The 141,524-nt window shown below is 42.7% G+C and overlaps 9 protein-coding genes and 1 long non-coding RNA gene across 14 annotated transcripts; 5 read left to right on the top strand and 5 right to left on the bottom strand.

The window, feature by feature from the left end:
- Positions 1-56,419: 56,419 nt before the first annotated feature.
- cdk13 (cyclin-dependent kinase 13) lies at positions 56,420-64,395 on the bottom strand. Its single transcript, XM_035141963.2, has 14 exons — positions 62,353-64,395; positions 61,415-61,975; positions 61,144-61,302; positions 60,920-61,059; positions 60,637-60,807; positions 60,355-60,544; positions 60,179-60,235; positions 59,988-60,089; positions 59,795-59,872; positions 59,468-59,584; positions 59,253-59,384; positions 58,970-59,166; positions 58,258-58,755; positions 56,420-57,882 (listed from the first exon to the last, which is right to left on the bottom strand). Exons 1-14 carry the CDS (start codon positions 63,486-63,488, stop codon positions 57,203-57,205), a joined length of 4,218 nt encoding a protein of 1,405 aa, XP_034997854.1. The 5' UTR covers positions 63,489-64,395; the 3' UTR covers positions 56,420-57,202.
- A 753-nt stretch (positions 64,396-65,148) lies between these two features.
- ralaa (v-ral simian leukemia viral oncogene homolog Aa (ras related)) lies at positions 65,149-71,892 on the bottom strand. The gene is made up of 5 exons (XM_035141970.2): positions 71,737-71,892; positions 69,421-69,660; positions 69,114-69,322; positions 68,615-68,789; positions 65,149-68,518 (listed from the first exon to the last, which is right to left on the bottom strand). Exons 2-5 carry the CDS (start codon positions 69,532-69,534, stop codon positions 68,396-68,398), a joined length of 621 nt encoding a protein of 206 aa, XP_034997861.1. The 5' UTR covers positions 69,535-69,660; positions 71,737-71,892; the 3' UTR covers positions 65,149-68,395.
- zgc:111976 (uncharacterized protein LOC553663 homolog) lies at positions 71,348-78,076 on the top strand. 5 transcript variants are annotated; one of them, XM_035141968.2, is made up of 18 exons: positions 71,348-71,680; positions 72,112-72,139; positions 72,286-72,377; positions 73,760-73,835; positions 73,920-73,974; positions 74,459-74,585; positions 74,665-74,693; positions 74,793-74,864; positions 74,949-75,023; positions 75,231-75,307; positions 75,387-75,446; positions 75,555-75,690; positions 75,805-75,929; positions 76,033-76,154; positions 76,415-76,613; positions 76,724-76,819; positions 76,929-77,031; positions 77,240-78,076. In XM_035141968.2, the coding sequence occupies exons 3-18, from the start codon at positions 72,288-72,290 to the stop codon at positions 77,598-77,600; spliced, it is 1,803 nt and encodes a 600-aa protein (XP_034997859.2). In that variant the 5' UTR covers positions 71,348-71,680; positions 72,112-72,139; positions 72,286-72,287; the 3' UTR covers positions 77,601-78,076. The 5 variants fall into 5 exon arrangements, with proteins under 5 accessions (XP_034997859.2, XP_034997857.2, XP_034997858.2 ...); XM_035141966.2 differs by having other exon boundaries at positions 72,093-72,139; XM_035141967.2 differs by having other exon boundaries at positions 72,112-72,377.
- Positions 78,077-79,688: 1,612 nt separating this feature from the next.
- On the top strand, positions 79,689-101,867 carry LOC118098800 (F-box/LRR-repeat protein 7). The gene is made up of 4 exons (XM_035142955.2): positions 79,689-80,122; positions 84,843-84,932; positions 98,646-99,263; positions 100,223-101,867. The coding sequence occupies exons 1-4, from the start codon at positions 80,086-80,088 to the stop codon at positions 100,957-100,959; spliced, it is 1,482 nt and encodes a 493-aa protein (XP_034998846.1). The 5' UTR covers positions 79,689-80,085; the 3' UTR covers positions 100,960-101,867.
- Positions 101,868-102,750: 883 nt separating this feature from the next.
- Positions 102,751-106,962, bottom strand: LOC118098299 (TNFAIP3-interacting protein 1). Its single transcript, XM_035141943.1, has 10 exons — positions 106,789-106,962; positions 105,921-106,006; positions 105,752-105,830; positions 105,444-105,518; positions 105,281-105,346; positions 104,633-104,767; positions 104,413-104,544; positions 104,217-104,294; positions 103,579-103,704; positions 102,751-103,467 (listed from the first exon to the last, which is right to left on the bottom strand). The coding sequence occupies exons 1-10, from the start codon at positions 106,789-106,791 to the stop codon at positions 103,348-103,350; spliced, it is 900 nt and encodes a 299-aa protein (XP_034997834.1). The 5' UTR covers positions 106,792-106,962; the 3' UTR covers positions 102,751-103,347.
- Positions 106,963-109,840: 2,878 nt separating this feature from the next.
- Positions 109,841-115,531, bottom strand: LOC118098758 (ADP-ribosyl cyclase/cyclic ADP-ribose hydrolase 1). Its single transcript, XM_035142865.2, has 8 exons — positions 115,260-115,531; positions 114,243-114,369; positions 113,987-114,122; positions 112,865-112,947; positions 112,202-112,275; positions 111,878-111,964; positions 111,667-111,750; positions 109,841-111,406 (listed from the first exon to the last, which is right to left on the bottom strand). The coding sequence occupies exons 1-8, from the start codon at positions 115,454-115,456 to the stop codon at positions 111,349-111,351; spliced, it is 846 nt and encodes a 281-aa protein (XP_034998756.2). The 5' UTR covers positions 115,457-115,531; the 3' UTR covers positions 109,841-111,348.
- A 1,751-nt stretch (positions 115,532-117,282) lies between these two features.
- Positions 117,283-122,342, bottom strand: LOC118098756 (ADP-ribosyl cyclase/cyclic ADP-ribose hydrolase 1). Its single transcript, XM_035142863.2, has 10 exons — positions 122,046-122,342; positions 121,578-121,683; positions 121,337-121,460; positions 120,491-120,617; positions 119,606-119,741; positions 119,094-119,176; positions 118,911-118,984; positions 118,734-118,826; positions 117,830-117,916; positions 117,283-117,524 (listed from the first exon to the last, which is right to left on the bottom strand). The coding sequence occupies exons 2-10, from the start codon at positions 121,612-121,614 to the stop codon at positions 117,410-117,412; spliced, it is 876 nt and encodes a 291-aa protein (XP_034998754.1). The 5' UTR covers positions 121,615-121,683; positions 122,046-122,342; the 3' UTR covers positions 117,283-117,409.
- LOC118098761 lies at positions 117,415-119,891 on the top strand. Its single transcript, XR_004694200.2, has 3 exons — positions 117,415-117,707; positions 117,809-119,178; positions 119,632-119,891. It is a non-coding gene; the product is annotated as an uncharacterized LOC118098761 (long non-coding RNA).
- Positions 122,343-124,791: 2,449 nt separating the features above from the next.
- Positions 124,792-131,914, top strand: impa2 (inositol monophosphatase 2). Its single transcript, XM_035142866.2, has 9 exons — positions 124,792-124,936; positions 125,227-125,330; positions 126,369-126,502; positions 127,307-127,411; positions 127,676-127,721; positions 127,854-127,962; positions 128,166-128,274; positions 129,033-129,184; positions 131,302-131,914. The coding sequence occupies exons 2-9, from the start codon at positions 125,268-125,270 to the stop codon at positions 131,418-131,420; spliced, it is 837 nt and encodes a 278-aa protein (XP_034998757.1). The 5' UTR covers positions 124,792-124,936; positions 125,227-125,267; the 3' UTR covers positions 131,421-131,914.
- A 3,566-nt stretch (positions 131,915-135,480) lies between these two features.
- LOC118098757 (inositol monophosphatase 1) lies at positions 135,481-139,695 on the top strand. Its single transcript, XM_035142864.1, has 9 exons — positions 135,481-135,716; positions 136,777-136,864; positions 136,967-137,106; positions 137,201-137,305; positions 137,682-137,727; positions 137,814-137,922; positions 138,004-138,112; positions 139,228-139,379; positions 139,464-139,695. The coding sequence occupies exons 2-9, from the start codon at positions 136,802-136,804 to the stop codon at positions 139,589-139,591; spliced, it is 852 nt and encodes a 283-aa protein (XP_034998755.1). The 5' UTR covers positions 135,481-135,716; positions 136,777-136,801; the 3' UTR covers positions 139,592-139,695.
- Positions 139,696-141,524: the final 1,829 nt, after the last annotated feature.

Here is a 141,524-nt window from a genome sequence, read left to right as displayed (position 1 = left end):
GGTTCCTACATCTGTTCATTTGTTGCTTGATTCCCAACATGAGAGGTTTTGTTTGCCTTCAGCAGCGTAAAGTCCTGGAAGTGTGAGGTTTTAAAAGAAAATATCCAATGACCTCTGGGGCTTGTTGTGGTGTGTGTGATCTTTTTTCTTTACAGCTCCACTATAGTCCAGCATTTAATTAGGTTGTCTTTATTCGCATAAAGCATCTTAGCCCGATCTCATGTTGAAGATTAAAAAACACAAATCTATTTGAAGTGTTTTTACACAAACTCTCTTGACCTCATGAGTTTTCCTCATGCCAAAAATATTTAAATTCATCCAATACACCGCATAGCAAAAAAAAACAGCATTTATTCAAGTTAAATATATAAAAAATATCACAGTTATATTGATATTCGGTCCCATTGTGAAGGCACACATTATATTTGACATGTTTCTCCACCTTGATTGAAATCCAATTCAGTTTATTTGTAAATGCACACACCAGTCTATAAGAGTCTGGGTTTAGTGTGAAAGTTTTTAATGCGTTTGAATTTGCCTTTATTTACCCAATAAATAAATTGTCTATATAACCAGACAATTATTATTTTGTGCAACTTGACTTATTACATCAACATATTGGACCAAAGATGCACAAAACACATAAAATCCAATATGGAAAATGAATGTTTTTGCAAACAACATTTGCAGTGTTGAAAATGTAAATGCATTTTGTAGATGCAAAGATATTTTCTTTTAAACTATGGAACTCTTAAACAGTATATTAACTGAGAGGAGTTCTCCAGTAACTCAATATAACATAGAAAAGGTCAAACTGGTAAGAAATCGAACGCTTTGTATTTTCATGGTGTGCGGTTCAAACTACACATTTGTATATAAATCCTTATTGACGACCCTTTTGACATTATCTCGTTTCGACACCTTGATTGAGCTCCACCTGTAGTAAAGGGAATGGATTGGACATGATTTGTAAAACCACACACACACACACACACACACACACACACACACACACACACACACACACACACACACACACACACACACACACACACACACACACACACACACTTTATACAGAAGGAGCTGCCTGCAGAGCTCAGTGCACAGATCTGGGGAAAGCTAAAAAAAACTACTGCTGTGTTTAAGGTTCCCATGAGAAACTCGGCCTCAATAATTCTTAAATGGAAGAAGTTTGGAACAACCAGGACTCCTCCTGGAACCGGCCACCCGGCCAAACCGAGCACCGGGGAACAGTTAAGGGCCGCGTGAGAGAGGTGAACAAAAACCTGATGGTGACTCTGGCTCAGCTCCATTATGCAGCGCAGCTTGATGAGGGGAAAAATGAACTTAACGACTTCAGCATAAGGCACAAAGTGTGAGAGAGTGAAGCTACTTAATGGCATCCCAGTGTAGCCAGAATTAAAACCAGCCGGGCTCAGTCTGCCAGTCTGAAAACCAGTTTAAAGCAACACTACGTAGCTTTTACTGAGAAACAGCGCCCCCTACAGCCACACGTATTTGGATCTAAAGTTTAAAAAAAACTGTTAGTTGGAGGTAAAGGGGTTTTCTATCCAACTAAAAACCAAAGATGTGGACTTTACAATTGTATTAGAGGAAAGGGTCTTTGTTATATTCATCCTCTGGGGACCACGAATGTCTGTACCACCATGTAAGGCCATCTGACAGTTCTTGTCCATCTCCTGTCCTGATTTGCAACATTTATCCGGAATCATTGTCTGTAAAGTCGAGGCTTCAGTAGCAGACGTCACTGAACAAACTCGTTTCCCTCACCGTCGCTGTCACTCTCCAGATATTCATGTTTTTCGACTGCTTATACTCTGGACTCTGACCCTGACAGCACAGTCGGCGCGACGCTACTCAAACTAATAAGGAACCAGCTCAGGCCGAGACTTGACTTTGAGTTCGCTCTGGAGTGTGATCTTGACGGGCAGCTCTGGTGTCTCACGGACGTTCGCGAGCTGCCACAAAGGCGGTTTGACAGTCATTCGATTGGAAACTGATGTCAGCTCAATTGGAATCGCAGACAGTTAGACACTCCCTCATTTGCCCCTGACTGCGTGTCCTCGGGACCGTCTGATGCTTTTTCCCAGAGCAGACGATTTCATGTGAAGGGGCCTCGGAAACTTAGTCAAACACTTCAGTCATAATGAGAGCAGAGAAAAACGAAACCTGGATTTGTTTCACTACTTCAATTCTTGAAAAGCTGAAAGTTTAAGTGTAAACATGAAACCCTCTTTATCTTATCTCAACAAGGGACATTGTTCACGTTAATTACTTTCCTATGTTTTCACCCCAGTCTGTTTGTTTGTCAGTTGAATTATGAAAAGAGAACGACTGAACAATTGAAGGATGGGACACGGGCCAAGAGAACACTTATAAAGTCTTGGGGCGTATATCTAGGATTTATTTTTTCCTCTTTCTGTCACGAGAAAAGGTTTTCCCAGGAAATAATTCATGGACCTTGATTTAAAAAAAAAATCTGGCACATTAAGGAGACTGATATTTATGAGTGGTTGCGATTTGGTGCAGCTTGAGTGAATTGCAGGGAACAGTTGGGCTCAGAATGTCTTTCTAGCTGCCGTTTGTTTGTCTGTCAACAAGTTTACTCAAAAAAAACTACCATCACTGCAAATCTTCATGGTAATTCGTCCCAAAGTTGTTGAGATACTTCACCCAAAACCCGTCAGAACCCGTCGACCCCAGGTTTGTGAGACATGGAAAGTCAGAGGGTCATTAAAGTCAGCGTGCTTCATGGGTGTGACTCACGTTCAAAAGTATAAAAAGGTTTAAATCAGTCACGTCGCCATCATCTCTCTCTCTCTTCACCTCTTTTTCTCTTTTATTAGTAAACGGTCAGACGGAGGTGAAAACTCCCACTTGTCAGGACCAGCTGTTGAGGTCGGAGGGTGCGGAGCGGTGATTTAATGTCGGCACTGAGCCACATCACAACAACATAAAAAGGAGGTGAGCTGCAGTGCAGGTTTCCACTCGGCTTCCTGAACCAGTGTAGGAGCGGCAGCAGAGATCACCGAGCAGAAGAGATTCAGAGAAACTTCACCTGTGAAAGTCGACAGAGGAGACGTGTGTTACAAAATACAGTTAACTTGTGAAGTGGAAATCCATTTATAATGGAATTTTAATAGTTGGCTTTTACGTTTTTCCTTGTTTAAACCTTTACTAAACTCTTTTTTTCATTGTGGTCCCTCCAGAAAAGCTGAGACTGAGGATTTCTGTGTCATTTTGTCGTCATTTTTTGGTTTCTTTTTCTCAATCATCACATACTGTCTGATAGAACTACATCAAAAGATCCTCCTAATAACGTCCAAATACCTCAGACGTGAGTAAATAAGCCTCCGTGGTGACAGCTGGTCATTTTATCGAGTGTGCAGGGACATAAAAAGACGATCAATGCAGCATTTGGGGAATCTTAAGACGACTTAAAGCAAAGTACGCGTGTCAGATTTGTTTCCTTTGTTATCTCCGTGTGACAGTGGCCCCTCCTCCCTGACACTGAATATAATTCTTCCTGCTTCCGTCCTTCTCTGTCCCACTGACTGTGTCCTCTCTGAAGATCAAGACACATCCAGTCAGACATGTTGCTGTTAAGACATGTTTCTTTAATTTGTTCATGGATGGATTATTGATTTGGTTTACTGAGCTCACAGGAACAGGGACCTAAGTGGTCAGCGGGGACCTGAGCCCATTGGACGACTGTTTGACTTTATATTATAACCTAACGACCACAAAGACACAAATAACAACCAAAAGGAAATGCTAAACAACTACAAAAAGACAAAAAATGACCACAAAGACGCACAAAATGATTACGAATAGAAGCAAAATGACCACAAAGTGCCAGAAAAAGCTACTTAACAACCACAAAGAGATGCAAAATAATCCCCAAAAGGCAACAAATTAATTCAAATAGACACAAAACAATCACAAAGAAACAAAGTGACTATCAAAAGAGGCAAAACAACAACAGACACACACACAAGGCAGTGAAATAAAAATGCTAAAATAGCCACAAAGAAAGACGCAAAACAACCAGTGAGACATGTAAAAGAAGAACAGAGGCCAAAAAAGACCAGAAACACACAATTCACATTGAGACGACAAAGAGGGGAAAAGAACAACAGCAAGGACACAAAACAACCACACAAAGATGCAAAATGACCAAAAACACAATACTGTGACACGGGGACGGAAAAATAGTTGTTTATTTATGACACAGCTCCTCAAAGTGACAACACAGAACAACAGAGAGACTCGTAATTACCACAGAGAAACAAAGAGCGACTACAGAGAGACAGAAAACAAAGAGGCACAAAAAGACGGGGTGCTATCATGACTTTAGTGTCCAGAAAAAAACCCAGAATAAATTCAAGTCCAAATAAATCTCCCAGACTCGTTCTTCCACCTCCTCCATGAGAGACTCATTGTGGTGGATTAATTTCATCTTTCCAATACGCCGTCGACTCGCCGTCACTTTGACGAAGTGCCGCGGGACGCCTGACGAACCCGAAGCCCTCACATGCACCTGAAAGCAGCAGGTAAAAGAAATGAGGAGATACCGCTGGGTTCATTTCCCTGTTCGCTCTGATAATAGAATTTCTTGAACCTGCGAGCTGCTGCTCAGATAATCACGTCACCTCTGCTTTTTTTTTTATTTATCTCACATCCGTCACATCCGCGCAGAGCGATACCGCTGCAGCAAAAAAAAAAAAAAGTCGCGAGTTAAAAAGCTTTGGGGGCGAATTCACGACAATGAGGTGCTTCTGCTCCTAATGCTGAATAATTCTCTGAGCTGAGCGGAGCCGCGCTATCTGGAGGCTGAAGGGTTTCTTTAAAAAGGCCTGAAACATATGAACCTTAATAATGAAACTACCCAGATGTTTTCAGAGTCTTTGCTCCTCCCTGCACATCTGCCCCTCGTTCACTAGTTACCTCCCAGAGTTCATATGTCACTTTCCACCCGTCAGCTGCCACAGGATCAGTGTTTCTGTGCCTTCCTGTTCTCTGAACCTGAGTTTCTGACCAGCTGTAAGTCGATTTCGTGTCGTAGTCCCAACAGGTTTGTTTGACTTTCGGAAACTTTCAATGTTACTGAACTGCAAACCCATTTATTCACCACAGCTTGAACTCACGTACCTGGGAACTCGACGTGCTTCACCTTTTGTTTCCATATTTTTTTTGGTATCCTTGAAGGTGAGTTGAATGCATTTCCTTCCTCGTAAAACTTTTCCTTAAAGCCGATTTTTCTAAAAGTTTAAAACCTAATGCATCTTTTAGGTGAAGAAGCTCAGGTGATAAAGGTCTGAATGTGAAACCAGGTCTGGACGTGTCCCAGCTTAAAGCAAAGGCTTCAGATTATCTCAGGCACTAAACAACATCTGAGCACCAACTCTCCGTCTCCACTTCCTCAACCTCCTGAGAACTAAAGCTTCACCTCTCGTCCCCCACCTGACCTGTCGGTTCTCCTGTCAGCCACCAACACTACATCCAACATGGACACTCGACTCGGAGAACTGGAAAATCCCTCATCTTCCCTGTCACATCAGCCCCGTGTAGCTTTAATGGCGTCACATCAACCAGCCACCTCCGCCAGGCACCTCGAATGAATATTCTTGCCGGCGCTTGTCCTGCATCTGCGGTGGGTTTTCAGATATTTTTTGCCCTAAGGCCAAAAATATATAAAATCCAGCAACTATCCGCACCTTTTGCAACACAGCACTGGCTACATTTGTAATCACTTGAGAAAGGGGTGAGTAGCATCAAATTAAAAAAGATATGATGCAACAACCCAGGATCTGTACGTCTCAGTGCTACTATCAGCATATCAATGAGACTATGTGCTTATCGCTACGATCTGTGCCTTCATTTCACACTGTTCAGATGTTCCTCACCTCAAACCACCTCACACCCATGGTCTGGTGGCAGCAATTGAATTTCTCGAGAGATGTTTTGATCCCATGTCCCCCCGTCTGCTCAGCAATCCAACGAGTTATTACTTAAAGCCACAAAAGAAAAGCTTCTCCCAGTGAAGGGGACTCCAGGTCGTCCACCTCCCGCTCCATCCTGCCTCAGTCCTTCAGGTTATTTTCACCTTTTCATTGATTCTCTTCTCAATGCAGAGTGTTTTACGAAGGTGAACTCTATATGTCTTCTTTTATTCCTGCTTTTTGATTTTACTTTTCATTCTGATTTCTGTCGTCTTTTCTTCCCACATACCCAAGAATGGTTTCTCACTCCTTCCTCTCATATTGTCCTGATAAGCCTTGATTGTCACTGCTGCCTCCTCAACTCAAGGTTAATTTATCTTCCTGTTCTCTTCTGCTTTCTCCTCGAATATATACGTGTTCATCCAACTTTGATGACCAATGATCTCTGAAGCCTTGACAGAACAAACATATATCTGACCGGCGACAGTGATTCATGCTCACTCTCATTCACACTCAACCGTTTATCCCGTCGTTTTCACCCACACATTATTTCCTGCCCTTTATTCTCTTCTAGCAAATGTATATACAGCAACATTCAATGGATTTCATCTTCCAGCGCCCAGTTACTGATCTGATCCACCTCTCCATTGTTAACAGACTACCTCACTGTTCTGTCCACAAGCTTTCCTAACATCCAATGATCACTTTTCAAATGGCTCTAGCACAAAACATCATTAATCGAGTCAGCCTCAAGTAAAATTTCAAATCCTCTGTTGACCAGACTTTCTCATTTTGCTTCGGCCTTCACTTTCCCTGAATCGAGAAACAGCTGCTGTTACGTCCCTGTTCACATGTTCACGTTCTTAATTACTTTCACCTTATTCAGTGCATTGCTGCATTAACACCACCAACTGGGTATTTATGGAATAGTGTGAGACGACTAGTGGGAATATGAAGACTGTTTGCACGAGTCCTTGTGTTTTACATAATGATTGTTTACAAAAACAGTCACCGTACAAAGTACAGCTTTTAACTCTATTCTGTTTCTATGGTATTCTTCAGCATTTGCATGCTGATTTGTTTTTCAGCCACAGTTGCAATGAAGCATTTTATCTTTATTTATGTACTGAATGTGTACAAAATAAAGGAAAGCAGGAGAAATTGGTGCATCCCTGCAGGGAGACCTGCTGTCTGGTCGATGCTCTCTGCCTCCCTGTTGATGCTTCGCTCCCAAATAGGACCAGGCAAGAGGAAATCCACATGTCCATTAAAGTTGTGACACCGGGGGGGTCCGCAACCACTTCAGAGGACCAGTTCTTCTCAGATAGTGACGACCCACTGGGCAAAACTTGCCCTGGGTTTACAGATTCCAAATGACCACCCTGCCAAACACAGTTATCTCTCATAACATATGGTTTCTAATATTAGAAAGAGATTAGTGGCTGCCTTGAATCGTTGTCAGAACAAGCAAGTGGGGGAGAGAATGCAAATGTTTAACAAGGAATATTATTCGAAATAATATTTGCAAGTTGCTTCTCAAGGTCAACTCGAGGTCTTCGTGTCTGAAAGCTGGATGAAATGGACGAGTTCTTTTGTGCTAAAGCCAGAGACTTTTGATCTGTGATTACCTTCAGGGGCCTGAAGAAGTCTCCACGGTGTGAAATTCTGTGAAATGGCTCCATGAAGGAAAAAAACCTGACCGCCTGTGCTCTTATATCTCTGAGTGACCCATTTTAGAAACTGCATTTTTGACCTGATGTCACATTATAGAGGCATCCGGACAGAACCAGTGCCTCTCCAGTGTGACCCCGGGGCAAAGTGAACAATAACATTAACCCTGCACATGGACGTGGTGCCGCTTCTTGATTTAAACCCCATTCCGTGTCCTTTGGAGCATGTGTTTGTTCATACATGTGCAATTCTACTACATACTAATGCACACGCTACACAGAACATTACGCAAACTCCAATGCAACAGCAAATCTGTTGACAAACAACGATTGGTACACAACTGTATGTCAAGGGAGTTAGGATTACGTAATGTTAATATGATTTATGTTTGTTGAAGGGTGCACCACAGGGATTACACCCAGTCACACGTGAAATGTTCAGGTTGTTTTTTTTAGACCTGAGAGAAGTGCTTTGTCTGTTTGATTGGCCAGTGGGAGGTAAACATCGTGAACAAAGCAGGACACAGTTTGATGTGAAATATCGACTTCATTTCCAGTCCCTGTAAAAACATTTGACTGAATAAATAATTGAATTAAAAAGGGAAATTGTGATTCACCTCGCGTTCACCAGCCAGTTGCTGATGTTGGTTGCCTGCCATTTGCCCTGAGATGTTTGCTGCCTGCTGTTGCTGGAAAGTGTTGCTGATGAGAGAAATGAAGGTGAAACCAAAGACTAAAGTTGGAAGATTTAGATCCAAAACAATGAGCTGAAAGCTGCTACAGCCGTTAGGAGATCATTATCCGTGACTCCTCCAACATCTGTCTCCTCTTTATGGAAGGGCGATGCATTTAATGGTAAACATTTAAGAAAACACACAACTCGTAAAAGATGTGAAATCCATCTGTTTGAGGAAGACGAGGAGAAGTGGACTTTCTGCCAAACTGTCAGTACACTGGCTGCAGTAGAAGCACAAAGATCTTCCCCACGTATGCAGTGCATTCATTACCCTGTGAACTATCAGGCTACAGGATTTAATGTAAATGGATAAGCAGCGTGTTTCTATCAAGCAGACTAATGGTGGATGAAAATCAGACCTTTTCTGGACTTTCCAGCGTTTCCCACAGAATGAATTTGATCTACGGTTGTAACGAGGCTGCAGCAGCAGGCGAATAAAGGTGGATCTCATTTGCTGAAAAGTCTGAGTAACAGGTTCACATACTAAAGAGTGAAAGATACATTCTTTCAGCTGATGTTATTAACAATTCTTGTTTAATTACTTAATTTTTCAGGTTAATATTGTCGTGTATCTCTAACTTTAAATACACATATATTTCCTTTAATATGCAGGATGGGCAGTGGTTCTTGTGGCCTAGTTTTAAACCAGTCATTTATACTAAAAGACCAACAGAATAACAACCACAGGTCAGTGACATGATGCATTGTTATTGAAAATCAAGGCACTAAACAGCAGAGATGCTCTTTTCATCTCATAATAAACCTGCATTGCTAAAAGTAAATCGGACCTGATGCGTCTCCGCCGTTATCGCAGCAGCTGGCAGGCGGTCCACGCCGCTCACTCACTGCGTTTGAGATGTGTACGGCATTCTGATAAGAGTTTTGAGTTAACCTGCATTACCATGAATCTGGCTGCGTGTTATGACGGCCTGTATTACTCTTCGGGGGTGCTGTGTCTGCCCTCCCGGCGGTCTCACCGTTATCTGGGCCCGGCCAGGCTCACGCAGGAGGGCTATAAATGAGCAGGGAGAAATGCGATAGCTCATGTGTGGCCATACACTACCTTTTACTCTCATGAATAAAACATGAGGAGGTGTGAAGCATTTTATAGAAAATGTGAGGGTCCATCCAATTACCTGTGTCTGTATCACCATTCCCGTCTCTCCGCTCGACTTGGAAATTTCATATTATTTGGGCTTCAAACTTCCGTTCTGGATTGTAATGGCCCTGACTCATGGCTTTCCAATCAGATCTTAATGAGAGGTTGGATTGTGGAAGGGAAAAACTCCATTTGAGTTCTTTCCTTCTGTTCGCGAGGCTGCTCCGTGCTCTCCTCCAGGAGATAAACAGCTTACCTTTGGCTTGACCCATTCCACTTTAATAAGCGCTAAGTACTTCACTGTCCCACTTTTCAAAGCCATTAATTTGATAAGTGAGGGGATCTCTCACTTAGCAATCATATTCTGGACAATTAAACCCATATCTGAAGAATAGGGTCTGTCTGGAGGGCTTTTTACTGCCAATTACGTGCAACGGTTTGACTCCATGTCTGATATTCTGTGGAAATGAGCCGTTGTTGTCGGAGGGCCGTCGTCGATACATTAAGCAGAATCTATAGAGTTCAGGCTGTACAAAAATCTGTCTTCATTTTGTAGTTTTAGCAATTAATCATTAGTGTGAGTTGTTTTTTTGTGCCATCTGACACTAGTACAACAGAGCCTTATTATATTTACGAGTTATGATTTATTTTGAGTTAAACTGAAATTTGGTTATAATCCTGTGTTTGTTTATTCGTTAGTTAGAAGGATTACGCAAATCCTCCTGAAGGGACAATTAGTCAAAGGATGCAGGATGTGTCAGGGAGGAAACCATTTGATTTTGGTGCAGATCTGGATCCCTAGTTCCATCTCCGGAGGGATATGAGGGCATTTCTCTTCATTTCTGACGATTTCTGGCACATTTTAGGGGCTGATATCTTTGAAATTGTGCAATTTGGTGCAGATCCAAATGAAAATCAGGATCTAGTGAGATTAAATTTGGGAACTGTTGGGCCTTGGCTCTAGTGGGAAACACAGATGCACAAGTGTGTTTGTTGGTTAATTTAGTTAAATTACGCAAAATCTACAAAAACATTTTCCACCAAACATGTCGAATGAATGGAACCTGGTTTTGTGAACAACACATTAAACCCTGGTGCTGATTAGGGGGCAGATCCAGATATATATTTTTTTACAAATCATTTCCACCACCTCCCTCTTTCTTTTTTATTTCCACTACAATTTGGATTGACTGGGATTGTTCAGCCTTGGTGGTACAGAAGTGACGCCGATGGGTCCTGACAGAAGCATCCGCATGTGATGAGTTGGCAGTGAGAGTGTGTCGGCCTTATGGGTACGACGACCTGACTGACCCACATTCAAAACCTCCAACCACACTCTCTTCCCTCTGCCTCAGCAGTGCAAACCGAGCTGTGCAGCCGTGGAGGAGCTGGACAAACATAAGCAGCGGAGCCAGCGGTGCACGGACGTCATCGCCTTCAGACAGCCGGGTCATCCAGGTCTCCTGGAATAATGATGAATGTTTCCTCTGCACCCGTTCATCTCTCTGTTTGAACCCTCACCGTCGTCTTATTTTCCGTCACGTTTCTCAGTGAATTCGATGACAGCGAGTACGGCACTTGTGTGACAACAGCTCAGTGGGATAAAACACACCACAGGCACATCGCTGACAGTTTTGATTAGACCGTCACAAAGCGAGCGGCAGTCACTCAGTGATTCAGATTTCTGTTCAACAGCGTGCGGCGACCACAATGAGGCCCCTGCAAAAAAAAGCTGCCGGTTGTTTTTAAATGACTGAAACCTTTCATTTGAGGCTTTTGTGACTCAGAACAAAAGTGTTGCTATTCTTAGTCCAGCAATTTCCACATTTTTATATTCCATTTTGGAAAGAGGTTTTAGTCACAATCGCGCCACTTGATGTCTGAATAACTCAAACTCTGGTAATTTAAAAAACAATGCAGGCAACTCTTTCAAAAGGGAAAGATTTGTAACAGTGGCAGAAATAGGAGCGGTGCATTTTCGGGTTTTGTTTCCGATCTGGATGTTTTCCTTTCTCCACCACCTTGTTTTGGTAAGACAAGATTAGATCAGGATTCACTTCATGGAATCAATTTCACAGTGTATTACAGCAGCATCCCCTGCAAGATCAGTCTGAATGTCATTTTGTGAGAAAGATTTGTCTCGCTCTGCGTGCACAAGCGTTTTCCCTGGTACTGTATCTACACACCTCTGTTTATCATACATGCCCTCGGAAAAATCTTTATTAGCGTGGAAGTCTTGCATTGGCTCTCACGGGAGAGCGGGCTGCCGTTGATGCAGATGACAGCAGCCGTCTCTTTGACACTCTGGAGTGTTGACAGACGTGGAAATAGTACGGATCTGTCAGGGAAGCACCGCAGAACTCACTGCTCGAGACGCACCGGCTATAAATATTTCAGGAAATAACAATCACGGCTGTTTATTCTTCCCAAAGTTATCAGTGAGTCTGACTGACTTGTTTTGAGAGCGGTTGTTGTTTTGACAGATTTCAGGGCTGACAGTGACTGCTCCCTGTCTGAGTGCTGACGCTGTGTCTGCCACCTGAGTGGTGATGAAGCCGAAGCAGAAGTGACACCGCAGTTTGTTTGGCTTTCTGCAAAATGTTCCTTTCCATTTTTACATCCTTGGTTTTATCAGAAATTAATTCATATTGTTTTCCAGAAAACTGAAGCTAATTGTTTGAGATAGTAAATTCAGAAATACACAGATTGCATCTACCAGTAAGGTCACTGAGGTCATGTGTACATTTTTCTTCGGGTCATGTTTACTGCGGTTTTGTGGTGTTCGTGACCTCGGATCAGAAGTTTCTACGAGTTCACGAGTTGTGATGTGTTATGACATTTTCAGAAATGAGGGAGGCATTTTTTTCCTGAAAACAAACTTAATATTTTATCATTTTTGTCATAAAGAATCTCTCTTCAGAAACCCAGGGAAAATGTTGATACTCCCGAAAGCCTCGTATTCCCTCCGTTACACCTCATCCTGCATTAGCCCACGTCGCCTGCCTGCTGGATTATCTGCTTATGGAACATTGATATTGGTTTACATGATGAAGTTGTTCCATATGTGTTCTCACCAGCAACAAGCACGACGTGTATACGATTTCCCACCAGTTCCAATTGAAGGCAACATAAGAACTTAATCTTTATTGTTTTTCTGTGAATTTGGTGGTAGTGGCAGGTACCAACAGAAACTATTCAGACGTACAGAAATATCTCAGCATCTACTTTGTGGACTGCTTATTATTTGGTGCAGATCTATTTATGTAAAGCTAATGAAGCATTGTAAAAAACAATCACTATTTTATGACCAAATACTGTACTTGTACAATAATGACAATCGTCAGCCTGAGTTCTTAGCATACTCGCCATAAAACTATACAAGCAATCCCTGCACTCTTTTGTTCAGTAATTTCTTTATTCTTCTTCCTAACAGCTCAGCTACTGTGACCTTTCTGTTATATATTTTAATTTACAAAGACATGTGGTAATTGCGAGGCCGGAATTAGCCCCAGAGCTTTGTTTTCTCCCTCTGTCATGAACAATGTGGCTAATTAGCATCAGGTTTTATCTTCTCTGGCACTGACCTGTGTCAGGACTGATTGACTAAACCGGGTGTTTCGACTCTGCGTTGGCAGAACATTTGATTTACGAAAAAACTTTGCAAGAAAAGTCAAACTAAGAATAGTTTTACTTGACTGACAGTGAATGCGGACAGGACTCTGTGTGCTTGAGGTGATGGAATTATTAAATCCTCCAGAACAGACTTCTTTCATTACATTTTCCTCAAATGCTATCCACGGGAACATTTTCATAAGATATATGTTCTTCCAAAAACTTTTTAGAATATTCATCTGATCTGTTATTCGTAGAGTCTGAGGCAATAAAAGGTCTCAGTCAGCACTGAGGCTTTTGTTGCTTAAACAGCAAGAAATGTAAATGCATTTGCTTGCGTGTGTTCTCACAATAGCATTTCTAAATCCCTGAATAAGGTAAAACTAAAATAAATCTCCTGGGAAAAATATGTATTTGCAATCTCAAGAAATGGCATGTGGTTTGTGGGATATACACCGATTAAGAAACGTCTGAAAATACCCAGAGAAATTGATCCATGATTCTCGAGAACACAACTGACACGGCTAAATGTAATGTTTAGCCAATCGGGGCGAGGAGGAAAACAAACAGCGTGGAAAGAATGGCGAGGAGAGGTGTGGGGCCTTCCTGAGCAGGTGGCAGAGGCGTCCAGATGCTGCAGAGAAGCAGCGAGGCAGATAATGTCCTGCCTCGATTACCTGTGGGGCCTGATTACAGAGGAGCGTCCTCATCTGGGTCGGCTCCAAGCTGGTTCTGCAGGGATCAGCTGCTGCCACTGTCATCCTGATGGTCCCATTTGTCCCGAGACACGGAGGTTTGAGGATATCTTCATGTGTGGTGAAATGAAATGCTAATTTGAACAATGCCTCCAATCCATTTAGGGACATGGAAGATGGCTGGAGTCCTGCTTTCTTCTGCAGGACTCTTCTGGGCAGCTGCTGCTCTTGTGCACATGTCGTTGACTGTCGACGCCATCTTCCTCTGTTTTCTGTTGATGCAGCAGTACGTTTGCATGGAGTCACTGGGGTGTTGGAGCCGGCTCAACACCCACATATGTACTAATAATCATAGACTGTGTATGAAGATTAATGACATGACAGCTCACAATTACCCCCCTGGTGGCTGGCTTCAGTTTAGGTCATAAACTCCTCCATGTTAGCAGATGGGACACGGCCCAAACTAAAAAGTCAAAAGTCAAACTCAAATAGTGTTTCTGTAATTTTAGGTCGTTGTTATCACACTGGTGTTTCTTCAAACGCATCTTAAGTTTAATTGGGTATTTTATTCTATAAAACAGGTTGAAACATCTTTATTTACAGTCTGTGGCAACAACCGTTACACTGTGATATTTCTTTACTATAAACTAGGCTTTAATGGGCTTTAAATGTACTTGTGTCGTTAAAGGTTAATGTCGTTATTACTCTGGTTTTCATAATCTTAACAAATCTCTATTAAAAGACCAAAACCTTAATGTGTTAGTTCTACTTCCAATGCTTTATGACTTATACACCACGACTGTGCCTCTGAGCTCTCAGCCCATTTGTTTACAGCGAAGATCTACATCTTTTTAAACGTCTCACAAGCACGGAATCTAGTTTTATTTTTCAGGAATTTCCTGAAATGGTTTTTCAGCACTGAACCAGGAGTAGACAGCTTTTTTTGGGGGGGACTATTATCAGTCAAGGATGGAGACACATTTGCTGCTGCTGTCACTGAGCACTTACAGCTCCAGGATAACATCACCGGAGTGCCCATGTTCCTCGTAATGAAGTAAAATGTCACCCACTGCAACACCAGGGCTCAGTGATTGTAATAGTGATGGAGCTCGATGACACAGAGGAATAAACTCTATCAGGCTCTGGCCACACAGACGATTCTTGTTAGTGTGATTTCACATTGTTATTTTTATTTCTGCACCTTGACAACAGTGTTTTTGCGGTTTTATTTATAGAAATGATTGTGTTCACTCTGACTCCCTCCACTCTTGATTGTATTCGTTTATGTGGACGGTTAAGATCAATCTGAATAACCCTTGAGTGTGTGTGTGTATTAAAGACTGGTGGTTGGAAAAATTGCATTTTTGACTCACACAGCGAGGCCTCTGCGTTTTCATCAGCCACCATTGTCTGACACTGTTCACATAATTGGTACATGACTGCCTGCACACTGAGGGACTGATGATTATTACCAGTTAGATAGATGTGTCAGCCTCCTCAGGAAGTACAGCCGGGTTTGCCCCTTCCTGTGCAGAGTGTTGGCAGACCAGTCCGGGGTCATGCGGTTGTAGCAGCAGTCCTGACGACCTCCACATCTACGCCCTCCATGGAGACCGGTTGCAGAGGAGGCCTGGTCCACTGCAGGTGTCACGAGTCGGCGTGGTACTTGAACTCAGGAGGTGTGAGCAAGACAGGAAAGAGCACAATCCCCCGCGGTGACCACAGACTCAGAAACGTCGTTATTCACCCAAAGGCCCCACGTGAATATTTTTCCTAGCCTTGGCTAAGGATCCCCAACGTGGGACACTTGACCTCCAACGACCCACATCACATCTTATATCATGCCACCCTGCTAATCATAAACATCATGCTCTCAGTATCTGATATCTGCCGCCATCCTCCAACTTGTCAAACATGTATTCATTGATATGCCGAGCTGGTTCGTCGTGTTTTATCCCCCCAAGATCCAGCAGCTACTGGTAATAGACTCGTCCCTTCCTCTCATTTGGTTTCCCATTCCCTCTCATTTTCCTCTAATGGATTGTTGACATCTCGCATCAAGCCACAGTCCACATGTAAATAAGACTTCATTTCTACCATCGATTTTCTCTCCAGATTTAAACACTGGGGGAAAAAAAAAGTATATGCGTGCGAGGAGTGTAGCATCAGAGATGGAGAACGGGGCCGAGAAACACTTGGCAGCTCCATCATTACAGAACGCAAACATAATTAGTTCATCACGCCGGCTGACATGTTATAAATACAGATGTAATTGACTGCCAATGCCAGTTTGAAATATTCATTCAGATGAGTTGCAAGTTACAGAGTGATACTGTAACAAACACAATCCCAAAACTAATTGGGTCAGCCACTGCTCCAAGAGGCAATTTAGAAAGCAATTACAGTCTCCAGTTTGCTCATGAGCGTCTGATAACCGCTTGAAAATGCCTAAACCCTCTTAATCTCGCTGAAATAGACGGTTGCTCTTTTCATACACGACTTCACCACGCCCTAATATCACAGGTAAAGCAATGCATGTGCAAATATTACACCAACCAATCCTTTTCGATGACCTGTAGTGTGGAGGAATGTGTCCGGCAGCATCATCCAATCCCATTATCATCAACACGAGGCTGCACATGATCAAACACGGGATTCGAGTCCCTGAAGTTTCACCGAGTGAAACCGAATCTAAAGCAGCTGAAAATGGAGCCACTGATGTCGGAGGTGAATGAAATTGCTCACATATGCACTGTCGTATAAAGGGAGGAACAGAGGAGGCAATCAACGGACGGAGAGAGAGAGAGAGAGAGGCTGGGCGATTCAACATGTCGTCAGAGTAATTACTCAGTAATGGATGAAATAATTGATGTCGAGTCAGATCCAAGTGTAAAATGTGAAGGTTGTCTCAAGGTGTAACGAGTCCTTCCTTTGTGTTTACTGCACTGTGGGGAATGGGAATGGTCAATCTACCAAATGGGAAAGTTTTTTCCTACCACTAATGTTATGTCCTAATAGAGACGTATAGTAAATGATCCCCATTAAGAACTGTTGATCGTAATTTCAATCATTTCTTATGTCAATCCCATCAAAATTCAAAAGAAGGGGGATGATCTTGGGGGAATCGTGAAAGGTTGGTTTGCTATCTACGACAATCAGGTGTAGGTTTCACCCCTGTCTGGTTATTTGTTGGCTTTTTGTTTGTTACCAAGATTACGCAAAAACTACGTGATGGATTTCCATGAACTTTTTGAAGGATGCGGTACAGGTCAGAAAATAACGCATTTAAATTTGGGTGTGGATCCGCATTGCGAGTCAGAATGTTTTTCGACATTTCCACCGTTTTCACAGGGAGTAATTTATGGATCTTGATTAAAAACCAATCAGGCATATTGAGAGGACTGATATTTATGAGTGTGTACAATTTGGTGCAGTTTGATTGGATTTAAAGGGCCTGTTTGGCCTTGGCAGAGGAATGCGCCATTCTACTTTGTTATGTACTTATAAAGTGAAATAACCAAGGATAAATTTAGGACAACCTATGTTTTCCATAAGGGAACATACATCATCGTCCGCTCTGCAAGCACATGATGATTAACAGCTCTTTCAATTAGCTCAGAGGTCCTAATATAGCAGCCTGGGAGCGGCACATTCCCTCAGTAATAAATCAAGTGGAATTACAGAGTAGAAAAAAATGCCAGAACGGAACACAGAAATGCATCTCACTCCTAAATATGCATCAACACATTCTATCTATTCATTCATACACTTCCATTTCCGCATCCATCAGTGCATAGCTTGATAAAGATTAGTCGCAATGAGTGCCTTGAGTCAGCTAATGCTCAGCTAAATCATTAATTTGCTCCAATTAAAGAGGCAAAAACCTATTTCTGGCTCTCGTACTCAGTCTTTGAAACAGCTGCGTTATTAGTTGTTGATTAAGTTTGTTTGTGAGCCTCGGCTCATTTGCATTTTTGAAGCTCTTTACAATTTCCAGCCTCCATCCAGAGGAAGCCGGCAGATGGCTGCTATTCAGTGTTTATCAAGCAACACTAACTTTTATGTCTTTCTCTCTGCTCTCCAGAGACTCATTATCAATGCTAGTTAGATGCTATAGTAAAAAGCAGCCCAGAGGTTGAACACCTGGCACCAGAGATGGAGGATATTACAGAATTCTTTACACTTTTCTTAACAAATCTATAAGACATGTGGTATATAGAGAAACAGAGGTTGAGGATAACACATTCCAAGGTTATTCCTAATATGGTAAAACCCCACAGCTCTGGTCATTCAGCCATCTCCTACTGTGTAAATAGAATAACCCCATATTGAATCTGTATATCCATCACTTGTGCTTATTTTCTTTCATAGCCAGGCTTTATCAGCGAGGGGTGTCAGGGCCCGAGGCTCAAACCCACGGAAAATCATCAAAATAATTCAATCAGATTGTCCAGAGATCTCATTATGGAGCCGGAGCAGGACACTGAACATTAGACTTTCAGTGCTGGCAGCAGAGGCAGCGGGTCGGCTGACTGACGGACTGGAGGTGCTTTCAGGGTGAGTTCATACTTAAATTACCGTCCACCCGCCTGTTCTATGGATCAGTGCTCTGTCTGTAAACTCTCACTCTCCCATACCCAGGTTCTTCATGTAAAAGGTATGGCAGAGCAGTCAATGCACATATACATGTGTTTTTATGAAAAGATTATCTAATTTTATGCTGCCACATACTTAAATCCAGGATTTTTAGTATAATGCATGAACTTCTCATTCATAGTTTGGAAAATGACCTCCGAGCACGACTACCTCCTCAGGGGAGAGCGGACGACGCAAGAGACTCACAATTGCTGAGCTAGCTTATTAGCATGCTAACTTCCAGCTGTCTACAGTAGAAACATGTGTTGAATGGTGAACAGGTGACTGAACATCATCCTGTTAGCGTGAGCGGATTAGCATTTAGCTACACGCTTATGCACAACCTGCAGACTCTGTTTTACTGATAAACCTTTGTGATCGTTGTGGCTTTGTAAGAAAAAATATGTTTTCGTGGAAAGTTTTAAATTGTGCTACTCACATAACAAACTACACAATAACAGGATGAGCCTCTCCAGAAATATTCATGTTATCTCCCTGACTCGTGGGACAACAGTTACTAAAAGCCTCTTATATCACGGAGAGCATCTCACCTGGAACCATGTTTACTCAAAGGAAAACATCTTGAGAGTTCACATGATCACTGAATCTCTCTCTGTGGTGCAGAAAGAGAACAGATTTTTCAAAACAGTCTCAAGGGCAAAGTGTGAATCGTACGTTGTCAGATAAAAAGCTGCTCAGCAGCCACACAGCATCTAACTAATGAAATACAAATCTCAGCTTGAAGCTTTGCTAGGAATTCGGAGAATCACTTTGTGCGAGCCGAACTACAGCATCTGGAGAGGAGAGCATTTTCTCAAGCTTGAAGTCTCTGCTGGGAGCTGAGGGTTTAATGGCTGCTGGTTGCTTTACAAAAGGCTCTTATTTTGACGTACTTTATATTATACAGGGTACATGGTGTAGGGCAGAAAATAAAATAAAGCATGATTCCTGAGTTGTGCCCAGGTTTCTTCATGCATTTCTAATTCATCTTTACTCCATTTCTTGCACCTTACTTCTCTGCCATTCCTGTCTCCTCTTCTGTATGGACGGTCTCTCCAAGCTTTTTTCCTCTTCTCTCCATCTCCCACAGACTTGGTCCATTTATTCTCCAATTATATTCCATTACTGGACCCATACTGGAGGCTGGACCATTTAGCTTTCTGACCTCTCCCTCTGTCTCTCCCTTTCTTCTCTGTCGAGTGTGTCGCCCGGCTGGTGTACCTCAGGTTCAGACATTAAAGATGGTTGGAAATTCACTGAATAGGAAAAATATAGAACTTGTATAGCGCATATTCACAAATAAAAATTTGTCTCATAGGGCCTAACAAGCTGCAACATTCTCTGTTCTTAACCCTCAACAAGGGTTAAACTACCAAAGAAAACCCTATTAACAGAGAATAAAAATGTAGAAACCTCAGAGAGCCACATGTGACGGATCCCTCTCCGAGGACGGACCTAAGTGCAATAGATGCCGCTTGTAGCCAAGAAAAACCTCCCGCTGAATAAGAGTCTCTAAAAAGCTATTTGTGATTTTCTAAGGGATTATGATACAATACAACTGTACAAAGTGTCACCGGGGCAAGTCTTTACTTACGTCAACAAACCGTGTCTGTGAATAGAGAATCCACTTTCATCGGATAAGGCTCTCAGCTGTAGTGTGTTCGGAGACTTTAGACAGGAAATACATTAGTGTGGAAGGGAAAAGAGAGAATCACTTTCAAGAAAAGCATCATCAGATGGAGTTTGTCCATGAATTGCACATGTTCCAATATCCTTTACTTTCTACATTTGTGCCCCAGAAAGACAGATTTGAGATGAAACTCCACCTGAGGATGAAGATCATGTGGCACCTTGGCACCTGTGCAGCTCATTGTGGTGAGATTGTGTAAATATGAGCAAAATACAGAAGTAAAGCTAGATATTAAAACTTGGTCTTTCAGTTTGAGAGCAGGACTAATTGATTTCACATTTAGATTTTGAAAAGCTTTCGCTCAAAACCCTGCTTTTACACTCAAGTAGATTTGCTCTGCCGGAGCTCAAGCTGTGGGCTTGAGCTCAGATATTTTGTAGCTCGGACGGATTTCCCGCGCTCCAGCTTCCGATCTCGCTCACGCTGCTTCGGTGCGTTCGTGAAACGTCTGCTCGTGGATTTCTCTTGGAAGCAGCGTGAGGGGAAAAGCTGAAGCTGATGCGTTACAAAATCTGAATCTCACACTGAACGACTCTGCTCCTGAACAAAGAGTCAAGTTCTTTTTACTGCAATAAAATATAATTTATAAACCATCTCTAGCTGTGCTTTCAAATATAAGTAACTTTTACATTTACTGCAGCGTCCTCGCAGATTTCTCTCAGCTAAGCCGAGAGTTCTCCTCTTGTGACAGATGAATGTTTGTAATGGGGCCAGACTTTGCATACATTACATTAAAATAGCAGCGGAGACGAGGAACGCAGCGCGTGAATTCCTTCCTGTGTGTCCTTTGCCCTCTGGCTGCGCTTGTTAGGGTTTAATGAGCGCCTGATCGCAGGTGATGTCTTCTTGGTCAGCTGAGGATAACGTGGCGAGGAATGGTGGGAGGCGATGGGCTCCCTCTAATAAAAACTTCTTGTCCAGCCCTTTAGTGAAACAGAAAAAAAAGCTGCACATTAGGAGCAGTCGTAGCCTGGGGGGATGTGGGTTTGAGTCTGCGATGTCAGGAGGTCAAAGTGCCCTTGAGCAGCTCTGGTGGGCAATAAGCAGAGGGGCCGTGCTTGCACTGGGCCGCTCCCACATGTGAATCTGTGTAACCTCATCAGGGAGAAACGAGCGCGAACGAGCTTGTGTGCTCAGCAAAGTTTTTCCTGCATAATTAACACATGGAAAAACGATGTGGGGTGAATGGAGGGCGAGGTCAGCCTGTTCTTCTGCAGCAGGAAAAGAGGGATCTTTACTTTTCAGTGCTGAAAAATACCACACAACCATATCCTCAGGTCCTGCTGAAGTATCCAAAAGCACTGGAGATTTCTTAATTCACACCCACACGATGTCTTTTCAAATATTAATACATGTTCACGATAGTTATTGCAAACATGTTGCAGCGCCGACATATGACGGTCAGGGTAATATAGAGAAAAATGCACAATCCTTTAATTGCAAAGCTCCTTTTATGAATTTAAGGATGCACAAATAAAGAACCTAGTAAAGAACAGACAGACGGGGAATAAACATTGCAATGAGTATTCAAAAATGATAAAGAAATCACACATTTCATTAAAATGTCAAATAATTTATGCAGTAGTTTTGCAGTTCTGTCAGAAACCAAAATATCTCTTAACACCCAATTATACGACCAGATGAAATGGCAGAGTATCACCAACGTTTGAAATTCATCTTGACGGGGGAATCATATTTCTGTGCCAAATTTCAGGGCAAACCATCCAACAGTTATCACATCAAACCTGCTGGATGAAACGTCACCAATACGATTCAACCTTGCAGTCAGGCACCAGGGGGCGATCAAGATGTTTTGGCTTCACTTCTGGGAGCAGTCTATATTCAAAAACTACACATTTCATGAATCCACAATCTACTGCAGCTCACTGTGATACATTACAAGTCATGTTCTTAATTCTGAACCTTTTCAAAATGTATTATTTCCATTTTCTTTGACACTGATGCTCAGACATGAAACCAAATCCTTCTACAGCAGCAACAACATGGAGCACGACTGCAGATGGAAAACAATGGAGGCTAATCTGCTGTGGTGCGACTCACAAGCCGGTTTCATGATTCCGAACGCGTCGTCGTGTTTGCATCTTTCTCCGTCCACACGAAGCCGCGACTAAAGGAAAGTATTTTGTCCACTCAGCAGCGAGGCTCAGCCCCCGTCTGCTGCTCCGCTGGCTCCGCTGCTCCGCTCACTTCAATCTGGGCCAAGGGCTTTGTCCGTCCAGGAGATTCACTGCCGGGGCGCGAGCCCATCAAGACAAGCACTTTATTGTAAACAGAGGAAGCTCGGGTGCATGATGAGGTTTTGAGGCCGGGGGGAAAGTGGAGTGGGTCGTATCACAAGCAAATCAACAGGGCCTCACCGGGGTAATGTGAGCTGGACTCCGGCCAAAGCCTTACAGTAAAGGCAGCGGATCGAGAGGTGAATCGATTCATAGATTATGATACTGGAAGGTAAACGACACAGAATACTAAATTAGAGAAATGAAGCTCCCTCCTATGTCCTATGTCTTTTCGAGGGGACATCCAGGGTGCGATTAGTAAAACCCTAATTCTATCGGCTCCTTGCCATCAAGATGTATTGCTCATCACTTGTAGAAGATTCAGCAAATCGTCTCATTTAATAAGTCATAAGTCTTCTGCATCAGCTCTTCTCCTCAGTAATTAGAACCTTTTATTTGCGATATAATTTGATAAAATAATCCCTGTGGTTGATAGTTGTTTTTTCCAAACAGGGGAATGAATGTTATTGTACGATAATCCTCATTATCCAAGATTATAAACAAACGAGTTGTAACATCGATCTGTAATTTTACAATTAGTGCTGATTAGAGTTGTTTGTACGCACACGTTATTAATAAGCCGCTCTGTTCTTCTTCTTCTTCTTCTTCTTCTTCTTCTTCTTCTTCTTCTTCTTCTTCTTCTTCTTCTTCTTCACTTGAAGCAGCAGCTGCAGACAAACTTTGATATTAAAGTCATTTGTCGTCTTGTTATTTTCTGTCCATTAAAGTGTTCCCAATCACTTTGTAATCGGATTGGGAGTTTGACTGGGAGGATTTAAATTTCTCTCCTCTTACAATTTACACAGAAAAAGGAAATGAAGCCTTCAGCGTGATTGCATGTACTGAACCCATTAGATGTTTGACCCATTAAAACATAATCTTTGGCAACTGGAAAACCAAAATATGTGTGATTTTTTTTTTCTTTTATTTTGATGCATATTAATCATGAAAACAGACATATTGCTATTACAATGAGGTTAGTAGCCTGTGGCGTTTTCTTAAAGAAACACTCTGAGAGGAAATTGATGTGAAAACCACATCTTAATTGCGTTTCCTGCCCAGGGAGAGATCCACGACGGAACCAGCTCCAACGTATTTGTTGTTTTATGCTTTAAATGTTAATCACACACAACTCGAGGCAACTTTATAAGAAACGTTCACAGGAAGTTGGAATTGTGCGCTCAAGTTGGAATTTTTCTGATAAGTTTGTTTTTAATTAGTTATTTGATGCTATAAAACGAGAGGAAAACCATGATTGACAGCTCAGACTGGCTCACGATTGGTCGATAGTATGTATTGGTGGGACTCTGCACTGCAAAAGGAAATGGAGACATGTCATCCACTTTATATACAGTCTATGGTATACAATGATATGCATGTATACAGGTGTTTATATGTATAGACCACATATGTATCCCAGCAATTTGCACAACTATTCTTTTATAAATATAATACTATAAACTCGGTGTTAACAAGTTTTTATGTTTACCTTTCACGGCTGTAGCTGAAAATGCTGCGATTCATTGCACTGGATAATTTCTGAGTAATTTTCTAATTCTGTCCCAATTAACTGAAATAAATTGTTTATTATAATAAATTTCAACAGGAAACCTTCAGAAAATACTTTAATAAATCTCTGTCGGGGTTTGGGGGCCGGACCAGCTGCAGGTGAACTGAACATACGGATGAGGTTGTGGAGTAAAAAAGACCTAAACTATCATTATCACCTGGGACATGAGAAGTGGTCTCCTCTGAATCCTGTGTTTTCTCCACCCATCCATCCTCCGTCTATAAATACTGCATCACCTGACTTCCTGCTAACGACAGGTCATAATAAGCTGCTCGCAGGGGTGACCTGTGCGGTCGTTTTTTACGGGAGGACAGTCTTGTTTTCTCAGTCAGAAAATCTCTTCCCCAGGTGCTCGCCATCACCTTCCATCACACACCATCAGCGGGATGTTTATTTTCCAACACCCTGCTGTTGATTGTGCTGTGGGTGATTTAATAAGCTGAGAGAAATTGGCTTTGCCGGGTTTGCGGCTTCACCCCAGCGAGGTTTAGCCACACGGAGCACGCGGGAGCTGTTCACCGAGCCGACTGCGGCGCGGGGGGAAAATGGTTACCTGGTGGCTCAGCTGCGGCGAGTCGCCTCAAGATGTTTGATTGCAGCAATCTCCTGTGTGTGCAGGTAATCACGCATCACGCTGTGCACCAGCTCCCATTTGTGCATGACTGAGTGAACAGCGTGACGCACGGGGACAGCACCTGAGAGGATTGGAGGAATTAACACATCAAATCTGAGCCGAAAACAACAACTTTTACTGAAACAGAGATCAGCGGCTCTGGGATTATGAGTCAGTTCAGGTCAGAACCTGTAATATTAAATACATCTCGTACGAGTTCTGTGTTTAAAAATGTTTTTGTGTCACGTACATGTTATTATTTCTACACTTAAATAAGTAAAAGATCTCAGTGTGTCGTCCAGAGGTCTGATAATAAACTATAGTCGACTCAGCAGAGTAATGAAACATCATCCAGCTATTCTCTGGCTGAGTAGTTCTCCTTGAGACAAGTACACTGATATCCACGTGTAAAATGGGTGAAGTGCCGCTTTTAAAAATGAATAATAATAAAAAGCATTGGTCTCTTTGTCGCACATACCCGAAACCATGCAAGTCCATAATCAACATTTCCACATTTCCACTGGGAGGTTTAGTGACCATCTAACAAATACAAGTTCCCTTCATTACAAGGTTTTTACCTCGGTTTTATTTTGCCAACAGGAAATTTATCTTATAAGTTATTCAAATGCAACCAGACAACTTTTTCTTTTTTCTTTTTTGAGGTGAAATTATATTTTCAGAGTTTCAGGCCTTGAGGAGAACTTTGCTTTCATGGCACCACTCTCTTCATTAGTGGAGTCTTGAACACCTTTCAGCACTGGCAGGCTTTTACACAAGGACACATAAGTTTTTCAAGGGTGCAAGAAGAAGAAGAAGAAGATAAGAATATTAATAATAAATTATATAGGACCTTTCACAACACAGTTAAAAGGTGCTTTACAAGTTAAAAATGTATTAAAACTTAAAAACAGAGAAGGAATTGAACAATAGGAAACAGTTTTTTTTTTTAAAGCAAACAACAGAACATAGAGATACAGAAATAAAAGGTGAACAGAGGCCTGAAGCCTGAATCCCTATAAAGCCAAACAACTTCAATCTCATGCTCCTTCATTCTCTGAATAAACACAAGTATCCTTTCATGAATAAGCTCAGGCGCGGCTCATTAATAACCAGAGAAAGTCATCACACCTCTTCCTGCCTTGTGCTCTCACTGTGAATATTCTCATAAAGTCCTATTTTTTTTTTTTGCCGTGGACCGAGGACGCCATCACTGTAATCAGGCTCCGGCTCCCCCTGCTGCTGCGGTGCGACAACACGCCGCAACCTTCATCGCCGCGTTGGCTCCGGTACAAACCTGAACAAACACTTAATTGGATTAGCTTGTCAGATGCTGCGTTCTTCACACTGTCCTCGCAGGGACGGGAGCCGCGCACCTCTGATCTCTGAAGAGACACGACCGCAGCCTGTTAACAACCCCGAAACAAATCGGAGGCCGCGACGCCGACAGGAGCAGGCGACCTCTGCCGCCCCTCCGCGACCACGTCCGCGGCTCCACAAACCTTATTAGTTTCTGTCTTTTAAAAAAAGCGTGAAGTTCTCGCAAGGTCGTGTTATTGTTTAAGATGAAAAGAGGCTTTGAAGGAACCTAATTGCCATTCATAAGAGAAAATGCTGCGTGGACAGAGGCCTGGATGTTTGTCTTTTATTTCCCATCATGCCACACACCGCAAATCATTGGTGGACCAAGGTTGCCGGAGTGCGGTGTTAAGCGCTCTCGTCCTGTTTGTTAATGTGAACTCAGTGGATCCGTTGAATGGGCTGAACGGCGGCGCATCAATATACGACACAAATAGAACCTCTGCCCAGTCATTGAATTAAACAGCTTTTCATGCAGCGGGAATAGAGAGTACAGCTTTTAAAGCTTTCACTGCCGTCCACACAGAAATGTATTCCAGACTCCAGTGTCTTTAGGTGAGAGCAGTGAAAGCATGTGAGGGGGATAAATGTGCAGTAATGACTGAGAGGACGGGTTTTATATCCTGCTCTGCTTCCCCTCTCCATCGTTATGCAGCACGTGCGGAGTAATGCAGAATAAATAAGATTTAATCTGCTGCCTTGAATCAAACAGCAATCAGCTCTGCATTGTTGCGTTGTTGTTTCGGGTAAATCTGGAGAGCAAATACTGTCAGAGACACTTAATGGTTTAATAATAATCCAGAATGTGCTTTTATTTTTTAGTTTTTTTGCCCAGTTTTCTGACGCCTTTTTCTCTGTTTAATATAAAATCCATGTTTTTCTTGTAAGTCAACATATTTACAGTTTCATTTTCAGGTTGAATTTGTAGGTTCAAGCAGATAAATCGTCTCAAGGGGAAAAAGTAAGTGAAGAGGAAAGAACGAGGACATTGTTGAGACTTAATGTCTGTCAAATCTGCACAGAGAGTGTGTGTGTGTGTGTGTGTGTGTGTGTGTGTGTGTGTGTGTGTGTGTGTGTGTGTGTGTGTGTGTGTGTGTGTGTGTGTGTGTGTGTGTGTGTGTGTGTGTGTGTGTGTGTGTGTGTGCGAGTTTACATGTTGAAATATTGCCTTTGTTGTCCGGGAGCACTTAACAACAAACACAATTACTCGGCTGGAAGCAGTGCAGTGATTATAGAGTGTCAGGTTTTTATTTTGTCTGAATATTTAAAATAACAATCCGCCCACTACAGCAAAAATCATGTGTGATTGTATCATCGGCGCTTAACTCGCCTGTTTTCTGGTGGGTGGAAAATTTAATTAAACTGTCATTGTGCAGGAGAGTTTATCTTGATGCAATCTCCGTCCCGCAGAACACGTTTAATGTTAAATCAAAAGCGTTGATGTACAGAATTTATACAAGTCGGTTTCATTTCTCGTCCAAACATTGAGGAAACGATGAAGAGCAAACACAAGACCTTTATGTAGAAGTTTTCAAGATGTGATTCCTGAAAGTCTTGATTTTATCGTATTTCGAGAAATTACTCATTAATACATCTGCGTAAAATGTCAAGTTATATCTAATGTTATATTAAATGTAGTGTAATCTGTGGTGGTGAGGCGTATTTGCTTATATTTGGGAATTACAATATGATGCAATGTAATACCAGTGCTGGGATGTAACAAAGTACTTTTACTTCATTGCTGTACTTAAGTACTTACTTAGGTACATTTATCTTTGTGAACTTTTCACTTTTACTCCACTACATATATCAGCAAAATCTTTATTTTCTACTCCACTACATTTATTCAATACATTCAGTTATATGTTCACATTGTTTAGTATATTTTTAAAAGTAAACAAGACAGTTCACTGATCCAATCAGAGCAGGCAGGTAACATTAGACTCCGCCTTCTTCAACAAGAAGAAGAAACACCTGAAATGGATTCAGAAGAGGCAAAAGAGATATATGACAGAGTCTGTATATGCTTGTATTAACAAATATACAGTAATTTAACCGTTACATTTGGGAATAGGCAAGAACCTTTGCTTTTAATACTTAAGCAAGTACATTTTACTCAAGTAGAAAAAATGTTAATTTTGTACTTTAGCTTTTAGTTCAGTACATTTATGTCTATTTATTTGTAATTTTACTTCAGTGAAATGTTTGAGTACTTCCTGTACTTCACTGTATGAAACAATATTTGTCCTTAATTGGGAAATTTGCCAAAGGTGAAAGTAAAAATGGAAATGTCTGTATAAGAAATAAGTAAACTTACAATTTACCATGAGGATATATAAAAACTGAAATAATATATACATTATAAACAGGATTGTTTGTGTAAGATATTGAAAATGCACAGAAAGTAAATGAGTGTTAAACAGTTAAATTAGTTCAACCTGAGTGAGATGTATTGGTGCATTGAAACAGTTGTATGATATGTTCTATTCAAACCATTCGGATATATGTGTGTGTCTATCGAGTGGCACCACATACAAAAGTCAGGGAACATGTCAGGGAACATGTCAGGGAGCTAATGGCCACAAAGAGGCTCACACGTTCTTAGAAATGACAAAATAACACCAGTGATCTCGGTCTCGTTCGGTTTTCTCTTTTCACAGAATCCCCTTAAAAGCCACATTGATTCTGGGTTTGGTCAATTTCATAACACACCAGCAAAGTGCGGACGCAGCGGTAACATCTATTCCTGAGCATCGTCGCTCGCCTCTGATTCACCTTCCTGTCGCCATGGCAGCAGCAGCAATAGGAGCCTGTTTGATAACTCAGTTTCTTTATCAAAAGAAGAAAAAAAGAGCCGGGCTGACATTTGGACTGAGATGACTGACACGACGCTTTTCGGGCCGACATTCACTTCACCTCTTTCAGCCCACACCTCATCTCCCTCTGAGAACATTTCCATAGATGAATAATTAGATAAGGTGCAGTTTTACTGTGATAAAGCAGCGGAATAAATTTGACTGTGAACATGTAAGATGCCACTGAAAGAAATACTGAGTCCAGTGTCTGTACAGCTTGACCACTGCTAATATTTGTCTTGAAAGATGAAAATAATATAAAATGTGGCTACAAGAAATGATGCTCTATTAAGGAAATTATAAAAGACAATTTTAAGATAGTGCACAAAGGTTAAACTGATAGAAACATTTAGCTTTTTTTGCCACAGTAGACGATGTCATGACAGAAATTAAAGGCTGAGATGATTGTAAAATTTTAGGAGTTGCACCTTTGATTTTACAGCAGCGACATCTGAGAACATCTGCTGTCTCTTTATCTCTTTATCTGTTTATCTGTTTATCTCTTTATCTGTTTATCTCTGTCATATTTCTAAAAACCACTGTGGACTTTCTTGGTTTAAATGCAAAGTGATCATAGTTGGCGTCTGATGCCGGAGGAGGACCACGCTAATTTCTGTTCAATTAAATTAGTCATGTTGAACGTGATAATTACTCGTGTTAAGCGAAATGATCATCCAGCAGCAGACACTGATACAATGTGCCATGACTGCAGCTCGCGGGCATTTTATTTTCTCAGTCATGAGCAGGGATGGACCGGCTCTAATTTAAAAGCTTTAAGGGCTCCGAGCCTAAAAAAGAAAACTGCTGCGTGTGGGTGAGTGTTTGTGTATCACGCTGGACCACACACACACACACACACACACACACACACACACACACACGTATGACCCATACTGACCCCTGCACAGAGTAAATGCCTCATCAAATTACAGAAAAACAAATAATATAATTGAAATAACCTACTTCATTAATTTGGCTCGTTTCAAAACATAGTGAAGTGTTTGTTATATGATGAAAAAAGTGCTGAAGCATGTCAGTAAAAGGTTGAAAATGCATTGTCGTGTGTGTGTGTGTGTGTGTGTGTGTGTGTGTGGGGGGGGTGATCTGTTGATTGAGGCTCATTAATGATGAGCTGGTATCTGCTATTTGACCTATTGCTGCTCACCAGAAGACCCCACCGCTCAGATTTAGTGTATTTTGCTCATGTGTCCCACACGGTGACGCAAATCCCTGCAAAACAACAACTCATGGAAAACATGGAAACTGCAGATGTCTCCACATGGAGCAACATGCAGTGTCACCGACTGGTTTGATGAGTGGGAAAATGATGGGAATCCCCTTCGCAAACAGCAACGGAATTGGAGACATTGCTGAAGCCAAAAGCCAAATCATATTATTTTCTTTAGCTTAAATACAAAGCCCATTTTCCACCGATCCAAAAACCCACCAACACTCGCAAAGATCTGGCTTTTGTCTGCAACAGGAATAGATTTAATTGTCTTTCACTTCCCGGTCAAACGCCCCTGATGTAGACACAGGTTATAATCGGCTCCAGCTCCAATCGGCAGTAATAGAAATGTGACACCCAAGTACTGGAGACCCTCAGTTGTTGCCGCACTTGTAACGTTTCACCTGACGCACCGGGGGAAAAAAACAGAAAGGTAACCTCCTCTACTGGCAGCGGGAAAGGAGATGAAGCAATCTTAATAAATACAAAGAAGTGGAGCCACAGAAGCTAAGTCCGATCTGTCAGCCCCTGAGCCTGCAGTGTTTTGAAACACGGCGAGCCCACCGGCTAAACGCTCCCTCTGCCCTCGCCGCTGTCCCCGCCGGAGCTCCGACCCTGCCACAAACTGTTTGTTCCTGCTGTAGCTTGGCCGCTGAATGTGCAGCTGCTCGTGCCAGCGGTCCACACAGAGCTTCAGCTACGGGGTGAAGGTCGAACTTCACAGTGTTTGGATCCAGAAGGCCCTCTGCCGCCCTTCCTTTTTTATCTTTTCCCTAAAGAACATTGCAGTTATCCGTGGTAATCAGTAGCACAGTTAGAAGTGGAACTGTGGGCAGTCTGTTATTTCCCCAGTCGATCTACAGAGATTTCCCTTTGGTTACCTTGCGACTGCCTCCTAAAGTCTGAGACCACTTTCCCATCCAGAAAGTGGCTTCATAAACAAAGCCAGAAACTCGTGTTTGTTCTGGTTATGACGTTTTCAGATCCCTTAACATGGTTTTGGCTGCAGGCTGAAGACCTTGCCGTGGTTGTTGAAGCCACGTTTGATGTCCCTTTCCAATTAGTGGCTTTTATTTTATGTTTTTCCAGCTCTGAAATATCCTCTCAAGCTTGTGCACAGTGAACATGTCATAGTTGGGAAATCATCCCTCCAGTCTCTAATGCGAAAACAAGTTCTCTACATTTTAGCTTCGGTGGCGATGAAGTAAATAATTACTGCAGATGGTAATATTCAGATGGTGGTTTATAAAAGCCCCACAGCCTCCTGCAGGGCAAACTGACAACTGGACTAATACAGAAATTCCAACATCCCACATAAAGTTTTAGACTAATTTGAGCCAAAGATTTTAAAACAACTAATGACTCTGGAAATTCTTTGGAATCGTGGCCCTTTTGAAAACACAGTGTAGATTTTAGCATAGTTTCGTTATGGGACAGCTGATGTAATGACTCACTTACATAACTTTTGACATGGACAGAAAAATATGCCGGTCTTTGTCTGTGATATTAGGACAAACAGGACTTCTATCCTACAGTTGAAAATATAGATAAATGTTGAAGACGTCATACGGCCCTAATTTATACCATATCATTTCACACCTGGCATTAGAATGCGTCTGAAGTGACCACCTGTGATTGGATCTTACACCCCCGCTCTATATGCAAATACACATCATTTCTGTTCATGAAGACCAAATTATGTTTTACTGAGTCTGACTGTGACATGTCCACTGTCAATATGTGGGTGTGTGAGAGTGGAGAGCAGGACAAGGAGGGGCTGAGTGAATCACAGGTTGACTATGAAATAAGATTAAAAAAAAATTGAAAATCAATATGTGGTGCTCAGTGTTAATATTGTGGTCATGGCCACAAATAAATCAGTTGCAGCGTGTCAGAGGACGTCAGCTGAGTGGGCGGTCCAGGACGCGTTTGTGTTCGCTGCTCAAAGGAAGTCCCGACATTCTAGACAGCTCTGACTTCTCGGTGCGTCTTGGACACGTTCACACCTGCACTCAGAGCTGACCACTTGTTGTCGGCTGCATGTTAATACCAGGGCTGAACAGGGTGATGGATTTTTTATTGTAGAGGGCTACACTGTTGGTGAGCTTGCCTAACAAAGGGCAGGCATTAGTGAAAATCCCAGGATAACATGCTCAACAAAACACCAGTGAATGTTTAGGGAGCTCGAGGGATCCATATCCCCCCCCCAATAAGCCGCGCCTCGCTGCATACGAAACCTCATAAACATTTTTACGCCGTTAGTCCCGTAAGGCTGCTGCGTTGATCACAGCTCGGAGTATTTGGTGTGTGGCTGCTGAATAAACAACTAATGTTGCATGTTTGCGTAAAAAGTAAGAAAAGCGAGTGAAACGCGTTAAATGCACGAATAACGATTTAACAAATGACCGTTAATCAATGTCACACAACCATTCAGCTCCTTCTTAATAATTTAGTGCCCTGCTGACATGAATTGTGTACCTATGGCTGCAAGAGTCATACACTGTGAGACTGCTGTCAAATATTGAGAGCCATTTCTTTGTGTACACTCTATCCCTCGTGCTTTTCCGAGATAACCAAGAATTAGATTCATATTCCCGGTGCTTCTGTTGAAGTATATGCAAGTGTTTTGTAGATTTGTTCGCTGTGTCTGTGCATTCGTTGTGTGGAGTGAGAGTGGTTTGATTCTTTTTTTTATTTTCTTTCTGTGAAGTACAATCAGAAAACAGCAGGGGAAGAAATGAGTGATTGTAGGCAGGCTTCAGGAACATGGCGATCTCGACAGTGATATCTACAACGAGTCTCATGTGCACCAGATACGGGAAGATTCTCAAACCTGTGATTGCACATTAGCGCGAGAGAGACTGGTGCTCTCCAGCACTGTAATTACCAACATTAAGTGTCGTCAGTCAAGAGAATGGCAGCTCGTGCAGGCAGGGGGCGGACTTTGTCTCAATTAGCCTGTTCTGTTTCATCACCTCTCCCCCTGAGTACGTCAGTAGCATGGAGATCGGAGTTTGTCCTGCAGCTGGTGAGCCTTTCCTCTCCTTGACACAATGGAGAATGTCACAGAATGAAGCAGGAAGCGTTCGGAAGCTTTCTTCAAAGTGAAAGCGTTGACAAAGCTCGGCATCCTTCTTGATGGAGAAACTCTGGGGCAGCACCTTCTGCACTTTGTGAGAGCAGTCAACAGTGATAAGTCACTCATGACACACAAGTGTTTGTTTCTGCTGTTCCCATTAATGTAAAGTCAGGGAAAGTTCGCAGCCTACGCTTATTTTTGTTGTCATATATTATCAAACAGGTGTTTTTTGTTTCACAGAACATTTAAATGTTGTTTCTAACTAATGATGTAAAAAAACAAAACCTTTAAAATAAAAAAAAGGGAGGTAAGACCTGTAGAATCTTTATAAATCTACAGGTTCTGCATGCGAACGTTCAAAATCTGTCAGTGAGGGTCAAGAAGCCGTCTGGTTCCTGTATCTGCTTTGGCCAATCAGGTTTCAGCAGGCTTTGGTTGCCCGCAGATAAACATTTGGAGTGGGAAGCAAAAGAGGCAGAGATTGGCCAAAATGTCGCCTTGTCTGGGGAGACAGTTCATGGAAGTCAACCCCTGGAAGCCTAAAAAAACGTGGCCGTTGCCCCCAGAAGCTAATTTGTGTCTGAGATTGCAAAACGTAAAGTGTAAGATTGAATAATGAGTGAAAAGTTAGCATCATCCGACCTCTGCAGAGCAGTGCAGCCTTGTACCAGCGTTAAGCCAAACCACCAGCAGGTCCTGCTCTCTTGTGTCTGTTTCATCATGTTTCAATCCACCACCAGCTATTTACTGTTACAACAGCTCAGAGAGGGCAAGAGGCAGAGCTGTCGTCATGACAGGGCACCGGGGTGTCAAAATGGCAGACGGCACTACAGGCAAGGTCTGTCGCTGCTATAAGAGGATCGTGGTGACAGTCCGAATGTCGAACCAGCCCCTTCATGAACAAACAGGCAAAGTGCAACACGCAAACGGCATTAGGGTAAAGTTTGGACTTAAAAATAAATCGGGGATGTCACCTTGAAAATTTTGCATTTGGCAAGGGCAGCGGCCAAAACATTTTTTAAATGGCAGCCACGGCAAACCATGACAAAAACACCCGAGTCATGGTCAGATGTTTGTCTTTGATTAATCCAGTAAAAATAAAATCTGGCATTGTAACGTATCAGACAACCCAAGCTTGTCCTGATTAGAGATTCATATAATGTCTTAAGTGAGAAGACATGGCAACGTTTAGACTTTCAGAGTCGGAGGACGATTTACTAAAAGCAAAACAACATCATGAAGTTTGTCATCTTCTCCTCCCGACTGATGTGGTCACAACTCACAAGAGAAGCTGATTCATGCCGCAATAAACTCAAACACACACCCACTGACACTTAGATGATTTAAGACAGTTGTTTTTCAGTAAGCCTCCAAACCGTAAAGTGCTGGTGAGCCCATTCGTTCGCTGGTTTTTAAAAAATCATTGCTGCAGGTGTATTCTGAGTTCTCCGCCCACGCTGTTTTTCTGGGGACGGTGTGAGCGCTGACACCATCTGGCTTTAAGTGAAGAAGTCTGAGAAATATGGCTGCTGCCAGGGGCAACCCGGGGCAAGTGCTTTTAAGCCGAAGATATGTTTACAGTGTCTAATGGATCGACACGGACCATGAATCTGACCGTCCACCTGAGGCCAGGGTCAGACAAGTCGGTGAAATGTTGAGGTTTAATCACCAGGCAGTGAAGTTTGAAGGGTGACTAGGAAAATTCACGCCCTGAGCAAACAGTTGTTTGTGGAAAGAAATGAGGTGGTGGAGCCATGTTTTGTGATTTCCTTATTTTTTACTGCACCTTCCTCCCTGATCCAACTGCCAAGTCATTTTTCAGTTGATGGCTCAATTTAATGTCAGGCCTCCTTATCTGCAGGCGTGACAATGTTCTGCATGCTATAGGTATCACACATTCCCCCTGAGTCACAATCCCCATAAAAACCCGTCGCCTCCCCTCCCTTTTGCCCCCTGCGCAGGTGACAAGCTAAAATGAGAGATAGCTCCATTTGCTTCCTACAGCTAATTGGATTAGCGCTTAAGGCACTACAATAATGGCTGACTTTAGAGAGGCAGGCGGAGAGAATGGGGGAGTGGGGAGTGGAGTGGTACAGCCAATTTTCCAGTGAAATGAGCTTTGCTAGAGGTGAAGAGAAAACTCCCGGTGAGGAATAGAGAGACGCTCTGTGCTGGAGGATTTCACGCTTCCAGACGCAGTGATGTGTCACAGAAATTAACATTCAGCGCATTAGGAGAGAAGCACATAGCTGTAAATGACGTGTTCGTGCTATTGTCACGATCCAGAAATTAATTAATTACACGTCATAATAAGAGACGATTGTGTCCTTGGTATCACGGCCATGGAGGATACTTGTCTCTGAATAGCTGGAGGGTATGTGTCAGTTGAAGTCAGTGAAGCTATGATCCTCGTCCCTGTTAGAAATGCATATTGAAAGGTTTATTTAAAGGTATGGTAATGGTTTGTTTCCTTAAACCTCCTAAGAAACCATTTTAAAGCATTTATTTCCTCTTAAAGAAAAGTCTTTTAAAACCTAAATTGTTTAAACTATGCTTTTTCTACAAGAGCACGAGTCCTACATTTTACACTCTAGTTATTCTAAGTACTTTTCGAAGTAGGTTGTCGTATCTCAGAGATCCACGGTTCTTCTGTGGATTCAGTCTCTCTGTGTTCTCTGTCTCCTCCGGTGATCGCACACTGAGTCCATGGTGTTGAGATCGGGGCTCTGTGGGGGCCTCGCCATCTGTTGCAGGACTCCTGAAGGTAGGTCTTCATGACTTTGGCTGCACGTTTGGGGTCGTTACCAGGCTGCCGAATTATACTGGGACCAATCAGATGCCTCCCTGATGGGATTGTGCGATGGATAAGAGGATAAACATCACATTACAAACAACCTTTTGCACAGTATTGTATTTAAAAATACACATCAGCATTAAAGCAGTGTTTCATTTAATTATCTAAATTAATTTTCGTTAAGTTTATTCAATCAGACGACCTCAAGTACTCTGCAAATCAGATAAGAACATTTGGTTGAGTGCCAAAGGTCCATATAACCCTGCATGCACCGATAATCAAACACATGCTTCCATTTAGAAAATGCAAAACTCACTGGCAAAGATTATAGTTTCTTATATTTCTCCAGCAAAGGTAAAAAATGGAAATTGCAGTTGTGGGTTTTGAGAGACTCTGAAATCAATTATACTGTCAGAATCCCAAACGTTGCTTTTACCAGCATTGCAGATGTCACAGTTACCTGGTGTATTTGCCAGAAATGAGTCTCATCCGGTGTAAGTAGGTTTAGCTGTCGCTGTCCGGACATGTTGGAAATAAATCAGTTTGCGGCACAGCCTTAACACACATGACACGACATGGAGCTGGGACGAGGAGACGTGGGCTACAGTGCACCGGTGATTTATCTCACGGGAGAGGCAATTTAACACCTCTGCACTGATTTGTGGATGTTCTTCATGCCCTGTCCACTGGGATCAATACGGGTCGGCGGGCACGGCCTTGAATTACTGTTGGATGCTCTTTACCAAGCAAAGCTCAATAGAAATAGGCGTGTTAGTATGACTCGTGTAAGTGTGTGCGTGGAGTGCATCTCTCTGAAGGGCCTGCCAATAAACACCAAGGCCATGAGGTATTTTGAGTTGCGGGGGGGTTGGGTGTGGGTGTGTGTGGGTGGGTGGTTAATGAACCAGAGCTAAGATTTCTTCCTCTTTCACTCACACTCACCGGAGAAACGCCACCAAACTTTCCCCCCGAAAGTTACCTCCTGAAGCAGCAGGTCTCTCGGCAAACAATATAATTCTCAGCAAATAACGGTGCAGAGGAGATAAAACATGAAATGGTATGTCCACAAAGGGATGATCAAAGGGCAGAAAAAGCAATAAAAGAAGTGTGTCTATCCGTCAACGGGCGGCTGAACACCGAGAATGATCTTCGTCTCAGGTGGACTGGATGCATGACAGGGACTCTTCTCTCTAAATCACATGGCTGCTCTCTTATTTCCTGGATGACTGGACAGTTTCTCCACTCAGCCGTGCTCAAAACAAGAAACTTCTGAGAGGGGAAACTTCACCAGTCAATCAATGGAGGGTTACAGTTATGTATTATTGATCGTTTTTGTTCCCGCATCAGTGCATCTTATGAGGCTTTAAGAATTAATGGAATTCCACACACACACTTAAATATAATAGTATTTTCCACACTATCTTTCCTTCTCTGCTCTGAATACATCATTTTATAGGTGTAGCAGCTGTATTCCTCCATATATTTTTTCACTAACCTTCATCTGACCACACATGTATTATTTTTATATCAGCGCTTGGCTTCATTTTCATACACTTACACGCTCTCCTAGCAGCTACCTCATCTTCAGCTAAGTTCCCGTTCGTTAATGTTGCCGACCCTGTTGTTCTTTCCCCTCCAGTACTTCAAACATATTTAGTTTACAATTTACAACAGCTTCAGATTTGGATTAAGAAACAAAGTGTGTCTGATTCAGAAGGTTTCTCATCTCTAGCTGGCTTTATTGTTGGCAACAGATTTCATTAGCTGACTCATTAATTGCATTAACATTAGCTCTTAATCGGAGTTTGGTTGGTCTCCATCTTTTTAATGTTTCCTGCTGTCAAATTTTAAATCAAGAATCTTGTACGTGGGCATTAAACAACTGGATATAGACTGGTCCCGTCTGCTGGAACTACAGATTTCATGAGCTAGCTCAGTAGCTAAGAAAGCTTGCATTTAATTTAATGTTTCCTGTAACTCTTAAATCAATCACATAAGAGGGATGTTAGAGAGTAGATCATTTGTGTAGAAGATGTGTAAATAAATAAACGCTACACATAAATTAATGTAGTTCGTTAACGATCAGCTTTTTAAGGTCGGAAATAAAGTCAGATTCTAACCTAGTTAGCTGGAAATGCAAATAATTGAAACAACGCCGAGCGTCGCTCTGACTTCAGTATCTTCTCAAACCAGCAGCTGATGTCAGATAAACAACGTCCATGTTTCCTGACAGTTGAAAGGAAAAGGACACGCAAGACAAACCATGTGTTGTAGCCAATGTGCTGCTGTTGGATAACATATCACCACCAGACTCCTGCGACTCTTACAGACGCCACCAGACTGACGGAGGTTACCTTCCTCCCAGCTGTCACCGGCTGATGTGCTCGGCTGCCTGAGGACCTGAGTGAAACCATCCCTAATGAGAGATAAGGAAAGAGCCGGCCCGGCATCGGTGTGTGTTCCGGCCGGGGTGTCGAACACCGGAGCACCGAAGGCTACGCACTGAGGGTAAAGAGAGTAAGAGGTAAACTGAAGTTGCACCAAAATTGAATCCACTTAATCATTGTACGTAAACAGCGTTTTGTTTGCAGAGTTTCCCACCGAAACACAACGTGGGCATCGAACCCGGGCAAACAAATTGAATGCTTTTCCACCTCATAAAACATTTGCTATGTTTTTGTTTTGGGGTTTATTTGAGGTTACAGCTTTCTCCCTCCTCCTGTTTTACTGCAGTTTTACCTGTTACAGTACATTGCGTCCCTGTGCGTTCTGTAGGAATGTGCATCAAGGACACACACACACATCCTACTTTAAATTGCTGCAAGTGATAAAAAACTCCACAGGCTAAGTTATCCTTCTGAATATGGAGCATTGTATTTAATACACCACTGAGGTTTTATTATTATCTGTAACATCCCAGGCCATGAACTCACAATGCACCACAGTTTAATATCAGCGAGAATCAGACTGCTGTGAATATATTTAACAAAGATTTTTCAAAGCTTCGTAACAAACAAAAATCATAAATCACAGAAAATGAACTCTATAACAGAGAAGAAATCTGAATAATGATAATCAAAGCTTCCACTTTTTTTCAAAATGACACAATTAAAATAGACTGCACATGTATTTTTTTGGCCACCGATTAGAACAACGTTTTTACATCATAAGTTTTCACAATGAGTGTCTATGTAAAATGTTTCTGCTGAAAATATAGACCAGCTCACATTTTAACCTTCATCCGAGCACGGAACATTTCCCAGCGTTATTTCTGCAGTCGCACACGACTCCTGTCTCAGTGCCACCACGGTCTTATCTGCCAGATTTTGCCAGATCTTCCTGCAGGTCCGGGGAGCGAACAGGCAAAGCCACCTGCTCTAACTGCTGAGCCCCGACTGCGGCAGAGTTTCACTGTTCAAGGGCACAATATGTACTCTGGAAAAGGTCTTCCCCCCCTGAATGTGATGTTCCCTCTTTTGTGTGATGATGTTCATTTCACCTGCAGCTTCTGTGGCAATTTACTGCGCTGTTTTCATAGGTCACATTTAATCGAAAGTGTGTTATGTATCGTGAATATTGATAACTGTGTTCAAGCGGTTTATTGCTCTCATAAACATTATTGACCACATGTCTAATGTTTAATATAACGTTCAGAAACAATCGGAGGGTTGTCCTTGATGTGTAACTGAAAAGTTGGAACATACTTTCACACTTGTTTTAGACCAATTGAATATTAGAATTTGTGAAGTACACTTAAACAAGTCAGTTTAACGGTCAAAGGTCAAGATCGCTGTGACATCACAAAACACATTTTTTGCCGTGTAATCTGGTACAAATATTCATTTGAACTCAAAGATGAACTAATTTGATTTTCGCTGACCAAGGTCAAAGGATAAGGTCATGATGACCTCACTATCTTGACAAAGTAATAGATCAGGAACAAACATTCACTTGGACTCAAGGAAGAAAGACCTAGTTAGAATTTGTGGCCAAAGGTCAAGGTCACTGTGACCTCACAAAACCCTTATTTGGCTCATGATTGTCTCATCTTAAGATGCTTTGAGAGAATCTATTTGAATTAGGTGCAAATGTCCAGTTAGACTGGATTAAATTATTAGATTTGCCTGGTCAAAGTTCAAGGTCACGTTAAACTGTTGACCAAATGTTTCCATGTGATTTTTAGGGTTTACACATTAGTCTAATGTACGTTTATTGATTTCTAAACAGAAACAGACAGAAACTAAAAAATAAGCTAATAGAAAAAGAACATTTTCATATCTCATTGAGTTTTCAATTGCAAACTATTGTAATCTTTCGAATTGTATTCTAATGAAAAGCTCCGTGGATTAATCTAAAATAATTCTTCTGAGATTCATATCTGTTTCCACAACGGTTCACAGAGCCCAGTGGCTCATGCTGGAACATTTCGCAGACACCATGTTTGCGAGAGGAGCACAGTGCATTTGGCGTAATTAGGGTTTTGTTTGGCAAGGTCTCCAAAGCTTGTTGCCTCTGTAGATAATCCTAACAGGCTACACAGTGTGTTTGTCTGAGCTATGGGAGAACTGTGAACTCAAGCCTGAGCTTGTAAGCTGCCGCGGAAGAAAATGAATGAACACCCGCATTCACAACAAAGCAGAGTTTAAGAGAGAGAGAGGCGACGGGAGAAAACCGAGACAGAGAGGTGGCGGCTCAAGTGATGACACAAAGCGTGGCTCCGTGCTGCTGCAGAGAAATTACTTCAGTGAATGTTTGTGCTGAAAGTTTTGTGTCGGCGCTGCTTTTGTCCAGAGCGCACGGTGATGCAGTGTTTAGCGCTGATTGAAAGAAGGTTGAACCTGATGGTCGTCCACTTCTGTGTTGTGTGTTCTCCCTGCGTCTCTATCAGTTTCCTTCGGGTACTCCAGCATCCTCCTGCAGGTTCGGATCATTTGAGACTCTACAAAAACAACATATTGTCGTCTAGAAAGACATAACACCCAGGAACTTAAAACTTCTTCTTTTTATACCTAGTTTTCATTTATTAATACATTTTCTATTGGGCTGCGAGGCCAAGCGAACAGGATATTGGCTGTAGCTTTATACTTAACAGGAAAATGTGGTATTCATATTCTACTAAACGTATTTTCCAACATGTCAAATGTCCATTTTTATGTCAAGAACTCAAAATGTATGTTGGATTTAGAAAGTGAATGATGTGAAATATCAATAATACATCTTACCTCTGAAAATGTGTTGATATTCATCGAGCCCGTAGCAGCTCGGAGGCAGCCGTACCCCGAGAAGGTGACTGGAATTCAGATGAACCCATTGATTTTCTATTTGAATTGTTGATGAATCTGAGCGTGGGGCTCATTAAAAACAACGGCGTGATGCAGATGCAAAGCTTAGCACCGGCCAACCCGCGTCTCTGACCTCCAAGGACCACTGCGTTTAATAGGGAACTGCCTCTCGTTACTTATCCTTTATCTGCTGTCTCATTATACCCCTCTGTTTTTTGAATTTTTCTATTACTGTCTTTGCAATGCAAATCTGCTGCTTAAATCAGCAGATCTGTGTGTATACAAAGGGGGGAGTCCTCCTATTAGTGAGAGTGTAAAAACAGGGAAAGAATCTAAAAAAGACTATTTCCATCATCGTAAATGCTGCTTTTTACACCAAAGTATGATTTCCTGTATGTGAAGGAGAGAGAGAGAGAGAGAGAGAGAGAGAGAGAGAGAGAGAGAGAGAGAGAGAGAGAGAGAGAGAGAGAGAGAGAGAGAGAGAGAGAGAGAGACTTCCCTATAATCTTTGCAGTGCAGCATCAGGTCTGCACTAAACTAATGTGCATGCGCTGATATGCCTTCCTGGATGGTGGATGATAGCTCATGTGTCAGGGCTGCAGGCCTATCGCTCGCTGCGCTCCCCCCGCAGTGTGAGCCAATATGTTCAGTAGACATAGATGTGGGCATTGCCTAATGGAATCCAGTCAGTACGGCTGATACCATCACCAAGTCACACTGCCAAGCCTCGATAACACCGGCCCCTCTCCCTCTCCGGAGCCGTGGCAAGTGTCTTGGAGAGCCCTGCAGGATGTTACATATTAATACTTCTCGACATTTGCTGGGTGATAAGCAGCCCGGGTATAAATATTTCTTTTTTATGAAACCACTTCAGCACAGCTTCCTCACAGAGAAGACAATCTCTGGCTCTTCTCCCCTCACAGACTCATATCTGAGAACAAATGCTCTATCCTCGGTAACCTGTGCTTCTTAAAGATGTATCACCACGGCGACGGAAGATAATGCAAAATGGAAGGTCTGTCAGAAGAATAGCAGGATTCATAGGGTCACTGTGTTGTATTGTGTGACACGAGAGGGATAGTTTGATATCCTGGGAAATATTCTTATTCGCAGAGTTAGTAAGATTGATACCACCCTAAAGATGAACGACATGATGGCTCCTCAATAGTGAAGCTAAAGCGTCCCCCTGGTGGCTGGCTGCAGTATAGCTCCTAACCACAACCTCCTCCGTGTTAGTAGACATGGACCAAACTAAAAACCTCAAAGTAAACGTCAAATACATATTTCTGAAAGATGGATTCTGTTATTTTTCCCGTAGTTCTTATCGCGCTGATGCTCGTTCTGGTTTTCATTTGTTATTTGATGATGTAAAAACAAGGTAATACATGATTGACAGCTGAAACTGACTCACGATTGGTTAGATCGACCCTGGCGAGAGGAAGTGGATTCACGTTCTTCTTTATACACATGTATGATTTCCAGACACAGTTGATGCCACCATTTTCCAGCTCCTCAGCGCCATGTGCATCTTTAATTATCTGACACATAAACCCTTTTAAATGTTGAGCTTTAAGTGCAGGTAGGCTTATTGTTTTACCTCCACGTAACCTGGCGAGCCGTCCCCCTCTGCAGGCTAAGCCGAGCTGCTGACTCAGGCTACTTATTCGCTGAGAGAGAGACATTAGACTTTTATCAGTCTCCTCATCCAACTCCTCGCAAGAAAGTCAGTTGAGTGTAATTCCCAAAATGTCAAACTATCCCTTTAATGGGGAGAGAAGATGCTTATACAGCGAGTATGAGCCACATCGCCACCAGGCATGAGCGCGCACGTGTGTGTGTGTGTGTGTACACCTGTGTGTGTGTGTGTGTGTGTGTGTGTGTGGGTGCCACTGAGCCTTGAAATCCAAATGTGAAATGCGGCAACAAATTCAATCCACACGGACTCCCCCTCGCACTCCCCCTGTGCCCGAGTGAAAAATTCATGTTCTATTACCCCATCAAATTTGAATTGCAGTTTATAAGATCACATTTGAAATTCCAGGTCACAGCTCATGCATTTCCAAAATACTGTCGGCAACATCGCCGGGGTCTATTCCTGGAGTCTGGGCTGGGCTGCAGAAACGAGCTCCTTCACGTGGAGGTGAAGTCGACTGACAAACTAAGTTATCACAGTTTTTAAATGTGAAATAATGACACGGAGCTGCTGTGTATGGAGATGTACTTAGACGTGTGCATGAGCCGCCGCGGCCAATGCATGAGTTATGAGATTGCCTGATCACTTGTCATGGGCTGGCATAAGTGAATGAGGCATGTGTCATATCTGGTTTAGGCAGCCTGATGCGGTGTGTTGTGGTGGATGGTTCCCAGCTACTCCTCAGCCCCTCGTCGGTGCTGAGCGGTTCCTCCCCTCCGGCTGTTAGCTCGACGGGGGGGAAGTTTCCCGCCGGATACCATGGCGACGGCTGGCATCCGCGCGCTCTGCACCGCGGCAAATGGAGGTCATCTGAAGAGACGGCACCCCTTACCTCTCAACCGTTATCGTCGCCGCTGCCATGGCTACGCCAGCTGGTACGCTCTCTCAGCCCTCAGCCGTCCCAGCATGCAGTTCACCCCCTCAGTCGGCTGCAGCCAGGCATCCACGCCGACCTACATATGCTCATGCTGAGGAATTCAGGTGCCAAGAGATGAGCGCAGCACGTGCTCCCGTCTCTCACACGTTCGAGTCCTTGGGGTTTTGCATCCCCAGCAGCTCAGTGTGGAAAAAAAAAAAGAAACATTAGAAGCTGCAGCAACAACCCTGAGCAGGATCTGTCTTTGCAAGTAGCCCTCAGAGATTCCATATCTCTGATGTATGTGCATCCACCGGATATCTCAAGATTAAGTTTCTTCTCCTGATCAAAATCCACAAAGTTACTGGAAGGATTCGAGGAGTTTTTCTGTTTGTGTTTTTTGTTTAATCCATTCTTGGATTTTCTCAGGTCGTCCAGTGTATCATCAATAATATGATCAAGATTGAAATGAATCTGTTTGTATCTGTTCAGCATCAGTTTGAAGCAGGATCTGCATCTTCTCAATATCCAAAATTGACCGTAACATTATTATTTCAAATGATTTATCTTACTATAGAAGTGAAGCCTCCTCCATGTTAGCAAATGTGACATGGACCAAACCAAAAAGTCCAAGTGCACGTTTAATTTAGTTCAAAGATGGTGTCTGTCATTTGAGGTACTTCCCTTATGCAAGATATATTTACAAACATTTGGAGGAAGCGTTGACACGTCATCCATCTTTATTTACAGTCACTGAGAAACCAAATCAAAATGTGTACATGATGAACTGTATATTGAAGTTATGACAGGTTTTATTGTGTATTTCCAATTTATTGCTTAATAAGCCGAAAATAATTTATTCTTTTGAGTATCAAGATACATGCAGATGCAAACATAACAAAATAAACTGATTCACATGCAGACCCTTCTCAGAAAAAGACCCGATCTTCAACACTGTTCCCAGTTGATGACAGAGAGGACAACACATGATGAATTGACGGTGACAATGGAGCCAAATGGCATCGAGGAGGCTTCACATCGGGAGCATAAATAACAAACTGAATCTAATATTAAATTCGTTGTAAATGGGACAACAGCGGCGGTGACAGTGTAATCAATCCACATTTCTGCTCTGATCAATTGTGAAACGACTCCGACAAAAGAGCACAAGTGGAGAAAGAAGTTGATTTCTCCTCTGCTGCGAAAACCCATCATCCTTCCACTCTCCAACGTCTACTTCCTCTTTCCCCCTTCCTCTTCCTCCAGATCACTTAGGGTCCATTTTTTCCAACTTCAGTATATTACAGTTGTGTTGCGAAACAACACGTGCTGGCTTCACGTTTCACAGTTATTTGCTGTGGTATCGCCACAGCGGAGAGTCGGCCCGCGCAATTTCTTTCGTCGTGACAGATTTCATCCTCCGAGTATCCATCTTTCTTACCAGCTTGGGCCACATTGCTTCTGAAATGGGAAGAAAAGGTCAGGGCGTTAATGCACAAAGTGACAGCAGATACATCACCTAAATCTATGGTGACTTTTGGCAATACATCCCACACATGGACACTCAATTCTCATCAGGAGAAAACAGGAGTGATGGGAGACATTCCAGAATCTGAGAAAAGAACAAAAGTTTCTTGGCTTGAATTAACGGCTTTGATTAAATCCAATCTCTGCTCCTCAAATTTACATTTTGAGTAAAAGTTTTTTTAATGATGAAGAAAATCCCTTCATGCCCTTAATATGGCCTGAATGGAACTTTACACCTTTGCTTCTTTAGTATCGGCAGAATTATGAATATGAAAAGTAGCCCCTCAGCTCTTCAGACACAGAAACCTCTGCTGCTGTTCTAGCGACTGTGACACAAGTGATAGCACAGAATAGCAGTAACTTATATTAAGTTACATAACGTTATAACATAAGTTTTCAGCTTGACTACTTTATCCAATAACCATCAATGTTTCGCTGATGTTAAATAAACATTTGTCCCGTCGCCAGTTCTGATTTAGCTACGTTGGAGAGTTTACAGTGAAACAAGAAGCATCAGATGTATGTTAGGGTGAAACAACGTAAAGCCCCCGAGCTGTAAGTTTAAGGGTTTCTTAGGTTTGTGTTGTTTGAAACCTCAGTTTGTCATGTTGGGATTTTTGGATTCTGATTTCAGGACGTTGAACTTCATGTTGAATGCTCCTGTGTGATTGTCCTGATGCGTCTCACCTGTGCTCAGTTGTCCCTCCCTCCCTCCTTCGTCTATTTAGTCTCTGTGCTCCCTCTGCTCGTCTTCGTCAGTTCATCTCGTTCCTTCCTTGTTCTCTGATGTTTTCTCTCCTCTGGCTTCTTTGGTCCTGTTTTTCAGTTTTTCCCTGTTTGCTACCTGAGTTGTGTTTTGTTTGGACCCCTGCTTTACTTTGTACCTGCAGTTTCGACCTTTATCTCCATTTGGGTCCTGTTGACACTAAACAGACTTCTAGAAAAGAAAAGAAAAACTTTGTTCACTGTAACAAGGTTAAAAACCTGATATTCATCAGAGGGGATCTTTAATGTTTTTGAATGAGATGAATGGAGAAGAGAGAATTTAATACAACCTGTAAAAGCCTTTGAATTAGTCTTAAAATTGAAGATATAAAAAACAGATGATGACAAATGCATTTTATAATAGAAGCACATCACAAGAATGAATTTGAATCATTAGGAGACACAACTTGGTGCATTTTCTTAAATAATGCATTTTCATTTTAGCTCTTACGGATTTCTCTCAGATGTAAACGTCCACATCACTGATAGACAATTAGAAACGTTCGTACTGGACTGTTGGTGTTTCTGTCCTTGATGAGATCATTTCCTGCAGGACTGGAGTTTTCTTTCCTCTTCATTTTAAATCCCTTCATCCTGATTTACGAGTGCTTTCATCACAACAACAATCTTCACGGTAAATATTTAGAAATAAGAGTTTCTGACTGCGGCTAAGAGGGAACGCACTTTGACTTGATTTCACACACTCAGGCTTTTCTTTTTGCATTTATCTCTTTTCCTTAACTGGGTTGTGACTGACAGATGAATATTTATCTCCGGAGCAAAAATTAGGGACTGGAAGAAAGATGCATTTGTGCCGTCGCTGTGTTCCTAAAAGTGCACGTTAATTTGAAGAAATGTTCAAATGCCCAGACTGACAATTCTGCGGCTTTGCAAAATGTGATTGATGGCAGTTCTTGGTGTTTATAGTGATAGTGAATGAGGCATAGAAGCAGACCTGACTGGTGTAGCAGCACTGATTTGAAAATACTGCAGCAGTAAAGTCTGCATATATAAAAAGCAATCATAATAATTAACAAAATAATCCATCAGACAATTCTGCATCTTCCCACAACACTATAGAGTTTATGTTTATCAGCTTTTGCTTTTATTCCCCTTCACTCCTCCAGCCCCGACAGGAAGCTGTGCTCGGTGAAAGATCTCTGATTAACCAAATAGCTGCCAAGCATCAAGCAGCACAGACACAGTTAGTCACCAGCTGGTGGACATGTTGAGGCATTTAACAGACACATATTTCTCTCAGGAGCTGGAGAGCAAAACAACTCTTGAATATTGGAGTTGAATATTTGGATATTTGGTTTGACAACTCCAATATCAGGTGGATGTATGAAGGGGCAACTGTTCACTGGCCCAAAGTGGACAAATAATTGAATTAAAGCAAGTAAAAAATGTCAATATAAAGTATATATACTTAAAAATGTAAAATCATAATTTAAGTGTAGATGTTACATAAACAATGAAAGAAAGATGGAAAAGCAAAAACTTAAAAACAGGAAAACCCTCAACTCAACGTCCGCTTTAGCTTTATTGAGGATTTCAGGGCCGTCACATGATCGTAAACATGCTTCGTCACTCAGCCACATATGAAGACTACATTACAGCTCAATGCTCTTTCGTACCTTGTCACACAAACATTTCCAAGGTGACTCACGAGGAGCAGCATCACATCACAGATAGAAATAAAAACAAAAATAAGAACACAGTGGTAATCATGTTAGATTTGTCCTGGAACAGACCAAGGCCGTCTCTGATTATGGTTTTATAGACTCCAGCGTGGCTTCATCCTGCCCATCTGCTTATTTGAAGACAACATACACTGAACGGTCCAAGGGCAGATTATGAACTAATTGTGTGGTTTGTCGTGTGTAATGTTAATGCTCATTAGTGTGGATTCCCCGTCACAGATTCCCGTACATTTCCTGTAGATTCCAGGCTGTTGGGGCCATTAGTAAGGACGGTGGTTGTTTTTCTTCACACTCTCTGTCTCCCTCGATCACTCTTTGTCCTTGTGGGTGATTAGAATGCGCCCTGGTTGTCTGTCTGCTCGCTCATTAATCACACTGCGAGAGACCAGGCTGAACACTAAGCATACAGTTTGTCCTCGTCTCAGCACTCCACACACAAAGTGCTATTACAGCACAAAACCACACAGGGTCATGAAGGACTCGCCGGCAGGGCTACAGGTCGACTTGTGCTCGTTACAGTAAACCTACCAAAGCTCGAGGTGTAGCATCCAGGAGACTGGAGGCAGCAAATAGTTCTGCAAAGGAATCCTGTATATTTCCATTATTATCCAATGTTTTAAAAGTTCCTATAAGAATATAAACGACTATGAGATATAGAAAACAGTAGAAGTTATGATATTTGTCTTTAGATAGAATATTTTCGTGAAGCCAGTGAGATGGACAATAAATCTCTTGGCAGTAAATAATAAGAATCAAGAGTTTTTGAGCAAATTCCTAAGACACATCATAAAAATCAGTAAACAACAATATCAACACATTATTGTTAGCCTCCGAGTTTTACCCGTGAGTGGAAGATACTACGACTGTCGGACAGCTACAATATCTCGCATTTGTTTAATTATACCAATTATGCCATAATTTTATAGCATCAAAGAGGCAGCTTTTGTAATAAAGGCAGACATTGATTTCCCCTCTAGCCTCAGCTCTACCAATAACTTTTGACAGTTCCAAAGACAAAGGAGGACATTTGTGATTCAGAGGAGAATATTCAGTTAACAGCCAGCACAGAAACTCATCGAAAAGCTGACACTATGCCCGATGTACTTAATTCAAATGAAAAACTCCAAAAGCACCCGGAAGAAACATTCCAGACGTTCTGTAACTTCAAGGATATGATTAAAAAAACAACAAGGACGCTGTGATAAGCAATCCTCCTCTTTTATCATCCTCCTTTCTCTAATTATTCTGCTTTACATGGGCGTCCACCTTCAAAGACCAACCCGAGGGCAGTCGTTTACCAGCAACCTGAACTCATAAGCCATTATCGCTGCATGATTCACAGGCAAACATAATGAGGTTGGAGCAGTCGTTTCTCTAATGGCGCACAAACAAACCCTCTCTTTCACATTTTGTTTCCTGGATTTAGCAGCTGAGTGAGAGAGAGAGTGTGTTTTGCATCTTAAGCAACAAATGTGCGCTTTTTTCTTTTTTTTTACAAATCCAAAGAAATTGCAATATGTCTACACAACATTGATCGTCTCGCTAACAAATGTGTCCTGGAGGAAAAGAAAGTTTGATTTCTGCTGAGAAGATTTTTCACGTCAACTTAGTCGACATGTGTTCACAGCCTCCAGCTACGTCCCCCCCCTCCAAAAACCCAAAACACTACAACAAATTTAAAAACTAGAATGATAAACGAGTGGATGCCTCCACCAGGACCCAACAGTCGCCTTCAATGCAATCAAGCTGCACCAACTTACACAAAGTTTTTAAATGTTGCTGACGTTAAATATTCCCTGAGAAAACATGAAAAGAATTCTTGCATCCGCCCTTCTCCCATTCAAGATTCATGGAAAAACAATAGGACACATATCTAGTGGAAATTATAAAAGGAAATACAAAGTTGTGTTGCATTATGGGAAGTGTAGATTGGGTATTTTTATTTGATTCATTTTAGAAAATCTATTTAACAATTAAACCTTATTATCATGCAGGGTTATTATAAAACTCCAATGCATTTCTGCATAAATCTTTCTTCAGGCAGTAAACAGTAATTAAATATACATATACTGCATTAATGGAATTGATCTCGAAGATAATAAGTAAGAACATTTCCAAAACTACACATAATCAGACCAAACAAAATAAGTTTTTATCTTTTCTGGAGCCTAGTTTGTTAAACCTTGTTAAACCTCTGTTCAGTGGATTTCACACTTTCCTCATTGAGACCTCAAATATGTATATTTATCCCATCTGATATGAAATGTTGTTTTATTCCCACCTTCTTTTTCTCATGTTCTAGCTGTTGATTGAATTTACATTAGCTCTATTATCACCTTGACACATACGATTAAAACATATGTATGTGTTTTATTTATTTCCTTCCAGCAGCATGATGGAATATTCCCTGAACAGTTTGCTGGTGTATTTCACGTTTCCTTTTTCGTGGTAAACAGCATCGCACAAGCAGTTTTTATTTCTTTATTCCGACAGGTTCAAGAGTCTGTGGGGTGAGTTTTCCCTGCAGGTAGATCTGAGCCCCTGGGTGCGAGCTGTATGTTTTCTCCTCTGACAGGTTGTTTGCCGGGGGAAGATGTCAGCGGTTCGTCTGTGGCATATTCACTTTGAAACAACGCTTACGATTCAACGTGGGAACAGTATGTTTCAACTGGAGCTGCTGGAAAAAACAAGCCGCAGAACAAGATGTGAGCTGAACGCGAGCTGGATGAATCTCTGCCACATCCTCCAAGAGCCGTGTCAAGGCAGAGAGAAGTGCTGAGCTCTGACCGTGCAGTATTTGGCTACGGCTTAATCTACACAACAAGCAATGAATCATAAACAAGATGTCTTATTGACTTATCGACCTTTACGCACGTCAAAGTGGTTGCCAGTTCTGCATCCACCTACCCCCCCCACCCCCACCGTCACCCCCCCAGCCCCCCTTTATGCCGTTTCAATTTGAGCCACAATAATTCTCTCCGCATTGCAACTCTCACATTTCACGCTTGATGCCCTGTTTCTCTCCACATTTATGGAAAAGCAGTTATGTTTTTTTTTTGCCGTGCAATTTACGCTAATGGCCGTGGAGATTGTTTTTGCTACGCCTTGGACGGCCGTAATGTGGAGGAAGTTGCTTTATAAAAACATTTGCACCCTGTGTCACAGATCATCTAGTTCTGCCTCTCCTTGGAGACGTGAGGCACAAAGCAAAGGATTAATTGACGCGACAACATTCCACTGTCCACTGTATGAACATTATTCACCATAATCCTTAATAATGATGATTGAAAACAAGGAGTTTTTAAAAAAACTGTTACTGTTGCTTCTCTCCGTCCTCAGCAGCCTCGTATTGATCTGGAGCCTCCTACAGTAAATACAGTCGCAGATACAAGTATTACAACAAATCATCTGCAGATACAACAGCTCCTCAACAAGTGGCAGAATAAAAACTATGATTGACTCCTTCTGTTCACTGGGATGTCGAGATGACGGAATAACAGACATCAGAATATCTACGTTTGATTGAGGTCACAGCTTTAATCTGTGGGATTTGACCAGTAGCTTATTGTGTTGTTGTTGTGTAGCTGACATATTGAGCATCAACACTTCTTCTCGGACACAGCCGCCATTTTTCACGCAGTGATCACGATGTAGAGCCGTGGTATCAAAGTCCCGCCCATACACACGCTCAACCAATCGCAAGTCAGCCTCAGCCGTCAATCATGATGTTTCATCGTGTTTTTCATGTCCCATCTGCTAACATGGATGAGACCGGGTTTATACAGCAGCCAGCCACTAGGGGGCGATCAAGATGATTTAGCTTCACTTTCAGGGAGGCGTCATGTCGTCCATCTTCATGTGCAAATATTTTACGCAATATATGACAAAATAATGTGAAAATGGATTCCAGGAGTTAAACGTTTGAGAAAAAAAATTGAATTTCCAAGATTAAAGTGAAAGATTTGTGCAAAATCTCTCAGAAAAAATCTCTTAATTATATTGACTTTCTTTGTACCATTTCACAGGAGCAGATAATATGGTGATTCTGGGCTAAAATCACGAGCTTCTCCTAATCTACAAATCTGATTGTAATTACATCTTTTTCTTCTAAATTTATGACTTGAATCTCAGAAATTCAGAGTTTTTCTCTCCCTGGAATCAAACCCTCTGTCCCTGGGCCCTAATATGCTGCTGAACATAAATGAACAGACTGCGTTTAACAACATCCCACACAGAAGATCAACAAGACCGTCCTGCTCGTTCATTAATATTCCTCACATGCTCCCGTGAAGCGCAAACAGCTCTCCAGTGCAAACATGCAAACGCTGGGTCCAAGCACAACTATTTGCTCTTTACAAGTTTGATGCGGACAAACTTTATTTTTGAATTAATGCTCTGATGTTCTAATTCTAAAACAAGCCTGCAGGCTGTGGTGCTTGGTGCAGATTCGTTTTTTATAATAACTTAACCGAAGCCGTGACCTTACGTGTCAGAGGTGAAGTGTGACGTGAGGTGGAGCAGGACGTTCACGGGTCATATCTGCTCTTAATGAGTGGAGCGCTCTTTGGCTTCGTGGTTAATGGGGATGTCGGGGAGAAGGTGAGGCCTCGTCTGACAGTGAAGGAGAGAAAACATGGAGAAGAACATGTGGTGGGAAATCGGTTGGTGATACAAAAACACGTGATCTCCGTGGCGGACTTTATACGTCATGTCCTGCTCCTGCGTTCTGCGAACACCCCGGAGATGTTTCTGTTGTGACGTGTTTGACCAGAGAATCTCCTGCTGCAACGTGAACTCCGGAGAAAGTCCAGATCCCCCAGAAAACAGCTTCTGACTCCAGAGCTGCAGGATCCAGATCTGATGCTACTCAACTATTATTAGTATTATTGTGATTGCTATTATTATGATGAATGAAACTACAATCGGGACATATTCATTCATCCCAAATCAGAGGAGAACATATTTTAAGAAAATAAAAGAAGGCGTTAAAATGACATTGAAAAGCAAAAGAAATAAAAAAAATGCATAAAAACAAGGAAATAAAGAGTCTGAAGAAATATAAGAGCACAGAAGTGGGAACAAGTGCGAGATCTAGTTAAAGGCTGAAACATAGAGAAATGTTTGAAATGTTCTTATGGTGGCAGTTTTGTTCCACAGGTTTGGAGCGTCATTTACAAAAGCTGTATCTCCGGCTGTTGTTGGGGACTTCTAATAGACTTGCTGCAGATGATCTGTGTTCTAGAGGGAACAGAGTTAACTAGAATGTCAGCTATGTAATAAAATTCAATCGATAAGTGAGAGTTATACATTTTTGTGAACTTCAGCACGTAAACGTTGGAAAAGCCTCAGAAAGGCCTGAAATAGGTGAATCAGCAGTTTTCCATGTGTCTATCGATAGTCACATTGGCAGCTGTGGGGATCTAACCCCACGACCTTTTCAGAGTGTGATGGTTTCACAAACCACCGGTTGTCACCGCCCGCCGCGTGTGACAACCGCCCAATAAAGGTCAGAGTAGCGTAACCTTTGAGCTGAGTGTCACCTTGCTGCTGAGCACACAGACCTGATCTCCAGGACGGAGAACCTGCCCTTTACCACCCCGTCGTGATTGATCGGCCGCGAAGGGCTTCACCCTCCTCATTCAGGGAATGTCCAGTAAATCACTCTCTCTCTCTGAAATAACACTTAATGTGATGTCTTTTAGAAAAAGGAGAAACCACCCATTAGGAGGGATTAACTCCCTGTAATGTGGCCACGTTAAAGCTCGGCTTTCCACCTACAAACTGCAGCAGGAGTAATTACTCAGGCCGTGGAAGTTTTGCTGTGCATGCATGTGGAAGAGCGCGCCGCCATTGTTTCACTGTCAGGAATTTTTAGATTTCACATTTTAATTAAAATCTGCACAAAGCCCCAGGAGGGGACGACTCCCAAAACCAAAAAGTAAACAAAACATTATCTTTAAAATGTCCTCTTTTAAAATATACACACAAAAATAAAATAAGTGGAGGTTTGGCCATTAAAGAGAATGAACTTCCGCTGAGTCACCTCTTCAAGGAGCAGCATGGCCCGAGGCCGCGTGATGCACGGTGGGTCACATCGCGGTTCAGCTCCTGCAAAATCTCAAAGGTTAATTCAATGTCAGCACATTCATTCTTCTATAAATCATCCTTAACGCCTAATTATTTTCCCTCCCTCTCCCTCCCCCCATCGCTGTCAACAGTTAGGTCCTGCAGCCGCCTCGGAACAGTCATGAGTTAACAAGCTCCGGTCTGTGATTAGCTCCCATACGATGAAGCTTGTGGATCATAATGGAATTGGCCACGTTCCACGTTCAACAGGAGCCAGCAGGTGACAAAAGTTGAGGTTGTTCCTCGGGCCTGTGCCAGCTCCTCCACACATTAGAGCCACTGGAGGAGGAATGAATTAATTCCGTCGGCTCCACTCGTCACACATCACTATTAATGTGCACGTCTCTGTATTTATAGGCTGTGGTTCAAAGATGACAGGTATATCTCGGTCATAATTTTCAGTTTTGCAGGGTTTATGAAATCCAGTTGATGGATTGTGATCCTGCTGATTTCCAGCTTTCTTTCCAGTCCTTTAGCGCCACGCTGTGGATCAAGCGGGCAGTGCAATCGGGTTGGATTGCCCAACAACCCTTGTGCATGTGGCAGTTCGCTGATTCTCTCCTTTTTCAGAGGCTCATGAAAATATTTGAATTATTTAAAGCAACACTATGCAACTTATCTTAAAATTTCAGCTTCAATATGAGTTTGAAGTTTGAGTGAGTGTGAATATGGAGAATTTTTCCTCTTTCACTCCCTGAACGTCTGTTCTATGTAACTTTGGTGAGTGGGTTCGAGTGTGGAACTGACTATTAGTCTCAGAATCAGGTCCAGCAGGTTGAAGAGTGAAGCTGAACTGTAGATCAGTTAAAAACACTTAGAAGTTATTAAAAAACAGAGTTTATCTCCAATATTCAGGAGGAAACTTTTAAAATATGAAGAATTCTAAACAGAGTTCGGTAGATGTGTTACCGCGGCAGCTCTTCTGGTTCAGGAAGCCGGGGATCATGGGTAATATCCACGGTTCAGCTGGTGGATGGTGATCATGGTTACATAGTGTTGCTTTAAGGTTCCCTTGTGTTGTAGAAAGGTTTGTTATTTGTCCATCTTCTGTGATGCGACATAGTTTTATCATAGTGGCTGGTGTCTAGAATTAGAAGAGTTATTAGGACTAACCAAATCCTGTAAGATTTAATGTCTTTATTCATCAAGTTACCACAAAAACTAAGAGAAGAAGAGTCTATGTGCAGGTGAAACGTTCAAAATCACTGTCAGGCCTCTGGATGTGTTTTTACAGCCCTGTTTAAATAAACCTACCAAACTGATACTTTGGTTAAAGTCTCTCCTTCACACTGTACCTGCCTCATCTCCTCCTTAAATCTGCCACGACTGTTGTTTCAATCAATCACACGCAGTATAAATATGATGCCGCCAGTCCCACTGAAGCTGCTGTAAATCTCCAGCAATCCATCATCCACAGCGAATTAATCACAGACAAGGTGGCGTCGACGTTCTGTAGCTCCACAGAACAGGGACCCCTCTGAGATAATCACTTTTTCATTACCAGCAAAGTGATGTGTGACAGATTCAGATGTGGATGTGACGGTTTAAGACCAGAGACAGATGCGTGTGGAGCTCCACTTTGGTTTGTGCGTCTTTATAAATCCACTGCCTGATGCAGTTTGTTGGGTTGAAGGACAGAAAGGCCTCGAACGACTAATTAGATGGATAATAGTGAAGTGTTGACCCTCTTTAAATACTGATTCAATTAAAGCTGAGAACTATTTTAATTTCCAATCTTATTATGGATTCTTTGACATCTGACAAATTGGTGCTGATCCAAATAAGCGAGCAACAGCATTTTAGAAAATCTTTAATTTAAACAGGTTAGAGTTTAGGTTTAGAGTTACTCATTTTTAAAGGGTAAAAGGGTAAATACAAATCATAGCAGTAGCATTGAAGACTGATTTGTGATCTATGAGAAACTGTGTGGCTGGAAACGTTCATTTATTGGATCGTTTTCTTTCTCCCTGACAGTTAAACTGCTGAATCTACATGAGACGATGTGGTTTACGTTTTGCTTTACGTTTGCTTCCATCTCCCTTGAGACTCAGTGACGCCGGCCTGGCTGAGTTTTCATGCTGCAGAAAAAATTACGTCTGTTTGCATTAAACAGACTAAACTCAAGGAGCCCCCCCCTTCATGAATCATGTATGTTGGGTTAAGTGTCGAGATTTAATGCCGGTGAAGTCTCTGGCTGAGATCTGTTGTTTTTGAGTAATGGACTTTAAATCAACTGTGTTTATACAGCACTTCACCTCTCAGTGTTTTATTGTACAAGTCGCAGTCACACACACATTTATACAGTGCTTATATACAGTGACCATTCATACGCAATTAGGAGTTAGGTATTTTGCACTTTGGAGGAGCCAGGAATCGAACCACCGACCCTCTAGTTAGTTGACGACCCACCCTACCTCTAGAACCACATTAGCCCCAGTTGTCTTTTTGAATAACGCTGACAGAGCATGTGAAGTTTGACCTGACACTGCCATCTAGTGGTGTGATCTATGCCGTCGACATGTTCAATGACAAAGCAAACATCAGTAACAATCAATGAAATTAAAGACGATGATACATCCGGCATTTCTTTAATAAACATTTGCCAAAGAAGGAAGGAGGGGGAGGGGGAGGGGGGGAGAATCGTTTTAGTACAAAAAAAAAAAAGAAGACAGTTTCCTTGTTGAACTCTGGTTACGTTTGTGTGTTCTGCTCATGATTTTACAACTACTGGCAAAAAGGCAAGTGGAATTTAAAGTGAAAACAGCCTTTCTCCGTTAGGTCTGATTCGCTGCAGTAGTCCCAAGTGCTTCCAGTCTCTCTGGATCTAACAGTCCTGCCCCTCAAACTGCTCCCCCCCCCACCCCATCAGCTGAGCCACCACCGCGTCAACGTAATAATGGTCATTAAGAGAGGACACTACGTTACTGGTCATATTCCTAATTGTTCAGGGAGAGCAGATGATCCATTTCATAGCTAAAATAGTTTCCGCCTACTTCAGTCAGTAGTGCAAAACATTAATACTAGTCTGCCCTGGAGTAATTACAGACAGGCCATGGTAGAGATTTAAAATTCACCCGCCTGATCTTAAATGTACACTCAAAATAGGTAAAAGTTTAATTTAAAAGACAGCAGAATAGATTACAAAACAATATGAAAATGGTATGAGCAAGAAAAGCTCCTCGGGTGTCGTTCAGCTGTCCTCCTGCAACGTACTCCACACTGGGGAGGAATACAATGCCTAACACAGACTTTAAGTTATTACAAACTGAGTGTGCATGTCCAGGTCTGGCCTGAGACATAGTCATAGAGCATTTTGTCCACTGTCACTAATCTGCCATTTCACATTTCCAGTCGTTCAGTACGGCAGTCCTCGTCCTCTGATAGTTGCTGTTGAGTTCACATGTGGGACGTAGCCATGGGGTAGTGGTGGAGCCCCGAGCTGAGAAGGGGAGCCCCAGGCTTGTCCCGGCACTGGGATGGGTGGAGGAGGTACGCCGTCCTTTCTAGCCATGGCGTGGTTGTACATGTGGATGGCTCCGGGGTTGGGTTGACCCTCCACAGACAAGGGGCTGTGATTGTACTCGAAGCGGTGGTCCTTGTCCCCGGTGAAGACCATGCTGCTGGCTCTGCCACCTGGGGGGAAGGGGTCTGGGTGGGCCGGGGCTAGAACCCCCACAGCAGACGAGCCCCCGGCCTGGCCAGGTCCACTGAACACATCTCTCAGAGCGTGAGGGGGCATGCCCCCGCCCATCATGTGACCCATAAAGCTGTCCCCAAACCCTGCAGGCGTGAAGGATGGAGGTGGTGGGTGGCTGTACTCGCCCCCATATCCAGGTCCTTCTGCGGGAGGGAGAGGGGGGTAGTCCTGCTCTGGAGGTCTCCCACCATCACCTCCACCTGCGATGGGGGGAGCGTGGCCGATCTTGGGCTCAGGTGGCGGCTGCCGGTAGTCCAGGTCAGCATGTGGAGGTGGTTCTGGAGGCTCAGGTGGTCTCTGGTCCGGGGGCAGGATGGACATCCCACCAACCTCAGACACTAGAGAACAAAATTAGAATATCAGATATTGCAATGTCAATTCTTTGATTTATATCTTCTTCCTTAAGCTTGTGTTCCTGCAATTGAATTTCTCTGATTCTTATAATAAATCATTTGGAAAAAGTCAATTTCCACAATAGTTTTAACTGACAAGATCCTTCTGGTGATGTATTTTACTGGTTTCATTCTTACTTGACGTACTCCATCTGTCAACCATCTGCTTTCATTATACATGATTTCATCTGGTTTATCTGTGTCCAGTCACAGACATGTGGTTAAAAACTTCTTAAAATGGCTTTCAGGACCCAGAGCAGAAAGAAAAGTTGCACTTTGCATTCAGCTGTCTCACTGAACATGTTTAACAGATGAGGTTACCTGGAGAGACCGGGCTGGGCTCTGGAGGTTGTTTGACCTCTGGAGGTAGCGGAACTCCTCCCTGTGCAGCTCCTGCAGAGTTTGTGATCTCTGCTCCTTCTCCGGCGTCCCCTGCCTCCTGCCTTTGAGCCTGCTGGACTTTGAGGAGTTGAGTCAGCAGCATCGTCATGGCCGTCTGGGTGGCGGCCGAAGCTTCTCCTTCTGGAATGCCAGACGGTGCGGTCATGGGGGGTGAAGGGGGCTTGGGCATCGGGGGTGTGCGGGGCACTCCTGCAGGAGCAGCGGGCTGGGGAGGCTTAACAGGTGTAGATTGAGCAGGAGGCTCCGCGGGGTCGGTGGGGCCCAGGGCTTTGGAGAGCTGATGTAACGTCTCCTGGTTGACCTTTGTGCTCATGGACTGGACAAACTGGGCCGTGTTCGTGCTCTTGGGATGGCCGAGGAAGTTCAGGAGGACCGCCAGTTGCTCCTGCGTCAACTGGGAGGTTGGACCCTTTGGATCTGTAAGAAAAAATAAACACTAAGGTTCATTCCTAACCATTGGGACAAATACTGCAAATCCAGGGTTCATTTCTTGAGCTTTCAATTTTAACTGGGATTTGACAGAAAACGTTACCTCCAACATACTTATATGTTTATTTCCCAAGCACCCTTCATACAGGTTAGTGTGACTCAAAGCTATAATAAGACAAATATAAATAATAGTCAGACTCACCAAGCAGAGCAGAAGCAGCTGCAATGGGAGGTTTGACGCCGCCGGGAGGAGGGAAGCCCTGGGGGGTGTTGCTGCGGCTGTCGTCAAGGCCAAGCTCTTTGCGTGGCGCCTTAGGGGCCGCCAGTTCCTCCGGCATCTGCTTCTGTCGCCGACGTTTCTTACTCCACAGCTCATGACAGTCCTGCCACAGTGGAAGGCTGCAGAAATGGAGATGTTAACATGGTGAGATCACGTGAAGCATTTTGTCGTCTTGGTTGTAGAATTAACATGAACAGAAACATACTCTGGCGGGGGCATCTTATCTGGGTCGACGTCCTTGAGGAATTCGCTGCCCAAAGCTTGTTCGGCCGTGCAGCGTCTGCTGGGGTCCAGGTTTAACATGTGGTCGAACAGATCCAGGGCAGACATCGGGATGCTGAACAACAGAAGCACAAGGTCACAGTCAGACGCGCTGCTGGAAGGCTCAAGCCATAAATATGATCATGGACAGTGACTTACAAAGCAAACTCCTCTCGTAGCCGCCGCCTGTACTGTTTCTTTGGTTTCATGGTGTTGAAGAAGGGAAGCTTTATTACATCGGGCCACACTGCAGGGCAGGGGCTGCCACATATCCGACTGGAAGAAGAAGAAACGCGAAATTACAAGAAATGAACTGGTTACAGCAGAATACAACGTGTGGACACAGCATCAAAGAATAACTGGCAACACCCAGAGAACTGGAAACACTTGATTCATTGTGGTTCCGTTTGGTGCGTCACTATATGGGAACGAGCCAAAGTCAAAACTAAAGTGTTAACATTTTTACCAGTTTCACCACAAACTTACCTGATAAGCTCCAACTGGGCGAGCTCCTGGTTCGCTTGGAAAATGGGCTTCTTTGTGAACAGTTCTCCCAGAATGCATCTGTGACAGACAAAACCAGATAACTCATGATTATGAGAACAAAACCCTATGACACTCTGACAGAGATAAGCGAGTCACATATGTAAACTGAAGTCCTTATCAGTCCTGCCCTTACCCGCAGCTCCAAACATCAATGGCAGGCGTGTACCTCTCTTCTCCCAGGAGCAGCTCTGGGGGTCGGTACCATAGTGTGATCACTTTGTTCGTGTAAGGTCGACTGAAAAGGAGAATATGGTTTATTATTCATTCACATACAAGGACAAGAACGTTTGATGAGTGCATCTAATAAGAATATCAGAGGCTCACCTTTCTTCAGAGTTATACAGCCGAGCGAGACCAAAGTCTGCGAGCTTTATTTGACCTCTGATTAGGGAAAGAGCGGAAAAAACACTTGTTAAATCCAGCTGAAAAAACACGTTTGAAAATATAACCAAGCTTAGAAAGGATGTTCATTGAGTTTAAGTGAGATCCCAAAGACCTACTTGTTGTTGAGCAGAATATTGGAGCACTTGATGTCTCTGTGCAGGAAGTTCTTCTTGTGGCAGTAATCGAGACCCTCCAGCAACTGCCTCATGAAAGACTTGATGTGGCTCTCGTTGAAATGAACCAGGCCCGACTCAAGCAAACCCATCAGGTCGTGGTCCATGTATTCGAAAACAAGATAGAAAGCCCCTGAGGTGGCAGGGAAAAAAAGATTTAGTCATTAAAAGAGAACACAGAGAAATCTGTTGTGTGGCAGAATCAAATACTACAGGGAAGTTTACCTTTATCATTTTTGAAATCTAGAGCGTCCTCCTTGTCTGTGACGATCTCCTTCATGTTTATGATGCTCTTGTGGTTGAGTTGTCGCAGAATTTTAATCTCTCTGATGGCCGTGATTGGGAAGCCCTCTTTCTCATTGTCCAGTCGAACTTTCTTCAAAGCCACCATCTCAGCTGTAAAACAGAGGAAAGAACGGCCCTTCAAAACTAGATCATGAGCTAATCACCACTTGCAATTTATACAAAACCTTCATTCAACAGTTTGTTGAAGTTCCAACACACTTACCAGTGTCTTTGTCTTTAGCTTTGTACACCTGTCCATAGGTGCCTTCCCCTGTGATTCCGATGATCTCAAACTTGTCCACGCAGCGTTTGCCCCAATCTATCTCTGTCTCCTTAATCTCACCGTATCTTGGGCCGCAAATTCTGTGAAGTTCAGGAAAATACACGCAACAGTGAATACAGTAGCAAAGGAAAAGCTGATCGAGCACTAAATGTAACCTAACGTACTTAGGTCTTCGGCGAAGTGTTAGAGACTTTTTGTCATCGAATGGGCTGTGAGGGGAGGACGTGCCACCGGGAAGTTCAGGGGGGAGAGGCAAGTCGGTCAGAAGTGGGCGAGCCTTTCTCTCCGACTTTTTCTTCCCTGAGAGCAAGCTGTCCTTCAAGCTGATAAAGAGAGAATAAAGAAGAAACAGAGATTAGGTCTACACAATCAAGTGTAAACATTCAGACAGATTCAAGGTCAATCGACCCAACACACACACACATATATACATACCCCTCTCCTTTGACAATATGCTCAAGAACTGTTGGGGGCAGCGGTAGTGACGACAGAGTAGAGATGAGTGGACCCGGGGCTCGTTCCTTGTCTTTGCTCTGTCCAGGTGCTGGTGCTTTCCTCTTGTCCCGATGTACAGAGTCATCCTTCCCCTTTCCTTCTCTGTCCCTGCTGAGGTCGCTGGTCTTCCTGGCTGACCTGTCAGCGGGAGACTGCGGCTGGTTGGTCGTTGGCGTCCTGGGGCCCTTCTCTGGTTGAGGTGGAGAGGGAGGGCGGCCCTTCCTGGAAGCGTGATTCAACTTCGGACTCGGTTGGTGAGCAGATGAGGGAACCTTGGTTGGAGTAGATGTGTTGCTGGAGTTCTTGGCTTTGGCGGCAGCTTCAGCAGCCTTCACCTTTTTCTGCTTACTGAGTTCAGCAGCGAGACTGGTTTTGAAGGTGATCGTGCTTGGCGACAGGCTGGAGGGGCGACTGCGGGAGCGGGAGTGGCGGTGGCGGCTGCGGGAACGTGAATGCCTTGTGGATGAATATGGACTTCTGCTACGTGACCGTGCAGATCGCCTGGGGAAAAAGGACATGGACATATTTGTTTGCATATTCTGCTTCTACATTACAAACATTTCTACATGACTAACTTATCTAGTTGATTGAAAGTTTAGATATAAGTTATTCTAGCCAGTTACGTAAGTTTTTTTATCTCACTTAATGGACTGGATGGTCAATGGCTTTGGGAGTGGCATAGATACACCAACAAATATTGAAAGAAAACGATAAAGTTTAATTGTACAACAATTTCAAACAAAATTTACTACTGCTGCTTCACAGGAATGACACAGCCAATCGTCCAGTATATAGAACACCACATCTTTGCTGAATGTGGTAGAGCCAAGAAGTCACTAAACCAGAAGAACACGAACAACAAACTTTGAAGAACTCACCTGACATCTGGACTTGGGCTCCTGGACTTCCTGTACGGACTTCTTGATCTCCTGCGGTTTCCATACGGACTTGAACCAAACTCTCCTTGTTCATATGGACTGTGTCGGCCATAACTTGGTGACCTTCGCCAGTTCGCTGGGCTCGCGGGGGATCGCTTCTTTTTGTTGCTGGAGTATGAACTGGGTGACTTCTGTATCCCATAAGCCCCATACGCATCTGAGTCCCGGTTGTAATATGTTGAACTGGGAGAGACTCTCTTGCTCCCATAAGTTGGACTTCTTCTAGACGTCGGCTGGTTGTAACCACCAGGAGACTGGTAGCTATACGGGTTTGACGTCCCATAGGAACTTTCAGTTTTAAAACCAGGACTTCTCCTGTACGGCCTGAGGTCTTCACGGTCATCTCTGTAAGATTGTGGAGCTTCTCTGTACGCAGACGGCGGCTCTTTATCGGATCTTGTTTTACTTCTTTGCCTCTTTGAATCCTTTTTCTCTGCAGACTGTGAGGGCTGAGGTGCAGATGTCCTTTTACCGTTTCTGTCACTGCTCCTCGTCGTGTCTCTGAGGTTCTTGGTGCCGCTGAGGCCAGCTCCACTCCGAGCCTTGGAGGAGTCTCTCTCCCGGCTCGGGCGGTCTTTTTTCTTCCCTGACTCCTTCTCCTGCTTGCTCCTCTCGGATGCTCCTCTCGTCGGTTCGTCCTTGCTGAGGGTCACCGCCTCCCGGTTCCTCGCCTTTCTCCTGTTCGGGGAAGCCGGTCCGTTGCTCTCGCCGAAGTCGCTGAGTCGGTCCACGGAGAGCCGGTCTGCGCGGGGGTCAAGTTTGGGAGAGGGGCTCCCGGAGAACCGCTCGGACTGGGAGCTCACGTCATCGTACTCCACCAGTGTCCGTAGTTCAACCTCTTTGTCGAACGTGCCTTTCCGGTCGTTGCCCTCGGTTGTACCGGTGCTGGACGAGTCTCTGCCCTTGGCCTGCCTGCGTTTCTTTCTCCTGGAAGCCGACGAGCGCCTCTTCTCACGGTGCTTGTCTCGCGGAGCCGCACCGCTCCCCGGTTTGCTCCGCCTGTCCTGCCTGTTAGCATTTCTCTGCGCGGAGGGGCTCCGTCCCCGACCCTCCCGAAGCACGTCCGAGTTAGGCATTAGTCTCCAAAAATAATAAACGTCACGCGGAGAATAATCTTTAAATTAAGTACTTTCCCCTAAACTATGTCTCTCGTTGTGTCGCGGAACAAAACATTGGGCTAGCTCCGTAACAGGCTAGTTAGCTGAAGCTACAGCTATTTCACAATTAAGACAGCCAGCCAGCTAGCTTAGTCACAGGCTTATCATTAGCATTACGAAGCTAGCAGGGGCTAGGGTCCAAATAAAGTGAGTAACTCCAGACGGTAGTTAACGACACTCGGTGCCGACGGGTCCCGTCACACGCAGTCCACGACACGAAGCTTACTTATGGAGCCAGTCGACACTCAGCCATTGTGCTCCAGGACGGACATCTCCCAGATACGCTAGCTAATGCTAGTCGGTTTAGCCAGCTAGCCTCCACTAGCTTGTGTCCAGCTACACATTCCAATCCGCGGTGAAAGCGCAGAGCTGCGGCACACTTAGAATCCGCTTGCCCTGGAAGTGTCGCGGTGCATGAACGCGGGCGAATCCGTCCACGGCGCGGAGTTAGCGGGGGAGGAACAAACTCCTGCTCTCAAACTTCTGGTCGCCTTCCATCACACTGAGCAACGAGGAAGTGGACAACACGCGAGTTGAAGCCGCCGCCGCTAGCCCCGCTAGCGACCTAGCACCGTTAGCTTTCTTTTCTCCTTGCGTGGAGTTCGAGGCGACTACAACAACGTCATTCAAAAAAACACGTCCGCCTCCCCGCGCGTCCCGCCGAGTCTCAGCCCGCTGCGACAAGCGCATAGTCCGGGAGCCGCGCTCGTCTCTCCGCGTGGAACCGCTCGACAATCGCCGGAGTTTATTCCCACAAATGAAAAGTGTGTTCGCAGTGAAGCTAACAGCGCAGCTCGCAGGCCCGCACCGCTTTAAAACTACAAGTCCCGTGAGTCCCCGCGAGCCAATCACACGCGGCTGCGTCATCGGCGCCGGGCTCACGTCACCGCCAACGGAAACCCCTTCCTCCTACACGTCAGTTCCACCAGTTTATGGATTTTATATATGGTTTATAAACAGGAATTACATTTAAATAATATAGAAATTAATGTTTGTGTTTCAAGTTTTACTGATGTTTACAAGGAACCAAATTACATCTCAAATTCTTTTAATATTAAAATAAAATTAGCTTTTTACCACAAACTAAACATTGACAAAAATAAAACTAAAAAAATTGTGTTTTGGGTTTTTGTTTAAGGATTTGCTGATGTTGATTTTCTTTCAGAAAAGTAGCCAAATTAAACCTTACATTTAAAAAAAAAAGTAAAACTGTTGATAGTAAGTCAAAGTAAGTTTGGAAAAACTTTGTAAAAAAGAAACCACTCCTCAATTTTTCTAAATAAATCTTGAGTTGTCATTTCTAACATTATCAACATAAATTTGAAGCTTTCTGTGAAAGATGTCTTGATAAATTTTAGTTTTATATACCCAAAATCATCAAGCCTTCAGAGGACCTTGTACATGGAGAACAAAGACTCGGTGTGGATGAGGGCTGCGCCAAGATGTCTGTGAAAACATATCATGGTGCAACAAGGTCAATTTATCAATGTCATGTTCTGCATTAATTAACTAATGAAAATAACAGTGCAATGATTCAAGACAAATCTTCGCACAAAAAAAAGAAGAGACGTATGGAAAATATTATTAGTAATATCCACTTTATTTGCCATTTCCAAATAACTCACAAAAAATGAATTGAAATGTAAGCGTCACCTCTTGCATTCACAAACAGCTACATTAGTGGTTATGTTTAAAATAAGTAAACATGAAGGAAACATTTCACCGATGGCATACGTACAACCATCCAATCAAAAATACATAGATATCCATTTATTTTTAACCCCAAGGGTATTTATATAAAAGGCAAAAACAAGTTGTTTGAATACCCGGTCGGCCAATCTGCTCGTAGCTTTCACACAAACATCTGTTTCAGGATCCAGTTGGAAATATTTGGGCCATCAAGCCTATTAAAGTATTCATGAAGAGAAACGAATAAAGAAGGATGATGAATCATGTTTGCGTCTGAAGAAAAACAATAAAACGGATGAGATGCCGTTGAAGCCAATGTTGGAGTAAGCGAGCACTATGGTGGTTACTTTGAGTGAAGTAGCTTCTTAACGATGTAGACACACAGCACTTAAATGTAATGGGCATAAGCTCAGCAAGGAACGTCACAACAGGCTGTGATCCTGACATTGTGTGTTTGTTTTTTGTGCCCGTTACATTAACTATCAGGGGTGATTCGGTCATGGTACTGGGGGGTTAGCCCTTAAAATATCTTAAACGACTTTCCAAACATTCTGGTGCCACGGGTTCCGGATATTTTGGGCTCAGGTTGGTCTCACATATCCAGTCTCAGCCTCTAAAACTCTTTCAACGGTGTGCTTTTCAGTAAGTATGAAACCCCAGACATTCCTGCACATCTATCTTTTTACACAACTAACACACAGACATATATTATAAAAACAAAGCCTTCAATCTTTAGCGTTAGACTCTTTAGTGTTACTCTTTAGCGTTCATCTACTACCTCATGAAATCATTTGAAACAGTTTTCTGCTTCACATTCTTCTGCACGCGTCACAACTTTTGGAGGATTTTTTCCTCAGCCAAGGACGTTGTGTGTTCAACCCTGTTTGTCGGGTTTGTTCGTCAGCAGGATTACACAACTTAACAGATTTCTATAAAACTCAATGAAGGGGATGAAACATGGGTCAAAAAGGACTCATAACATTTTGGGGGCAGATCCATATTGAACATTGTGAGATCAGGCATATTTAGGGGCCTGATATGCATGAGTGTGTGCAATTTGGTGCAGCTCTACCGAGTGCCAACTTCTAAGCTGTGGTCACACCTAACAGCATTCAAGTGCTTCTACTGCACCCAGTCTCACTAAAAGCAGTTTGCAGACACAGATCTTCTCTTTATCCACTTGGAAATCACAACAATATTTTTTTGCATAGACTCTAGTGTTGGGCATCCTACTGATTGCCAAAGTCATTAAATGAAAATGTACAGCTCTTGCTGCCGGCTATGAACACACACACACACACACACACACACACACACACACACAAAAACACACATTCTACTCTTGTGTTAATTACCCTGAAATGGATCAGAGTGAAATGCGGAGGGAAATAAAAATCTGAAAAGTGGTTGGACTTTCATAAAGTATTAAAAAGAGTAAAATAAGTTACTTTAAATAAGTCAGAAGAAAACAAAGCATGGCTCAGTAATAAAAGAATTAAGGGGCAGATTTCATGGTGTGATTTGGTCTCTGTAATTTCAATGTAAAACCTGCATCGTGTTCTCATTTGGCCAATTCTTACACTGCATTCACCTGCACCTTCTTCTATACGAGCAAGAACATCAGGTATCTCTCTAAGATGTCACAACAGCATTGTAACACAGGGGAGACTTGCACAAAAAGTAAACAAAACAGAGCTTCGATGAACTCTGCACATCATCGGCAGCCTAAGATTTACAGGCAAACAGGATGAGCATGTTGGGATTATTCACATTCACAATGGACAGAGAGGCAACAGTGATGCACTGTACATGAATTACTAAAGCCCTCGCAACCTCACATTTCTTTCCCCGGTCACTTCCACTGAAACGCCTTTAACCTTTGCCTGTCTGATTCACAAAGATGTTGTTTTTGCAGAAACACTGCAGTGCTTACTTCTGATGCTCTCCACAGCAAGCTGTCGTTCACTTCAATTAAAAAGTGGGCACTTGTTTGTACTATCGAGTGTATTTCTTTGGTGACTGAAAGGACATGTACCACTTTCCTTCCATCATGCCTGCATTCTGTTTTGACATAAATTTATTCCCACTTTAGTCCCAATTACAATAAATACATTTAGATTAACATGCGGGGAATTAAAAGTCGGAGCCAGGAAGCTGGAAAAATGTATCTTAATGTGTCTGAAGGCCATTTCTTTTCCTGAACATGTGTTGAAGACGGCATGTTAAAGGATGTAGTGTTATGGAGTCACCGTTTATCAGAGCACCAGGGATTCCGTAAATGCTAAGAAAGGCGATGAACGCCATTAGCCACGTGAGGTAAAACATTTTGAAATGTTAGAATTGAAGAAATTTCAAGTGTTGTAAAATCCCTCACAGATTGTAGGGTTACGATGATGTTTGTGCATTTTGATAAGACTCAAAGTGACTGGGCGGGGGAGACATTAGTGCGCTTGTCTTACATTGGTTGATAAGAAAGAAAAACTTAGACTTTAAAAAAATAAGTGTTGGCAACTAAACCACAGAGTAAAACTTAAGTGTGAAAACCACAAATGGGAACGGCATGAAATTTCAGAAATGATCTTTCAATTAAAACGCTTCCAGGATTTCCCAGTGCAATGTACATTTCCTAAGTGGCACTTGAACTTCGGTTAACACTTCCTACCAAAGACTGTGGACTAGTTATATGAAGTGGGACTTTCCAGTAGAGCTCCAGTTATATTTTCCCCTCATTTAAACGTCAGCTCTGACACTTTTCATTTAATCTTTCCACCTGAACCCGCACTGCACAGCTGTCTGAATATATTATACACATCAAACTTTACAATGAAAGGTTGTGTAACATTTCAGAGCTTAGCCTCCTGTCAAACGTAGGCCTAAATTAAAACACCATCCATTTATAACACTCTGTTATGTGGTCAGAGTAAGAGAGAGAGAGTACATAAGTTATTTGTAGTGTCAGCACATAAAAAGTTAGAGCTATAAATGGTGTATGACGTGCCACCTTACTACTCCCTGACACACGGTCGATGTCCTGTTAGCCAGGAACGGAAAGTCATGGTCAGGTATGGGCACAAAGTAAATGTAAAAGTCTGAGAAATGTGTATGTACACAAGCAGTGACCCTGCTCTCTTTTACCACTATAAAATACAGCATCTCTCTCGAATTCTCTTGGCCAAACTTTTACTTTTCTTCTTCCCGTTCTTCTCTTTGCTGTCCTCCATTTTCCTCGCCCGGATCTCTCTCATCAGGTCAAAGAACACCTATAAAGAAAAGTAAAGGGCTCATATTTCTCTGCTGCGTATGAACCAAGTCAAGTTTTGCCAAGTCAAGTCTTATCTTTTGCTGATCGGACTAACCTTGTCCACATTGGCACGGGTTTTGGCAGAAGTCTCCACGTAGCACACACCCCACTGCTCGGCACGTGCCTTCGCCTCGTCTGCGCTAACCTGCCGTCGGTCGTCCAAGTCGGATTTGTTACCAACCAAGAGAAAGGGCACGTTCTCGTCCTCTTTCACTCGCAGAATCTGCTCTCTGTAAAACAGGAAATGCCATTCAGCCGTGAATTATGCAAATAAACAAACTACTGACTTACAGCATTATGTCTGTCACGGAAGGAAAGGTTCCAGGTTTTACCCGTCTGCTGCTTTGTTTATGTATTTGTCAGCAGGATTACGCAAAAAACTACTGGAGGGATTTCCACGTAACTTGGAAGAATTGGATATGGGACAAGAAAGAGCCCAGTAAATTTGGGGATAGATCCAGGAATGTATTTCACTTTCATTAGGATTGTGAGATATGGTATTTTCTGGCATTTTCATAAATTACCCAGGTAATAATTCTGGGATTTTTTTTTACCTGAAATCTACTGTTGCTGCGAACGATTCCAGTTCTGTGATGGAAAATACACAGAGGAAACCCTCGCCGCTGCGGAAGTAGTTATCCCTGATGGCTGCGTAGTCCTCTTGCCCAGCTGTGTCAAGGATGTCAATCTGTACCTCCTCCCCGTCCAGCACCACTTTCTTCCTGTAACTGTCGGCTTTGGTCGGCTCGTAGTCTTCAACAAACTAGGAGGCAGGGGAGAAAGGGATCATTACACAACAACATTTGCACCTCAAAAACCTTGATGAATTTTAGCTTGACAGCTGTGGTTTAAGTTGCTCACCTCATCATACATGAACTGGAGGGTTAGGGCCGATTTCCCCACTCCTCCGCTGCCCACCATAATCACTTTGTGGAGGGCTAGAGAGTTCTGCCCCTTCGGCTTAGCAGCTGCCATGGCTCTGTGTGCGGAGAGATCTGACTGTGGAAGGGAGAGAGCTAAGGTGGAGGGAAGGATTGTGAAATGAAGAGGGGGAAAATCAGTCTGGACGGCAGCTGCAACAAAGAGCTGAATGATAAAGTCCTGGGGAGACAGAAAAGGGAAAAGAGAGAAAATATTCACAACATGTTTCATCATCACCTCTGGGGCTTTAGATCCCAGTTCTGCAGTTAGAATGCAAAGTCATCACTGTGTCTCAAAGCAATAAATCCCAAAGCAATAAAATGTTTAATCAGGAGAAACAGTCATTACACTGCAAATGTAGAGCAGGGGATTGTTCTCTGTGCCTTTTTTATGACAAATACTGAAGGATAATGATACAATTTAAACTGCTTTATAATCTGTATTTTCCATTATCATTCCTTCCCTGCAGAATCATTACAACATGTCCCATAAAGCTGCTTTAAGACAAGCACTGAAGTCCAGACATATTCCGGAGGGGCCGTATGTGAGAAAGCAAATGTCCGAGGCACTCAACGTTTTCTGGAACTTTTCACAACAGTCCCCTAATAAATTGTGTGTAAAAACGTGCAAACCCATGTGAGAATACAGCAAGAAAATGGCTGGAAAATTCAGCGTGAGCAAGTGGGCGTGTCAATAATATTTCGAACATGCGATGGACACACGAATAAACGTAGAAGACAAAGATGTCAGCTTGGAAAGACGATGAGATTCAAGAGCTTTAAGTGATAAAAGGTCCAACGCAGTGTCGATGTGCTGGAAACAGAAACACATTTATACGTCATGTCCTGTCTCCTGCTGCTCAAACCAGGCGCCACCCCTGAATGTTAGGGACCTTTTCCTGTTGTTGTGAATGCGTCTGACTTCATATGTGAAAGACAAACTCCAGAAAATGTCCAGAGTTCATGTCTGAAAACAGCTTTAATGTAATAGTGGTGAACACTGTTCCTCTCCTTTGTTCTAAGATGGCAAGGTGTGGGACATCTTTTGAGGAAACCTAATAAGATGGAACAGATCAGCAAAAACTACAAATTCCACCAAGCCGAAGGGGAACCTGTGGAGGCCATTTAGCAAAGAAATAAACCTTTTCTGGCTGGTTTTCCAAACTCTTTGTGTATAAAATCTGACGTGTGCCACATGGATTTAGTGATCCAGACAATAACATGATGTCCAGACATGTGTGTGCTCATGTCTTTCTACAATCACAAATGTAGGTTTACAGCCAACAGGGTCTGGACACTGAAAGGCAATGTTATGATTTAGCACGGAAGTAATGTTCTTTTAATTTAACCAATGAAACGTCCACAGTATGTACGTCTGTTAATAAATAATAGAATCAGAATCAGGTTTTATTGCCAAGCAAGTTTACACATAGATGGGATTTGCTGTAGTGTATTTGTGCAAGTATAGATATAAAAAAAAAAAGAAATATAAATCAATACTTTAAGCACCAGAGGAGGGATAAACACAAGAGACTGGATTGTGCAAAGTATGTAATAGTATGTTTACCCATATTTACCCATGTGTGACAAGTGCAAGAACGTGGACAAATAATACATTTCTATACGAAGTTGCATGATTGAGATAATAAAATAACATCAATGTCAATAACAGGAATTTAGTAGAAAATAAACTGTGTCATCATCATCATCATCACAACCTGAACACACTCATCAGCGGATCGTTATCTGGCAACTCACTGCTAACTAATGCTAATGAAACACAACGTCGAGGCAGCAGTGAGATGGGGAACAGACATAAAAACATAAAACATAAAACATAAATATCAAGGCACACAACCATTTAAATAACCACCCGTTAGCCGCCGGTTTGACAGGTTAGCCACCTCGGGCGCTGCTAGCCAACAAGCTAACTAACTCACTAACCCACCGGGCAGGTTTTAGCATCTGCGGAAGTTCCCCGTGAAGGAAGCGACTCGTTAAATATAAATACATAAATCCCTCTTGCTCCACAGGAGGAAACTCAGCTGAGCTCCTTCTTAGCTAGCCGGCTAGCTGGGGTGCACACACACACACAAACACACACACACATACATATACATACATACGCATAAGCGTGAAAAAGAGCTAACAAGCAGCTAATAACAACTAAACGATGCGGACGTGACCCAACAACAACATATGTGAGTCTGTGCATGTGTGTGTGTCTGTGTGTGTGAGTGTGTGTATCATCACGTACCGGTAAATGTGACCGCGTTCACCTCCACCAAGCGTCTGACGAGGGCTGAACCACGGTGGCGAACTGGGGAGACTCCGGCTAGCGGCTGGTTAGCTCATGGTTAGCTCCCGTGCTACCTGCGTTAGCAGCAGACTGGGCAGCCCCGCACGTCCTGCGGGCTCGGATCCGGTCGGTGGCAACGCCCGCCCGCATGGGAGAACCGCACCTTGGCTGTCTGTGTGACTGCATCATGGCTTTTTATTGTTATTCAAACTCGGCGGCAGATTGTTGTTTGAATCATCGCTGCACAAAACAATAGAGATTACGAGCAGATTGTGGAAGGAGATAATTGATTAATTGGTTAATCTGCGTTTAAGTGTTGTCACGTTTGTTCAGGTGGAGAGTCTCTGTCCAGACGAGCCAGGTAATGTTGGTTTGCTCCATCACAAACACGATACACACATCAAAACTCAGAAGTGACTGTTTGGTTTAATTTGAACACATGTTCTCCAACAGTAAAAGTGTCCCTTGATTAAAGAAATGAGTGTTGAACATGTTTGTTTTCTACAGAGATGAAAGGAAAGTCCATGATTTCTAAACTGCGATTGAAGTTTGCAGGGAGGTCCTGGAATGACACATTCCAGCTGGTTCGAAGATGCATGGTGAGACAAACATTTCACTCATGGTCTCTAATACTTCACTCATATCATTTTAGAGATCACCCCAAATCCTCATCTGCACGATTATGTCCCCCCTAATCTGGAGGAAATGGTGATAATCCCAGTTATTGGACTGGTTTCTGGGTGACTTCAGTGATGATGTGCTGTGAGTCAGGGACTGGTGTGTGTGTGTGTGTGTGTGGTGAATGAGATCATCTGTCCTGGAACACACGCCTCTTTGTCGTTTGATCAGCAGTCAATTCACTTCTTGTCAACCTCATGACACATAAACGTGCAGGAAACCTGTAGAAACAAGAAACCATACAAAGTTACTTGACTGGTTTGAAGTCTCATTTATGAAATTAAGCTTATTTATGGCCTAAGCCTGATGTGGCCTCTTGTTCAGAATGACGTTTATTATTTGTTGGTTTCAGTCCCCTCCTTTTTACAATATTGACATTAAGCTCCTCTGGTTGTCTCTGTCAAAGGGATTGTTTGTCATTAGGTTTATGCAAAAACTACCTAGATTTCCATGAAACTTGAGACATGGGCCAACAAAGAACCCATTCAAATGTAATGGTTCCAGTATTTTGGGATCTTGATGAAAATAATCACACATATTTAGAGGACTGATATGTAGAAGTGCTTGATTGCATTTAATGGGACTGTTGTGGTGGTGGAATGAGCTCTACTGAGTGCTAGTCTAGTTGGAATATGCTCCACTCGTCGAAGCATAGCTTTAAGAGTCCAAACATGCAAAGCTTCACAGATCCCAGTGTGTTTCCACCCAACAGAAAGTCTGCCAGTTGTTCTTGTAACTTGTTACGTGTGTGCTGAGGCTGTGGAGGAGAGGGTGGGTCAGTTTTCTTTAGATTTGTCTCGGGTGGAGCAGCAGTGTAGATAATACTTTTGGATTAAAACCGAGTGGAGCTTGGCAGAGGTCAGTCTCTGGAGTCTAGTAAAGACACTTGAATACTTGATGCACTGAGGAGATGTGTGGTTCAAAGGTTTAATGCATCTGTTGGGTTTTCATTCAGTATCCTGCCTGAACCGTGTGGTGTCTCTCTCCCTCTCTATAAAGTCTTGATTATACTCTGTAAAGTGGCACTGTATAAATACAGCTTAATGCTGTTGTAGGACCGGTTTTACCTCAAACTAATCGCTGAGGGCAGTGCACGTTGTATTGGGACATGCAGGTACACAGACATCGCCGCCTCCCAAAGTGCAAAGCATCCAAATGTCAACACTCCCCTTTGCCACCATGCAGCTTGTGTGTAACGTCATGGCGGGATGGGACCAAAGTCTGTTTACACCAGCATCACATTGACGCACAACTGGTCCATTGTTGTTGTTGTTTTTCTCTTCTTGCCTTTGTCCCCTCATAGGAGAAATCCAGAGATGAATCCAAACCCTGTGAGCCGCTGGTTCGATCGCTGGAACGGCTCCAGGACGAGTTTAACGGTAAATAAACAGAACACTGATTATGTTTTAGTGTCAATATTTCACTTTACCTGAGAGTAAGTCAGGCTCCGTGTGTGTTTTCAGTGTCATCTATGAATACCATGAGGCATCGCCTGGAAATAATAGCCAAACAACAAGGGTAAAGATCTGACTTATCAATATTTGTCTTTTCTCTTATGATATTTGACTTCACGGCACAAACAGATTTATCTCTACTGCTCTTAAAGCAACACTATGCAACTTTCTTACCTTAAAATAGTGTGGAACTGACCGATAGTCACATTGAAATCATTGAAACCAGCGTTTATCTCCAATATTCAGCCACGAAACTTAAAATATCTAAACCGATTTTGGTGGATTTGTTACTCCGCTGGTTCAGGAAACCGGGGATCATTGGTGACATCCACCGTTCAGTTGTGTTTCGGTTTAGTACTCAACACATTTAAACACATTGTTAGTTTGTTTTTTCTCTACATGAAAACCACTTAATTGCTCAGGACACGAAGCCCAACAGAATGAATCGCCACGTGTGGCTGCAGAGTGCGCTGTTGCTCAGCAGAACTTACATGGAGGTCAGCTACAGATTTCATTGATTATCTTCCATACTCCTGCTTCCTGTCTAGAATGGGCTTCCACATCACTGACGCCACGTGCTACCTCACAGCCGACTTATTCTACCTGGAGGTGGTGTTGGTGGCGTGTGGGGGAGTGGAGGAGGTGAAGGTGGCCCCTCAGGGAGCACCCCCTGCTGTAAGTGCTGTGTCCAACAAGCAATTAACATCACTCCCCCTGTTACTCTGTGGGTTAATTAAAGTAAATTGTTTTACAGTCCAGTGAGTCTCTCCTGCAGCTGCTGAGGTAAGAGGCAGAGCGACGGTAAAGTTCAGTCTTGTCTCTAAACTACAGAGATTAATTTGACACAAGCTATTTAAATGAAATGCTTGAATATCCATGCAGGTCAAAGAACTTTGCTGAATTCTCCATGAAGTTATCAAGCCTCTTCACCCAGTACAACATCCCAGGAGACAAGTACGCACTCATCAAACATTTCTATCCTGCATCATTTTGAGCCTCTTGCCACCAAACCATTTCAATATTTATTTTTTCTTCCAGTGAAACCAAATTAAAACTGTTTGCATCTCTTCAACACCTCGGGAAAGACTTGCAGCAATTATCACATCTGCCAAGGTGAGCAACGTGAAACACAACGGCCTTAAAAACTTGTTCTGCAAATCAAAGCTGTTACTCTGATGGGGGGGGAGGCAATTTAAAGACATCAATTTAAATTTTTGCAAGTTGTGATGGGTGTTTTCTCATAAACTTGATGAATGGTTGAAAAATAATTAGTCAGATTGATCAATAACAAAGTGTAATCATAAGTTTTTCTGTTTTCAGGACACAAAAGGACTGTGACCCCCAGATGGACATGATTAACAATGGAAGGATCGGGTGTCTAATAGCCGGAAAAGATGGTACAGATGCAAAATATGGAAGTTATCAACACATACGGTATTTACTTATTTGTTCATATTATACATTTTCTCGCTCTAGATTACCCCCTGACCATCGAGTTCTTCATGATGCCGACTGATTTGAAGAAAACAGATTCACGTAAGATGCCAACAAAGCCGACTTTGGTGATAAACGAAATTGTTACCTATAGACCTGAGGCCCATTCCTATGTGAGAGGCTTTTAACAAACAGATTTCCCTATCAAAGCTCTTGTTTTTACAGAAGTAACAGATCCAACCTCAGCTGTCCAGGTCGCCCAGGTGACTGTGGGTGTCAGCGACCTCGCTCACAAGCTTCAGATGGCGTCTGTGATCCCGGAGCCTCCACAGCTGGATCCGCAGGGGTAACGTGTCACCGCTTCATCTCCCGCTCGTCAGGATTTCTGTTGGTTTCCCATCCCACAGTGAACGTGAATGTCACTGTCAGTAGTGTTAATGTAGTGAAATGCCTGTGGCAGTTACCCTGTGTTCCTGCCGCTGGATGAGGGGCCACATGAGACGCTGCCTGCCTGCTTCCTCCTCAAGCTGCAGCCGCCCGTACCAATGCTGACATCTTTTGTGAAGAAGCTGAGCCAAATCACAGGTGAGGGATCTTTATTTGAACATGTGATATTAGGCTTTTAGAAGGAGTGGCTCTTATGCAACCCCCCCCTTCTCTCCTCTTCTTCCTCTGTGATATTTCCTAGATGTGACTGTGGCAGATGTTGACCTGCAGTGGGCACCATTACCCCAGCATCTGATGAGAGGTTCAGCAAGTGCAAACCACCATGAAGAGACGTTAGATGAGCAGGATACTATTTTTACAGTGGTATGTAGGTTTTGTTCGAGAGATCTACACACTTGTGTAAAGTTAAATGATGACACAAGACTTAGATTTAATACATGACACAATAGAATGTAACTCAGTAGAGCGCACACCTCCACCAAGGCCCAACAGTCCCCTTAGATTCAAAAGCCACACAGAATTTACTCACATTAATAGATCTCCATTAAAAAAATACACTGTGCAGTTTAAAAGTCAATTGTGTGACTCTGTGAAGATGGTAAGGGATCAATGCTTTTTTTCAGCCTCTTCCTGGTGGTGTGATGCACAGTTATATTGTCCCTGGAGCTGCATGGCAGGCGCCCGCACAGAGAGCGACAGTGATGGACAGTGTTCCCTTCACCCACCCCGCCCACGTCCCGGCTACACTGGAGCTGCTGCGTCATCAGTGTGTGATCAACGCCCTGCTGAGGAGCTGTGTCACGTCTCAGAGCGCCCGTCCAGGTAGGAGGAGCTTTACATCATACAGCTGCAGGTACATGTGGAGACGACGTCCCTGCAAAGTGAGCAGTGAACTTCACTGTTGATGTTTCATTGTTGAATCTTGTTATCAGGTTCGGTTTGTGACCTGCGCTTTGAAGTCCTCCCGGAGTCTGACACCAGCTTTTCTGTGACCTTCCACCCGCCCGGCACTGACTCCCTCGCTGTTTGTGAGCATTTACCACCAAAACATCACCGATGCAAAGAGTCATACTGTGTAATACAAGTTCAAGCAAATGGCAAAGATGACATCATGATGTGTTTTGACTCTCTCCACAGTGCTGGTGAACGTATGTGACTCTCATCAGATCAGCTGCAGGTTGTTTGGAGCAGGAACATGTGATCCATCCATGGATGAACACGTCACCACTGTAATGACGAGGTACGTTTAACCTTCCCTCCTTCTGCAGTTTGAAGAACAGACTGTAAATAAACATGGAGGATAGGACCTTTTTTTCTGGGAAGTTTATCTTTAACGGTAGAAAGTGAAGACATGTCGTCCTTCTTTATTCACAGTCTATGATTAACACAAATCCTATATATTTATATGATGATCCGTTATCTGACGTCTCTGTGTGTTTTTGACTCAGGTGCATGTCCGTCCCTGTGACCCTGAGCTCATTATACACTAAGCTCGGGGAACGCCCCTCTGCCTCGCTTTCTCCCGACCGCCCGGCCGCCACAGAGGCTGCAAATGACCACTCATCTCCCTCGAGTGCCGCTGTGACGGACGCCAATGGCACCGTGACCGAGTCCCAGGGTGCAGCTGTGGCAGGGGACAGCTCCAGTGTTTCTGGCTCCGCCTGCTATGCCATGTCTGTCGCCAACGATGAGCTTCTCCCTGAAATAAACATGAGTCCTGCTGCCAACCTTTACACGTTCAGTGCTGAGGATGTGGATGTGTTCTCACAGTGGATGAGCAGTAATGGTGAACTGTCAGAGCTCAGCTGAAACTGTCAGTGATGTCCAAAGTGTTTTATAATTTGTGATTATACATATTTTCTGATTTGATTTAATGTTTTTGTTAAGCAGCTTTTAAGTGGGCACATCAACTACAGAAAACAAATCATGGTAACTTCTATTTGTCTGTTTGCAGTTTGAACTTTCTCGGGTATGATCTCCTGAATCTCCTTCAAAGCGCTGAAGTGTTTCTTATGATGCATTCCAGTGTGGCAGAGATTGCTGCCTGTAAAGGTTTGAGGTTTGGCATTTGACCTCCCTCAGACAGCCAAGTTCCCAGTTGTGAGCCAATCAGACACTGTGGAAAATAAAGCACATTTTACACTCTTCATGGTAGAAGTCAACTCTCTGCTTATTAGAATTAAAAAGTAGAGAAGTGGTGATTGTTTGTGTCGACTGTGGATAAAAAGTCTGGAATTGTATTATAGCACTGAAGCATTTAAATAAAGTTTTGCACGATAAAGAAATGACGTCTGGTGTGAATGTGTGGGAGCCGAAAACCTCAGCGGAATGAAAACCTCCACGGTAACAAATCTCCTGATTACCGCTGAGCAAAGTTCTGCTTTTCCTGGGTGTCGGCCAAGACGGCTACCAATATAATATAACACAAATACCACCTGTCTGTATACGATCAAATATTTAGACATCTGAGGCAGTAAAGCAAAAATGTGCCCAAGGAGATCTCCATCATACGGAAGAGGAAAAGTTGCATCGACCCCTGTGTCTCGTATCAGGTCAGAATAGAACATTTATCCCTGTTGAACCTATAGATCTGTTGTCTGTGTCGATCACAAAGGAATTTAACACGTATCCAGGATTTAAAGTCGACTGTCAACAGCTGACAACTGCTTTTGTCCTGCGTTCACGTCGACGTATCCAATGACCTGTATGACGTCTAATTATAGAAACATTCCAGCATGTGTGGTTAAACTCCTCTTCTGTCACGGAGCCTTTATCCTTAGAATACAAGAGAGCTTATGTGTCTGTGAGCTGATTGGTGAAGACAGAATCTGGATAAAGATAACTGTGATGACTCAACCGGTTAAATATTAATGAGGTATAATGGTTAAAAAACTGAATTGGGATTGTGGTGACTTCCATTCTGAGCTGTAGACTGACAGCTGAAGAATAAAACGATTTGATATCTAAACTAAGCAAAAACCCCAAAATAATTTCTCTCCTTTTGTCTCATCAAAGCCAAAACAGCTGCTATTAGAGACATGGAGACAAACAATAGTCTGTGATTGAGCCTGCACGTTACATTTAGAAAATATACACTAAGATCGAACCTCTTATTTCACACAGAGACAGAGAGTCTGAGTTGTAACCTGTGTTTACACCCTGCTCTATTATTCATGAGGAGTAAGAGAGAGAGAGAAGGAACATGAGGCGTTTACTTTAGTATCACCATGAGCCTTTTTGTGTGTATGTGTTCTGAGTAGTTTTAATACACATCACATTATTCATATCACATATAAAGTACATATACACATGTCAAATACTTTATGTGATATAATATACATATATCATATACTTGATATCACATATAAAGTATTTATAGACACATCCTTACTTATATATGTGATATAAAGTATATATATATTTATATACACATATCGGATCCTGTATTTGGATTTGTGTATACTTTATACTGTATACATACTTTAAATATGATATAAAGTAAATATATACAAATCACATACTTTATATCTATTAATGTACAGTATTATGCTTTCATAATTCTTTTGTATTCTCTTTTGTAAATGGAGTATCGGCTCCACACTATAATAGTCTGTATAATATTGTATGTATCTTATGTAAAATAATATAGTAATTATTACCTCTGTCTCAGTGAAACACATTTGAACCTAAATAATAAAAGGTTTATTATGAAACTATTTGTATGTTTGTGTATTAATAGAACAGTGAGTCAGTGTGTTGTGTAGTGTTGTGTAGTGATTGTGTGTCTGTGGCACAGTCTCTGTCTCTGTCTTATCTTTTTTTAACCCTCCTCCTCCTTCTCCTCCTCCTCCTCCTCATCCTCTGTGTCTGCGGTCTCTTTAAATCCAGTGGAGGAGAAGCTGCGTCCTCTCTTCTCTTCTCTTCTCTCTGCCTGTTCGCTCCCTGCCCGAGAAACAGCTGCTCAACTCTCACGACACTTCTCAAACTTTTTCCTCTCACAACAAAAAAACTCCTCCATTCCCGGACTTTGCGCTTTTACGCACAGCTCCGGCCACAAACAGAAACTCTGCGCCGCTGGAGGCTCGAGTGAATCTGGGTTTTTCCTTTTTTCTCTGCGTAATGCTGAGGCGTCCTCTGCTCAACATCTGGATTAACTATTTGGAGTCGGAGCTCGCGGCCCTGCACAAACCTCCGGCTGTCTCGTCTGTCTTCATGGAAAGACTCTGGCTTTTCTCTGGAATTTAACTCCCTTTGACAAACCCGGGCTTTGCGCATAGATTATGTATCCTCTAACATGGGTGCGAACAATGGAAAACAGTATGGAAGCGAGGGTGAGTGCTCTAATTACCGCTTTAAAACACTATGCGACTCTGAGGCTCAATATACCAAAGAAAATGAGTTTTTTACATTTCCGTTACATGCCACAGTTTCTCATTTGTGCCCAGGAAAAGTAAAATAATAGAAAATAAAGTGCAGTTATTGTTCTGCAGCTTCACCTAAACTCTGGACATCAGTTAGCTGTAGCTCCAGACTAGCTCTATCCCTTCTATATCTGTGATTTTATCACTTTGACTCTTATACTTTTCTTATACAAAGATGAACTCGAACCAAACTCCATTCATAAACCGACTCATTTTAGAGCCTGTGTGCTGTTTCTGAGCTCAAAGCTGCTTCTGAGTGTTGATTTTGTCCCTTTGAAAAATGCTTTTTAAAGATGTGCAACGTTTATATTGTACCTATAAGATGTAGAGTGACATCTGGTGGTCATGTTGTATGCACGTGAAAAGAAATGAACAGATTCTGCATGCATAAAGGTAAAAGGAGCAATTAAAGCTGCTTTTAGTTCATGCACTTCCTTCTTTATTTTTTGTTTAGCCACATTTCCTCCAGAAATTTAACTTCCATTGTCAGTTTACCTGCAGCTGGAGGCTTTTTTATATATTGCTATGATTAATAAAACTGTATGTGGGTCACATGCACAGCTGTTGTCAGACATGCATGTATCCAGCTCCTAAGTTAGAGGCACAAGTGATGTTTTCAAAGTGTCAAGAAGTCAAATTAAAAATTCAAATATCATCACAGCAGCAGGTTCATCAGTCAACCTCCTGCAGAATGAATCATATCTGGCTTGTATTTGAAAGAAAAGGGGTTTTCCTCCAGGTTTAATGGCGGAGTGTGAAGTGTTTGGTTGTGTGTGTGTGTGTGTGTGTGTGTGTGTGTGTGTGTGTGTGTGTGTGTGTGTGAGTGTGGGCACTCAGTCACTGCGATAACAACTAATTCCAGAGATTTTTCTCCACAATTCCTTATCCTGCTATTGTCTGATTTGGAGGCCATTTTGTGCATATACACAAACACTCAAACACACGGGGACATGTGATCACTGTGCATCTTATGCACAAAGAAGCTGTGATAACAACAACAAACCATAACAACTTGTCCTGAGATCGTTTCTTCCAGGAGACAAGTAACTGAGACATTTAGAGGGACAGGTGCTCGAAGGCATAAAGGGGAGCACAAGATTTTTAAACTGCAGACACACACCTCCATCATTTTCAGCATAATCTGCTGGATTATAGCAACATATATTCAAACTGAATGAGACATGGAGTGTTGAAACCAAAGCACATCATACTAGACTGTGAAGTGAACCCTGTACTTCTTCCTCTCTCACTGATCATCATGCATGTAGAAGTTCATGATGTGACGGACTACTTCACAAAAAACAAAGAGAAACCACCTTGACTAAACGGCACTTTGTGTTTGTGATGTTTAGTTTCTGTCCTGCAGATGTTGTCATTGGGCGGAGCGAAATAAATGATTCTCACCATAATGGAAATGCTTTTCTCGTGTCACATTACGGATTAAAACCTCCAAACATGTCATAAATGATCCAGGACAATGAGTTTATTAGTGAAATGAAACTCCACCCCGCTGCTACAGACACAGAACAAAGTGTGTTCCCCTTTACGACTCCCCCTCATGTCCTCCCTCACCCGCTGTCTTTTTCATCTGAGATGTAATCCTCAACATTAGTCAGGAAAAGAAAAAACTCCATCGAACACATCGTTTCTGTGTCCGGAGCAAAGATGTTTGTATAAATAACATTCCAGTGTGCTCTCTTCCTAAGTCAACAAGTGCAGAGAAAAGATTGGAAGTCGTGATGTTAAAAAATAACACGTGGACCAGCTCCACCTAGAAATCCAGACTGTGAAGGTTCAAGAGCAGATTCTATCATTCCAGTGTGTTGAGGGCAGAAGTTTCAATAAAACCACTTTTCTTTTCACTTAATACATGAGAAAATCGCACTTTGCAGACTTTGCTGATGTTGCACCGTGGACTACTTCACTGTGCAGGTTCCTCAGCACGTAACACACATTAATCTCAGTAAAGCTTCTAGTGCAAACACAGTGTTTGGTCGTGTTGATGGGACACGGCCAGATGTGAGCAGGATGATGTCAAACCTCCCAGATGAAACCCAGTGAGCTCGTGAGGTTTGGTTTTGATGAGCATCCAGCTGTAGGTCTCTGGCTGAAGCGCAGAGATGCATGGAGACATTTTGGAACAAGCTTTAAGGGCTTTAATATATTTTCTAATGAATAATTATCAGATAAAAGTGACACAGACCAAACAGGCTCTCATTGTTTTCAGTGCTGCAACGAATTACTGTATTATTAATTCCATTAGTGATTATTTGGCAGATGTGCCCCACCTCTGGGCTAATGTCAGCTGGGATTGGCTTTAGCCCCAACATGACCCTTAAAAGGATAAACAGCATCAATGAAAAATGTCATAATTGCCGTGCGCATGAGGTGATGTCTGAATATATCCAGTTTATAATTAAACTAGCAACCACTGACATTAGAGAAGAAGGAACAATCGATCAGCTTTAAAAATAGTTTAATGGTGATTGATTAATCAACTTATTGTGGCAGCTTTATTGGTTTTAGTAAAGAAGTCGTTTCCTTCCAACTATGAAAGAAAGAAATCCATCCAATTACTGAATAGTGATGTGATTAAATAAACACATGCTGAGCTCTAGAAATATCGACGGAATTCATCTTCAAAGTGTATAACTTTAATGTTCACACCATCATAACGTTCTTTAGAAGGAGATTGTGCTGCTCGTCCATTTGTTTGTTTGTCTGTTAGTTTGCAGGATTACGTAAAAAACTACTGGACAGATTAACACAAAACTTGATAGAAGGTGTCTCTTCCTCTCAGTTTGGGACAAAAAATAATCCATTACATTTTGATTTGGATCCAGGATTTCTTATCATCTTTCTTATGATATATATGAGTGTGCAGCTCGATTGAATTTAAGGGGACTGTTGACCAACTGATATTCTAGTTGGTTTGATGATTGGTTTATCATTTTGTTTGTTTATCAGCAGGTTTATATAAAAATTACTGAATGGATTTCCATGAAGCCTGGTTGAAGGATGGGACATGAGACAAAGAAGAACCCTGTCCACTTTGCAATGGATGTGGACGGGAAGGGATCCATCACTTTCTTTAACATTTTCAAAGGGCGATTCTGGACAATTTCTTCAATTTCCAGGGAATAATTCATAGGTTTAGACTCATATCTATGAGTTTGTGCAGTTTGGTGCAGATCCCAATAAAAATGCTGCTGTAGAGGGGTATGCCCTCCAATTTGTGCCATTCTAGGTGAAAGTGTTGTCACCTCATAAAAGAAAACAGTGACTTTATTTGTAATTGCAGAACTCTGCCGTCCATCCCTCCACATCTGTTTTCAAGTGTGACTCCACAATTAAGTACATTCTGGTCACAACTATGCAGCAGCCCTCCACCAACACTTTATATAAGCTCAAGACAGGAAGCAGGAGCTTTCCTGAAAGTCGTTTTTCCACGAAAGCTCCTAATATATGCGTCTACCGAACAGCCCTGCGGAGTTCCTCAGGGCCGAGGACAGAAACCCCGTAACCTGCCGAAGATGAGAATGTATTTGCTCCTCTCCACCCGGCCTCGTGCTCCCTGCTCGGCGTGGATATTAGAAAAAACGCTGACATCCGCAAACCCCTCATGAATATCTGAGTCATTTCTAGGAGCAATAGCAGATGTGCCTGCTCAGTGATGTCACCACAAAATGTCATTCATACCTAAACCATATGAGCTGCACTGGATTTATATTATTTTGTGTGTACGTGTGGGATCATGTGTTGGTGGTGTGGGAGCACAGGTTGGATTTTTTTTTTCACTCTCAGCGCAGGCGTTTGTATTTTCTGCTCGTTTCAGGAGCTGTCTCATCCGTTTAAGTGGCTGCTCTTGATGTGCATGTGGGCGTGACCGGTTTGAGAATACCTCTCCGGCCTGTCGTGCAGCGTGAAAGGCACATACTTAGTCTCAGGGAAGCCACAAAGCTGCATTTATGATCTGACAGAAGAATGAAGTGTCACAAACAACTGCAGTCACAGAGGGGGACGTTTAGAAAGTGTACGTCGCTGAATTTTAGCTCGTAGAAAATCCCAAACCCTTAATCCAATATTGCAGCCATAGCTCATAAAGGAAGCGTTGGTGCATTAGATAGAGCGATGGCTTTTTTCTTTCTTGTGCAGGAGTGTTTCCTCACTCGTCCTCTGGAAGTGAAGGCCGAATGGGGGATTTCAGGAGACTTTTATTCTTCTTCCAAAAAAAAAAAGAAGCGGACACTTACTCACACAAATCGGCAGAGACTTTGTGGATGTGCCAAGGCCCAACCATTCGTCAAAAAACCCAGGAACATAAATGTCATGAAAGCACAGAGCGATGGGCTTTATATTTCCTTACACTTCATACCTCCTCGCCTTATTAAATACATCACGAAAGTGTGATTCCGCCTTATCTCGGACAGACACGCTACAGGATCGCAGCATAAAGAGCCTGTTTTCATACGATAAGATTCATAGTTCTTAGTTCAGGAAAGAAAAATGTCAAATTTGGGTTAATATTTCGAAGTCATCGCACAATATCGGGTTTTAAAGCCTCATAAGTCGTCTTAAAGTTGTCGTATTCAACAGCAATCTTGTTTTTTCTTCCACGTTTCCCCTGCAGGTAAAGGGAGCTCAAGCATCTCCTCTGACATAAGTTCGAGCACAGATCACACACCAACTAAAGCTCCAAAGAATGTGGCTACCAGCGAAGGTAAGGCATCTGGTGCTCATTAACCAAACTCCCCTCCCTCCCTTCTTCTTCTTCTTCTTCTTTCCCTCCTCCTCCTCCTCCTCCTCCTCCTCCTGCACTTTCTCCACTGCCTATTTTGGGAGAGAAACCTGTGTGTTCCTGGGATAACCCTAGATTGAAAACAAACTCACAGCTGCCATCAGAGACCAGAAAGCAAAGGCATTTCATGGGCTTTGTTTTAGAAGAAGGAGGAGAAAAAAAAGAAAAACGCCTGGCTTCTCATTGTGGAAGAATGCTTATCTAAACTGTGGTCGTATCAGGCTCAAAGCACTGCGAAGGAGGGAGGGAGGGAGGGATGGAGGCCTGCAAGAGAGAGAGAGAGAGAGAGAGGGGGGGGGTTTTGCTGGAGAAGGAGAAGGTGTGGGGAGTGAAAATGGGGGAACGAGAGCTTCACCTCCTGCTCAGACGCTCCTCGTCTCCTCGCAGCTCTCTGGCTCCCTCTCGCACTCCCCTCACTCCGGCAGGCGTCCAGCGCTGGCAGCGTCAGGCGCCGGCTCCTGCTCGCCTTTGTCAGGAGGGTCTGAGCTATGAATGTAAACTGTGTGCTCACTGTAATGGTTCAGGAAAACGCTGCAGCTGACGGATGCCTCCTGAAGCCTCCTGTAAACAGCTGTCGCATTAGTGGATCAGTCTCGTGCAGTTTTTTAACAAATCTGTCAGTCGGAGCCGCAGTTTTCTGTCATTTCAACAGAAATCAACAAACTAGAGTATTATAATCTGATATTATCTTGAAATAATATTAATTATAACCCCAGTGTTTTGTAAAACCTTAAATCTGAGCTTCTAGTTGAATACAATGTAACCATTAAGGCCTCCAAGGTTTTTGTTATTCATTTACAGGAACAAGAGGCGTCCTTAACCCCTCATAGCAGTTTTCATTTGACAAATACACAAATGCAAATCTATAATACTCCCTAAAATGACAGAAACTAGCTTTTCTGAAACCAAAACAGTGAAGTTGTGGGGTTTAAAATCAAAACAGCATGATTAAAGAATCTGAAACGCTCCACTGAGCTCAGGTGGTTATCATCTGTGGTTCTGTTATTTTTAACATCACAGTGCAGCTGTAAGTATTTGCCCCTTTTCAATATGTCCTGTCACTAAAAAGGTCAAACATGACGATACGTAGCATCTTGACCACACATCTGGTGGCGGTTCACAGGTTTGTCTAATGTCCACTGGGCAGGAAATGTTAAAAGAGAGAGAATCAAACCTCAGAAGCCAATGAATGAGTCACTGATTTGACCTTTAACCTTCTCACAACCCACCACAGACGCATGCTGGTCTCTCTCTCTGCCTTTGTGCCCTTGTCTCTTGTGTTTTGCACGCTCGTTCCTCACATGCATTGTCATCACCGATCTCAAATCTGCTCTGGCACGTCGAACGTGGTGTTCTCGTGGTTTGGCGCCGCCCACAAGAAAACAAATAGCAGCCAGGAGCCCGTGTTCAGAAGCGTCGCTCAGCCCGAGAGTTCAAGGTGTTTCTCCTGGAGGAAAAACTCTCCTCACGAGACGCCCGGTGCTCGTTTGGTTTGAACACGTGCGCCAATTACTTTGTTTTAGTGAAGTCGTTGTACCGATCACACTCACTGGGATGGTGTGAGCAGTTTACACTTATCATAGTTATGTAATTTCACTGGGAAACGCTGACTCACGTGGATCTGACCATTGACGAGCTTGGAGGGAAATCGAACAACCTGTGCCGATAGAAATATAAAGACAAAAGTCTAGTTTATGACCAGTGGCTTCCAGACCATAATATCCCTCTGTGTTATGGCTGAAATTGTTATACTTTTTTCCTCCATGCTAAGTGGGAGTAATTACATGGTCTGGAACCACCACGGCCACAGTCAAATCCCCCCTCCTTAAAAAACAGCATGGACACACACACGTACACACACACGTACACTGTGGCAGATCACACAGTCCTTGCCCACCTCGTCCTGTGGTCCAGTAAACTAATCAGGAAGCCGTCTGGGCTGTTTCCCCACCACACACTGGGAGTATTCATGTTCGGGCCTCCAGTCTCCTCATGCTGCAGTAATGTCACTGCAGTCGTACGGTCACTTATGATCTCCCACGGGGGGTTTGCTACAGGTAATTGGCGAATATAGATGTTTCCCACACAAAGAGCCGCACGTGTTTCTGTTTTTTACTTTGCGACATGATTTCCATCACAAATGACATTAGAAAACAGAATTAAACTTGTTTTCTTTCAGCGAGGAACAAATCCTGCAGCTTCGACTTCACTAATCTAAGAGGATGTAATTCTAATCTAAGTAAATGGACTTTTCTCAGATCAGACATGGGAGTTGGATGATGGGTGAAACAATATGTTCAAAAGATGTTTAGTTTCTCAATGTTGTTGAATTTAAGGGCATGAAATATCATTTTGAGTTACCAAACTTGTGTTTAATTCAATGTATGAATGCAATGTATCCAGTGTATCACTTATAAGATAAAATTAGCTGTCATATTATCCATTTTTATTCATATATAGTCCTATGAATACAAACACACAAGTCGATGATTGGAAGTAGCTGTAAAAGATTAAGCAACGTCTTGCTAACATTAACAAACAAGGCTAGTTATGGCTTTATCAGAGAATTTAACCCCTATGAAGTCTTTTTTATTTTATTTCTGAGAGAGAAAGATTGTTTCCAAACCAGAGAAACTATCTGTAAAGTATTTCTAATGAGGAATGTTGTGTTTTTCTAAAGATAAAAACAAATATCCCACCGGGAGAATCTGAAAAGAAACTACCCTCACCTCAGATTTCAAGACCGAGTGGCTTTAAAGTCCATAAAACAGAATAGTTATGATAGTACTTATTGTTCAGGTCTAATATCAGTATGCAGACAGAAACTAGGCCATCGCTTGTCTTCCTTCACTGCTCCAACGTCTATTCCAACAAAATCAACATGAGGAAGTTACGCTCATTCTGCTCCTGAAAACAAACGGTCATCTGGCAAGCCCCTGCAAAGTGTCTCTGTTTTCATTTATTATTTAGTCGGGCTTGTGGCGTCCTGACCCAGTTGAGTTGCTTATTAGCCGCAGACAGAAAGGCACAGTCCCTGCACAGTAAATCCCTCTTGTGGGATGAAATTGAGTATCTCCCAGCAGGGGTTACACTGTGACCCTCGTCTGGGCCTCAAGGGTTTGCTTTGGCACGGCCGAACTCGGAATGCAGCTCAGACGTGGAGCTGACAACACCCTGAGATGTTCGGCCTGCGCGCTGTAACTCCTGAAGACCCATTTTGATCCTGATCGGTCGAAGCTGTAGCCGCTGACGTAACGCAGGCTCACGGGGGGGTCGATCGTGTCAAAGCGGCGACGCTCTGCGGGTCGGCTCCATCACCCGTTTGTAATGGCACCAGGAAGGTGGGAACGGTGGGAACAATGAGCGCACCGCCTTCCTCCCCGTCTGCCAAGCACCAAAGAAACAGTGATAACGCTGACGGGAAAAGTTTACTCCGTCCTTCCATCCACCTCCGACGCTGTGCCGCAATATAACACCATGTAAACCTGTCAGGATTCAGTCAATTCTTTAGATTATACTTCTTTACCAAAGTCTGTTTCTTGCATTAAGTCTTTACGGCATTCCCACGAGTTAGGGCTCGAGGGAGCAGCTATTTCCATTATAGATTCATCTGCTGATTATTTTATTTTATGTAAATTGAGTCCATACAATAAGCAGTGACGTCTTCAACTGTTCAAAAGCTTAATATCTTACAATTTATGACCCCATATGAAAAAGACAGAAAACCTTTGATATACGAGAATGAAACCAGAAAATTTGCTTGAAAACCAATCGACTGATGAATAATTCTTTACATCTGTTTTCCCCCGTACTCGTTAGCATAAATTAGCCTTTAGCCGAATCTACGCCAAATCACCGCAGGAATTAAAGGGACTGGATCTAAACCGGCCTAAATTATGTTTCTCTTACTGTCCAGTGTAAACAGCTCCGCCACTAACGTCTCCACCGTGTTAATAACGTTCCCCTCTGAAGAGAAACAAACCCCTCGCACCTCATCTGTAAACCAACCTCACACACTCCTGTTTACTCTGCTGGATAGATCGTGTTTCGCTGTTGTGTTTTGACGCCGGCTGCAGTTCGGTGTTTATTCGTGTCGTTTTCTCTCGGGAGGGAAAATATTTGAGTTTGTTATTCTCCACTCGCGCTGTACATGTAACTTTTAATCTCTCATCTGAAGTCGTTACGGCAGCGATCAACCACCCTCTGTGACAAATCGGTCTTTTTTTGTTAAGTTTGGGTGAAACCTAATGCTGCATGTGTTTTTCTGCAGCTGCGTGGGGAGGCGGAGGAGTTTGTTTAGACGGGGAAGCATCTGTTTCTAGAGGGAAATGTTTGGCCGACGAACGACCGTCTTATAGTGTCGGATTGTTCTCGTTCAAATGTGAAGAAAGTCACAGCTTTAAGAAGTTTATGCTCATAAACAGGAGGCCGAGCTGGTGGGAAATTAATCTGTCCCTTTTCAGCACATTTGACTTTGGACATGAAGCAGCAGCCTGGAGTTATTATAAGGACATTTATCACGGCGTCTGTGGTGATTGTGATGAGAAACATCGGTGATTTATCTCTAATCCTCATTGGAAATTGTCGGCGCAAAGAGAGAACACAGAGAGGCGAAGAATGCCAACGCTATTTCCCCCCAGATTTTCCCCATCAGCTGTCCTCGCTCCTCCCCCTTCCTCTCCGCCGCTCCTCCAGCCAGGAAACCTGAGCGAAAAAGCACAGAACAAGGCGGCGAAGGAAGGAAAAAAAAGAGAAAACGAGTGAAAGCAGTTTACCGTAGGAGGAAGAGGAGGAAGACGAGGAGGAGGAGGGGGAGGCAGCTCAGCAAGCAGAGCTCTCCATCTCATAACTCTTCTGTGATTACTGCCCGCTCCTCTCGGACTCGGCCTCAGAGAGGAAGCGCTCTCCTTGTTGTTTTCAATGCGTTTTGCCGTGTTCCTCAACAGGGGTCACATTTTTCAGGTCGACTGCAGCAGCGTGTTTGACAGGAGTTGGGACGGACGCCACCTGGCCGACTCGCACGCTTGCTTCCTGTACGACTTTTGGGCTGCATGCGATGTTTTCACTGTGATACACCTGGGTCTCTCTCTGGGTCTCTCGGCTTTTTATGTGGCGATACGACCACAGCCAAACTGACACATCGAACTTCCCCCTTCCCTCGTTTTCATACTGTGGTTTGTGTCATTACGTAAGCGGGGGAAGTGTCAGTCGGGGCTGAAGCTGCAATGGTACAAAAAATAAGAGGAAAGTTTCTCTCTGGTTAGTTTTCTTCAGGGAATTGATGAATTATGTTTCGTAGAACATTGTTGTCACAGAGCAACCGGAACAAATTATGAGTTCTTCTTTATCCAAAGCTTAATAAAAAGTGCGTATGTTAAAAAAAAGCAGCAGCTTAATACCGACATACTTACCTTGACATTCTGAGCAACATACAGCTGTTAGCATGAGTGCAAACTTAGCACTACGGCCATTTAGGAGGCAAAGGCTACAGTCCACTAATTAGCCAGTTAGCCATTTGAGGCTTAGCCATTTTAGGCTTAGCCGTACTAAGTGTAAAATGAATGTTTAAAAATAAAATGTGGGATTTTCCACCGGCTGACGTTGTTGTTGTTGCAGGTCAGAATCCGAGCAGTGTCCGAAATGTTCTTTTCCTTTGCCAATAAGCTCAATAACCAGCCCGGTGCGAGGAGGAGGTGCTAAGTAGCAATACCTCCAACACGTTGAGTCTGAGGTTGAGACACACAAACCTAAAAACAACAAGTCGTGGTATGAAACAAAAAAGATTAATAACGTGTATTTTCCATCCTGCAAGATGTGAACAGTCCTTCCAAGACTAAAATGTTCCAGTTCCATGAGGCAGCTGCTCAGGACTGTGATGTGTAGCCAGTGTGACAGTTCTACACAGTTAATTTTACATAAATATATACCGGCAGTGCAATGCATAGCTGCACTCTCTCGACTGTAAAGATTTATGTAAAGACGATGTTTTTCGTCGTGAACAAATCTCCGTCCCTGTAAAATAACCTCTCTCTGGTCGCCCTTTTGTCAGAAGTTTCTAACCACAAAAGTTCCAGCACTTCCCTTGTTCTGTTGCTTTAACCACATGAGATCATTACATTTGCTCCTCATCACAACCAAATCAACTGTTTGGGGCCAGCGCTCACTTTTCCATTCCCCTCTGATGTGCAGTTCCTCTGTGTGCGTGCCTGTGTGTGTGTGTGTGTGTGTGCGTGTGTGTGTAGTTACCCTCCTCAGTCATTTAACACGACTGTCACTCCACGCTAACCCTTCTCACGCACCAGCAGCAAAGAGCATGAACTGTACAGAAAGGCATCTCGTGCACATGAGAATCGAACTTCTTTGACATCTCGATTTAACAACCTGTAAAAAAAATAAAATAAACGACATCATCCTGAATTCAATGCGATTCGCAAAAGGCCAGATCAATTTTGAATGACGCCAAATTGCCTCTGGTGTCTCAACTGTCGTCTCCACTCTGGAAATGTGCTGTGATGATTGAGACGAACACAAAAGGCTCCTTTTTTTTGAAGGAGCGACTTCTGCTGTCCTCCTCAGGATTTATAAAGTGATGGGTGCGGAGCGCGGAGACGTGTGTCGTTTTAACAGACGGACAAGCTTTAAGAGGCGGAAAACTCCCCCGGAGGAAAGTTGTCGTGATGTGGGGAAAGAGTGTTGCAGCTCCTGGCGCTCGCATGAGCTTCGAAAACTGAACGTGGAGTGAGTGAGTGTGAGAAAACGCTGCAGTCCAGGAGTGGAGGAGCGATGGGGGTTGTGCGGAGCTGAGGAGTCTGTTTCCTGTCCGAGCGTGCACATTGTAAAGGAACCAGCAGGCCCTATTGTCTTTCACATTGTCCAGTGACGCAAGACCTTCCTGTAGTGAAGGCTCTGCTGATAGCCGAGCCGCCACACTGTACGCTAATATCAACTTCCATGTATTCAATAAAACCTGAGACAGACCCAGATGTTTTCTATCCCAGGACTTCTCCCTCCCTCACTCAGATGTTTCTCTTTAAGGAGCTTCAGTGCTGATGCATTAATTCGTGTTTTTCTCTTTCGGTCAAACTCCTGCTGCCTGGTTGTTTTTTATTATCTGAACTTTCTCTGTTTTAACACTTACCCTCGTTTTTTTTTGTTGATATGGATTTGATTTCCTCGCTCGTGAGAAGAAAATGATCCGTCTCTGATTCCCTCACATAGGATACATGCCTACTGCTGCTTTTTGTTTGGAAACTCATCAACTCTGCTACAGATACTTCTGGAGCTTTAAAGACTCTAAAACAGAGAAGTTAGGAAACGCTGCTGGACCCGTTTTAGTTTGAAAACTCCAGGGCTGCGTTTGAGTTTGGACGAGCAGAAACAGAGATGTTTGGACACTCACAACCTCTTGGGTCTTTTCTGATTCAACGGGCTCCTATCACATGACCCACTACCGGAAGAAAACAAATGGCATTAGCCTCGGCTACCAGTGCAGAACACAACATGCATTCTGTCATCAATTACAAATGTCACTGACCCTGTCCTCTTTGCTAACAGCTGTTGTGCAGTTAAATCTGTGACATTTGTGTAAACTGGCACGTGCATGGCAAGTGTACATGAGGGTTCACGTGCGTTTTCAGCCATGTTGGTATGGACCGGGATTCAGACTTCTCGTGTGGACAGAGATCGTTTTAGTTTGAAAGTGCCGTCGTCATGACCGAAAAGACCCAATCAGCAAGGGGTAGTGATTGTCCACGTCATCGTTTCCAAACATCTCAGTCTCTGCCCGTTCAAACTAAAAGTTTTCAGGCAGCAGAGGCCAGCAGCGTTTACAAACTTCTGTTTTAGCGTCTCTAGCAGAGTTGATGCGCTTTCAAACTAATTCGTAGTCATATGGATGCGGCCTTATTCCACACCACCCCGTCTTGGCAGAGCAGGGCGCAGCACAGAGCAGGAACATGTCACAGGTCTAATGGCATTGAGGTAATGGATTGGTCCGTCCTGCCAGATGCAGCAGTAATAATCCTGCGAGCTCCAGACAGGGTCTTAGCGGAGCTTCACGGCACTGCGAGATCCTGAGTGGAATCCCTATAGCTTTGGTTTATGACCAGACTGCGTCAAAGTCTGGATTGACCCTGCCTGTGCACTTGTCTCCGTCTCTGGTAAAGTCAGCAGACTCCACTGCCAATTTATCTTCCCCCCCCCCCTTTCCTTTTCTTCTTGCTCCCATTTTCTTTTGCTTACCCTCAAAATCTGTTTTTCTGCACCACTCTGTCCCTTTTTTTGGGGGGGTAATTCGGCAGGTTTTTGTCATTAAGGCGACATCGCTCCCAACATGCAGCTGCGCCTCTTCGTCACGCAGTCATCCCGTCTTTTCACTGATCACTCCGATTGATTTACATTAAACCTCTGGTATCAAAGCACAGCCCAGATGTGTCTCAGAAGTCCATGTTAATGGGATCCTGCTGCGGCGCGGCTGCGGATCAGCTCACATTCGGGTATTAGTGGCAAATGATTTCAGCCAAGTATGCCTTGCTGTGGCTACATGCACATTCAAAATGCATGAGTTTCTCTTTCATTTCACCACCGCTCCGTTGTTCTTTGTCCGGGGTAAAGACCAGATGTTCCACTGTTTCTCCTCTGATTTCCTAAACCGAGCTGAGTCCTCCACCATCTGCACTCACAGTGGCTTCAAGAGGAGGTTAACAGCTGTACGGTATTTGTTCTGTTAATGATAGGTTTGTAGTGATGCAGGGATATAAAACACAGCACTTCTGGTTAAGAAAAGTTTATTTTTTCATGCTTAGCGTTTCGGAGCTGCAGGTAAACGCAGATTAAATCCCAGCGATCTCACCCCAAAAGTCCATTTACTAGCTGTTTCTGCAGCTTTCAGTCACATCATGTGGTCCTTGTTAGTGGACACGGTTAGCTTATAGTTGCTATGGAGAAATCCAGGGTGGGTATCTGTTATGACTTTATTCATAGCACCTCTAGGACTCCTCATCCATGTTGGTTTGTAAATGAATCCCACAGTTCATTATTAATCTTTTTTGATGTTACGATTCCAACTTCAGGGCTTCGTACACGTGGCAGTTGAAAGATTCTTTAAAAGTTTGAAAATTGGACCTGGAGTGGGGATGGTTTTAAGGTCAAGAGGGAACTTTAACGTCTGTTTGATGTTTTAGGGGCAACTGCAGTCTTTGAAATATGAATATATAGGATGTATATCTGGATTATATCTTAATTATCTGAGCCAAGAATATACTTTTTGCATTTGATAAACTGTAATGATTCATGATCCCTTGATGAACGTATTAGAGACTTTTTGTGTTGGACTTAATTCTGTATTTCTATATCGTTTCATGCTTTATTTTGAAGCCACAATCCTTGTGTCTCTTACTTGCTTTACTTCCTGTCTTTGTCCTGTTTCCCGTCTGCACTTGTCCTCATGTGATTCACCTGTGTTCAACTTGATTTATTCTCTCTGCTCCTTGTCCCGTGTCAGTTTGTCTGTTTATGTATGGCTTCACCATCATTTTGTCTGTGGGTTTTGAGGTTTTTGTTTCTTGGATTTCCTATTTGGATAATAACGCTTTTCTTAAATGTCGTAATACCACAGCTATTTAACTAGAAGGGTGCATAGTAGAGTGCATACCCTGCCAAGGCCCATAAATTCAATCAAGCTGCACCAAATTGGACAAACTAATAGATTTCAGTCCTCTTAATATGCCTGTTCGACAGATGCATAAACAATATGTTCATCTCATATCCAGAAGTAACAAAGTGTGAATATTTTGGTCATAAGATCATTGTCAACAACTTCGTCATCGGTGAATGAATAAACAGATGCAGTCAGAAAACATATAGACGACACCTGGACGTCATTAAAGTTCCTGTTGCTATCGATCCAAAACCTGGTGCAACGCAGCAACTGTAAATCTGTCTTCATTTAACTTTCCCCACCAGCTGTGTGAGAGTGTGTCTGGGTACAAACGGGGTGGATGCAGTTTGTCTGGTAGCGCTGTGTTGCTCCAGGCTCGCAGCCCTTTTCTGATCAGCGACACATGTGATCACGCAGTTTGGAAGTGGCTCCTTATTCGGTGGCAGAAGATTTTCGTCTTCCTGCACGCTGAATCCTTCATATTATCTCGGAAGTGCATAATGAAGCCGGGCCTCAAACATCCATCAAAACTAATGACTCGAGAAATGTCTCCATGGAAAATCTGATCTTCGGCTGCATAATGAGATTTTTGTGGAGACTTTTTGTTGTGATGCCACTGGATTGATCCCGGACTTTGATTTTTAGCCATAAATATGAACCCTTCATTAATTTTCTGTATGCTTGTAGTAGCTTGAAGCTTGGAGTTGTATGAGGTCATTGGGACCTTTGACCACTGAAATCTTATCAGTTCATCTTTGAGTCCAAGTGACAACTGGTCAGAATTTGACAAAATGTTCTAAAGGCAGAATTCAGATATCATGTTGAAGAGGCCCGTGAATTTGTAAGGTCACCGTGACCTTGACCTTTGACCGTCAACCAGAAAGTTCTAATCAATTCACAAGTCCAAGTTAACATTTCTACCAAATTTGAAGAAATTCCCTCAAAGCATTCTTGACATATCGTGTTCACAAGGCAAGAAATTGCACTTTGTGAGGTCACAGCGATTTTTAACCTCATTGCGTTCCTGAGATATTTTGTTCACAAAAACAGGAGGAACAACCCGAAACATTCCAGCTTGGAGCCATAAAAATGGATTCAGGTTGACCAGATGTCTAAAATATACTGATTCTTACTTGTTTGTGTAGCTCTGTCCTGTCGACTGTGTAGTTCCAGTCATGTTGGATGAATCCACAAACACGAGGTATTAACTCAGGAATCTTGCAACATTCATAATGGACTTGAATAAACATAAAAGCCAGAGGAGCGTGACTGCCACGACATATTTGAACAGGTGTGTGAAGTCTGACATAGATGTGTTGGACCATTAAACTTGTATTGAGCTAAAAAAGAGAAATTGCATTATCATTGGAAAGATCCAGACGAGATGCCAAGATAAGCTTAGTAAGAAATAATCCAACACATCTATATAGACGGACCACCCACGAGAAAGTGATGCATTAAACCAAACTGACGTCCCATAGGAACGATAAACCTCGTGTTTGCTGCAGATTAATTTATTCTAGACGGTGCTACTCCTTATTTCTTGCTTGAGGTTGGATGCGAGTGAGACTTTTAAGGCACACAGGAGGCAGTTGTAAAGTAGCTGTGAATCGGAGGACATGTTCCCGAGAGAGAGGACGAGCCTGCGCATGTCATCAGTGGCGAGTCGGGAGGCGCACCGAGCTGACGGGTCTGGAATTGAGATCTGCGGCGCGGCCATAAGGACGGTGTCACCGTCTCGTCTCAGCACACAAATCCACATGACAGGCAGGATGCCGTTCATTTGTCATGCAGATGTTGACACACAGCGTGGAAGCAGCTGACTGTCGGTCCTGAAGCTTCCATTAGTCGACGTCTATCAGTTACGGTTCAGTCTGCACGACTAGAACTCGACATGTGGGTTAATGCAGGTAACCTGATAATTATGTCAACTCAAACTCATGGGAATTACAGGTAGAAAACCTCTAGCTGACATACGACTCAAAAATCAAGTTGACTCAACACACAGATGTTACAATTCCTCATTAAAATGTCTGAAAACAACTCACTTGCGTTATCTACAAAGCCGTGAGTGACGTCACAGTCGTGAGTCCTTGAAATGCTTTTAGTGACAAATCAAACTGGGGTCGTTGGGTATTAAGGAGTCAGATAGCATCAGAGGAGAGCACTCAGCGTCCCGGGTGATGGGTCGAGTCCGATCCAACGCCTCAGCCGCCAGCGTCTCACGCCACAGTGATGGGATCCAGCCACCGCTTCTCACAGCTGCGTCTTCAGCTGCGGCGGCAATCAGCGCACATCTGTCAGGAGGGCCTCAGTGTTTACACAGGACGCACCGTACATTGTTAGCCCCTTGCTGCTGGCTTTGAAGAGGCCCCCATCGCTGCTGCCCAAACGTTCCCGAGATAAACATGACACATTTTCTCCCAAAACACGATAACGACACCGATGGAAACTCCTCTTCACTGATGATCAAAGCCAATCAAATCGAGACTTTTTGACGAATGTTGTGGCCTTTTCGTTTATTTTTCTCCAGCTGTCAATTATAAAGTGATACGGTGTCTTCTCTAGCACAGATACAGTGAAAGACTGAATTGCTCTCGAATAGCAATTGTCATATGTCTCCTTTAAGGCTCGAAGCTCGAGGATATGTTAGCCTCCACTAGCATAACAGCATTTTTGGCTCATTTACATTAATGGAGGTGCGAATTTTTTAAATGTCAGTTTCTGTTGCATTGATTTAGTTTCTTGAAAAGACGGAAGAATTGAGCAACCTGTGTTTTCTCTGTGGCTGTTTCTTGTGGGCTGTGGCTGTGTGGGAGCTCTGATGAGTCTCAATGATCTGATGAGACGATGCTGTAGCTTGTGTCACAGGAAGTTTCGCATCCTGTTTTTTTTCTGTGTGAGCGTGAGATTATTTATCGCACTCACGTGTCATCTGTTGGTAAATGCACTTTAATCTAAAGCATGTTGAGTAACTTTGCCTTATTTAGACGTCTGATTTACTTTTTCAGTCTGTCTCCAAAGTCCCCAAATGCAAACCTACTTCACCAGAGTGTCTCTTTCAGATGCTCAGCTTGTCTTTCTCCTTGCATGGAAACACTTAGTCTCTGGGTTTTTTTCGCTGGTCTCTCCACCGCAGGTTACAGTACAGTCACAGCGGGACTGTTTACAGTTGTCGCAAGTCGTTCTGAGAAGTGGAGGAAATTGCTTGTGGAAATATAAGTGCATGAGTCAGGCCTTGAGAAAAAAGAATGAGAAGAACGGGGTTAGATCGCTGTGGCCTGTTCTCTGTGAAATTTTTGTTGGAATGCACTAAATGTCACAGACTGATGATGTTATTTAATGTATGTGAGGGAGGATTTTTCCCTTTTAGCACAAGTGGAAATATGACGAGGTCGGCTTTTAATTTTCCAGATCTGGAAATTGATTTCTCAGTATTTGCACCGGTGATAAAGTATTAGACATCATAGTGAAAGTCTTGTTCCTCTGGTTTAATGCTGTTTATAAATCATATTAGAAAAGGTCTGGCTAAAAATAACTGCATTTACATTTGTTAAACAAAGACAAAAAGACACTAGCGACTGTTTAAAACACATTATTAGATTTTCTATATTTTGTATGTTATGTCACATATGTACTTTTGCTTTATTTGGGTGAAGCAAAAGGAAAATATCCACCGATAAGAACAATTGAGTTAATCTATTCAATCTATTTTTTCTAAAAATGCCGTCCCTTTGTCCGGATTAGCCTTGGTTCATTTCCCATCCTTCCACAAAGTTCTGTGGAAATTCGTTCAGCAGTTTTTGTGTAATCAAAAAAAGACACAAACAAATCAACAGACGGATGAAAACATAAAGTTCTTGGCAGAGGTAACAATTAGGAATCGCTGTTATATTCAAAACAAAGGGATTAATAGGACGAAACTCTCCAGACACTAACTCTCTTTGTCTCTTTGTCTCTTCACGTCTGTTGTTCAGGTCTAGACTCCAGCACGAGGACTCTGAGCACCCCCAGCCCGGGTCTGATTCTGCCGTCCAAGTCCTCCTCGCTCTCCTCGCCCGCCCTCTCCAGCAACGGCCATGAGACCAACTCCTCGTCCTCGTCCTCCGCCCCCGCAGACACGGTCGCCGTGGTCCACCCTCAGCCCGGCACCCACACTCGCTCCCGCCAGTCCAAAACCCACCACCACGCCCCCATCGACCTCCTCCCCGACCACGCCCTCCTGCAGATCTTCTCCCACCTCCCCACCAACCAGCTGTGTCGCTGTGCCCGCGTGTGCCGCCGCTGGTACAACCTGGCGTGGGACCCGAGGCTGTGGAGCACCGTGCGGCTGACGGGGGAGCTGCTCCACGCCGACCGCGCCATCAGGGTCCTGACCCGCCGGCTGTGCCAGGACACGCCCAACGTGTGTCTGACCCTGGAGACGGTGGTGGTGAGCGGCTGCAAGAGGCTCACTGACCGGGGGCTGCACGTGGTGGCCCATAGCTGCCCAGAGCTGCGCCGCCTGGAGGTTGCCGGGTGTTATAACATCTCTAATGACGCTGTGTTTGAGGTGGTGTCCCGCTGCCCCAACCTGGAACACCTGAACCTCTCAGGTAAAACCTTTCTGTCTGCTCATATTCAATAAGAGTGTATCTGCTGCGAGGTTTCTGGTATTTAAGTTACAATATGGAACCAAAACTAACCAGAACAAAGACGTGAAGCTTGGTTCAGACATTCAGGTGAGAAAACGTCCTCAATCCAAACCATCTCACCTCGATTATCTGCTAGACTTGTTCATTTTGATTAAGGAGTGGCTGCTGCCTCACATCATGCACGTGTGGAGTTACCTCGAAGAATTCCTCCTCTCGGTCCTTCTCCGTCTTTTCTCCTGAAGCTGGTAAAATCATCAGAGGAGCAGGAGCAGCTCTGCCAACCTCCAGCTCCCATGTGGGAGAAGAAAGACTTTTCTTTAGCTCAACATGAGGGAAAGAGCCGGTTTCTGCTGCTTTCATTAGCGAAGTGACACAAATAACGTGGACCTGGACAGAACCGCGCTGGCACTTTGGCCCTTTGATGCTAAAAGTAGCCTTTTAAAAAGTTTGTGGTTTTAATTTGAAAAGCCAAAAGTGATTAAATCATACCGTAATATTTTTTGAGCAGCGAGGAGACGAGTGTTGATTTTCATCCAGAAAACTGATCAGTGTTTTTTAATGTTTTCATTCTTATAGTTACAGGCATGAGGCCAAATAAAGAAGGTTTTACTGTGGCGCCCTCTTGTGGTTACTCACTTAACTTAACCTCCTTAAGATGCTAATGAGGGTAAAGGGCAGAAGATCCACAGTCGTTCTCCTATCACAGCAATGATACTGTATATTAGTGGTTTTGTGAGAATGAGCCATGAAATGTGAACATTATGAACAGAAGCAATCAGAATCTGTTCCAGTGTTCACAATGGACCTGGTTACAAGTTTAAAACAGACTAAATAAAAATAAATAAATTTGAACTACACTGCAAAAATGATCTATAAATCATTCTGCACTGACGACCTCTGCTTCCCTCCTCTTCCTCCAGGCTGCTCCAAGGTGACTTGCATCAGTCTTACCCAGGAGGCCTCGCTCCAGCTGTCCCCTCTGCACGGCCAGCAGATTTCCATCCACTACCTGGACATGACCGACTGCTTCTCCCTCGAGGACGAGGGCTTGCGAACTATCGCCTCCCACTGCCCCCGCCTGACGCATCTGTATCTGCGCCGCTGCACCAGACTGACGGATGAGGCCTTGCGCCACCTGGCTCTCCACTGCCCTTCGATACGGGAGCTCAGCCTCAGCGACTGCCGCTTGGTGGGGGACTTTGGCCTGCGCGAGGTCGCCCGACTGGAGGGCTGCCTGCGCTACCTGAGCGTAGCCCACTGTACCCGCATCACGGATGTGGGCATGCGCTACGTGGCTCGCTACTGCCCGAGACTGCGCTACTTGAACGCGAGGGGTTGTGAGGGGCTGACAGACCACGGCCTCAGCCACTTGTCCAGGAGCTGCCCCAAGCTCAAGTCCCTGGACGTGGGCAAATGCCCGCTGGTGTCAGACAGTGGGCTGGAGCAGCTGGCGATGTACTGCCAAGGCCTGAGGCGAGTGAGTCTCAGGGCCTGCGAGAGCGTCACGGGCCGAGGACTCAAAGCTCTGGCGGCCAACTGCTGCGAGCTGCAGCTCCTGAACGTGCAGGACTGCGAGGTGTCGCCGGAGGCCCTGCGGTTTGTCAGACGACACTGCCGCCGCTGTGTCATCGAGCACACAAACCCTGCTTTCTACTGAGGCAGGCGGCTCTTGGACGGCTCCTCTGACAAGTGGATGTTTTAATATTCCTGCTGTGGTGTTGGCAGAGTTCAGCGACTGACGTGTCAGAACTGGTGGAAAACTGGGGGTGCAATACTGGCCAGGAATTGTCTTTTTTTTTTAAATGCGCTTAGTGGCTGTTAATGCTGTTCTTTGAAAATACGTCATAGAATGTATTTAACATATTTATCTGTAAAAAAGGCAGAGACGTGCAGTATTTCAACATGTTACTTGTTTCTGTCTCCGTCACCATTTGCAATGTAACAACATGCAACACTGAGCACTGGGTACAGTCGTGTAACCTTTAAAAACATTGTAATATATTTTATTTTTAAAGCTCATCATCACCTTAAAAACCCTGAGTCATAATCATAAGCAAACATTACTGCATCTATTTATAAACTGCAAGTATCTGCAGACTAAACCACTAAGAATGTAGCAACAGAGCAGATCTGGGGCCTCATTTATCACCGTCGCACAAAACGCAAAAGTTGGGATCTAGAAACACAAACTTGAGAAAGCGTGGCGACGCAGACGTGAGGTGGTGAATTGAAGCCAGATTATAGATTCTCTTTATCATAAAGTTTAAAACCAGCAGCGTTGCTTGTGCTCGTGCAACAGCTTCATAAGAACCTACGCACTGTTGTGTAAATGAGGCCCCCGGTGATTTCACGTATACTCAGTGTCACTCTCTTTATGTTTTGTGCAGATGCACTTTACACGATCGCTCTGACAATCACTTCCACTGAGTCATATTTCATATTTCATCAATACTATTTCTATTAATCAAACTATCAGACAAAGAACTGACTGTTATGGGACCATTGCTGAAAAAACAACAAGGACACGTTGCTGCTATAACTGTGCCAATAAAACTTTTCTGACAATCCGCCTCCACAACTGAGTTTTTATTCAGCCGATCATCTGTCGTCTTAAAGGATCTAAATTTGTAGATAAAGTACATAAAGATATTTTAGCTTTATTGTTGTTAAACGGGAGGAAGTGGAGACCCCTCGTCCATCTTCATTCACAGTCTGTGATCTGCACATGTTACAAAGCAGTATCTATGACAACCATGTGTGTCTTTGTTAAAGGTTGTGTTCCCCTTTAAGGACTCGAGTGTCAAAGGTCAGTGAGTCAAGGAGGGAAAATGTGCTTCCTGCTCTCATGCTGTCGGCGGAAAGTTTGTAATCTGACATAGAAACAGAAACAGCTGCCCCCAAACGCTTTCCTCGCAGAGGGGAAACATTTTGTGCTCCTGCGATTCGGAGAATTCTGGTGTAGTGACATTAAAGACATCCACTGTGTGAGGACATTACAGGACAGTGGGGGTGCGGAGGAGTAGTTAGACATTCAGTTCACTCATCCACCACTGGGGTCTTTACAGGGAGTGAAGTGAAGTGAAACATGAAAAGTGCTGAAGATGTGAGTATTCACTTGCTCTCGTTGGAAACCTCATATTTCCTGTTAAGCAGCTGCAGCACTGTGCTGGTCACCAGTAGGGGTCACTAGAGGTCTTAACTTTCTACATGCAGCTTTGAATTCAGGGGACATTTGTTCAAATGTGAAGAACCATCACACAGATATGTAAAACGTGTCTGGGACTTCATGGATCACACAAGATAGTCTTCCGTGGGTCTGTGACAATGTAGTTCAAGTTTAGTTTAATTGGCAAAAACTGTCAAATCTTCTGAAACTTGACATACAGACAGTGGGGGGGTCACCATGAGGTCCTGATTTCAGAAAAGACTCAACACACATGTCGTTGAATGATTTATATTTGTGATAAATAGACAAGGAGACAGTAAAACATGTGACGACAAAAACAAAATCCATTCAAACGATCATAAATAAGTGTTACTGTTTATTCTTCTGATTTCCTTTCAGGTGCAAATCTACGAATACTGAATCAACACGGATTCACAGAAACTGGCTGAATACACCAACCAGGTGAATACACTGCAAATTAGGCAGAAAAACAGAACATGACTTTCACTTTAGTGAAAGTGTGTGTGTGCGGGTGTGTAAACATCCTTGTCAATAGTGTTTGGTTTGTGCAATAACTGATATCTCCCTGAGGATGTGTGTCACAAAGGAGGAGGAGGAGGAGGAGGAGGAGGAAACTGTAAATGCAGCAGGGTTCGTATCTTACACTTCTCACGCTCGGAGGGTTTTATTCCGCTCTTTGCTTCTTCTCTCCTCTTGGGGAAATGTTTATTTCATCCCTCGCCAAACAGGTCATGGAATGAGGCCCCGGACTGGTGCATAGGCGTCATTATGATGCCGGGTAAACTCCCACAGTCTCACCCATCCTCCTCCATAAAGTGCAGAAAAAACGTGATCACACAAAAAGAGTAAAGTTGTCTTTCAAGAGAGCTGTCCCCGCTGGACCTGCAGGTACTGCTGGTTCAGGGGCTGGTTTGGAAGTTTGACTCGATTTGAGCCGACACGCTCAAGCACGGGGTGCGGCGTCGGAGTCCAAGTCGCCTGTGAAACAATCAGAGAAACCAAATTAACATCTTTGTGCCTTTTGTCTATATTTGTAGTATCAAACATGGCAGAATACCAGCACATGAACTGAAAAGCAAAAGGTTGTACCTGAGATTTAAGGACACGCAGCTCAGAGCGAACGTTTTTAAACCGATTCTCCAGCTCCAGGTATTTTTCTTTCAGCTTCTCTCTGTCTTTGCGCTCCGTCAGAAAGTCTTCCCTGTAAACCTCCGCCTGAAAACGGACGACAAGAAAACGTGAGATGGGAACAGTGTGGAAGAGTGTTGCCCTCATTGGCTGTGTTGTTGGATGAGAAGATTGATTCCCCATTAAGTAGCAGCTTCAAATCTATTTTTAAAGGTACAGTATGTAACTTCAGCCACCAGGGGTCACTCAATCAAGACAACAACAAAAGACCTAGTTTGACAAAGTCTTAAAGCAGCGAGGGATCCTGGGAGTTGTTGTCTTTACCACCACTGAAAATATACTTGATGCAAAATCATGCTTATGGATTTATTTACGTTACGTAGTAAACGGCGGTGACTAATACAAACACAGAATTAATCACCATTTCAGGCTGCAGGGGGCGCTGTTTCCCAGTAAAAGTTACATAAGGTTTTGCTTTGTTAAATATGAAGCTACAGTCTCATATTTTACAAAGAGACATTAGTGGCATCGATCTTCTCATCCATCTCCAACATGTTAAATGATTCCTTAAAGAAAAGGTGAGCAGGAGGAAGTCTCACCTGATGTTTCCACAAGTCCTGGAGTGTTTCACTGCTTCCAACCAGAGGTGGAGACGTCAGAAAAGCCTCCTCTAGTGCCTGGACAAAAAAAAATTACAATACATCATAAATAAACACGTGAGTAATGAAAGTAAAATCAAACGTTAAAATCAGATTACATTAAAGCAGCCACTACTGTTACTGAAGAGTTCCTCACCTTGTTCAATCGCTTGATCTCCTCGCTCTGATGCTGCCCCCTCCTGGTCAGCGTGCTGTTCTGCCCTCGCAGCTCCCACGCCTCTTTTTCCACTTTCATCAGCTCAGAGTTGACGTCAGCATCATCGCACGTCTATGAGACATTTTCCATGAGTATCAAATTCACACATTTACAGGTTTAGCCTCATTGAAATCCTTGAAACGTTGTTTGGTGCATTTACCTGTTTGTCGTCTTTGTTATCGGGCGTCTTGAGTTTTGGTTTTTTACATAGAGTGACGTGTTTCTCTCCTTCTTCACACAGGCCTTCTTCAACGTGACTGTGGTTTTGTTGCAGTGATGCTTTTAATTGTCGGACCTGAGTGTCGGGTAAAGAAAAAGACTTTAATTAGATTTGAATACAAGAAGCAGGAAAAAAATTAAACAACACAACACAAACGACTAGAATGACACCAAGAGCGCAAATCTCTGCCAAGGCCCCAAGATCTGAACTAAATTACAAACACTGTTAAATATCAGTCCCTTAAATATGTTATGATTCAAGATCCATACATTATTCTCTGAGAAATCAAAATAAAATACAATTTAAATAATGCAGTAAGTCCCTGAAAACACTTCTTTCCTCCCTCCATATTAAATCTCAGAATCAGGACCCGAGAAAGACCATTGGTTAACTTTGCTCAGGCACCTGATCCTAACTACCCGGCCTGTGCCAGTTCAGCCAGTTAAAAAGTATCAAAACCAATGCTTCTTAAAACCAATATAACTTTTAAGAACATCTCTAAAGCCCCAACACACTGACAACATCACAAAAACATCACCTCCTTTGCCGAGGAAACAAATAGGTATGAGAATCTATGCTTTTTCTTACCTTCTCTCTGTAGAACCGCACCATGGTCTGATATTCTTTTGCCCATTTGTCATTGATAGAAATAAGCTGAGAAAAAAAAGCAGAACATCGGTCTCGTTAGTAATCAAAGTACGTGCATGTCTTCTGAGGTGATTATGAATCTGAGTTTGTAAAATGTCCTCACCTCTTTCCTCTGCTCCACCAAGATCAGCATCTGAGCTTTCAGTCGGTGGTCGCCGTCGGCACCGCACGTGTCCGACTGAGGGAAAAAAGGAGGAACTGTTTAGATGGTGCACGCACTGGGCCTATCAGCAGCCAATTATGCAACACGACTGATGTCCACCGACTTCCTTTTACACACGCTTTGGGAAGTTTTGCTCTGGACAGTTTCCAGTAACGCAGAGAACATTTCCTCGTGGTCAGGGAATCGTCCCAGATAAACAAAGTTCTCTCAGACGTATCTTCCACTGTTGCATCTGTTTAGTTTTTTACCTGTTTGTTCTCCTGCAGCCTCTCAGGACGAAGCTCCGCTGCTGCTGCTGGAAGCTTCTCACCAACACACCGGTCATAGCTGGAAACACAAGGGCGGCATTTAGTTTAACACCATTAACACCAAGACAGGAAAATCTTAACCAGAACACGTGACGTAGATCTGCCTCACCTGTCTACGTTTGGCAGTGATGGATATAATCTGTGAGTCAGTCTGTCCATGGATGGTTTGTCCATTGTTGTGTTTTCCTGCAGCGGCTGTGAAACCACCAGAGACACAGACTTGAGTCATTTAAAAGTCCTGATACACAACGTCAGCTCAAAAACATTAATAACACAAAGAATAACACTGTCAGAACGTTGATGAGTCACTCAACAGGAAATGTTCTTGAATATTTTAAGCTGTTTGTCAAGTGACTGAAATAACCTTTGCGTTTCGTTTAATTTATTTCAGATATTTAATCCAGTACATTTTACAGCATAACTTTACACTCCACTGTTTAGTATTTAAAAAAAGTTTGATCATTTAATAAATGGTGAATACTGCACTATAATGTAGTTGTGAGCTGACACATAGATAGAAAAGTATAGAAAACATAAGATGTGTTTTCATAAAAAAGTTAAATAGCTTCCAGTTACATTGTAGTTATCAGCCTATACACCATTTATTAAACTTTACATATATATGGCTTGTAAATTCTAAATAAGTGGACAAAAATACATCAATAAAAAGCATTGTTGATGAAAATAATCCTATTTCCTGTGACCCAGAGTCAGACTAACTAAGTACATTTACTCAGTTTCAGCAGAAACTTGAGTATTTCCATTTACTTTATTTCTTTATACTTCTGCTCCACTGTATTCAAATTCTGAATTCAGACTTATTTATGGTGAAGCACTGGTACTTTAACTGAAGTAAACTATTAGTATTATCATTGTAAATAAAAGGCTTTATTTAAAAACTCAATAGTTAAACACAGACATGTTCTATTAATAACAAACGTGCGCAGATACACGTGAAACGAAGGAGTGGGACTCACCATGCTGTAAGTGTGAGGTGTGTTCTTTCCTGTGTGAAGCTGTGATGTGAATCAGTGACTCTCTCTGTCACTTATACTGACGGCCCGTGTGACGTGGTAAAACCAGAACAGTCCAATCAGCTGCTGGGATTCCCTCGCCGGGCAGGACCGGTGCGAACACAGGAAAGTACAACCAGTTCATCAACCTGAGCGGTAATAAAGGATGTTTGTGGTCTGAATCATGACTCAGAAAAAAATCTCTGTCTACACTGCAAGAAATGTCAACAAGTAAACAGTAAAATTAACTATTTTATATCTATAGAAAAAAAAAAATGCATATAAATTTAAATATTACGAATAAAAATAACTTTTATAGTCTTCAATTAGCACTCGTATCTACTGGATGTGTCGGTATAGATAATATATTTCCATTATAGGAAATAAACATTAAATGGATTATATATATGTTTTAAAACTAAATCATCAATCAATCAATGTGAATGAAATATGAAAAAAAAATTCTGTGAAACAAATTGTTAGATAAAATACAAAAAATTCATAATGTCATCAATTTGTACTAGTATATATTTGAAATAAACTCTTAACTGGACTATATTTTAAAATAAATTAGATCCTTATAATCCTACTGTATCTTTAAAAGAAAGTATTTTCATATTATTTTATGAAATATTAGATTAGACCTATATTCCTTATATTTTATTCTATATCTACAGAACCTGGTTTAAGTCTAAAGTCTTAAGTACGGTTGTGTGTTTTTTTTTCAGTGTAGCTCTGTTTGTCATTTTTTACAGTGCAGTTTGACACAGTTTGTGAGCGTCTCCGTGTGTGAGTATGTTTGAGGCTGTGGGAAAATCACAGATCACGCAGACTTATCTTCTTTCGCAATCTACTGTTGTATAAGTTGTTGAGTCAGAGGCCAAGTGTTTCAGGGAAGGAGGGGCAGAAGGGAAACCACGTCGCCGAGCCTCCTCCAGTAACTTATGGTCAATCATTTATTCTTCTTCACAGAGAACCTGGGATATTAAAGCCGGTTTCCTATATTTGTACATGTAATAAAAGCTGTTATACTGTAATACTGTTCTGTACTTTCACATTTTATTACTTTTTACAAGCTGCGTGTGGGGTTTTTCTTTTGAAGCAGAAACTTCCACTTCCATTAATATAAGTAGATGTTGGGAACATTTACAGACAAATATTCATATAATAAAATCAACCTATTCAAAGTTACTGAGACAAACAGCCATGGTCCTACACCCTGACTGGACGACACACAGCGTGACGAGTTGTTTGTTGTTTGCTGTTTGTTGCTTTGCGTCTCTTAGTGATTGTGTTGCTTTGTGGCTGCGTTGTGTGTCTTTGTGGTTGTTGGGCGACGCCTTGGCAACGTATTGTGACTTTTTGTCTCCTGTTCTAGTCCCAATAAGAAATGTTGAGTCACTTCACGCTGAGGTTTTACGTCCAGGTGACCCCTGTCTTCATCCATTAATCCATCCATCCATCCATTCATTCATCCATCCATTCATCCATTCATCCATATAGCGCCTTTCTATCCGCCCACTCAAAAGACTGAAATCTCCAGGTACTCCTGCTTCCTCCCACAGTCCAAAGACATGCAGCTCACTTGGTGGCCAACTTTTAGTTCGATTTAAGAACATTTGGGTTTGAACTTTTCATCTTCCTGCCTGGTTTCGGTCACTTAAGCTGCAGAGGCCAAGAACAAACTTTCCAGAGTTGTGTCGATGTCAAGACAAATAGTCGGCAAACCCCCAACGGCCCCTGAGCCGAGCTCTTTCCTGAGAGACCGAGGAAGAAAGGGACGAGTATCCTGTCAGATAGCCCCCATCCTTCCTTCAGCCAGTGTCAACCTACAGGAGGGGCTACACAGTCCTTCTGGCAACTACATTTTTCTTTATTAAATAGTATTCATATGCAATAAAACCCAGATTTACACATTTTTCCGTTTTTCCGTTGTCGCTTGTTTTTACGATTCCCAGTTCTCATGTTGTTGTTTGTTCATTGAAAAGTCAAAGACACTTTTCGACTTAGACGGACAATAAAGTTCTCTTCTGTTCTATACTGTTGTATTTTTACTTGTGTGTTTTAAAAATCTGCTCTTGAATTTGTTCACGTTTTCTTCCTCAGACCCCGAAACGACTTCTTGTCTCCCCAGAGCCAGTGACTCAAACTGTGACGGCGTTTACCGTCATCTCAGCGTTTCTCACAGCAGCCCATGTCGTGGTTTTACAGAAAGGGGCCCTCTTCATCTAACACCTGTGGACTGAGAACCCCGGAACGTGTCTTCCCAGCACCGACGCTGCCTGCTTTACGGTAACGCGTGACACATGCAGCAAGTCACCAGAAAGGAAAGAGAAGGTTCTGCTTTGCCTCGGCTCCGTAACTTCCTGCCTGTGTCACCACACACACGCCTTCGGTTCACACACATAACAGATAAGTCTCTCTGTGGCCTACACCTACAAAATAAAAGCTCTCTCTTCTGTTCTGCGGTTTAGTGGTTTGCTGTGTTTACATGAACCTTAGTTCATTCTTAGGCAGCAGCTATGAGTTTCATGTGAACCCGAAAGACGAAACAAAAACTGTTGGGCAGGAATAAAACTTAGACGGTCGACTGAGTAATGTTTGCTGTGGGAAACATCTCAACATCTCTTATGAATAATTCAACAGTTTTTAGTTGTGTGGTCTGAGAGAAGGAGAAACACCTTTGTGGTTGCTTTTCACGATTGTCTCCTTTTGTTTCTGCTAAAAGCCCAATTTACTCTCATTCACAATAGAAACTCAGTCATTTAGAGCACATACCTCGGCTCAATAGTCAAACTACACACAATCACAGATCAGATTCATCAAGATACTTTAATTATTCCGTTGGAAATTGGTGAAAATGTCACAAAATGACCCATTTCACAGTTAAAAAGAAAGAAAAATCTGAATTCTTTCTTGACTCATCCTTCCCCCGAGTTTCTAGAAAACGTTTTTTTGATTAATCTTCTGGGAACTGACAATTGTTGCTTTGCTAAATGAAGACAAAAATCCTGAGTCAGAACCAGAAGCGTTTTATTAAAAACACACAAAAACTAAAGTCACATGGTGAATCAGATGACTGATGTAGACGTGAGAGGTGGAGCTGGACCAGACAAAGACTTTCATCTGGAAACAATATGACAGCAGCTCAGCGATGAACCAGAAAGAACTGAACAGAAATAAAGACAGTTTTAAGATTCGTTATTGACGTTAGTGAAATCTGACTCGGGACACTTTCAACATGGCAGACTCCACATCCTGTCGGCCGGATGGAGATCCGCTAAATGTACAGAACATGTAAATATGGCAGTTTTCTTTTCTGCTGCCACTATTGTTAAGTTCTTGTTCAGTTTGAACGACCAATCAGAACTGCTCGGACACGTTTCTATAGTGCTCTTTATTTTCAAATCATCCACGCTGACATTCATGTCATTGACAAGGTCATTTACTAAAAAACATGAACACACAAAGTCATGGCAGTGAGAGGTAGAATAACTGACGGCTTGTCAGGTGAGAGACTCTCGTTCTCTCTCAGACCAAAGTCAGAAAACACAGAAAAAAGTGTATTTAGTTTGTACCACAATGCCACAAAACTTATCACAGACAATCATGACCACAACTTCCCCTCGTGTGTGTGTGTGTGTGTGTGTTTGTACAAAATAACTCGGAAACGTATGAACACTTTATCACCAGACTTGGAGTGAATATAATATTATAAATAACTCCAGATTATTACACATCTTGGCTGATTGGATAAAGGTCAAATGTTAAAGGTCCTTTTTCCAAGATAGTGGTACAAATAAAAGATAGATTCCCTATCATATGATCAGTGATGTCAGAAAAGGATGTCATGCATAGATAAAAAACATAATTTACTGTCACTTGGTCTCTATAAAGTCAGAAAATTACATCATATAGTGAATTACTGCGGTAAGTTTTGCAACCAATAAGATTAGAGATACAATCTATAGTTTTATCTACATTAACCAATCGTTTTTCATTGCAACGCCATGATGACATCATTGTGAAATGGCATCGTCACAATAATAAAAAACGTTAGCTGTTGTCTGATCGGGGTAAATAGAGTGCGAGCGCAGGCTGTGCATCATCCCTCTGATGGGTTTTACTATAAAAAAAAGTTACAGGAAATGACGATAGCACCTGAGATTGTCAGTTAAGGATAATGAGGACGGAGCCGCTTGTGGTTATCGATAACAAGGAAACCGCTTTATAAAAACAGTCATTTACCATTTAGCAGTGGTACTTTACCCCTCGATGACAAGTAGTCTAAACTCGCTACAAAACTCCTCATCACACCCTGAATCTTTTCATTTCAAAATACAAAAAAGGTTGTTTTGTCATAGTTTAAAAATCTATCGACGGCATCTTATGTTAAACACATCATTTCACGTTATGTCAAACTGGCCCAAAATCTACTAAATACATTTATAAGGCACATTTTGATTCACGAAAAACAAGCAGATTTACAGCAGGTTTATGTTTTTCTCTTGTCATTGGACATCTTCACCAGCAGGGGCCGCACGGTTTCTCTGGATCAGAGCTGCACTCATTGAGCTGAGATCTAAAGAAAAAAAAAGAGGCAGAAGAACAAAAGTCCATGATCACCTTGTCTCCTGCACACAAACTCTTCGTCCTCTGTCCTAAATCAGTTTTATTTATTAAATATGCTGAAGTATTTGACCTGCTGGCTGATTTATCCCTTTTCATTTTGTCTTAACCTGTTGTTTATGTTACATTTTCTTGTTTAATAATGTTTTAACTGCTTTAATGTGAAGCACTTTGTGTTGTTTTGTGTTTATTATTATTATCACTGTTACTTACTCAGTCACTTCTGTACAGTTGTATTTAATTCCCTCGTCCAGCTCTATCTGTAAATCCTTAAAAGATGCATTTGTACAGTTTGACCTGAAGATAAATGAAACAGAAAACAGGGTCAGTTTTCACAGTATCAGTTCTTGTCCGTCTGCGTGTTTGTGTTGTAACTTATATAATTATTACATCAAGAATGAACAAAAACTCGTCTTAGTCTTACACAGCGTTCTCCTGTGAGACCAGAACGATGCTCAGGCTTTTCACTCTGCTGGAGTTAAACATCTTGAGTTCGATGCCGCCAAAGATACTGACAGCAAAAAACACAAAAGAGCACAATTTAGAGGAGGAGAAACTTAAAGAATTCAAAATATTATACAGAATGTCTGATGTAGTTTGACGTGTGATCCAGCAGGGAGCGCTCACAATCCTCTCGACCTTCCAGGATTTCATTTTGGGTTCTAAACCGTAAATGAGTTGCGTTTTCAAATTCATTCAAACTTGACTTTTTGGAAAAGATCACAACACGGGACGAGCAGAGTTTTACCTCGTGGGGCTGAACGGCGTCTCGATGGATCCGTTTAGCATCGCTGTGACGTCACCACAGGCAACATCTGCGAACTACACACATGACCAACACGTTAAAATCACCGTCCTGCAGTCGGATGCCTCCACCAACCGATATCAATCTACATGCATGTTTTTTCCAGACTCAAATGAAGTAACTGTGAAAACACAACCTCCCTGGATTTGGATATTGGATTTGGCTGAAACACTGTTTACCCCTGAGACTGAAACCCCTCCATCATAGTGGTGAGTAGATAATGAGTGAATTTTCATTTTTGGGTGAACTATCCCTTTTAGGATCTGTAGGACAAACCCCCCCCCCCCCTCGATGTTAAAAAGCTGTGTAAGGTCAGATTATTCTCACGTCATCTGTTCGGCCGCTGGGCGACTGCTAATGTGAGTCTGTCAGGGCTCCTGTGACTGTGTGGGTTGCTGCCGCTCACTCAGGAGAGAGCTCCACAATGTGGCTCCATGGAGACGGACACAAAGCCTCATTGATGATGAGGGAACCGGGCCGAGCGACCTTTTCTTTTCTCTCCTCTCCATCATAAACACACGGGAGAGATTCACCTCATGTTGCACACGTTTATTTAAGACGCCGCTCGGCCCCGGGACTGTGGGTGAACTCCTGTCGGTAACTTACAGCAGCCGAGACTCTTCTCCAGAACGAGCCAACGGGGTTGTTCTCGCAATCCCCCCAACCGGGGCAGCCGCTCGTGAACGTTTCTACAACAACACAAACGTTCAAATCTTTATTGGTGTCGTCGCATTCTCACACTGAAACAGAGAAAAAGTTAATGTAGGAAATTACAAAAAAAATTGAAATGCTAAAAGTTTTATGCATGAAAGGAAATGAATGAAACGTGTTTTGTACGTTTACTCTCAGATACTTGAGATGCTTCGGGATTATTCTTTCTGTCTTGCTGAAAGTTTGCTTGATGGTTTATCTGAGCTCAACCCGCCCCCTTCCAAAGATCGTGTCTGATGAACCCAATTGAATACAGCAACATTTCCCAACACGTCCCAATAAACGCTAGCAGCTACGTGCAGATCAGGGCCTGTCTTTGGACGGCCCGTTCACTTTCTGTTTATCCTGTTGTACTGAAAGTAGCCGCATTTCAACTAGAGGGCAGTCATGAGCTCGTCCCCAATGAATTGGAGTGAATGGAGTTAAACGGCTAAAAGAGTTATTTACACCTGCTACCGGACATAAGGCCCAACTTCTATAACCGGCTCTGGAGGTGTGAATCTAACATAATGGAACTATATGTTTTGTTTTTACCCCTTATATTGAAAACACAAAGAAAATGGTGGTAGGACAGGATTTCTTTCTTTGTGTGTGTCGTACCCTGCAATCATTAAAGCTTCCCGTGAGATATCCTGTGAAAAAATCCACCCTGAGCAGAACAGGCCCTTTTCTGTTGCAGGGCCCCTTAAGCAATCGTACACATCAAAAAACTTGACGTGACTTGGCACGCTTTAAAATGATGTGAAAGTAACTGTAGGCGTCGCAAATAACACATCTGGCCTCAGACATCAGCGAGTGTGTCAGATGTCAGTGTTAATCACCATGTGTAGCTCAAGTATGTCTCACACACACACACACAACACACACAACACGCACACACGCCTCGCACACACGACGCCAAATGGTGACAAAACCCACATCTAATGCTGTTAAAATAGGAGAAATTTACAAAGATTTATCAATTTTCTTTCTAAAAACCTAAAGTGAACAGCTGTGAGTTTTTCAGAAGGCTCTCACCACTGCTGCCCTCTTTCCCGCACCACGACAGACCGTCCAGGACAGATCCCAGCACCGTCTCCTCCAGGGTGAGGAAACATCCGCGCTTCTCAGTGAAATCCTGGACCACGTCTTTTGTTTTGCTCCAGAACATCATCTAAACTCCCAAACCCCCCCCCCAAAAGAAGAATATTAACATCCAACTATGAAACAGATTCATCTTCATTATGAAAGAAGACGTCTGCTCAGACTGGGTGAGGTGAGGATGGATGTTTACTCTGTTGCATGACGGTTTGAAGGGGGCTGCAGCGATGAGAGGGTCGTAGGCTTCCCAGGGAACCTTACAAGGGTCCTTGCCTACGTAGGCTTGTTTGAATGCAGACCATAACATTTCGCAGTCGTACCTGAGAAAGAAATGACAGCGCTTTGGCTCAGGCATGTGGGTCAAGAGTACGACCACAATGTGCAAAAGAACAACTAACACCTTCTGCATGTCCAGGGAAGGCTTGCAGAAGCAATCAATTATTGATATAAGTAACCGTCAGGATGTAATAGACAAAGTTGAAGACTAGAGCTCAGCCTGGAACTCGACCAGCCCCGACTCAGAGAGCTGCAGGGTCGGCATGGCACAAATATAAAATCTGAAACTGTGCAGAGATTTACATTGAGTTCTTTTATTTGATTGTCTTCCACGAATTGAAGTTAGAAAAGTTTGTGTTTATCTTACCTGGTTTATCTGCAGTGAAGAGTTTATAGCCAATGTCATGAGATGAAATACATTTTCTTTATTATTGTTCACGTGTATGGTTTGTATAAGTTTGTATGATTTACTTAAAAGCTTGATATAAAGCATTGCAGCAAGAAAATTAACCTTTACTCTGAAGACAACTTGGCAAACAGGAAAGTAAATGTAGTGGAAGTCATTGTCATGCAGCGCTGACAGTGACTGTGAGTGTCTGCAGACAGTACACTGCCCCACCCACTGACTGCTGCAGTGCAACATTACTTCAAATCACCATGTCCCCGCAAATGGAAAAACAAATACACCTGTTTCAAGTGTAAAAACTGGAGAAAAGTAGGTCACCTGAGGAAATATGTGTTTGTCTGATGATGATAAGAATAAGAATAAGACGAATTATCATAATTATTATTCTTATAAGTAGGACCTAGATCATTAATTAAGTTGTTTACCTGGGCTCCTCATTATGTTTTTAAACCATATATTTATCAGTTCATTCTGACACTTCACTTGTTTTTCCCACATGATATTAAAAGTAAAAAATGAAACACTCACCCTTGGAACAGCTCACACCTGCTGATGAAAGTTCCTTTGAGTCGGTCTGGTTTGTGACGGACCGTCACCATCACCACCGCCACGGTGACGCACAGCAGCAGGACGCAGGCGACGCCGAGAAACGCGCATGTTCTCCGGCTGCGTCTCTTCTCCGGAGGCGGGACGTCTCCGGGATCCAGTGACTCCATAGACTCCATCGTGGGATACAGAAGCTCCGCTGATCCGCTGCAGGTTTGTTGACAAGTGAACTTCGCTCGTGCTCGGGACGTCTATTTATGGAGAGACCCCGTGCGCGTCCGTGCGCGGACACGTGGCAACGTTGGCACAGTTCCACACGTCTTCGTATGGTGAGGAGGTGGAGGCTGTGTTGTGATCAGTGGTTTGACTGTAGCTGTGGTTTCACTCAGGCAGTTTGCATCAGATTCAGATGGAAGTTTTTATTCAAAGGTCAAGGTCACAGCAGGGGGTCAAAGATTCAGCCTAATGCAAACAGTAAAGTCAATAGAACCTGTTGGACTTTGTATCAGTACAATAACTGAGCTGCCAAACACACTGAGGATGATTGTGATTTGCCGCTGTGTTTTCTTATCTACTGTTTTATTTTCTTTGCATCTTGTTTTTTCATATTTGCATTTTGCTGTTGTGTTTTCTTATGTGTCATCGTGATATGTGGTGATACGCTTTCCTATTTTCCGTTGTGTTTTCTTATTTGGTATTGTAGAATTTGCTGCTGTGTTTTATTATTTGTTGTTGCATTGCTTTACTCTTGCTGTTGTTTTTTTCATATTTGCCATCGTGTTTTGGTTATTTGCACGTCAGGGCCACTGAACAGCCTCGAGGGGGGGACACATTTCAATCAAGACTCTGGATAATACTCTGGAAGCAGGTTCGAACAAAAACCTGAAGAGCCATAGTGATCAGTGTGAGAGGACTCATTACTGTGACTGAGCAGTTTCCTTCTGAGCTCAAAGTTTAGAACCCCATGTACACATGACACATGTTCTTCTAAAGCAATGCTATTTATTACACACACACACACACACACACACACACACACACACACACACACACACACACACACATGCTGGAGAGAAAGGGACTCCAAAACAAAAGCCCTGTAATTTACTACAATCAACTTGAAGTACTCCTTGTGTCAAATACATGCTTTTTTTAACAATGTACAGTGATTTATGCTGTAGTTTAAATATTAATATGCATATTGCCTTTGCTGTAGTTGGGATATGTTTAGTTTGTGAAGGGATCAGTCTTACTGTTCCTACCTTAATCTCCAAAGACCATATCATTTACTTGATGATTATATTTTTTTATGGTTGATCCGAATCTGCAAAGTAACCAGCAGGTATAAAAAATACTGTTTCAACTCTTTCTTTACACATAAACTGAGGTACAGCAACACTGAATTGTCTTTTTTTTTTAAGTTTGTTAAGTTAAGTTAGTTAAAATCAAAGAACCTGTCATGAAACATTTTGGGGCTGTCACTTCCCTGCACTGTGTGGAATTTATTCGTGCAAGAAAAACAGGTTTCAAACCGTTTCTCTTCTCAGGCCTTTGTCAAATATTAGTTTTTCCACCAAAGTTTTTCAAAACTTCTTTTTATCCACCAGGTAAATGTGTTAATAAAATACTCACACAAAAGAGCCGTTGCAGTAACTGGGTGAAGTTCATGCAATTAGAGGCTAATCAGCTGCTGAAAGATGCACATGGGCTGTAATTCAAAGGTCAGACAGACGCCATCAGCAGTGAACATGTTGAGAAATGCTTCTGAGCGGCCGGATCAAAAGTTAAACTTGCTCCACCAGTTACTGTGTGAACAATGTGGCCTTTGAATTCCACATCACAAACAGTAGAAAGTAAACACGTAACTGGATTTTGCTGGAGCCAAATGAACTGACTGCCACCAACTGTTCTTCAATACTTTATATAACAACTCATCCAAACACCTTCACAGTCAACACTACACCTCCTCAGGTCCTCAGCAGCACACACACACACACAAACACACACACACACACACACACACACACACACACACACACACACACACACACACACACACACACACACACACACGACATTGAAATCATTTATTTAAATCCACCTTCACTGAGCACAAGACTACACACTAGATGTTAAACTTGTGTGTGATTGTGTTGGATGTGAGTCTGTCTGTGTGACAGGCCGTTGGCGTATGTCTGGCAGATGGATTGTTTCGGGTCCTGGATGCACTGAAGAATCATCAGGGTCCTGTGGACAAAAGTTAGATTTTCTGTTATTCCACGGTGCTTTTATTTTGAAGTGACAAACAACATCTGCACGCCTGTCCACCAGATGTTAACAGACAGACAGACAGACAGACATTGGATCATGTGAACATGATGACACAACCACAGCGTTGTCACGACATGTCAGGGATTCATTATTTTAACAGTGAGTCACAGCGTCTGTTTATCATAACTGGGGATTCAGGTCAGAAATGTGTCGTCCACGAGTTCTCCATGAAACACTGTGTTTTATCTTTTATTGTGAAGGAGCTGCTGGACGTTACTTACTGGTCGTTGTCTGAGCACGTCCAGCGGAAACCTCTGGACTGGAGGATTCGGATCAGGTCCACGATGGAACCTTGACTACATGATTCTCTGTAGAAGAGGAAAAAAAATATTATTTCATTCATACAACTTCCCGGTAAAAGGTCTTATGAGCTGAAACTAACCACAATATTAATATTAGCAGTGTTTTCAAATGAGAATACATGTTTTGGCTGTGACAACGTGTCCTGTATATTTTGTAATACCTCAATTCATCTTGATACATAATTGGGGGGGGTTTAAAACTTTATAACAAGCCATATATTTTACAGTTATAATTGTTAATAAGTTAATAAATGGACTTCCGCCCTGATTTTCAATGGATTTTCCAGAAGTGAACCATTGGTGGTTCATCATGATGAACATTAGAGATAATAGAACAACGTGGACCCCCTAATGTTGCTGTTATTAACGGTTAATAATTAATATGTTATGTAATAGTATGAAATCATTAACTATAATAAAGTCATTAGTTATGACTTAGAAACCATTCATGTTACATGTCAGGAAATTAAACAGTTTTGTAAGTATTTATGAAAATATGAATAATAAAACAACAATAATGATACTAATACTAATACTAATACTACTATTACTGCTAATAATAATAATAATGTATTTCTTTATATATACAGTATAGCAATGTTTCAACCTAAGTCGAAATAATACAAGCAAAGAAGAAAACAGTTTGTATGGAATTAAAAGCTAAATACAAGAAATAAATAAAGAAGATTATATAATATTGTAAATAATCTGATAAAATGGGGGTTGTATCAATAAAATAGAAATAGTTGTTATAAGGTGATTTAACAGATGGAAATCAAGGTGAGACAACAAGCCCAGTCAAAGCACATTTCTTTGTCCTCACATAAATGGTCCCTGTAGATCGGCCACCACCTTAACGTTGACATAGTTCACCCTTTGTGGATTCAGGTTGTCCAGTTCAACACTTCCCAACATGCTGGGAAATAAAAAAGATATATTATTTTTATTTAAAACTCAATAAACAGCAACATATTCGCTTCATTCGCTGCTTTTCTCAAACCTTTTCCTGTCGAAGGCGTTGACGATGGAGCCGTTCAGTAACACAGTGATGTTGCCACACGCCATTTCTGCAAACTAACAAATGAATGAGGAAAGTTGCATTTTTCTACTGTTACTTTTGGGGACAGTACGTTGCACGTGCATGATGAACATGAATAATCTACAGGTTGGACATTAGACTCACAGTCTGAGAGGCCTGAAGCCACAGAGAATACACAGCATGGTTCCTACACGCTGACCAGGCCGGACAAGAGCTGAAATCAAAACCTGTGAGTCACATTCACAACCATCAGCTCAATGAGACACAGACAAGAATGGATGAATAACAAGAAAACAAAGTTCAGGTCACTACATTGATAATAACTTACAACATGCAGCTAGCAGGTTAATCTCTCCTCACCACGACTGTGCACTATTCAGACACCTTCAAATTGCATGAAGGAAAATTTTAAAAGACTCCTCTGATGAAACCACATTTAAATTCACTCGATGCAGCAGCTCTAAAGCTCATTGATCATTAATGAGCTTGTTATATATGTTAACTTGTTGGTAGTTTATGTAAATCAGTTATTAAAATGTTTCCCTTTTGCTTACCAAGCAAAAGCAAAATGTACATATCCTAATTGAGTTATGGCCGTGGTTCCAAACTGGTTTTTTTTCTAAACTTTTGTCTCCGTGCTGAACAAACTGATTCACCTGCTTGTTCCTCTTGTCCGCACCAGATGAGGTCGTTGAACAAGAAGCCCACCAGCGTGTCCTCCAGCGTCCAGGAGTCACGGACAGCAGCTTTGTAGCTCTGCATCAGAGTCCTGGTTTTACTCCAGAAGAGAAACTTGGCAGAAGTAGAAGAATCAAGGTATGAATTAAAAAAGGGTGAACCTGCTGTTCTGCAAATTTCAGAACTGAAATTTTAAATTACATTTCATTTCATTTAGCTGACGCTTTTATCCAAAGCGACTTACAGTAAGTACATCAACCATGAGGGTACAAACCCAGAACAACAGGAATCAAGAAAGTACAATTTTCTTCAAGAAAGCCAAACTACAAAGTGATTTTTATTCAAGGTATAGTCGGAAGAGATGTGTTTTTAGTTTGCGGCAGAAGATGTGTAGACTTTAGGGTTAGGGTTAGATTTTAGGGTTAGACAGTCGTGATTTTCTTGAGTGTTTAGCTGTCCCTCGCAGTGACGGAGCAACAAGCCGATTGGCAGATGCAGAGCGGAGTGAACGGGCTGGGGTGTAACGTTTGACCATGTCCTGGATGTAGACTGGACCCGATCCGTTCGCAGCACGGTACGCAAGTACTAATGTTTTGTAACAAATGCGGGCAGCCACTGGTAACCAGTGAAGGGAGCGGAGGAGCAGAGTAGTGTGAGTGAATTTAGGTTAAAGACCAGTGGAGCTGCTGCAGTCTGGATGAGCTGCAGAGGTTGGATGGCACTAGCAGGTAGATCTGCCAGGAGGGAGTTACTAGAGTCTAGGCGTGAGATGACCAGAGCCTGGACCCTAACACGGAGCTGTCAAAGGTAACAGTCATGTCGTGGGTGAGAGAGCCTTTCCCTGGAAGTAAAATCTTACTCACCCTGTCACACGGCCTAGTTTGTGGGATGGAATAAAACATCTGCTGATAATTCTCCACCGTCACATTACAAGAAGACTGACGGAGCACCGCCTCCTCAAACCGTCTCCACATCTCCTCACAGTCCAACCTACACAAAGGATGATCTCTTTTAACTTTTTTGAATTAGTCATTTTTAGTTACTTTGTGTGAATATTTGCTGGTTTGGATTTTAGACAGTTGGTTGGATAAATCTAGATATTTACAGATGTCACATTTGGCTCAGAGAAAAAGGGGATAGACTTTTCTTATTGACCATTTTCAGATGTTTTATTAACTAAATATTCAATCGATTCATCAGGAAATCAATAATGAAAGCCATTGTAAGCTGCAGATCTCATGTGTTTGATGCATGAGTCATTATTTTGCAGATGATCAAACTGTATCTAGATTTTCAATTTCAAAGTCTGAGCCCAAAATGACATTAAAACCAAACTGATTAACTCTACTATGGCTGCATATATAAATAGGATATAAGGTCTTTTCAAAAGATACCAAACAAAAAGCATTGAACTTAATCAAGTTGTATAAGCTTCAATCTTTCCATCTCTGCACCGGGTTTCTTTTTTTCTTTCTTCTTTCTCTGAGTCAACCTCAAAACATCCGTCCCTCATGTTGGCTTCAGCTGTGACCTGATTACAAGCTGCTCGTTTCTGCCATAATCATTTGGCTTTGGATGTGACGAGGAAATCCAATCTGCACTGGTGATGAAGTCAAAGTTGGAAACTCTCATCTGAAGTCACCAGATTTGCAAACTCATTCCCACACGGGACAGAAAACGTCAGGTCATGAGCATCAGCTGCACGTTACCTCAGACTGGGGTTGACGAGGGCGATGTAACTATAACACCGTCCCACCACGATGTGTCTGATGTGTGGGGTCGTCCCGAGCTGTGCTCTCAGCTGATTGGAGCAGAGCAGAAGCATCATCAACCCTTTTGAAATGGACACAAAGGCAGAGGAGAGCAAACGTTACCTTCCACAGGGGGGGGGGAGTTCATCAGAAGAAAGAAAGAAAGAAATGAATGAGGATGTGAGGAGGGGTTATTTACATGTGGTCAGGTTCTGGACTGTTTTCCAGGAGGTCATGATGGTGAGAGTCTGGACGGCCTCACCGCTTCTCAGTAAAGATGTCTGTGCACGCTTTAATCTGCCTCACTGTGAATCATTACAAAGATAACCACTCCATCAGAGGTTGGAGGTTTGACTCCAGGCCAGCAGGTACTTTCCTGGGGGCTCACAAGGTGTGTGTCTGCTTCTGGAATTGATTTCTCTTTTATTGTGTCACAAAAACATCCTCCCACGTTTTTTTCCTCTGGCACATTCTCAAAAACATTCTCCAACAGCCTGCAGCAGATGCCAACAAATGAGGGTGGCTGACCTTTAGAGGACAATAAACCTAACATTTGGAGGAGATACACAAAAGATAAATGTTTTTTCACTTCAAAGTGGATAGCTAAAGCAATCATTAAATATTTGACTAAACAGGTACCCACACGCCAGCTTTTGTCAGCACTCACCATTTCTCTTTGCAGAAGGTTAGATTCCAGCGTTTGTCTCCCTGACTGTGTTGTGAAACTCTTTCTGTCCCAACCTGAGTGTCATCGTGATGTCTTGACATTCAGCTCCACACCGAACCACAGACACACCCGTAATGGACAAGAGGAGATTTTCTTTCAGCCTCCCCCTTAACAAGTAGATCCACATGACTCCCATTATGGAGCCATGATGCCTCCGTCCACACACAGTGTTTAGGCTGTTCCCTGACACATGGGTTCATGGGCTGGAGGAAGAAATTCAATGCACGTCACTGTTTGCGTTGCTGCACACATTTAACACAACTCCAGTGTTATGTTGAAGAAAGTAGATGTGGTTTTATAAAGTCAGCAGGGATGAGATGTATCTAAAAGGTTTTACTGGCAACAAGAACGTCAAATGTGTAGGTTCAAAGTTATTTTTCTTAGAGAAAGATTTGCTTTCTTTTGTTTCTATCAACATGTCTTTAAAAGTGCTTTGATTGTATTTCAGTGTTTGTGTAGAATCGATTATAGAATAGAATAGAATAGAATACCATTGTCATGCATTGTACAATGAAATTTGCTGTGCAACTCCAAAACGTTGTAATATATAAAAAAATCAAAAAGTCACAAGATTATTAATACATGAAAAAAATGACAGGTTATAACATGATATATAAACATAGTAAAACTGGTAGAATAGTTGTGACACAATCTGGATACATTATTCCAAAGTAAAAAAGGCCAGACAGTATTGCGTGTTAAAGTTGTCAGCTGTAATGCCTCAGATGCCCACAAGAGGCTGCTATCATGTGTTTTGAGTGATGAGAAGCAGCATCATGCAGTAAAACTGCAGTAACAACATTAACGTTGGTTATTTCCCACGGGTCAATGCAATGAATTAATGCAGGGACCTAGTCTTAATTCTCCACAGTTTGCACTTTTTAAATAATAAAAAAGTTACCAATCACATTTCTAAACACATTATTTTTGCACTTTTTTGGACACAGGACCAGTGAATCATTACTGATACTTGTGTGCAAGTCGTCATTTAACCATTTAACACGAAGCTGTGGATGGTCCAGACTGAAATATCTCAACAAATATGAAATGCATTACCAAGAAATTCAATCATGTTCCCCTGTGACATTCCACTGCCCTCTCTTCTAGCGCCACCGTGAGGTTTAAGTTTGTGATTGAGGGTGAAACATCTTGGCAGCTGTTGACGGTTTTTTATTTACTGCTAATTAGCAGATGTTAGCCTGCTCTAAGTTTGATTACACAAACACCACACGTGTTCCGCCCACACTCAGTCTTGTACCCACGTTGCTATGGAACTACTTTTGCGGTGTTGTGATAAAACAAATGAGGAAATGGCACATTTCATGACCAACCTCTTCTGTTTTAATAATATCTCCAATTTGCCAATGACGCTTGATGCAATAAACTGTCAAACCAGGTGACGTAAGCTGCTTCGTGCGTGACAGACAAACGTCCAGAAAATGTCCCGACACAATTTTTTTTTTGATCTTCGGGATTTTTGAGGGATTCCCATGACGGAAAGGGTGAATAACATTTCTCATCTGATTCCCACTAGAGTAGATAAGTGACCTTTCTTCATTCCTACAGGGATTAACTTCACACTTTGTCAAATTCACTTTTATTTGAATATATGAATTAAGTAGAAGAGTGTTTAAGGAAATCCAGGATCGACCATATAGATAATCTTAACTAACACAGTTTTTCTACAAATACACAGAGAACTGCTCATCTGACAGGCTGAGAGTGATTCTGATAACGCTGTCTTATCTTCAACCATAAAACACAAAACCCACTGCTCTCGTTCAGAGCAATTAGATTTATTAATCACCAAACTTGCCAGACATCTCATTAACCGCCCAAGGAAATTAATTTTGAGTTTCTGCCTCCTCTTTGTGAGATAAAGGCCGTCTGATACAGTAAATGGATGAGATAAAACCTGGTGCTTTTAAAGCTAATTGAGTCTCTCTCCCCCCCTCGAGCTGCGAGAGTTTATTGACGGACAAATTCTCTGAGTTTAAGTAGCAAAAAAAGCAAATGAAAGAAAAGACTGTGGAACATAAGTAAGGAGGAGCTGAAGACAGCGGATTTAAACCCATTTATTCCACATGCAGTGTTCCTAAATGCCCTATTGACAAACTAAATGATGCTTATATAAGCTGTCTTATAATAATAGCTTCCTTATAATGTTCTCTGTGTGTGTGCAGAGCCAACTTTCTGCCATCAGGGGAAGTTTATGCATAAGTAACATAAGTTAAGGGAAGCTTGACTTTAATATTGAAGCTCTACTTCCTTCCAGCCATTTCCTGCCTGTTAAAACAGTTTTCACACCGGAGTGCAGAATTTATTCTAGTTTTCAAAGATGTCATAGCACTTGAATCACCATGTTTTCTGTTAGGAGCAGTAAGACCCCTGACTATTTAGTATGATGTGACAGTGAAGAGGGAGAAGTCATCAGTTCAAACTTAATGGGAGAAAAATGTGTCATATGTCACATGTTGTTTTCAGGGGCCTTGACTTTGACTTGACTACACTGGATCCTGTCCAGACTGTCAATCAATCAATCAATCAATCAATCAATCAATCTATCAATCTATATCTATCTATCTATCTATCTATCATCTATCTGTTACTATTATTATATTAAAAATAATAAGAAATTATCCAGTAACTTGTTTTCTTTCTTCTTTTTAAAACTTAGTGATCATGCAAAGTCTATGACAGCGCTCCAGCCAATCAGAGCCGTGACTTCCCATCACATGACAGCGCTTGACCAATGAGAGCGAGCGTCACCTTTAGCTCCACCCCCGAGCTGTCTAACGTCAACATTGAGCAGTTAGCTTGTCTGGAGCTAGGTACGTTAGCATGTAGCTCAGTTCTTCTGTATTATAACTTGTTACAACTTTAAATAAGTGACATTAACAAGAAGCTTGAATAAACCTTTACTTTCACGGTTGTAGCCGCGGGTTGTCTTTACGCTCCGGGTCCGTTCATATCCGCGTCTTCTCTTGGAAAGCTAGTTAGCATAAGGGAGCTAATGTAGCTAACTTCCTGATCACTCTGTGCTTTGCTCGCGTTTGTATTACAACTCATAACCGAGCCACGTGTTTACTGTGAGTTTCAAGTGTTTGTCTCGTGTCTCCAGGTTTCTGTGCGTGAACATCGCTGCTCCTCGTCCGCATCAACATGAGCGACCCGTGGCAGGAGTGTATGGATCACTGCGTGGAGGTCACCAAGAAGGCAGGGCAGGTGAGAGGCTCTGCTGAAGAGACTTAGTTCCCCCTCACATGACCTGGAGCATCAGCCAGGTTCATTCATTGATCCTCGTGTCTCCTCGTGTCTCCTTGTGTCTCCTCGTGTGTCCTCCTTCTATTCACGATCTCCTTTAGCAGAGAGAAACCTCAATGAAACCAGTATCTAGTCCCATTCATCCACACACAGCATCCTGCACAACAACGTCCCCAACGTTAGTGTCTGCAAAGGAAGTTCATCTTGTTAATCATTTCCCAGTTTGGGGTCATGTTCATCACAAACTGGGGATGCTGGGATTTGTTCTCATAGCTCTTTGACCACAGAGAAAGCATTGTATGTCGGTAGAGAAGGAGGTTACCAAGAGGAGCTGGGGATCGAACCACTGACCTTCTGGTTAGTGGTTCGACCTCCTGAGCCACAGTTGAGCCCTTGGCTGATGTGAGCCTTTCACAGACATATTGGTATCTGCCTTAGTTTGCCAATGTGAAAGCTTTCATTTTACAGAATCAACAATGCAAAGATATGTGCATTTATGTTTATGTCTTTATATTTGTTTTCTTTTCATTTATAGTTATTTGTAATGACGTTCATGGTTAAACTGTCAAGTATCAAGCCTCAATTACATTTCTTAGTCGTAACTGCCCAGTGTATCGGTATTAGAAGTTTTTTACTCCCTAATACCGGTACCAGAATCAGCCCCTTATCGGTCGGGCTCTACCAACAACAGCTTTAAAGATGATTTTCCTTCTGTGTTGTCAATCTATTTTGTATTTCTAACCCTAACTAACAGTCACAATGATAGGGTGGTGCATTCATGTACAGGATCAAAAATTATTATTTGTTTTCAGAACAACTAATGCAACTTTTGGGACTTGTGTTTTTTGAATACAGTCAACTTATTGATTGTATCCACTTGGGCTTTGGAGCTTTACATCTGTCCTTCTCCGTCTGAAGAACATGTAACGGCAGATGTAGGCAGTCATGCGAAAGAATAATCCCCCTGCTGATTGTGTTCGTTGTCGTGTCTCCTGCCAGATGATCCGTGAGGCGCTGGAAAAGGACATAGCCGTCATGCAGAAGAGCTCACCAACTGACCTGGTGACTGAAACGGACCAGAAAGTGGAGCAGTTTATTATATCCTCCATCAAGGAAAAGTACCCCACACACAGGTACGTGACTCGACAGGGAGAAGTACTACATCCCGTTATTGAATGTACTGTTGGTCATTAATGGAAAAGCCCAGAATTCACCACAGACCAGCTGTTTCATGTATTTATTAAATATTTAATTTACTAATTTCTCTTGTTTTGCAATCTGAATTATAGTTTTCTATCATGTGGATGTATTGTTGGGCAACTTCATGCTTGGTCCTGTTACTAATTCATCCAGCATCACACATTCTGATGTCATAAGACAAACACCATGTAGATTAAACAAACAAGTAAACAGAAATAATAACATACTAAATATAAAATGTAATAATTTGTGTTTTATTCATCAGTTAACTGTTGATTTTAAATATGAAGCAATTTAAGCTACACAAATGCTTCCAGGAGTAAAGACTGGTGTAAAGATTCTGGGTCTTATATTTACTTGTTGATTTATTTTTGTAGTCTTAAATACTCAATGTGCACTTAGTGTAATTGCAGGTTGTAAACTATCCCCCAGGAAATTCAAATGCCCCAAAGTGACATAAAAATACTGAATTCATGACCTCAGTGACGTCCTTGGTTGCTGCTGCTTGGCTACGGCTTGTTTTTAAAGTAATCTCACATATTACAGAAACGACGTACATAATTATTTATGTAGAGCAGGGAAGTGAAATCTGATTACAACACATCACAGGAGACACATCAGGACAAACTTTAATGTCAGGTCATAGATACAGTTGGTCGACATTATCATTAGTTTGATTAATTTGTTGTGAAATGACTGAAATCTTTGTTTCCTTTCTGTTTGTTGTGATTTTAAAGCTTTATAGGTGAGGAGTCCGTAGCGGCAGGAGCACCAAGTGTTCTGACTGACAATCCCACTTGGATCATTGACCCCATTGATGGTACCACCAACTTTGTTCACAGGTACCACTGCCTGTGCTTAAATACCATGAAAACGAACCACTGAGAAACTCAATACTGATCCTGCTCTGAAGTGTTTTTTATCTTTGTTGCTGCTTAACTATTTTTATCTTTTAATTAGGTTCTCTCTAGGATTGTCCTCCCTGTCTGGGATAATTAGACAACGTAGATGAAACTGAGCCGCTGATAGAAAGTGATTCCTCTGAGCTTTAACCTAAAGGGAGTTCATTAAACTGATGTTTGATATTGTACATTTCTTTTGTGCAGGTTCCCATTTGTGTCTGTATCAATAGGCTTCACTGTGAAGAAAGAGGTAGGAGCTCTTCGTTTGTGAATCACATGGAAAAGACACTGTAGCGCCGGCACAGTGGTGTCCTCTATTTAAACGGCTGTTCTATTATTAGCGGTCCTCCCACACTACATTAATCACTGCTGTTTCCTTCAGATAGAGTTCGGTATTGTCTACAGCTGCATCGAGGACAAGATGTACACGGCAAGGAAAGGAAAAGGAGCGTTTTGCAACGGGGAACCAATCAAAGTGTCTGGACAAGAAGGTAAATATTGATTCATGCTCTGATGCTGCAGTTTGTAAAAAATCCACCAGGTGGAGGCAAAATCACAGGAAGAGTTTGTACTTCTACTAACAGCTCAAATCTCAGAGGCTTTATTTCCACATCACACACTGGGATTTTTGTCTCTTTTTCATTTTTGTTTTTTCTTTCCACAAGCTAATATTTTATTCTGTTTTCCCTCCCAGATATTAAACAGTCTCTGGTACTGACAGAAATGGGCTTCAAGAGCGATCCCGAGAAATTCAAAACCATGCTGGCCAACGTCAGGACCATCCTCTCCATCCCTGTACACGGGTAAATATGTCACCAACATCTTAGTACTTACTCATTTGCTAATAGTTGCAGTTACTTAGTACAATAAAAGATTACCTCGTGCCTTGACTTCTTTTAATGTGAAGCAGCAGCAGAATGAAACATTTACCTCCGCCTTATGTTTTCATTTCGGTCTGTCTGTTATCAGTGTTGTGCAAAAAGCTGATTTCCATGAAATTTACTGAGTGGAACTGGTTAAACAGGCGGATCCAGGAATTTGTTTTGACTCTTTAACATGGCGAGAGAGGGCTTTAGCCTTGGCTGAGGTATTCACTCTCCAAGCGCCCTTCTGCTCCTTTGTGTTTGTAGTTATTTAACTCTCTGACATGAATTTAGGAGAGTGAGAGTAAACATAACAGGTTCCTCTCAATGAGACAAAAACACAAACGCTGGTTAACATGCACGCATCATTTCCTGTGAATCCCTGTTTGAGTCCAACACAGGAAATACCAGATGGCTCCAGTGTCCATGTTCAATTCCTGGCCAGTGAACCATTGTTGCATGTCGTGCCCCTCTGTCAGAGCCCATATTTCCTGTCTGCTGCCATCACCAAATACAGGCGATCTAAAATGCTTTTTAAATACTAACCTTGATTGCCATCACAAAAAACAGTTTGATTTCATGAAAGCCAGAAAGATTCTAACATTAAACATCACCAAGAACACACTCGACTTCCACCAACCCACCTGGAAATCCACGTGCTGTCCACTGCAGAGCAAACATCCCATTTCCATCCACAGAATTCGTTCCCCGGGCAGCGCAGCTGTCAACATGTGTTTGGTGGCGTGTGGCTCGGCTGACGCTTACTACCACATGGGCATCCACTGCTGGGACATGGCCGGAGGGGCGGCGGTGGTCACCGAGGCTGGAGGAGTGATCATGGACATCTCAGGTGAGTCACTGAGAGAATGTGAGCTCTTCAAACTCCGCCCCTGCTAAACTCAAGGCCGCTGAGTCACTGGATGAAATGATGATGGGTGGCAGGGTGAAAAAGCTTGTAGAAAAAAACACCTGCAGCTTTTATGAATTATTCATTCTTACCAATTCTCTTTATTGATTTTTATCCCTTTTTCCGCTCACAAATGCCTTAGAGGCACAGTCAGACAGGAGGTGAGGGCAGCTACTGCTACTTTAAAGCAACCCTATGCAACTTTTTACCTCATACATATATATATATATATCAGTTTGAAAACGAGTTTGATTGTTCCGTGACTTGGAATATGGAGAATGTTTCCTCTTCTGTTCTTCCTCTCAGTAAATTTGGGGAGCAGGTACGAACTCCTCTGAGTCCAACAAGTTGAAGAGTAAAGCTGAACCGTAGATCAGTTAAATAGACTCAGAAGTAATTGAAAACCAGCGTTTATCTCCAATATTCAGCAGGAAACTTTTAAAATGTGAAGAATTCTGAACAGAGTTTGGTGGATTCGTTAGAGAAGCAGCTCTTCTGGTTGAGGAAGCCGGGGATCATGGGTTATATCCACCATTTCTGTACATGAAAACCACTTCATCGCTTGGACATGGTGCCCTATCAGAAATAAACACCACGTGTGACCACAGAGGGCGCTGTTGCTCAGTAAACGTTGCAAAGTGTTGCTTTAGATCGGAAGCAGAAGGACTTGAGAAATGTGATGTTCATTTTGAGCAACAGTGCCCCTGATGTAACAGCTGCCCTGAGATTCACAAAGCTAAGAAATCTGTGTTGTTCTCTGCTCATGAACATTTGAGAGTCAAAGACAGAAACATCGTGATGACAGAGTGGCCACGCCCCTCGCTTCCTGCCAAGACAATCTTCTCTTTGTATTCAAAATGTACAATAATAGAGGGAAGATAGATGGTGTGGTAGAAATCTCAGATTCCGACCAACTTTCATGTCAGAGGGTTGATGTGAGGTGAACGAGCTGTGTCCCTACCCCCTCTCACACTCAAGTTAATTGACAGTAAAGTGAAGCTCAGAGCTCCTCTTCACAAACTCTGATTCAGTTTATTAAGAAATTCAAAAATGAGAGACTGACTGTGACCTCATGAAATCTGCTTCTATACAGACAAGCGTCTCAGATTGAATATTTTCTGCTTGCATGGAAACTTCATTCAGCACAGTAGACGCTGAACTGTCGACACTATGATTAATATTGTTTAATTCGACAATTATATTATTCACAAATAACGTGAATTCACTTTGACTTTGCACAAAATAATATAATTGCCCTCACATTACAAAGACAGTCGATAACTTGTCAGTGCATCCAAATAACAGTGGGTTTGTATTTTCTATTTAAAAAAAAAAAGACCTTCAAAAGTCAGATTATATTTTTATTATTATTATTTTATCCCCTGCCTGCTGCCCTTGTTATTAATTTCTTTTAAATGTTCTTGTGTGCTGCCATTACACACTTGTTAACTAAAATACTAGTATTGGTTTTCTATCATACAATACTTTCATACTTTGGTCAAGTCGATCATGAAACGGGCATTAAACTGGTATTGAAAAGGTTTTAAAAAGTCTTAAGTTTAACTTGGTGAACTCTGCACAAACCCTGTTGGCTCTTATCGTCTTTGACTGAGCTGAAACAAAAGATTTTTCAGATTCTAGTTTTAAATATATAAAACCTCCAAAGTAAACAATGGAATACTAGAAAACTGAGTTTTATTCCACCAGGGAGCAAGAACTCAGGGAAACAAGTTTCAGCTCAAAAGCTAATTATTTTAACATTTATTTTTCCATTCTCTTAAGGGCACAGGACTTTATTTATGTGTTTCATACTCTATGATGTATATTACGTGTCTATTTTTTTCTTGTCTGTGATTGGGTGATGCTCCTCATCAAGACAAATTCCAATTAAAAGTGTTGAATCGTTCCTTGTTTTATTTCAACCAAAAGTTTAAACCCCAAACTTAGTCATTTTGAAATGAAAAAAGTCTTGTGGTGGTTTATTCAGGTTATTACCAATAAAACATGAATGCTGCACAAACTTGTCATCCTCACTTACTGTCATTTTCTCTCCTCACCAGGTGGACCGTTTGACCTGATGTCTCGGAGGCTGATCGTGGCGAGCAGCAGGGCGATAGCAGAGCGCCTCGTGAAGGAGATCACAGAGTTCCAAGTTGGCCGGGACGACGCGGACCAGTAGTAAACTTCAACACTCTCATTAGCTGTGTTGTATTTATCAGGTCAGGATTCTGTCTCTACCTTAAGAACCAAAACGATGAACTTACCTCTGAAGACAAGGGTTTCATTCTTCTTTCGACTCCTGTTTTAAATCACAGATATCACAGATTAATAGTCTGTTCTATTGGGACACTCATGTTTGTAATCACCTATTTATTATTTGTACTTAGTTATATAAAGGAGGCAACAAGCAAGGAACTTCATAAATACATTTTTGTATGTGTTTATAGATTGTGTCATAGTGATTATACTCTTTAATTTTATTGCCATCAGGAGTTTGCACTATAGCTCATGTAAGAAACATTGTGTGTATATACTGTAGAACTGCTTCTCTATCACGTCCAAACAGAAATGCACTGGTGGTGTTCTTAATAATCTGATCAGTATGTTCTAAGTTGTTTTTAAAGGTGAATTTAAAGATAGCAGCAAATAAAAAAAGGTACTTTTTGTATATATCCTGCTTGTTCCCTGCTTTTCTTTAACACGCCACACGTAAATGGATGAATTCTTATTAAAGCCCTGCAGAGACGGGTGTCAGCATGCATGCACATGTTAGCTGTAACAGTCGGTTGAGGACAATAACCGACAACATAACTAAAGCCTGAGTATGAACATTGGTGCGGAAAAGGAATCTCGCACGTTAACTCAGTTCCCTCTGTGTCATAACTTCTTCTCTATTGGAAGATGTTCCTATAAAACTCACTCCCCGTGTTCTCGAGCCTGATGTAATCTACGGCTCTTTTTAGAGAATGGAATCCCTCCCTCCTGCATTCATCCTGCTCCTAAACGTCTCATTGACATCCTCATACCGGCGTCTGACAAGTGTTCCAGACACAAATAAATGTCCATATTCGCTTTGACCTAGAAAAATGATAAACTGTGGAGTGAGAAATGCCTCCTGCGACAAACGGGAAACCAAATAAACAGAAAACAGGCCTCTGACACTCCATATAACACCAGGAAGAAAACAGCCCCAGACTGCTCCTGTGGTGATTTAGTGGTAGATAAAAGCATTCGCAGCCGTTATACCATGTTAAATCTCTGCTGCAGTTCCCCTGCCCTTTCAGTCAGAGCTGCAGATGCTGCCATCCGCCGCGAGTTCTGCTCTCCACGGACCGCGCTCTCTGTTTCTTCGCGGCTCGTGTTTGCTGATGGCTAACAAATGGTTTTAAAACACTTTACTTGAGCAAACCAGGCTCTTGTATGTTGCTGCCCCCTCCGCAGAAATCAATGGTCCATGTTAGTCTGCAGCAGAGGGGGTTCAGACGCAATCACCAGCGTTGGGATTGATTTCCGGAGTCGGCCGAGTGAAAGACGAGTCCTCCTCTGTCAACACCACCTTTTTTAATATCGTCAGCTGCTCCGCAAATCTTTTCATCATTCACATGCTTCTGTTTCTTGATGTTCTTTTTTTACTTGTTTACAGACTCGATGGTGCCACCAAGAACCGAACCCTCAGCACATTGTGCTTTTGAAAACCGGCAAAGGCTGTGTTTTCCTGCTACATCCCACAATAACCCCCCGGAGATTTGAGTGCAGCTCTGTAGATATTTCTGAACAGCTTTTGTTTGGCCTCCATTAAGATTCTCTACTTTCTTTTTCAGTTTCAATTTCATTTTTGGTTTCATATCCCAATATGTCTTCATATGTTCTCAGTCTTTGGTCTCGATTTTCTTGCACATAACTTTCAGTATATTTTTTAGCTGTGCTGTTGGTTTCGGTGTTTGGGATCATTGGATGGATTTCCATCAACTTTTGTCCAAAGTCTGGTCCCCAGAGGATGAATCCTACTGGTTTCCTCTCCTGCTCTTTGGTGAACGGTCTCATTGGACATGTGTTGCCCCAACATTTGGTTTAAACGTTCTTGGTCCTCACAGGATGGATCCTGAGGATGTTAGTGACTGATTTGTTATTTATCGCCACCTGCAGGACCAAGTTTCCCTTGTTTGTGGTAAAATATGTCAACATGTGTTTTGGAGGATTGGTAGAAATAATAAATAGAAATATTTATACGTCCACCGTTTTGCATTCAACGCACATAAAATCTGGAATTCTGGGTTTTTTCTGTTTAAATTTACATTACATTGTTATATTATTCATTTTTAAGTAGTTCTTTTGCTAGAAATTGCATCCAACAGATAGAATGTGACACTAATTACACACAGTCAAGCACATTTAAAGAAACACAGCAGTTCAAAGTCAACATCTAATATAATGCCCAACTTTTAATAACCTATTCCTCATGATTAATTTGGTTCATTAGAGCCACAGCAGCTTCATGGATCTACAGATGGAAACTTTAGTGGCTCAATCAGTCAAATTTGAAAGGATTTGCCATGAACGTTCGGACAGATATTGATGGTCTCAACAACTATTGCCGTGATATTTGGTGCAGACATTCATGTTCCTCTTCGGACGAACTGTGATAACGCTGGCTGCGTATCCGTGGCCTCTTGTTGCTCCTGCTCGTCTTTGAGGTGGCACCGCCGACCTTCAGCAGCTCCAGTCTCTTGGCAGGCCTCAGTCACGGCTGCGACTCCAGAGAACCAAACATCCAAAACATCCATCATCCCCCGGATAAATTATTCATAATGGACCCTGCCAGGGAGACGGCAGCACTGATGTATTTGTTTTGCTTGTTCTATTACTTCTCTCTGTCTGTCTCCCAACATTTGAGAGTGCTCCTTATATTTAGTGCACAGCCGGGACAACAGGGTGACAACTGCTCTCCTGCTGCTCCAAGTCAAACAAAACAAATTCCCCCTCCATGACGCCCGCACTGATCTGTTCGATTCAACAGAGCTCCTTCTTTTATTTCAGCCTCTGCATCCTTCAGCAAATCCAGGGGAATTAGGTAACAGGATGACAACGTCTTCTGCCGTGTTTTATTGCCGTCCAACCAAACTGTTACCACGTGACGGTAACTGCCTGTGACGGAGAGGATCTGAAACGATTCTTAAAACATTTCACTGGTGCAACAGCAGACAGGCTCAGGGTGTTTCAACACAATACGAGTTATGCAAGGTGCGGCTGTGAAGAAACTTTGTGTCTGGACGTGTCTGTGCCGCATAGACGGAAGAATCAGTCCAATACACTATCTGTAATTCTGTTGTAATGATCATTTCTTCAGTTACTTGTACTTCTGTCAAGTTTGTTAAAAACAATACTTAAATTGGTAACACAAAAATGAATTTGTTCAACTTAAAAGGAGGAATTGTGTTTATTTAACTTGTTATTTTTCAGTTTGTGTAACTGTTTTTTTAAATGGAGCACATATAAACATTATCATCACTTTTTAAGCCATAAATAAATAAAATCTTAATGATTCTGACTATAGACTGTAACCCTTCTGTAAACTCTGTGCCCGGGTACAGCATCAGAGACTGAAGTACACTTTGTTCTGTGTTTTTAATGAGTAGCTGCATCGAAGTTACAAAACAATACCTGCTGCAGGAAAGCAGTTAAGATAGAGATCCACATGCTTTCAGATCTGATATATTCTTTCATTGCTATTGTCAAGACTTGATCCAACTTTTAGGCGGCACGGTGAGAGAATGGGCATAATCCACACCGGCTCACCAGGGGACCCTGTTCTTTCCCAAGCCTTTTCCGCCAGTGGAATACAATAACAGAACATAAGGGGAAGGCTCAATACCGGTGGAACTGTCAGGAAATATAAAACTGGCAGGAGCTTTGTTCATCATGCCAAATCTCATGTGAGAACTAAAGTCAGGAACTCAAATGTTCGCTTTGCTTTCTCCGAGACAAAGAAAATGTTTTAGTTTCACCTCAGGAAATCTGATTTAGCTCAACGTAAACTGACACAGACACAGAAAGGCTGGAAGTTTCAGCGTTTTAATGTCAGGTCATGTCATCTGCTGCGTGTACGGCTGACGCGTCTTTCCCAGTTTTTGATTCCACTGGATGTTTTCAGCACAGGGCGTGTGCTCGCGAGACAGCTCCTCAACCAAGTCATCGCAGAAGCATTAAGAAGATGCTCTGAAATTTTCCACTCACATGTGCGACACCGTATCTTAAATTGCTGCATGTCATTGCAGGCCGGGCTGCGGAGGGCAGAATGTTTTGTTCCTGTGGGGAAATGTGTGAGGGCGGTGCTAGTACTTTTCCCACCGTGGCGTAGCAGCTTTTTTTCTCTGTCAGGTTCCTCATCTTTACATTGAGGCAACTTAAAAGTGAGGTTTCTCAAAAGCACTTGCATCAAGGAGCCGCATCTGACGACACGTCCCGACTTTAGAAGGTGAGTTTCTCTCTTTTCAGCTTTGCATTGATGATGTGTATTTAAGCTGTACATAATATAGAATATATTATATAATAGATAATATAATTTAAAAAAATCTTTCATTTATCTCCAAAAACTCATAAATATTATTTCACTGTACAACGCAAGATTGATATCTAAAATCATAAAATGACCGGTATGAAGATTGACAGTGAAGCACAGAGTTTGAGTTCAGCAGTTTCAGGGGCTGAGTCTTGTCCTGAAGTAATAACACTGCTGCAGATGAACTCACGCCGTCTATACAGAGAGAAACTGGTTTGTCCTGAGTGTTATTTAATATGATAAATAATCTGTGAAGTGACCATTTAAAGAAGTGGTTTGTTGGCTCAGTTTCATAAAACCAGACTGAGACACCACCAACCTGCAGATATGGGGGGTGAGGCTGCGGTATTCGTCCCATTATCATGTTTTCGGTCCCCGTCAGTTATCATCACTCACTGAAACCTTTCCAAACAGTTTCCTCTCACTCTCCAGTTACCAAACCTCACAGAGGAGGTGATGAAACTGTTGATTAACTCGTGTGAGTGGCCGTTAATTAGCACCTTCTGCTGTAAGTTCATTATAAGCATCAGTGATATTGGCTCTCCTGCTGCCCTGGGTTTTTACCTCTCAGGTTACGGACTGAGAGATTGGACCTGCAGCCTCCAGTGAGAAACAAAGATGCTCACTTCATGTTTAATTCCGAGGCCTGTTGACAAAGACTAAATGACTAACTGCAGTTTAAACACACATTTCTTCTGCACCGTCAGTGTTTCTGACTTTAAAAAGATCAACGCCTGTGGTTGTGATTTAGTACAAAGCAGGAGCGGCGGCCGGCCGCTGCAGGGGAAGTGTTACATAACTCATTGTTTCGTAAGAGGTGTGTTAATCTCAGGTTGTGGGCGTTAACACCGCCGATGACTGACAGGCCACTAATTTGAGCTTCTTCCTCTTACATTCTGTATGAATGACACACAACAGGTTTACACTTTTATATATTTATGATTTTTTTAAAGACAGATACTTTGTTTTTTTGCAGCTCTCCTAAACTAAGAAGAAGAAAAATGGGGGAACCATGGCAGAGGGAATTTGAGTTTGCTGTTCAAGTGGCGAGAAAAGCCGGAGCGGTAAGTCTGAGCATCTGGAAAGTTTGTTTCCATCCAGATTTATGTACATTTTACATTTGGATAATAATAATAATATAAAAACAATCCACTGTTTCTTTTTAGGAAATCAGAAAAGCTGGAGACAGTGAAATCCGAGTGATGACAAAAAGCTGCACCGTTGATCTTGTCACTAAAACTGATGAAAGGGTGGAGAAGATCATCATTGGGTCCCTGAAGGAGGAATTTGGAGAAGGAACACACTGGTGAGACACACATGCATGATATGAATCAGCATGTTTTTTATTGTTGAACATTTCTCTCATGCTCATTGGTCCTCTGGTCCGTCTGTGCCTTCAGCTTCATCGGGGAGGAGTCGGTGGCGAAGGGCGAACCTTGCGTCTTAACTGACAAACCCACGTGGATCATAGACCCAGTGGATGGAACCACAAACTTCGTACATGGGTAAGATGAGAGTTGTAGAGTATCTGCTCATTCATCAATTAGGTTTAACAACTTTTACCTCTCACTTTTTGAACTGTAGTGTTTTGGGTTGTTAACAATTTAATCCAAATAGTGGCCAAATGTCTTTGGGGGTTTTACGCCAGCAGAGTTTTATCAACTTTTATTCTACAGAAAGATGTTGCATTTCACTTTTAAGAGTGAATATCAAGATCGTAATATACTGTACGTCTATATAAACGGAGGCACAACTCGTGTTCTGCTTGTTTCCCCTTCATCTCATCAACAAAGCACAAAACTTCCCAAATATTGTAATAATTTACTTACTAATCCTCTTGTTTGCAGCTACTTAATAACAAACCCTGATGCTTATTCACAGATTCCCGTTTGTGGCTGTGTCGATCGCCTTCGCTGTCAACAAGGAGGTATGTCACGAATAAGAACAGATCATTTCACATGTTAATAAAAGTAGTGAACTCGTAGGTAAAACATGAACTGATGTGTTTTCTAGTTGGAGTTCGGTGTGGTGTACAGCTGCTTGGAAGACAAGATGTACAAGGCGAGGAACGGGAAGGGAGCTTTCTGCAACGACGAGCTAATCCAGGTGTCTGACGTCAAAGGTAACGCTTGTAATGTCTTTATGTCCAGAACTGATGTGTCCAAACCACGTTCGCTGACGGTTTGACATGCGTCTGTCACAGATATCAAAAAGTCCATCATCATTTCTGAACATGGATACGACAGGAGGCCGGAGAGTGTGACCAAGATTTTCTCCACCATGCGGAAGATCCTCTGCATCCCCGTGCACGGGTGAGTGGCCTCGCATCGCACACATCGCTAACTCTCACGTTGTGGACGAGACAAAACCAGACTGGAAGACGTTTAGGCATCAGCCATAGAAAAGTGTAACTCCTGTGAAACTGCACAATTTAATATCTGACATGAACACTGTGCACAATCACATCAGTCTCTTCTGTAGGAAAAGTATTATTAAGAAAAGATTTGGGGGTTCATTCATTGTATTAAGTCTAAATCTGGTTGAAACGTGACGTCGCAGAAATCTGAATCAAGAACCAACAGAAAAGAAACGTTTGCATCTTGAGAAAAATGGTTCCAATATTTACTGCATCGACAATGAGGCGACAGAATGTCGTGGTAATCTGCTCGTGTTCACTTCTCCCATCGGAGTGAAAACAAACAGGACCTGCTGACGTGTGGTGGGGGCAGTGGGAGGAACCCACGTGACGCAGAGACGTGACTCTGAACGGTCTCTGGTGTGAATTAGTGCTAATCAAAGAGTTTATTCTCTTAAACAAAGCAGAGTGACAGTCAGCAGAGCGAGCGCCCCCCCGAAGGCCCCGCAGTCGCCTTCCATTCCATCAGTCTGCACTAAACTGCACACACTCAGAGATGTCAGTCCCTTAAATGGGCTTATTCCCTGCGAAATAGATGAATAATTATATAAATGCAATATTTTGCAATGGTAAATAAAGTGACAAAAAACATTCCTGGATCAGAAACTTTGACCAGATCAAATTTCTCGGCAAACGTCCCATACTTCCTCCAAAGTTTTTGCGTAATCCTGCTGTCAAACAAACAGACGGGGTGAAAACATAACCTCCTTGTTGAAGGTACCTAGTTAAAATGGACGTTTCTGTTTCCATGTGTCTGATCTGTAAATGTGAATCAGTTTTGATGATCTAACGCTGCTTTTGTCCTCTGAAGTATCTCTATCATGTTGGTTTCATGTCCATTTCTTCTCTGGATATACAACGATAGTCTTTACAGCAGTTTTCTCCGTCACCCCGACGAACCTTAAACCTTGGTTTCTGTCCTTCGCTGCTCCGGCGGTTGCAGCTCGCTCTCTTTGTCGTTCACCGTAGCCGATTCAGATTCACTCATCTCTGGCTGATCTGTCCCGACAGGCTGCGCGGATCAGGGACAGCTGCCACCAACATGTGTCTGGTGGCGTCGGGGGCGGTGGAGGCCTTCTTCGAGATCGGGATCCACTGCTGGGACATTGCTGCCGGCGCCGTCATAGTCAAAGAGGCCGGAGGAGTATTACTGGATGTGGACGGTGTGTATGCGTCACACTGTGGTTAGAAGTAGATTTATCTTTTTGATAATCCTTTTAACAAAGGCTTTGTTTGATTATTTGAAGGGGGGCCGTTCGATTTGATGTCTCGAAGGATGGTGTCAGGAAACAACGACATTATCGCTAAGAGGATCATCCAGGAGATCGAAACATTCCCGGTGGTGAGGGACGACGCTCCGGTGCAGAAGAAATGAGAATATTCCATAACGCCTGAATCGACACGGAATTTGCGAGAAAGGAACAAAAGTGGAACCAGTCGCTGTGTGTGTCTCTAAATAAAGTTACTGTGCTGATCATCCCAATTTGCAGGCTGTGGATTTCTCACTCAAAGGAAATGATTTCAGCTCGACTGAATCGACCTTCGGGTAAAATGTTATTACACTTGTGGGATTTGTCTGTTATTGAAGCGGAGGAACAGCTGCAATTTTGCACTTTGCACTTTCATATCAGCATAATGTGTCTTTTCTCTGTGGCAGTTTGAGGGATCATCACTATACTTTTCCTGTTTTCTTATAATTTAGCTCTTTCTTCTTTCACCTCGTCGTGCTTTTTGGAAATATTCAAACTCCTGCATACTTCCACAGAACCTTCAGCTCGCTCAAGTCATGTCTGCTTTCCTTTCCTCTGCTATGGAGTTTACTTTTGTCTGTGTTTATTTCTTAGTTAGCAGGAATACCCAAAAACTAGGGAAGGAAGAACTCGTTAAACTTGGATCCAGGGCGTTTTTTTTTAATCTTTTCACTGATTTAGGGAATAATTCTTGATGGAAAAACATCTGTCATATTCAGGGGACTGATATTTTTTGAGTGTGTGCAGATTGCTGCAGATCCAAACAACAATGTGGATCTAATGAATTTCGAAGTGGTTTTGTGAAGAGCCTGTTGGGCCTTGGTGGAGGGACGTGCTCTCATTCTGTTTTCGGTCGCTTTATTCTCCCAACAAATCTGAAAACCTTCAGCTCTTTCACAACATCTCTACTTTTAAGTTTCTTCTTTCATTCCTTTTATTATTATTACAATATCCGTCGTTTTCGGGGTTTGGTCGCCAACACCGTCTGCATATTTCAACAAATTTCAACAATGCAACTATCAAAAACTTTCAGCTCGTTCAGAACATGTCTGCTCTCATTTTTCTTTTTTCAACTCCTCATACCTTTTTTAAATATTCAGTTTCTTCTGCATTCTATGGATTTTTTTTACAACACGTGTGTGTGTGTGGGCATCTTCTAGAGTAGTGACGTCATGCGAGGACCTGGTGACATCATCCCACTCCTCTGATCGTGGCGGTGTGTGATGTCATCTGGTCCAACGGGATTTCACTATCCCAGCAGATTGCAGCAGAACCAGTCTGAGGCTTGTTTTGACTGGATTTCCAATCAGCGGATTTATTTCTCCTCATGTGACTCTAATGTGTAATTATGTGATGGAAATGAGTGAAGCTCTGCCGCGGTGATTACCCTCATTAGAGGCAACAGTCCTTAACTCTGAGTGAAGTCGGCGCTGAAGTCACTTGATAAACACCGGCCCTGTCGAGTGTCTTATAATTTACTTACTGTTAACGTCACCATGTTGCCTCAGAGCCTCTATTTCAGGGTTATTGCTGTTTACACAGTGTATGACACTCGACGGCATTCACCACTAGAGGTCAGTAATGCCTCAGCAGACGGATTGGGGTTGTCAAGATGCTTTTCATTTTACTCAGATGATTGAACTTTTGCAGAATTGCCTACATTTATTCAAATGTACATTCTTGCCTACTTAAGGAGGAGTCGCTCTGAGTAGATTCACGCTCTGTAAACACCTTTTCTTGTCTCCACGCGAGAGGAAAATGATCCCAAACAAGGATTTTTCTTGTTTTTCTGTTTTATATTTCTGATCTGTGAATTAACCACTGGCTTCGGGATCAGTCAGGAATGAAAACACACAGAGAAGATAAAGCTGAGAGTGCAACAAAGAACGGAGCAGCAGCAGCAGCAGCAGCACAAACAGCAGGAACACCAACGACCGTGGCAGCACTGACAGCAGGGGGCTCGGTGCTGGGGCTGAGGAGTCTATAAACGTGTTTGAACCGATGCCTTTGAAACATAAATAAGTGTAATTTCTGCATATGATTAAACTAAGGCACAGC

Source organism: Hippoglossus stenolepis, chromosome 19, assembly GCF_022539355.2.
Source record: "Hippoglossus stenolepis isolate QCI-W04-F060 chromosome 19, HSTE1.2, whole genome shotgun sequence".
NCBI classification, from domain to species: Eukaryota; Metazoa; Chordata; class Actinopteri; order Pleuronectiformes; family Pleuronectidae; genus Hippoglossus; species Hippoglossus stenolepis.
This window is presented reverse-complemented; position numbering and strand designations above follow the sequence as displayed.

What these genes read in the sequence shown, in the direction of transcription:
- cdk13 (XM_035141963.2), bottom strand. Translation starts at nt 63,488, where the DNA reads ATGCCTAACTCGGACGTGCTTCGGGAGGGTCGGGGACGGAGCCCCTCC. An exon ending in CATATTGTCAAAGGAGAGGG is followed by an intron (nt 61,303 to 61,414) that starts GTATGTATATAT and finishes TCTCTTTATCAG; the next exon opens with CTTGAAGGACAGCTTGCTCT. An exon ending in AGCTAAAGACAAAGACACTG is followed by an intron (nt 60,808 to 60,919) that starts GTAAGTGTGTTG and finishes TCTGTTTTACAG; the next exon opens with CTGAGATGGTGGCTTTGAAG.
- ralaa (XM_035141970.2), bottom strand. Translation starts at nt 69,534, where the DNA reads ATGGCAGCTGCTAAGCCGAAGGGGCAGAACTCTCTAGCCCTCCACAAA. An exon ending in TCCAGTTCATGTATGATGAG is followed by an intron (nt 69,323 to 69,420) that starts GTGAGCAACTTA and finishes CCTGCCTCCTAG; the next exon opens with TTTGTTGAAGACTACGAGCC. An exon ending in CCCGTGCCAATGTGGACAAG is followed by an intron (nt 68,519 to 68,614) that starts GTTAGTCCGATC and finishes TTTTCTTTATAG; the next exon opens with GTGTTCTTTGACCTGATGAG.
- zgc:111976 (XM_035141968.2), top strand. Translation starts at nt 72,288, where the DNA reads ATGAAAGGAAAGTCCATGATTTCTAAACTGCGATTGAAGTTTGCAGGG. An exon ending in ATAATAGCCAAACAACAAGG is followed by an intron (nt 73,975 to 74,458) that starts GTAAAGATCTGA and finishes CTTCCTGTCTAG; the next exon opens with AATGGGCTTCCACATCACTG. An exon ending in CACTGACTCCCTCGCTGTTT is followed by an intron (nt 76,820 to 76,928) that starts GTGAGCATTTAC and finishes CTCTCTCCACAG; the next exon opens with TGCTGGTGAACGTATGTGAC.
- LOC118098800 (XM_035142955.2), top strand. Translation starts at nt 80,086, where the DNA reads ATGGGTGCGAACAATGGAAAACAGTATGGAAGCGAGG. An exon ending in GAATGTGGCTACCAGCGAAG is followed by an intron (nt 84,933 to 98,645) that starts GTAAGGCATCTG and finishes TCTGTTGTTCAG; the next exon opens with GTCTAGACTCCAGCACGAGG. An exon ending in GGAACACCTGAACCTCTCAG is followed by an intron (nt 99,264 to 100,222) that starts GTAAAACCTTTC and finishes CTCTTCCTCCAG; the next exon opens with GCTGCTCCAAGGTGACTTGC.
- LOC118098299 (XM_035141943.1), bottom strand. An exon ending in TGCGGTTCTACAGAGAGAAG is followed by an intron (nt 104,768 to 105,280) that starts GTAAGAAAAAGC and finishes CCCGACACTCAG; the next exon opens with GTCCGACAATTAAAAGCATC. An exon ending in AGGACTTGTGGAAACATCAG is followed by an intron (nt 103,705 to 104,216) that starts GTGAGACTTCCT and finishes GTCCGTTTTCAG; the next exon opens with GCGGAGGTTTACAGGGAAGA.
- LOC118098758 (XM_035142865.2), bottom strand. Translation starts at nt 115,456, where the DNA reads ATGGAGTCTATGGAGTCACTGGATCCCGGAGACGTCCCGCCTCCGGAG. An exon ending in TCAAACCGTCATGCAACAGA is followed by an intron (nt 114,123 to 114,242) that starts GTAAACATCCAT and finishes TTGGGAGTTTAG; the next exon opens with ATGATGTTCTGGAGCAAAAC. An exon ending in ACGCCGTTCAGCCCCACGAG is followed by an intron (nt 111,965 to 112,201) that starts GTAAAACTCTGC and finishes TTTTGCTGTCAG; the next exon opens with TATCTTTGGCGGCATCGAAC.
- LOC118098756 (XM_035142863.2), bottom strand. Translation starts at nt 121,614, where the DNA reads ATGACCTCCTGGAAAACAGTCCAGAACCTGACCACAT. An exon ending in CGGACAAGAGGAACAAGCAG is followed by an intron (nt 119,177 to 119,605) that starts GTGAATCAGTTT and finishes TGTGACTCACAG; the next exon opens with GTTTTGATTTCAGCTCTTGT. An exon ending in AACGCCTTCGACAGGAAAAG is followed by an intron (nt 118,827 to 118,910) that starts GTTTGAGAAAAG and finishes TTTATTTCCCAG; the next exon opens with CATGTTGGGAAGTGTTGAAC.
- impa2 (XM_035142866.2), top strand. Translation starts at nt 125,268, where the DNA reads ATGAGCGACCCGTGGCAGGAGTGTATGGATCACTGCGTGGAGGTCACC. An exon ending in GCTTCACTGTGAAGAAAGAG is followed by an intron (nt 127,722 to 127,853) that starts GTAGGAGCTCTT and finishes TGTTTCCTTCAG; the next exon opens with ATAGAGTTCGGTATTGTCTA. An exon ending in AGTGATCATGGACATCTCAG is followed by an intron (nt 129,185 to 131,301) that starts GTGAGTCACTGA and finishes TCTCCTCACCAG; the next exon opens with GTGGACCGTTTGACCTGATG.
- LOC118098757 (XM_035142864.1), top strand. Translation starts at nt 136,802, where the DNA reads ATGGGGGAACCATGGCAGAGGGAATTTGAGTTTGCTGTTCAAGTGGCG. An exon ending in ACCACAAACTTCGTACATGG is followed by an intron (nt 137,306 to 137,681) that starts GTAAGATGAGAG and finishes GCTTATTCACAG; the next exon opens with ATTCCCGTTTGTGGCTGTGT. An exon ending in CTCTGCATCCCCGTGCACGG is followed by an intron (nt 138,113 to 139,227) that starts GTGAGTGGCCTC and finishes CTGTCCCGACAG; the next exon opens with GCTGCGCGGATCAGGGACAG.